Genomic DNA, 136,117 nt, shown 5'->3' on the forward strand with positions numbered 1-136,117 from the left:
ATATGTGAACGAACCTTCATTTTCCGGGAGAGTATCTCGTCGTGGTTGACCATCAACAAAGTATGGGTCAGTTGTCTCGATCTCTGGAACTGATACCGGCTTGTGCTGATCAGTCTAGGGTGTCTCGGGTAGTTGGGTGATCTTGGGCCTACTTGCCACTATAGATTCTCTGCTTCCATCCCAGATTGTGTCTGAATGGACATGGCTGATTGTGGCTGTCTAGGAAGCCTTCTCGCTAGTCTAGGAGCTTCCACAATCCAATTTAGTCCATGTTACGTCAAGAGTAATTTCTGCATGATTGCCTCCTTGCAATTTGGCTCTATCAGCACTATTATATTGCAAACATACTTGCAAGAACAGTGGCCATAATTCCAAAAACGTTCTTGTGAATGTCGTGAATTTGGTGAATACAACTACTAGCCTTTTTATTTTTTTTTGAAGCGGCCGGTATACAACTACTAGCCAACCTTCCAGCACCCAGACAATGCGTATACCCCAAGACATCACGCTTATATCATTGTACAACATCACCTAGTTTGGAAGTTTACGATACCCAAGAGATAAGGATGAAAACTCTGCAAGCCGTAGCTTGGGGAAATCAACAACAATCCTGAACATGATTGAGGTGTAACAGTGAGCATGACAGCAGCAGTTGAAAATTTGGTTTAAGCAGCGACACAAGCAAGCGCACATTCAGGGCCAAATTGGGGCAAGGCTTGAATACTGCAACATCTTGACCAAGCTGGATAGCAAAAATCATATGGCAAGTAGGAGCTCACTTCTGAACTGTCGTCAACACATAGGCACCTTATTATAACTGAAACGTGCTGCAAGGGATCATCCTCGTCCATAAGATGCAAAGTTCGAAGGTATAAGATATTCTTCAGATAATCAGAAGCGGCATGAAAAGACTGAAGCACCAAACATGGGTTGACACCTATCCAAGATATCAAACAGACCTCTACAACTAGTGTTCAGTATTCAGACAAATGGATACTATGAACCAAATGTAAACCAGCCAATTGCCATGTAGGAGTATATTATTACTTTCTCTTCTGCAACCAAGATATCAGTAATCAGGGAGAAGGAACACAGAACAAGGTGTGGTTGCACAGCACGAACATAGACACCAATCGCTTTGATGTGTTCCTCCTGCCTGCATAACGAAGCCAACAATGCTGTCATTGGTCTGCACTGGGATGGGGAAAGCATTAGTTCCCTCATCTCGTCCAAATGGTGCCCAGAACAAGTGCCAGAGAAGTTACAGCCTTTGGCGATCCCCCAAAGGTACCAATCGTTCCAGAAAATTTCACCACAACTTCCGAAGGTCCAAGCTGAATCTGCAAGGTACAAAAAGAACTGATTATTAAACTGCTGGTTATTTATTTGTACAAGAAGATTGGTAATTATCAAGCTACATTTTAACTACGGTTGGCGCTCACCTTTGTTGACTTCCTTGTCCTGGGAAAGCTACTGCATACCGGATTTTATCACAATTTGTTTGATCTGAAACTTGTTCTGAATGCCACCGATTACCTTTCATAGGCTCCATTTTCTCTTCCCCTTCTGAAATTCCTATTTTTCCGATAGGTAACCATGCGTATCACCATGCAACATCACTCAGCTAAACTTGAGAGCTACCGGCGTGCATGTAAATGTAATCGACTGTTTTCAATCATAGCTACATAGCTGGTTTACTGAACAGAAAATAAAATCTGAAAGTTTTCAGAAGCTTGAATCTGTTCTTACTTCTTATTGCTTTTTGACTAGAGTTTGTAGACTTCACCCAACTCGCTCCACCCCGCTTCCTTGCTCACATTGGCTTATCTGGATCTCCATCCACCTAGTAAGCAGCAGCAATGGCCGTGGAGAACGGCAGCCACACCAACGAGGAGGTCACCGTGGCCGGCACTCTCACCGTGGCGCCCGGGACAAACCGCTGCAACCTCACCGCCGTCGACAACATGCATTTTCCTGATTTTATTCTACGAATGAAGAAAACTAAAGGAGCACAAGTAGAAAATAAAACGGATGGATGGAGTGTGCAAATGCAACTAGGATTCAGGACGGGGGCGGGGTTTCCTCTTAACACGAATTATCCTCCTCTTTGATTTGTCCTCTGAATTCCTTTCTTCCTTCTTGGCTTGCCCTCCATACTCTGATTCTTCTTCTTTTCTCTCTCTCTGTACTCTGTCCTCCGAACTCTTCTCTTTTGTAGGTTGCTTCCACTCGAAGATGCTGGAGTGGTACAGCACGGCCCAGATATGGGTGATGAACTCGCCACCCTGCGCGAGGTGCTGCATGTGCGCCTGCACCTCGCCATACGGCGCTGCGTAGACCAACGTCTGAACCCACAAAAGCGCCAGCACCTTCCAGGGATCAGAGCAATGTGTCTCATCGAGTAGCCGCTTCCCCAGATCCACACCCTTCCAAAAGCCTTTTGTGCCTGAATCTTTCTGGTCGTCAGGATGTTGCGGCCCCTTTTGCATCCGCTCCAGCATATCCTTGGCCCCGCGCAGAACTGTCCTTGCACCCGACGCAGCATCATTGTACCAGTACTTTGTCTCCTTGGACGGACTTGGGAGTAACTCTGGCGCTGACCCCATCAAATAGACGCAATATTTGGACAGAGCATTGGCCACGCGTCGATTCTTCTCTCTTCCTCTCTTTCTCCTCATGCTGCCCTTGCCTGCGCGCTCCTCCTGCTTCTCCTGCTCCTGTTCTCTTAGTTCGCAGTAGCACGTCGCAATGTGCCACTCCATGACAGTTTGCGTGAAATAGAAGGCAATACTCGTTATATCCACTAGGCTGCTGATATAGGGAAGTGATTTTAACTCTACTCCATTGTCAACCAAGAAGGAAGTCCAACACTCGTTTGTTGCACAGCCCACGATATCATCAAGAAAATCAGTAATGGATGCCTTCACATCGTCCTCCAACCTAATGGCAGCTCCTTTATTGCTGTCGCTGCCCCACAAGTCCCAAAGCACCTCTCCAATGTACTGCATTCCGAGCATTCTAACCAAGCGGGCACATATCCGATGAAGATGGGCACCCATGGAGCTTATACTGTTATTACTGAATAACTCGCACTCTCTCCAGCAGCTCTCTTGGGCTACTAATGAATACTGACCGAGCTTATTCTGCCAGAGGTACGTGTCAAACCAATTAGTCCTGCTAACTATAGACACTTTCAGTCTCATCCACCACAACCAAATTATTTGACGGCTGATTCCCTTCTTTTGGTTCCTGGCAGTGGTGGACTCGAGGGCAATGTGTTGGGAGGGCCTTGCTTCTTCTTCATCCAATGGGTGGCCATCTTCTTCAACTTCTTTTGGCATCTTACTCTTCCTGTACCTAGCACACTCACAGGCAAAGGCAACTCTAGCCCAATTCGACATCCAGCATCGGATCAACTGCACCAATTGCAGCAGAGAAAGGGACGCCAATATGATAAGGGTGACAACAAGATCTCCTGTTGTAGTGTCCACAATGATGGTGTCAGTGCCAGGACCAGGAGAATTAGTTTGGTGTCCCGTTAATGCCCCAGGAATGGCAACAACTATCCCAACAAAACATATCCCAATGAATGAAGCAAATGCCCAGAAACTAGAAGTTTTTGCTTCATAGTAGTGAAGAAATGCGTTACTAGTGAAAAATGTTTCATAGAGAAAAGCCAACTCAACCTCAACCACCTTCAATGTCCATTCGTAGTCTGTCCCCTCATCAATACAGTTAACGGAGTTCTTCATAAAATCAATGTGGCTCAACCCTAGGAAATGCCGTTGCAACATATGAGACAAAGAGAAGGCAAAACACACATCACGAAAGGACGGTAAATCATCCTTTTCTTTGCTTATTATATCATCCATTGTAATCCAACTCCCTTCATCATTATTGGATGGAACCTCATCCGTACCAATGGGAAAATCAACTATAAAGTAGTCCATCTCATCAGACAAATCTGGATCTGCTATAACAAACTTTTCACCACCCTCTTGTTCTTGTAGTGGATGTTGATCTAACATGGTTCGCATTTTTTTTGGCATCACAAGCGATAGTGATCTATGAAAGCCCTTGATGAAAGTGATGGCAGACAGCACACTGATGGCTATGTTACCAACGTCACTAGAGATGGTTGATATACTCAATAGGAGGACATATCCACATTAGAGGCAAAGCTGAAATAGCATCTTTCAGAGCGGGCTCTTGTAGTCAATGCCGTTGAAGACAGTGACTGAGTCAATACAACCGAACAGGGTGAGTAAGGACACAGCCCATATAGGGTACATCTTGCTCTTTACCGGCGAAGATTGCATCAGACCAATGCTGTAAATCCCAAGGGATAGAGATAAAGCGTTTGCAACCAAGAAGCCCTTTTGGATGATCCAGCGGTTAGACCAACGGCGGCAGGATCCAAAGGCAACAACGAAGAAAGCGAGGACAATGGCGATGAATGCCAATGCCTCAATACGGAGCACTGTACCCCTAGGGCTCTTCCAAAGATTCATGGGTTGCTGCAAGATAGCTGTTGGCATTACATTTCCCAAATGCTGATTCATATTCCCCATCCGGCGGTAATCCACCTTCAAACAAGAAGACTTGTTGTTAGCAAAAACGCCAATTCAACCACTATCCCACTGCACTTTTCTCAAAGCAAGTATATATGATCGCACTTTACCGGTATATAAATTTCCATTCTGTGATTTCTCGTATTACTTTCAATTTACGTGTTTATGGTGTTATTTTCCCCCAATTCGAAAGAAATGTGCCTAGAAGTTTATAGTTTGCACTGTACTTTCTAACAACATATATTTTCACTTTTTCAGTAACCAGCCAATCATCAATGTGCCAGATGAATAAAAAACCGAAAACCAACACATTTGGATCTGCTGAACTAGATTCGAGTAGAAATTGAATTTAGCCATAGAATCAGATTATTTATTAATATTTCATTTGAAAGACACTTCGAACTGTAAGGAAAGAACAATCACAAATCTTTGTAGGAATGCACAATTTCTCGAACCATTTCCAGACATTGCCCTCCAGAACAAAAAGAATACAAAAATTACGTATAATTGCAGCGGATTGATTTATTAGTTTTTGTGCCAGCGTACCATATTTATTCTTTTCTGTTCCAAGCCCAGTTGAGCTTCACCGTTGCACACGAGCCTTCTCTTTCCTCTAGAAAGCCTACAGAGCGACTTCTCTATGAGTCCATATTTAATATTAGAAAACTTAAATTCAAGGCAAGTAAGTTGCAACATATTTGAAACTGGCGAGGTGGCTTCTGCTACATCTTTTTACCTGCATATGGTACATGGCTAATAATATTATGTTTTGGTTTTCAGTTTACTCCTATATCATAATAAGTAAACCATTTCTATTTTCTTCTTAATGAAATGCATGCAACACGTTCTCGAAAAACTTTGTCTAATCAACCCGTAATAAAATGGGATACCCTACTTACTTCCATGCCTATCTGAATCAAGGTTCAAAATAACCTGCTATAGCCTCTGCTACAGCCAGATATAGCGTCTGGGAAGCTCGGGGCTAGGATAGTCACCATTTAGCGCTAAACTCTATTTCCCACTAATAGCAGCTATTAGCCAGCTAAAACAGCTAAATGGCCATTCATTTAGCGCTAATGCAACATGACCTAGGCCAAATATTTGCACGGGCCGGCCCGATATTGCTACACATTGGCCCAAAATAGATGTATAAGAGCAGCAGCTAAGAAGCCAACAACTCATTGTTAACTTTATCAGTTTAATGCTAAAATATTCCAGGTTAATGTTTATATGTGCATAATCCACTGAGTTTGACATGTATTTTTCTAAACCGCTAAATGGAGCTATATAAGGATATAGCCAGCTATAGCATTTTTAGCCTTTGGAGGACCCAGTCGCTAAAGGGTATAGCGGGCTATTTTGAACATTGATCTGAATAGAGATATTTCTAGAGCTCAGTTGCAAGCCTGAAAGGTATTCTTTCAGACAGGAACAGGGAGTCTGAAAACTAGAACATCATCGTGGATTTCTCTGTTCAGGAAATAAGTAGTGCATGGATATGGTTCATGGCATAGGTAGAGATTGTCCCCCCAGTAGAAAAATACACAAAAATATGTCTTCACTGTAACAAAGACAAAAATGATTTTTGTGGTAGACACGCACCATGTTTCTGCTTTTCTGTAGCGTGCCGACTTGAGCTTTCCTTTTTGTCAAGTTGCTTTTCAATTGGCAATTTACCATAGTTGGATTCCCTGAATGAAAGAATGGCTTTCAAGTAAATATTAAGTTGTACTTTGCTCCTAACTTCTATACGTCAGATATTTAGCCATATGACTGCTCAAACAGAAACAACAAACAACATATTATGTATATATACTCTATGTATGATCACATGCCTAACATAAATACTATCACAGATGGTCTAGTATGCTCAATAACAACTTAGGAAACAATGCTCCCCGTTCCTTTTTCTTTAGAAAAAAAACACTGAAAACTGAAGCGTGAGCATTGATTTATCCTGTTGCAAACAGCGCGATGCATTTAAATAGTTCATAGCTTGAGTTTCCATCAACGAAAATACATAGGATACCTGCTCATAACGACAGATATAATGAGATAAACCTAGTTTCGAGTCACGTACCATAGTTACCATAGTTATAGCTGTTCAGATCTGAGCTTCCCTATTGCAGCAACCTTCTCACTCCTTCAGAAAGCCTACGGGTCTTCTCCACGGATGCTGCAAAAGCTAGCAGAGCTCTCTGGTACCCGTTCAAGGAGACTGAACTGGGTGCTGGGATGGTTATATTAGTTAGCAGAGCTCTTCATTACCCTTTCAAGTGACCAAAGACGTAGCCGAGAGTCTGCAGATTCAAAAGCACTTGCCCCAAGTTACTCTTTTAAACTCGTTGGTACCTGTATTCCGAGATTCAATCAGTATGTATCTGATGCACATTATAAATTGCACGCTTGACTTGCAGTGAGTTTTGGTCTTGGTTCCTTTCAGTGACGACAATGCATGATCAGATACTAGATTTCACATACCGCAAAGGGGATTATTAATTTATATATTGTTGAAATACTGCATGGGTAGTACATATATGGATAGCTGTGATCTCTCATGATTTTCTCTCGCTAGCTAACGATCGATGCTAATTAGAGCCTTGTTTCTTTTCTCATTAGCATGTGTGTTACCTCGTTAATGATGCATCACGTGATGAGGTACCTCGACTAATGATGCATCCTGCATGACAGCATGAGCTCTAGCCCGTGCCACACGCTTGGGCGGGTCAAATCCATTGGGTTTTGCAATCCCAAATCTAAATCTATGAAAAATATCTAAACCCACTAAAAAATCCATACCCGTGACCGGTTTAGAATTTTGCCCAAATTCGAACCCATTGGGTTAATGGGTACCCACGGGTCTACACTTTACCATACTAGTTTCTATCATAATCAACAAGTTTAATACAGTAAGTATCAAATTTATAGCGTATAGAATTACCTGATGAGTGAGAAGTCCATTGTTTATTAAAAATTACTAAAGGAAATTAAAATATAAACAACAAGTTTTATATTCAAATGATCATAACACCATACAAAGTCACAAATCCATCATATGTATATACAAACACTACAACTGCAAAGCAACAACACCCCCACCCGCTACCAAAACATTCAGGGTTCACCAGAATAAGAAGTGAGGGGAAGGGATATTAAATTTATTATAAATTCACAAAATAAAATAACAATTGCATTAGGTTGGATCGGGTTTAAAAAACCCACGGGTTTACGGGTTCGGGTATTGTAGGAACAAACCGGTGCCCATAAACCCAACGGGTAGGACTTTTGGCCATTAATAAACCCACAGGTCTAAAAGTTAACCCAAACTCGTGCTCTAATAGAGTAAAAGCCCATCGAATTTTGGGTACCTATTGCCATCCCTACTTGGGAGTATTGCCCCGTAGTCAGGGCCTCGGGAACACTTGTAGCCCCTTGTTAAAAAATACTCCCGCCGTCTCAGAAAACAAGCCATCCTAGGAATTCTAGGATAAATTAATAAGAAGGTAATATAATCATATTTGCCCCTATTTATTATTCATATTTGGCACTAATTGATTTTTGCATGCACATACATTTTTTAAATAGGGTAAGATGACTTGTCTTTTTAATAAATTTTGAATTCTAGAATGATTTGTTTTTTTATGACGGAGGGAGTATAGTTACTTTTAGGTTCTTCCTAAGTCAAAAAATTTAAAAACTATTTGGAACGAGAAGGAAATATCTATAGCTGCTCTGGTTTCAGTTATTCAAACCCGCGTCTCCTCATTCGTTAAATCAAACCATAATTTAATTTTCTACGCTCTGATTTGGATGAACTCGTTAGTTCGTCAGAAAGTCCGCATAGTTGCCGACATCCAAGATTGTACTAGCCCTTATCCATGCACAGGGCACAGGGCACAGGGAATAAGGGCTTAGCGATCGAGCAGCCAATTGGACTAGGCTGCTCTGACGTGCTCCGCTTACGGTGGATCTGAATTTGGCATCAAATAGCGAGTCGAGGTTGCTCAGGAAAGCCTCTTCGCACAACATACCAAGAAAAAGGGGGGGGGGGGGGGGGGGGGGGGGGGGGGGGGGGCAATACTGGACTGCGTGCGCATTGAGATTCTGAAAAACAAGAACTGGCAACTGCAGATGGTACATTGTTTTGTTGACTTGACTTGGACATAATACAGGACGCTGATTGGTCATTGCAGCTCAGCTTTGATTTAAGCGCCAGTCCAGTTGTCCAAAGCCCACCGGCAGGATTTGTGGCATCTAGTGGTGACTTAGAATGTGGAACTGCTTGAAACAAATGCGCCGGCACTATTTCCAGTCAGCTAGTGACAAAACTGGTTGGCTGGATGGATCAGAACAAGGAAGTTTCCTGGGGCGTGGCACCCAACGACTGGCCGGACAGGCTAGCCTTGTGTTCAAACAAAGTGAGAGGTTGAGGCTAGGTTTGGTTACTACAGCTTTGTTATAAGCCCTATCACATCGGATGTTTGGATGTTAATTAGAAATATTAAATATAGATTAATGATAAAATAAATTTTATAACTTCTAAATTTTTCGAGACGAATCTATTAAGCCTTATTAGTCCATGATTAGCCCATGTGATGCTACAATAAAGAAGCGCTAATTATGGATTAAATAGGCTTAGTAGATTCATCTCACGAATAAGCTCTAGACTTATGCAGTTAGTTTTATATCGATATGACAGAGCTTATTATAAGCACCTATAATCCAAACAACGTGGGAGTACATGGGCGGCCGGTGCAGGAGCTGGATTCCGGCTGGCTTCCCAGTTCCTAGCGAATTGACTTGTCTAAACAAGGAATAGCGCAAATGTGGGTTGATGCCCGGGAGTGGACGGCCCTGCTCTCGGCTCGCCTCTCCATAGAATTTCCACTAGCAGCAGCCTAGTCATCCAACCATATTCCACTAGTGAAAACAAGCACCAGAAAAATATCCATCATTATCTTTTGAGAACTTGTCTGAGGCACCAGAAAAATAAATATTCATCATAGAAATAAGTGTATAGTAGGTATGTTTTTGCACAAAATTACGTATGTGGAGAAATTCAACTACCATCTTAATACTGTTCCAATATTAAAATACGATCTTGGTCACATGCATGCTAGTGCAATGCAAGTTGTGGGAGAAGAATTATTAGTGAATGATCTCAACTTGGGCAACTTGCATATGTTAACGGGAATCTCAATACGCTGACCTTTGAACTCCACCGGGTTCAGGTGCTCCGCTCGCGGCGGGCTAGAGGCATCCATGGTCCACACTGCCATCCAGAATTACGTACTCTGGCCAAAGCCCTTGATGGAGTACTTTTTATGACTTGAGTTTCTAAGTCTTGGTCATAGTCGATTAATTTATTTTTGCAAACACAGCTCTAGAGATCGACCTCTACCTGACAGTGCCGGGACTCTAGAAGGGAAACACTCCAATTAAAAGAAATTGCAAAATAGTGTGACGAAAAATGTTGGTCCTATTTCTTCTCCAGAGTTCCACTTCCAATGGACCTTGTGAGGAAACAAGACTTAAGGACTATCCCAATAAAATGAGTAGGATTGTTTTTAAAATATTAATTATGACACAATATAAGGAAATTAAAATGGTGACAATTAAGGAAGGGGAAAGGGAGAGGAATGGAGAGACGAGAGCGGATTTGATGGACAATTACTCCATCCGTCCTAAAATATAAGGTATTGAAGGGTTCAAAATTTATCCTTCAATATAAGGCATTCTAGGACCTTTGGATAAGTATTAAACGAAATCGGCTCTTAGTTGTATATTTAACTTTTCTATTCCTTCCTTCCCTACTTAATCTTAGAAATAACTTTAATTATGGTGGTAAAGAAAAAGCTCTCAAAGGGTATATGCGTCTTTTATTCTCTCCTTTAATCTATCTTAGAATTGCTAGACTGTCTTATATTATAGGACAGAGGGAGTATTTTGAGTAAGCCATCCATTGTAAATAGAGATTATATATTTAGTAATGACCACATGACATTACAACTATAGAAGAAACTATTTTGATAATGTTTGAACCGGGACTACTCTAAGATTGAAATACAATGATTGGCCACAACCACAACCATATTTACTTTAATGATTCATAACCATAATACTTTTTTTTAACAAAAGCAATAATTCTCTCATTTTTTTCATTATTTAAAAAATCTCTCTTTTTTTTATTTTGCCTGACATGTTCGGATCCATTCCAACTAGGACTATCCAGCTAATATTTGCTCTAGCCGACCCAAATAGGTTAGCCAATGAACCAACTTTTTATAATAATCCGGCTAACTAATTAAATATCACCTCTTCTACTGCAATTTAGCAAATATAAGAGAGATTAGTGCTACGGAGAAATGGAACTAGTGCCCCTCATTAATCATGTTAGTTTTAATTAACGTGCCAATATAACTGGCCTTTGGTTCGGCATAGACAAATTAATGCGCATGTGCTAGCCACGAATCGCATAAGCAATTTCCTCATGTCAAACCAATAAACAACCATCCCATCAAACAAGACAAACTAATGCTCGCTAGCCACAAAATTTCACTCTTTGTGAGATGTTTTGAATGCCATGATTAAGATGGAGGTAAACTAAATATCCAGCTAGCGATCTCCACCTAATTATTCCTAGATAATTTGCCTGCAAAAATAATAAAGAGTAAAATGCACCTAGGTCCCCAAACTTGTACCATTGTGTCAGTTAGGTCCCCAAACTCTCAAAATGCATATTTGAATCCTCAAACCGTGTAAATGGGTCCATCGCTGGTCCCAGACGTGCCACATGAGCGTCCGAGTTGGCGAATATATACAAAATGACCCACCTATCCTCCCCCGAGCGCCTCTTTCTCGCTCATCCTCATCCTCTCATTTTTGATGCCGAGGGCGGCAGGTTCGCCGGGGCAAGGATAGCAGGGACCCTCCTCTCGGGATCCCCCCTCTCCCTCTCAGAGCGGTGGCCCCAACCACAGACGAGAAGAAGCAGGCGGCCCCAGTTTATTCCTTTGCACATTTCCTCGAGCTCGAACTGAAACCTCTACAGATAAAAATCCTGCCAACTCTGGGCATCTCTCTCCGATCCCTCACATCCATGGCACCTCCATGCTGTTAGCTTCCACTTTCACCGCACCTATCCCTGCGCCAGGCTCTCCCTTGCTGGGGATTTCAGATCTTGCAGCCGCCATTGCCCTTATTGCTCCGAGCTTCGTCCTCACCGCCTACCTCCAGTTTTCCGGCCTCGTTCTTCCCAACAAACTAGCAAAATCGGTCGTTGGCGAGCTCCTAAAGCTCATGCTCTTGCGCTCTCTCCACGTTCGCCTCCGTATCGGCTGTGCCGCCATGGCCAGGCCGCCTTGGCGCTGGCGCTCGTCACCTGTGGTGCTCCGACCGGGTCTCACCGCACCACCTTGTCCTAGAGGTGCGCCTTGCACAGCTGGTGCCCGTGGTGGTTGTCGGTGTTTTTACCGTCAGCCTACCTAGGGATACCCTAAGGTAGGTGATTATTTGGTGAAGGGTCGCCGAATCTGGAACTTGAAGGTGAACGCAAGGACACAAGACATAAATTTAGACAGGTTCGGGCCGCTAGAGTAGCGTAATACCCTACGTCCTGTTTCGGGGTGTTGTATATTGCGCCCTGCGCTTGGGTGTTGACCTGCCTGTTGGCTGCTCTCTGTTGGATCTCTGCCTATCTAGGTATCCCTACCCCCCTTATATATCCGAGGGACGGGGTTCCTAGTAGGACTACAAGGTAAGAGTTCTAGTAGGATTACAAAGTATCAGTCCTAATAGGATTACAGTGGAATCCTAGTAGGAATCAGACTTCTTTTTTCTCATCGGGTAGCTTCCTTGCGGTACCCAGGGGATCTATCCTTGACAAGCTCCCGAGCTCTTCATAGCTAAGTACTGCAGGCATTTCGAGTACTTCTGAAGTAGTCTTCGGCTTCTTCTTAAAACTGCGTCTTGAAGGTCTTCTTCGAGTGCTTCCTTGGTTGCATCGAGGCTATGAGGTGCTCATGCCCCGAATTAGCTTCAAGTCTTCAAGTCTTCTTCATGCCCCGATTTAGTCTTGAATCTTCTTTGCTTACTTTTTAAATATATTCAAAAAGTAAGTAGTTGATGCCACGTATCCCACAGCCCCCGAGCTTTGAACCCAAATCTCGCAGGTTTGGGAAAAAGGGTCCAAGAATCGTGGCATTGATATTGCTCCGAAATCCCGAGAAAAACTCTTCGCCTTCTACACAGTGAAATTGAGCCTCCCGCTGGTGTATTTAACCGCGCGGTGACTTAGGATTTCTTCTGCACTCTCAGTCTTCATATGAGTTGTCTTCGAGTAGTTTTGCGGCATCCAGCCCCCGAGGTTACAAGCTAGGCGAGTCGTAGAAGTCGCGTGGAGTAGTTATTGGTGTCCAGCCCCCGAGCCTGGGAGCTAGCGAAGCCATCGTAGATGTACCGAACGAACTGGAGTGTTGTTGCTGAAGCTCGATCTGAAAAAGACAATGTACACATTATGTAGCATAATGCGAAGATACCAAAATTTATTCGGTGTAAAAAAAAACTTGTTGTGTCAAGCTCTTGTTTAGCCCATGTAAATCTCCCGAGTAGTACGCCTGTTACGTTTAAGCACCTGGTCCTGTTTTAGCCATTGCTCATAGCGTGTATGAGATCTTTGTCTCGTGTACGTGTAGAGGCATTAGGCGTGACAGAAGAGCCGAGGTTTCACAGATTAAGGTATATGCTACCCGAGTAGATTAGCGACCGTTAAGAGGAGACAACGAGCAGAAAGTAGTCGTTGTGCGACAAAGAGGATGCGCAGTGCGTAAAAGTAGTCGATATTGCGACAGAATGAATGCGCGCTGCGCAAAAAGTAGTCGACGAAGTGTAGCTCTGGAGGGTTTCAATGCCCATCGAGAGTCATACACGGATAAGTAGTCGATCATGGTGTAGCCCCTGAAGGTTTCATACCCGTCGAAAGGCGTACACGGATAAGTAGTCGATCATGATGTAGCCCCCGAGGGTTTCATGCCCGTCGAGAGGCGTACCCCAAAAGGTAACCGATCCTGTGAAGAACAAGTCGGAAAAGGTATAAGTCACTTAGCTTGATTCGTGGACGAATGTCGATGAAGCCGTGGAGCTTGTTGATGGAGCTGCGACGGTTTGTTGATGAAGCTCGGAGAAGGCTCGGAGTCGATTCCGACTAGTTTTCAAGTCAAGACGAGGAGTTGATGTAGTTGTTGCTGCGAGGCTCCGATCTCGAACTCGATGAATCGATCCGCTGATGCATATGTACGAAGTAGCAATCCGCCACCTTGAGTGGATTGATGTTGATGAAGAGGTCCTTCAAATTCGCCCAATGATCGCGACGATCGGCCCCACGGTGGGTGCCAGGTGTCGGTATTTTTACCGTCAGCCTACCTAGGGATACTTTAAGGTAGGTGATTATTTGGTGAGGGATCGCCGAATCTGGAACTTGAAGGTGAACGCAAGGACACAAGACACAAATTTAGACAGGTTCGGGCCGCCAGAGTAGCGTAATACCCTACATCCTGTTTCGGGGTGTTGTATATTGCGCCCTGCGCTTGGGTGTTGACCTGCCTGTTGGCTGCTCTCTATTGGATCTCTGCCTATCTAGGTATCCCTACCCCCTTTATATATCCCAGGGACGGGGTTCCTAGTAGGACTACAAGGTAAGAGCCTAGTAGGATTACAAGGTATCAGTCCTAATAGGATTACAGTGGAATCCTAGTAGGAATCAGATTTCTTTTTCTCACGGGTAGCTTCCTTGCAGTACCCAGGGGATCTATCCCTGACAATGGTGTCCTCGTCAGCGTCCACGAGCTCATCGCCCTCCTGGAGGAGATGCGGCTGTGGCGGTCTTACGAGCTATGGGGAGCGGACGACGGCCACCTGCTCATGGCCGCGGACCTGGTGGCCACGAGCGGGGGGGCCTCAGTGCGGGATGCCGCGCGATCGTGAGGGGCCCGGCGGCGGCGGCGACCACCGTGGTCGTGCTCTTATCTTTCAGTCGTGTCGAGTCTACCGCTCAAGCAGGAGAAATGGTGGAATTTTCCAGCAGTGTGAAAGCGGGTACGGCGCCGTGTAGCTGCGCCGCTCTTCAGCGTGCACCTCAGCTTCACCCTGAGTGCCAAGGGGCCGGCCTCCTGGAGGAGGACGAGCACGAACCGGCCATGTCGCCTGCCAAGAAACCGCGGCTGGCACTAGAGAGAGGGGAGAGGAGTGGATTGAAAAGTAAAATATGATAGAAACTGGGGGATTTTTTTCTATGTTCACCAACATGGCATGCCACGTCAGCATAAGACACTTGTGTAGCACGTTTGGGGCGTGCAATGGACCCGGTCCTTTACACAGTTTGGGGACCAAACATGCATTTTGAAGGTTTAGGTACCTAAATAACACAGCCATACAAGTTTGGGGACCTATGGTGTATTTTGGTCAATAATAAAACACTTATGGGCATTAACTGAAAATTAACCAACTCCCCAATAAGTCTGAGAGAGTATAAGGGCATAATAGATAATTACCTTTCAACACCAGCTAACTCGTAACTTTTATTAGCCCACTTTTACCTATCCAGCTTTTGATGAGCTGCAAACATGGTCTAGACTTATGAGATCTGGAGTGGTAGAGCCCGAGGTCCTAAAATATTAATAGTTTTCCCGCTGTCAATGAAAATTTTAGGTTTTGGCGTTCTTGCCCCTATTTCAATGCGAAATGGTGATTTTGCCTCTATTTTTTCAACTGTGCGAATTTGCTCCTGCTTTTTGAAAACGAAGGCACTATTTACCCCTGGTTTTAACTCTGTTAATTAGAGATCCAAAAAAAAAACTAAAATGGGTTGGAGAAATATTAGAGCGATGAGAAAAGCCTTGCCCTCATCTTATGCAAAAGCTCGCTCCTTCACTTTCATCCCCAAATCTCACGACTCCTGCCCTGCCCGTTGCGCGTGTACCCTAGCAGGCGGCGGCGGGAGCAGGCGGGCCCAGCAGGCAGCGCGCGGCGGGAGCAGGCAGCACGCGGCGGGAGCAGGCGGGCCCAGCGCGGCGGGAGCAGGCGCGTGGCGCGGGCTCTCGCGGCCGCAGGGGCAGCCTCGCGCGGCGGGCCAGGCGGAGGCTCGCGGCCCCGCTGCTAGGCGCAGGCGCACGCGGCCACCACTGCCAGGCTGCGCTCGATTGGGCTATGCTCGAGCTCGATTGAGCTTCGCTGGAGCTCGATTGAGTCTCGCTGGAGCTCGATTTGGCCTCACCAGAGGTCAATTACTCAGTGCTAGTGCTCGATGCAGTGCTCGAGTCGTAGGAGATGAGGGCTGCAGTGGACCCAGGCACACGCACTCTTGCCACTGTGCTGCTCGGGGATCTGCTCACCCGGGGATTCGAGAAGCTGAGGAGGAGGACAGCAGCTGGCGCCTGGTTCTTGCCCAGCTGCTCGAGTGAGGTAGAGGAGGATTTACTCATGCTTTTACATACACAAGAGCACAAGGATATGAAGGTAGGAGGAACAGATGCGGAGGTGCACTCACCACATGAAGATGAAAGATGAGGTGATGGCGACCAAGCGAGCTAGGCAACCAAACATGTGAGAAAACCAAACCAGGCTTAGGCATATGCAGGCAAACCAATCACGAGTGTATTGTCTTAGGTTGGTCAGGCTCAGACAAGCCTAGCACTACCGGAGAGGCCAGATTTGCCGAGGGTGAAAAGGTTTGCCGAGAGCTATATTTCGGGCACTCGGCGAACTTATTATTTGCCGAGTGTCGCTCTCGGCAAAAAAAAACACTCGGCGCAAAATATTTTGCCGAGAGCCTAACACTCGGCAAACAAATACACTCGGCAAACAGATACCCTAAACCCTAAACCCTAAACGCCGTTATCTTTGCCGAGTGCTTGATTTTTGGCACTCGGCAAAGGGTGTATTTGCCGAGTGTCAGCTGACCGACACTCGGCAAATAAAATATTTTTTTGGCTGGCTGAGAGGTCCTGGCGGACAGTCCGCCAGTACTGGCGGACTGTCCGCCAGGACCTCTCGGGGTCAGCCAGCAGAACTTATCATTTTTCTTCCATCCAACTATCTCTTCGTGGGCCCATCGTGTTATGTCCGTGGGAGGCTGTCCAAAACCCTCTATACCTCTTGGATGAAGCTCCTCTATCTCTCTTCATCCACATAACACAACTAGCTCCTCTCACTCTCTCTTCCTTCCCCACGGACAACACCCCCCATTGCCCCCCATTGTCCGTGGAGCCAAGGATTCGGTTCCTCCGCAAGGTCCACGGCGAAGGAGCCCCTCCACTGGCTGCAAGAACCTTCTCCCCTCGTTTCCAATCCTTTGGAAGCACTTCCATTCATCCTAGGGCAAGAACAAGGTATATGCAATCCTCCATCGATCTCTCTACTCGATGCATATCTTGAGGAATGCTTTTAGCTATTGTTTCCTGCTAGGTAGAGCGTGCTATTCCTTGAAAATCTTGAAGAATGGATGGCTAAATCTTTAGTTCACATGTTCATGTTCATTTCATAACCTAAACCTTTATTCAAGTCGATCTCCCAATCTATCCACTCATTGTTGTTCAAAATTTAAGTCTAGGCTTCCATTATCATCTAGAATGTGCCTACAAAGTTTGAGCCCCATTGGATTAATTCTTGACATCACATGTTTTCGCGGGAACATTCAAAACCGAGAGGTCCTGGCGGACAGTCCGCCAGTACTGGCGGACTGTCCGCCAGGACCTCTCAGTCTTGATTGTTACTGCATAATCCTTTGTTTGTATCCACCCGTTCTTTCATTACTTCTAATCAAGCAGTATACTTCCTATACATGTACAGATGGTGCATGAGAGGAGGACCAAGTTCTTGCATGATCCCGTCTCCAACTCCGATTCCGATGAAATTGAAGTCGTTCCTCCACCTAAGCGCAAAAGGAAGCCAACGCCCAAAATTTCAATGAGTCGAGCTGGGCAAATGGGCGGTCCTAGCCATGCGGCACCCAAGCGTAGCTACCAAAGAGCTGCTCAACCACAAGGTGATGTGCCTCAAGAGGAGGTTCCTATCTTTGATGAGTACCCTCCACTCCAACCCTACCGGAAGTATATCATGCACAGACCGGAGTACACAAGGATCAACTTCGGTGACCATGGAGTGAAGCGAGTGGATTACACCACAAAGCAAAGAGGTGCTGCATTTAAGGAAAGAAAGGAAAATCCTTATGATTATGAGAAGTACATCACGGATAGGAGGTTTTGGAGCAAATTTCAAGCTGATTGGTACATATCCGTCTTTATTGAGAAGAAGAATGCTATCACCGTCTCCAAGTACATCAATTGGGATGAAATGAGTGAGAAAAATAATCCAACCTTTGACTTGGTCATACGTGAATGTGAGAGGAAACACCTCTATGAATTCTTGGCCCTCAATGAAAATTGGAACAATGAGTTGGTTGCTCAATTTTGCTCCACTGCTTGGTTTGAAGGTGAGGGCAAGAATTCCTTTATTCACTTCAATCTTCAAGGGCGCACCTTCTGGGTTTCATACAAGCAATTTGCTACTATCCTTAAGCTTGATGACACTCTAGATGAGATGGAAATTCACGATGACATCAATCCAACAGATGAAGCTCTTATGACTCTCTATCGGGATGAGGATCCGGATATAGCGACGACTCATGGACTACGTCCATATATGGAGATCATGAACAGGATATTCCGGGAGACCTTGACTCCCAAGAGGGGTGATCGCACCAAGATTTATGGTACGGTCAAGAACCTTCTTCTAGCTATGGACTTTGATCACCCGCCCTTTAGTGTCTTTCACTTTTTCTGGACGGAGTTGAGGTAAATGCTCCATCATGGCAGTAATCCAGTTATCTATGCTCCATACATTCAAAGGATGATTAATGCCGTGACTGGAATGGAGTTTGGATATGATGCGGTCCATGCCCCATATTGCCCACAGCCTCCCAAGGAGCAAGAGTTTCCACCAGAGGGCGAGTCTCCCCCATCAGCTCACTCTCCACCCTAGCCCACTATGGATATGCCCTCCACCTCGGCGATGCCTTCCTCTTCTAGGACTCGTCCTCGTAGGAAAGGCAATGCCTTTATTTCTGGCTTGAAAGCTCTCTTCAAAGTATGCCGCAACACCAACGATGTAGTTCGGGCTCACGCTCGGGCAAATCAGCAGAGTATCAACAGGATTGAGCGCCACCTTGGCATTGAGGAGACGGATTGGCCCTCATTTCCGCCTTCTCCTCCTAGGGACTTTCCAGCTACGTGGGAGCATTATGATGTAGGTGATGATGATGATGATGATGATGATGATGATGATGAGGATGATGAGTGATTACTGCTCCGAGCTTCCATTTGTCTTTTCTCTTTTTGGTGTTTGATGCCAAAGGGGGAGAAGATTGTATCCTAGCATTCCTAGCATTCTTATCTTTCCATCCTTTAGAGTCGTTGTGAGACTTTGGATCTATGTGAGACTTGCCTTGTATCGTATTTGAACTAAGTTGGCTTGTAATTTCTAATTTCTTTTTATGGATGATGTTTGCATGGTTGTGATCTTATTGCTTTTCTATGTTTGTGAAATCATGTGATATTACATTATCTTGGTTTTATCTCATCATGATGCTTTGACTTTATTTGGTTTGCTCATTATGAAATGAAGCGAACCCATGCCTTGAACAGAAAAATGCAAACCCGACGATTCGTTAAAATTGGAGAACGGTACCAGTTCAAGAAATGTGGTTCAAGCGAAGATAATTCTTTGTTTTATATTTTCTTTAGTCTAGGTATACCGTACTATCAAGGGGGATGTGGAAAGTGTGTGGTAGAACACAAATAAACCAAATCCGGAACCCATGCATTGAACAGAAAAATGCAAACCCGAGTGGCCCTGGCGGACTGTCCGCCAGGACACTGGCGGACAGTCCGCCAGGACACGTAAAAACAGACTAACGGCTAGTTTTTAGTGAGGCTCTGTATATATCCCTTCGACCCCAACGGGAAATCCACCCTGCCAAACTGCATAAGCTTAGCCTCAAGCACCTTCTAAACACTCCAAAACTCCCCAAAGTGAAACCCTAGCTTCCCCACTCCAAATCCTTGGTCTAGGGTTGGGTTTGAGCAAGATCCAAGCAAGATTCAAGTTCTTTCCCAAGAGATTCACCAGCTTTGCCGAGGGAGCACGATCCAAGCAAGATTTAAGCGATTGTTATCACTTTTTAAGCCATTGTGATCGCTTTGGCTGATCAGCAAATGAGGAGTCCAAATTTCTTAGCCTCAGTAGCCATGTAGGCCCAGGCATCCCGCGCACGCGTGCAGCAGGAACTGCCGTAGCGACCAAGATGCTCATGTTTTTCCATCGACGTCGCGTTAGCTAGATGCTTCCTGTGCGTGAGACCTTTTGGGTAAAGGGCTGCTCCATTTATGGCTTTATTATCACAATATTTCCCGATTAACAACGCATCCTCTTCTATCGCTCCTAGTAACAGATGAGTGTGAAATTCACCAGTGACACGGACAAACTTTTTTCATTGCCTGGATAGAGAGTGTGATGTTGTGTTGTGCAACTTGCTTGCCAATTGGATGCTCACGTGATAAAGTTATGACTATTTTTTTCTCGTATCCAGTCCAATAATATATATATATATATCACAACGGACATCACATGCAGTTTATATATATATATGACAATACACATTACACACATTTCATATATGACAATACTCATACAAGTCCATACAAATTCATACAAAGTTCATACAAGTTCAAATGTCCCGAGCCAGCATAAATGAACATATACAGTCCATACAAGTTTGGAAACGTTCATACAACTCACTGGGTCGGCGGCGGCGGCGGAGGCGGTGGCGGCGGGACAAACCCGTAAATAGCTTCTAAGGCATAGTCCTTTGCTTCAGAATCTTCAAGTTTCAAGAATATCTGACGCTGCTCCCAATTTAACCTGCATAAATTTAGAACAGAACGAAGTTCTTTGCCTTTGAAACCACACCTCATAGCTTTGTCACAACAATTTTCCATACTCAGTCGACCCATGAAGAGTTGTGCGGCAAATTCTTTATCTTCCATCAGGTTTGAAAAACGTTCACCAAAGCTTGAATCTGACTTGCCACTGCTGGTGGACTCTGTGTTGCATGTCATCTTCATCTTCATCTTCTTTCTGGGATTAGGCTCATTGGCTACATTATCATTGTCTACAAGATGTGTCGGCGGGGTCTCGACGACATAGTCAGGCGTAACATAGTCAAACACTGCCGCATATGTGAGCCAATGCTCTGAAATATAGTGCTCACCCACCTGCATAAACCAAAAAAAAAACTTGTGGATTGGAAGGGTATTAAGATTAAGCTAAGTTTCGGATTATGATATGGATTGCAATGCTTACAAATGGAGTTTGACATCATTTTCCAATGCAGTAACATGTTCTTTTATATCATCGATACTCAAGTTGCAACTCACAACTTGTAGAGTTCGTGCAACTTTTTCCAGTACATCAGGATCAGTAGCTCTCCACTGATCCTTACTATCCGCAAACTTTATGTTATGCAAAGAAAGAAGGATTCTTTTTCGCGTGTCCATCGGATCAGTTGGAAACCTACAATTTATAATCCAGCTTACTTTTGACTTTCCTGTTCAAAAATAATTATAAGGATGCAGACAAACTTACATTTCATACTCCAGCTCTATCGGTCCACTTAATAATATTAAAAAAACTTGCGTCAGAACTATTTGGAAATGTGCAAATAATTTCGTATACAAATTATAAGGACAACTAAACCTTGCAGGTGAGCTTCCACATGATTCCGACTGGGTGTTTTCCTTAACCCTTGCAGGTGAGCTTCTTTTCGACCGGGTGTTCAACTGAAAGAATGAGTCAATAAGTCATTGGGAAATTTGTATGCAAAAAACTTGTTGGATATTTGATTTAGTCCCGCCATGAATCAAGCCAACTGGACCAATTAACTTTGGAACACCTCAATTCAACTAAAACAAACCTGTGTTGGACTGGGCCTTCGAGCTGAGAGCGGCGGTACAGTCGAACACGATTCCTCAGTTGACACTGAACCGGACATACAATGGCTAGTTGTTGAAACTGATGGAACGAAGTCCTGCCAAGAAGGAAATAAAATCCATATACATTATGGATCAATACACAAAAAAAGAGATGTCTTATTTTCTAAATACATAGCCGAGAATAATATCAATTGCATATGATACAAGTTTTTATGAACAAAACAACGTGTAATGGCGTAGGTCGAAAACACAGATTTAGGGTCTCATATGGTCGAAAACACAGATTTAGGGTCTCATATGGTCGAAAGCTTATCAGCTCAAAATTGTTTGCCCCCCAAAAAATACAAGTAGCAATACGTATATATTGAACAAGTACAGATCACAGTCCCAGATTGCTCTATTCTCCCAGTTACTCAAGGTGTAAGCCAACCCTACTTAATTCTGGAAAGTCATCATGTAGTTGGCCACAAGGAGCACTCAGCTGATATCACAAATGCGAAAGGGATGTTAATTGTTGACTAAAAGCCCCAAGACATGCCTATGGTAAGTTTCTTTCGGTCTCACAAGTTACGAAAATTGTGAGAGCAACATGACAGCCAAAGGTAACAGACAACAAGCACTCTCTGCACAGCACAAAGAAATAGCGGTCAGTCCAGGCCCTCTCAGTTGTGATTGTTACAGCATAATCCTGTGTTTGTCTCCACCCGTTCTTTCGTTACTTCTAATCAAGCAAAGAGAAAATAGGAAGGTTATTAAAAAAAATCAACATGCCTTGGTTACCAATCAGTCACTGAAGAATATAGCTTCTTGCTGGATCAGCCTTTTTTAGATAATCAACCTGAAATCAACATGCATAAGGTGGGATGCGAGTGGTAATGGAGAAACAAGTAGCGAGATCTTTAAAATGAATGACTTGTGTGCAACTACATTGAAAAGTCAGAGGCAGACATTCTCAGCACACGCCGGGGGCGGGGCCGCGGCGGCGGCGGCGGCGGGGGCGTAGGCCGGGGCACGGCTGCGGCGGGGGCGCCGGCCGGGGCCGCGGGGCGGGAGAGCGGCGGCGGCGCGGGCGGCGGCCGGGAACGCGGGCGGGGGTGCGGGCCGGGTGGGAGCGCGGCGCGGGCCGGGCGGGGGCGGGGGCGGGGGCGCGGGCCGGGGCGCGGGCAGGGGCGCGGGCGGGGGCGGGGGCGCGGGCGGGCGGGCGCGGGCGGCGGCCGGGAACGCGGGCGGGGGCGCGAGCCGGGGCCGCGGGGCGGGGGAGCGGCGGCGGCCGGGAACGCGGGCGGGGGCGCGAGCCGGGGCCGCGGGGCGGGGAGCGGCGGCGGCGCGGCGGGGGCGGCGCGGGCGCGGGCGGCGGCGGGTGTGGCGGCCGGGAACGCGGGCGGGGAACGGCGGCGGCGCGGCGGGGGCGGCGGGGCGGCGCGGGCGCGGGCGGCGGGGGCGCGGGCCGGGCGGGGGCGCGGCGCGGCGGGCGGGCAGGCGAGCGCGGGCGGCGCGAGCGGGGCGCGGGCGGCGGCGGGCGTGGGCGGCCGGGAACGCGGGCGGGGGAGCGGCGGCGGCGCGGCGGGGCGGCGGGGCCGGCGCGGGCGCGGGCGGCGGGGGCGCGGGCCGGGCGGGGGCGCGGCGCGGCGGGCGGGCGGGCGTGGGCGGCGCGGGGGGAGCGCGTGCGGGCGGCGCGCGGCGCGGGCGCGGGCGGCGGCCGGGAACGCGGGCGGGGGCGCGGGGCGGGGGAGCGGCGGCGGCGCAGCGGGCCCGGGGGCGGGGGCGGCGGCTCAATCGAAGATAGCGGGGCCGGGGGCGGGGGCTTTGCCGAGTGCCGCGGATCGGAGGCACTCGGCAAACATGGGGTTTTGCCGAGCGCCAGATCTAGGGCACTCGGCAAACAAGCGGGTTTATCTCGCCCGCCCACGCCGCGCCCGCCCACGCCCGCCCGCACGCCGCCGCCCACGCCCCCGCCCGCCGCCGCCCACGCCCACGCCCACGGCCGCCGCCCGCCGCCGCCCACGCCCACGCCCGGCCGCCGCCGCCCGCGCCCGCCGCCCACGCCCGCCCGCCGCGCCGCCCACGCCCGCCGCCGCGCCTGCCGCCCACGCCCACGCCGCGCCCGCCCACGCCCCGCCGCCCCGCCCGCCACGGCCGCCGCCCGCCGCCGCCCACGCCCACGCCGCCCGCCCGCCCACGCCGCGCCGCCCACGCCCACGCCGCCCCGCCCGCCCACGCCGCGCCCGCCCACGCCGCCCACGCCGCCGCGCCCGCCCGCCCACGCCGCCGCGCCCGCCCACGCCCACGCCCGCCCGCCGCCGAGGCCGTGGGCTCGCCGCCCCGAGGCCGCTGGCTCGCCGCTCCGAGGCCGCGGGCTCGCCGCCCCGAGGCCACCGACGCCGCTGCTCACACCCCGACGCCGCTGCTCCCACACAGCAGTCTTCCCAACGCCGTCGTCTCGCCGGGGAGCGCTCCTCGGGTGCTGTCGCCGACCGTCCGTCCGCCGCCGGCAACGTCGCCTCCAGTCTAGGTGACGACCCCGCCTTGCTAGTACATAAGGTGATTGCAATGCTTGTGAAGTATGTGTTCGCGTATGCCCGATAGATCTACCCCTTGTGGATTGGAGATTTGAAAAGGATATTAAAAGGAAACAATTGCTTAATTATAGTAATGATTTCAGAGTTTGTGAGTTAAGAAGTGAGCTAAACATTATTGACTCTAGGAGTGTTGAATGAAATGTTGCACACCTGCTTGGCTAGTAGATAATTTCTTATTTAAGCAAAAAGAATCTCCAAAATGATGCATGCTTTGTTTGTGAAAATCTCGATTTCTCTTGGTTGATGATCTAAAGTGGTAAACTTTTTTTAGGTTGGCTTGCAAACTGTGTTTTATTTGTGTTCTCTTTGTCTCATATGCAGCCAATCATCCCTCTAAGATATCTAAAAGTTTGGATCAATCCCTTGGAATGAAGGTTTTTTGGCTGGCTGAGAGGTCCTGGCGGACTGTCCGCCAGTACTGGCGGACAGTCCGCCAGGACATGTCTCGGTCAGCCAGCAGAACTGAGCATTTTTCTTTCATCCAACGTATCTCTTCGTGGGCCCATCGTCTATAGAGACTTCGTATTAATTTAGTTTTACTAGACTTTTATCATATATAATTGATAATAACTAGTTTTCGTTGGGTATAGTAGACGATGGAGGACCGTAGGTGGATGTACACTGGTCACCGTAGTAAGAGAGATGTCAGCCCTGAGTGGATTAAGAACACCAATGAATTCTTAGAACAGGCGTGGGGCGAGAATGCTAAAGGAGCGGCTAGAATTTTCTGTCCATGCAGCAAGTGTGCTAACAGGAAAAGACAAACACAGGATGTCATGGGGGAACATCTCTTCCTTAATGGATTTACGCCAAACTATACCCGGTGGATCCATCATGGTGAAGGCCATCGTAGGAGAGAGGACGTGGTCAGACCACGTGTCGAGGATTGTGATGCTGAGGCTGGTGTAGTGGACATGTTAGATGACTATCATGAGGCACACGTTGCTGAAGAACTTGTAGAGGAGGAGCCTGAGGGGTCCGCAAAGGCGTTTTACGATATGTTTGCCTCAGCACAGAAACCCCTTCACGGACATACAAAAGTTTCTCAGCTGGATGCCATTGGACGAGTAATGGCGTTGAAGTCGCGGTACAGCCTGAGCAGAGACACCTTTGATGGTATAGTGACAGTTATTGGCAGCCTGCTTCCAGAGGGTCACATCCTGCCAAAGAGTATGTACGAGTCACAGAAACTTCTTCGTGCACTCAAGATGCCGTATGACAAGATACATGCCTGTCCGAACGGATGTGTCCTGTTCAGGAAAGAATACGCGGAAGAAAAGTACTGTCCGAAGTGTAAATCCTCTAGGTTCTTGGAGGTTGACTCTGGTGATGGCAACAAGAGGCAGCTTGATATCCCCGTGACAATCCTACGTCACCTGCCGGCCATACCGAGGATCCAACGGCTTTACATGACTGAGGAATCCGCGAAACAGATGACATGGCATAAGAAAGGGAAACGATACAATCCTCACAAGATGGTACATGCATCAGATGGTGAAGCATGGACCTACTTTGATAGCATTCATCGGGACAAAGCCAGTGAGGCTCGTAATGTTCGTATTGCGCTGGCAACTGATGGATTCAATCCGTATGGAGCGATGGCTGCCACATACACATGTTGGCCCATGTTTCTGATTCCCCTCAATCTCCCCCCAGGCATAGCATTCCAACGACAGAACGTGTTGTTATCGTTGATTATTCCTGGACACCCGGGGAAAAATATGGGTGTGTTCATGGAGCCGCTGATTGATGAATTGGTCCATGCTTGGGAGAAGGGGTATGGACATATGATCGGGCCACAAAGACCAACTTCAAGATGAATGTTTGGTATCAATACTCTCTGCACGATTTTCTGGCGTATGGGGTCTTCTGCGGGTGGTGTGTTCACGGCAAATTCCCATGTCCGGTATGCAAGGAACGTCTTAGGTTCCTTTGGTTGCAGAAGGGTGGTAAGTATGTTGCGTTCGACAAACATCGACAGTTCCTACCTCTTGACCATCCATTCAGACGAGACATCAAAAACTTTACAAAAGGTGTTACAGTGACAGACCTCGCAAGTCCGATGAGGACTAGTGCCGAGATTCGTCAGCAGATAGATGGTCTCTTGATCAATCCAGAGGGTGGCTTTGTGGGATATAGTGAGCAACATATGTGGACTCATAAGTCGGGCTTGACTCGGCTCCCGTACTATGACGACCTGCTCCTTCCACACAACATTGATATGATGCACACTGAAAAGAATGTTGCTGAAGCACTTTGGGCAACAATCATGGATATTCCCACGAAGACAAAGGACAATGTTAAGGCTAGGTTGGATCTAGCAATATTGTGTGACAGACCAAACTTAGAAATGAGGCCTCCTGCACGAGGAAAGACATGGAGAAGGCCTAAGGCCGATTATGTCTTGAGCAAGCCCCAAAGGATAGAAGTACTACAATGGATCAAGGCGTTGATGTTCCCTGATGGCTATGCAGCTAATCTGAGTAGAGGAGTCAACTTGTCTACTTTGCGAGTCTTAGGTATGAAGAGTCATGACTACCACATATGGATTGAGCGGCTTCTTCCAGCGATGGTTCGAGGTTATGTCCCTGAGCATGTCTGGCTGGTACTTGCAGAGTTGAGCTACTTCTTCCGCACACTTTGTGCAAAGGAGTTATCACGGACCTTAGTTGCAGACTTGGAAAGAATCGCACCGGTGTTGTTATGTAAGTTGGAGAAGATCTTTCCACCCGGATTCTTTAATCCGATGGAGCATATGATATTGCATCTCCCGTATGAGGCACGAATGGGGGGTCCCGTGCAGGGTCAGTGGTGCTATCCAATTGAGAGATGCCTAAAGGTTATCCGAAAGAAATGTGGAAATAAAAGCAAAATTGAGGGTTCCATTGCTGAGGCATACATTCTGGAGGAGGTGTCGAACTTTACATCAGTATACTATGGTGACAACCTACCTAGTGTGCATAATCCACCGGCTCGTTACAATGCTAGCGAAAATGACTCGAGACTCAGCCTTTTTCAAGGTCAGCTTGGAACTGCAAGTGGTTCGACCACCAAGAGGTTGAGTCATCAAGAGTGGTGTCGGATCATGCTGTATGTGTTGACCAACCTTGACGAGGTGACACCGTACATGCAACAATTTATTCAAGAATTCTGGCGTCAATCAAGGGATATCACGGAGCAGGAATTAGATACCCTGCTCAAACAAGGTGCAGGAAATGGATCCCCCAATTTTATTTCTTGGTTCAAACAGAAGGTACGGTCCAATCTAGCCCGTACTTAGCTTTTCACTCTAAGTTGTTTTTACTTAGTTTGTCCAATCGTACTTGAACTTGCAGGGCGTTAGCGATGCAACCTTGAGTGCCGAGTTGAGACAGGTGGCCGGTGGCTTTGGATATAAGGTCAAGTCATATTCTGGTTATGACGTGAATGGATATCGTTTTTGTACAAGCAGTCATGAGGATTGTCGACCCAATCGAAAGACCACAAATTCTGGGGTGTTTACTCCCGGCCTTGATGGGATTGAGTATTATGGAAGAATTGAAGAAATATACGAACTCAGCTACTATGGTTCGAAACCACTTAATCCCGTGATATTCAAATGTCATTGGTTTGACCCTCAAGCAATGAGACGGACGCATTCTAATGTTGGGCTAGTCGAAATTCGACAGGATTCAGTCATGACCATAGACGATGTCTATGTTGTTGCTCAACAGGCTATACAAGTTTATTATCTCCCATATGCGTGTGAAAGCAAAGAGCATCTTAAGGGTTGGTATATTGTGTACAAGACATCACCGTACGGTAGAGTACCTGTCCCTAACGATGATGATTACAACTTAGATCCAAACATATATGACGGAGAGTTCTTTCAAGAAGAGGGGCTACAAGGGCGATTCGAGATAGAATTAACCGAGGCAAACGAAATGGAAGTTGAAGCGGTTGATGATGCGGGGGAGGAGGAAGAGGTGCAGAGCGTTAAGAATTTACACATGCTAGAACGACTACAAGTAGACAATGCAAATGAAGACACCGAGTCTTCTGATCTTATTGGTTACGACATGATTGATAGTGATGATGAGGACTATGATCCAGCTAATCCCGACTACGATGAATATTTTTAGTCAATGTAAGACTATATTATTACGTATTGATGTTCTATTTTCTTCATGTATTTATCTAAGTATGTATTATATATTTATCTGTACTTATTACGTAATTATGGTTGTTGCTCTAAAGTGGTAAACTTTTTTTATGTTGTCTTGAAAACTGTGTTTTATTTGTCTTCTGCTTTGTCTCATATACATCCAATCATCCCTCTAAGATATCTTAAAGTTTGGATCAATCCCTTGGAATTAAAGAAGGTTTTTTGGCTGGCTGAGAGGTCCTGGCGGACAGTCCGCCAGGACAGCTCGGGATCAGCCAGCAGAACTGATCATTTTTCTTTCATCCAAAGTATCTCTTCGTGGGCCCATCGTCTTATGTCTGTGGGAGGCTGTCCAAAACCCCCTATACCTCTTGGATGAAGCTCCTCTATCTCTATTCATCCACATAACACAACTCGGTTTTCTTTATGTATTTATCTTGGATGAAGCTCCTCTATCTCTCTTCATCCACATAATTATTATGTAATTATGTTCTATTTTCTTTATGTATTTATCTAAGTATGTGTTATATATTTATCTGTACTAATTAATTTTCTTTTAATTGCAGGGGATTCACCAGAGATGGTGGGCCGCGGGATGAAGAAGAGTGTAGCGGCCCTTCACAAGAGGTTTTCGGGGGGGAGCAGTGAGCCGACATCCGGGGTGGCTGAGGGACCGTCTTACAGGAGGAGGAGGGGGAGTGGCAGGAGGGCAATGACACAGGCGCCACCGGAGGAGGAGCATGCGCTCCCGGAGGAGGAGGTGCCTCCCGGAGGAGTAGGTGCCGCCGGAGGAGGAGGAGCAGGCGCTCCCGGAGGAGGAGGAGCAGGCGCTCCCGGAGGGGAGGACGAGCAGGCGGACCAGGTGGTCCACCAGGAGGGGCCAGGGGACGACGAGCAGGCGGACGAGGAGGGCACGGAGGCCTCTGCTTCGTCAACCGTCTACCAGTGAGGTCCGGCGAGTCTCCCCCAGCGACCGATTCCTGAAGCAAAACGCCCGATCATAGCTCCCCAAGGGGATAAGTAAGTAAATTTACATGTTTTCAGTACATGTTTACGTTATAATTTCAATTTTGTGGTAGAAATTAAAATTTTTTATCAATCACCTGTGCAGGAACTGGATAGTTGTGGAGAGGCCCGTTGGTGCTCACAGACGCCATGTGAATGGCATCTTGGGTCTTCTGGTTAGGGATCACTTCCCTGGCCTGGTCACGTTGGCCGGAGAGCCGTGTCCGGCCTATACGTGGGAGCACTACCGGGCCGTCCCCGACATGCGGGATGTTGCCGGCAGACAGTGGCCCAACTTGGCTGAGCGAGTGAAGGGCGAGCTTTGGGTAAGTGATCAATATATCGCATTCAACATCCTTGATAATATGATTGAAATAATGATATCGTGTTTATTGCAGGATTTCTACAGACTACAGGCCGGGATGGACGCGCAGGCGGATGTGGTTGCCGAGTATCGCTGCAAAAAGCTCGTTACCGACATGTTCTACGAGCAGCGCCTCCAGTCAATCATCAACTACCACGCCGTCGTCCTTGGACAGAAGGTCACCAAGGCGCAAGCAAGAACTATGACGTTGACTAAGGAGCAGTACTTGCAGGTAAATACCAAAATTTGATTTATTTGAACATTAAGTTGGCTTAATGTCCTCTACTAATATGTCTTCTACTTGATGTCATGTAGATGGTTCCTCATTGGTGTGCCCACTTTCCTGAGTGCTGGCAGCAGATAGTTGCTAAGTGGTTATCCGACGACTGGAACGCTGTGCACCAGGAGCGTCGTGAGCACCGTCTGACTATGGCCGGTGTGCCACACCACCAAGGCAACCGTAACCTGACCGAGTACGCCCAAGCATGGGTATGCGACTTTACTTGTTTTGTGGTTACTCAACTATGCATGATTTCTCATCATCTTGTTTCTCGCAGTCGGCGGCACATGGAGGGCAGCAGTGCAACAAATTCATGGCGTATGCTCTATCCCACAAGGGTAAAGCGACATCCAGCGTCAGCTACAACGCGGAGGACGGGCCTGAGGCATACAGCAACCCGAGCATCTATACTCGCCTCAATGAGTACACATCGATGGCGAGGGAGGTGCACGGGCCAGAGTACGATCCGACCCAGGAGGATCTTGACGCTGAAATTGTCATGAAGGTCGGAGGAGGAAAGAAGCATGGACGGTACTGGATTTGCGACGGCGTGATCGACTCCTCTTCTACTCCGACTCTATCTCAGATAAAAGCACGGCAAACGAGCTCGAGCGCAGGCATCCGACCTCGTCCGGACAGTTCGACGAGCCAAGTCCAGGCACTCCAGGTTGTTGCTTGTTCATACGTTTTTTATCTATTATATTACATAACTTAGCTTTTGTATTATTGTAATATTGGGGTAAAAATTTTGCAGGCTCAGCTGCAAGAAGAGAGGAGAGAACGTATGGAGTTGGAGGCAAGGATGAGGGCGGAGATGGAGGCCGAGCGGGAGGCTGACCGACAGAGGATGGCGAGCATGTTCGCGTACATTCAGAGTCTTGGCGCCGCGACGGGTCTACCTCCGCCACCTCCCTTCATCACCCCACCTAGACCACCCACCGATCCGTTTTCTACTTCAGTGAGTATGCAATGTTCAATATGTCGTTTATTTTGTCGTTTCACTCATACATTTCATCTATATGTTGCAGAATCAGTCGGCGGCCTCCAATGATCCGTATATTTCTCCAAATCAGACCAACCAGAACAACTAGCCACCTTCGGCATAGATGATGGAGTTATTTGCATTTGAGACTTAGCTAGACTGAATGTACTTTGATTGTTCATTGTGTACTTTGTGATATACTTGGCTACAGTGAATGTGCCTACAAAGTTTGAGCCCCATTGGATTAATTCTTGACGTCACTAGTTTTCGCGGGAACAATCAGGCCTGAGAGTGCCTGGCGGACAGTCCGCCAGGGCTGGCAGACTGTCCGCCAGGCACTCTCAGGCCTGATTGTTACTGCATAATCCTGTGTTTGTCTCCATCCGTTCTTTCATTACTTCTCCTTCTAATCAAGCAAAGAGAAAATAGTGAGGTCATAAAAAAAAATATTTGCCGAGTGCTGCCTCCAGTGGCTCTCGGCAAAGAGGCAGGACGGCGCAGCTCTGGATGCCCTCTTTGCCGAGTGCTATTGACCGGGCTCTCGGCAAAGAAGGCGTCCAGGGTGGGCGTTGACGCGGTCCTTTGCCGAGAGTCTGACGGCGACACTCGGCAAAGGATCCGTCCACGGTGGCGCGCCGTGACGGCTACTTTTCTTTGCCGAGGGCCGCTTTTGGCTCTCGGTAAATATTTTGCCGAGAGCCCGAGGAGAAGCTCTCGGTAAAGTATCCTTTGCCAACCCCGGCTTCCCCGAGAGCCCTTTGCCGAGTGGGGCTCTCGGCAAAATATTTGCCGAGTGCCTTTACGTCTTTGCCGAGTGCTCGGGGCACTCGGCAAATCAGCCGCGTCCGGTAGTGTAGGTTAGTTCCTAGCCGCCAGGCTAGATGGAAGCCACACAATCAATCACTATCTTATTGGATGCGTATGCTAGTTATGTGCACTTGAGGTTAAATAAACGTTGTGTCATGTTGCTGCCAAAATTTTAAAGAATTTTATCAAACTTCGCTCATGTTTGAAAGTTAAAAAATCTTATTTGAATTTGCTTGAAAAAATTCTTTTTAGACCTGTCAAAATGTGTCGAGTTGTTCTTTTCAAAACAAGGGTAAAATCACAAAGTTCATATAATGGTAGGGGTAAATCTATATGGGCAAACTAGTCTTTTCATACCAATTTTATCACTGTCAACTAGTCTTCACGGAATAGAGGTAAACGCTCTCCTTATTTTCAAAAAGTAGAGGCAAATTCGCACAGTTGAAAAAATGAGGGTAAAATCACCATTTCACTTTGAAACAGGGGCAAGAATCCCAACACCCCCAAACTTTAAGTCCTCTAGCGAATCTCAACGGGGCAATTTGCCCAATATTAGTGGGAATCTCAATGCGCCGAGTTGCAAGTACGAGTATACAACTCTCCTTGTGGTCAAATATGAATGGAGATGCCTCGATCTCGCTTCCAGTAACGCAAGTGCTTTGAGCAGTACAATAAACCATGTCAGCTTGGCTTACAGCCAAGACAACTCATCAACAAAATCTGATGTGGTTGAGGGAGAAATGAAAACATGCAATCCAGTGTGCTCTTTATGCAACCAAGAGCAGGAATTACAGCAGCACATCTGATACTACACTGCTCTTTTGCAACACTTTTTTGGGAGAAAATGGCATCGTGGACTCAGCAGCTCATACGAGCACCGGATGACGGGCTTAGAGATCATTGACTGGTGGCAGAAGGAGCTTGCTCATTTACCATCAAAGACAAGAAGGATCAAGGCTGCAATGCTGATGTGCTGTGCTTGGAACAGTTGGAAGGAAAGGAACCGGAGAGTGTTTGATCAAGTCCAGAAGACACCAGCAGAAGTGATGCAAGAGATCAAGTCTGAAGTTAACACTAGGAAATTGGTCTGTGGAGGGCCAGAGCTACCTTAATTGTTTTATGTATCGTTTTTCAGTTTATGAGTTTGTGGAACTTTCTATTCATGTAATATCGTCCACTGCACCAAAACAGCTCAATTTCGCCGGCTACATTTATTTTAGTCGGCCTACGGGAAGCCGACGAAAACCACTGCATTATTTCGTCGGCTTACCCAAGCCAACCAAATTAAACGTATTTTCGTCGGCCTGGTGAGGGCCGACGAAACAAATGTCATATTTTCGTCGGCCGTACTAAAACCGACGAAAACAAATGCCCTATTTTCGTCGGCCGTACTGAAGCCGACGAAAACAAGTCTAATTTCGTCGGCCTCATTTGAGCCGACGAAAATAAAGATACCCTAGTAGCGGATCACGCAACTTTTCTTTCTTTCTCCCCACCTCCCCAGCCGCCGCACCTAGCTCTCAGCCCCGCCCGCCCGCGCCACCCCAGCCGCGCGCCCATCGCCCAGCCGCGCGCCTGCCGCCCCCGCCCGCTCGCGCCGCCGCCGTCCCCGCGGGGCCCTGCGCGCGGCCGCCGCCCCCGCCTGCGCCCGCCCCCACCTGCCGCCGCCCCCGCCCGCCCGCGCCGCCGCCGCCCGCCCGCTGGACACTAGAAGAAAGTAATGCATCTCTTGCACTCAAGAAAAATGAGTGCGTCAAATTGATCAGTATAGTTCGGGTAAGTTAAAGTTTTTTTCTACATAAAATCTCTTTACATCTTTTGATTCCTATCTAACTACATTTAATGCAGAAATTCTTTAGCTATTTCAAACCTCCTGAGAAAGCTTCAGAAGCTGCAGTTTCGTTTACGAAGGCAGAGGGTAATTTTGATCAGCAAGTAGCTTGCATGCAGGTATGTGGAAAAAGCATATTTTTGTTGCTTCATCACATGGGAGGACAGGCCTAACATAATTTCTGTTGCAGGATTTCTTAAACTGTTTTACCATTGACCGGAAATTTGGGATCAAGTACCAGCGGCGCAAGAAGAAGAATTTGGCTGAGCCCACATCCAACTAAGATAGCAATCTATTACTATTCCTTTGTTTAGATGCATATCTCCATTTCCTAGTTATCTCTAGTTTCCAAAGTTGTCTAGATGGCACCTGTCAAGGTACCCTAGTTTTATGTCTTAGGAATTAATCATGAATTAATACCTTGTGCTAAACTGAAGAAAAAGGACTGGCCTGGAAGTTAATTATGTGCTCTTTGTTGCATTGTTACTGATGTTTGACTTTGTGAATTTATGGACTCATGGTTTCCTCCTATTTGAGTTACATTGCTATTGATGTTTGACTTTGTGATTCACAGCACATGATGCCGTATCATACATTGAGCAGCTGTTTTTTTTGGGACAGAATACATGTTTTCGTTGGCTCTGCTAGCTGATGAAAATAATATGAATATATATTTTCGTCGGCTGGCGTGGCCGATGAAAATACGTTTATTTTCGTCGCGTTTATTCCGTCAGACTATTTTCGTCAGCCGGCCGATGAAAATATATATTTTCAACAGTTTTCTAGTTATTTTCGACGGTTTCTGGCCGACGAAATTAAGCTGTTTTGTTGTACTGGTCCTAGTAAGACTCTGTATCTGCTTCTTCCTTCTTAAATAACAAAGCAGTGCTTCTGCATTTTCTTTCAAAAAAAGGGAGAAATAAGGAGACAGAGTAAGTTAGTCGCGAGATCCGTCGACCGTATGGACACAAGCTCCGAGAGACCGAGAGAAGGCGACCCAGCATGCGCTCGTTTGCAGCCAAGATCGTCAACTCCGCACATGGTTTGTGGGCTCCTTGACATTTTGTTTTGATTTGTCCGGCAGCATGACCGCGTTGTGGATGCCACACCATGAAGAGCTCATTTGTTATATGCTAGGTCAATTAACTTTATCTCTAGATGATTTGGCTTAGCTATAAGCCAAGCTTATTAAACTTACTCTTACGGAGTCCCCACTCCATCAGGCGCTTCGCTCGCCGTGCCTCCGGTGCGAGGTAGCTAGTATTCGGCAGGCACTACTAGTGGCGGACCGAGTGATTGTATGAAGTGTGGGCGTAGTAAGCTACAACTAAGTAATTAGTGACATTGAACATTATCGATGCAAGAAGTCTTCATGACACCCCTCGTTGTGCCCGGGCGGCCGCTCGCGGTAGCCGAGCCTTGGGACCGCCAGTGGGCACTAATGCATACTCCCTCCATCTCACAAATACTGTTCATTTAGAAAATTTCAAATATATTATTAGTAGTGGAAAATAACCATGTTACCCCTAATTAACTATAGCAGCTGCGATTGAAGACGTTTTCTAGATCCTCAATAATGCAAATGCATTGGAACCAGAAAACTTATATCTACTTAAGCATTTGATTGGTTCTATACTTCTCTATATAATTATTTCTTGGTATTTGATATTGCTTTAATTAGATGGACTTTACTACAATCTAAACGAGCAGTCTTTGCGGAACAAAATTTGAAGGCTAAACGAACACTCTTTATGGGACGGAGGGAGTAAAATATTTGTAGGAGCAGATACCAAAAGCCATATTTGTAGGATGGTTGTATGATCCACTCCTACTTTTCACAGCTAAAAATAAGATATTTATAGGCACGATCCTACGACTACCTTTAGAAATCGATTTCTAGACCGTCTCAAATTAGGGAAAGATAGAAAATAGCAAAAGAAAAAGGTAAAAGTTCTTTAAATGGAAAACCTATAAGCACTACTAAGAAAACAAGCCTTAGTAGAAATGGCCTATAAGTCACGGGCTTCATCACCGGATGTTTTATCCGGTGCCTAAGGCTTCCTTTTAGTATCGGGTGAAGGTTCCACCCGGTACCAAAAGATTTTGGTCAAAAATAATATATTAAATCCAGGACGAGGCTAGCACCCGCGCGCCTGCGGTGCCCGGGATTCGAACCCACGACCTCTTACCTCGCGCGAACCTCTCTTACCATTTCACCTACACAGTAGTTGTGATTGAGAGGGAGATACTTTCCTTTTTGAAGTAACTCGTGGGGGACCCTTTAGTACTGGGTGGTCTTACCACATTAGTACCGGTTGGTAAGACCACCCGGTACTAAAAGATCTCTGGACCTTTCCATCCACCTCAAAAGTGTTACAAATGGAGAGAAGAAGAGAGACTGAATTGTATGATTGTATTGGATAGCCCCGAAGGGGATAATATAGTACATGAGAGCACCAAACCCTAGAATAGGAAAAGACTAAACTACCCTTGACTCATACATGATGCACAACCTAACATCAGGAAGTCATGTGCCTTCTCTGCTGCTCCAATCCCAGCCGTAGTAGCAGGGAACGAGTGGATGAGGCGGCTGAGAGCCACGACAACAGGTCGCGACGGGCGATGAAGAGCCGCCGTGATGGTGACGTGGCCACGACGGCGGTGGATTAGCGGACAGTCGCATAAGGAGGAGGCCGTGGATCGGCGCAGGAGGAGGTGGACGGCTACCAGGCGGCACTCGATCTGCAGCCCGAGGAAGATGATTGGGCCAGCGGCGGCGCGACGACGGGTGGATCCATGCCGGCCCCGCCACGACGGGCAGCCACGACTGCGGCGGAAAAGGAGGCCACGATGGCGGCCTCAGCTACTGCAAGATGGCAGCACAGGAGGTGACCGCAACAGCGGCGTGACAGGCGCCGCAAGGCCAGGCGCCGCGACTAATGGGCGGCGAACGGCCGCGACAGGCGGGGCGTGGATCCGCTACGGGCAGATCCGCGCCGACGAGGAAGGCCGCGACAGGGGGGGCGCCGAATGAGATGTTGCTGCTGCTGCTATGACGCAAACGAAAAAATGGATTTGGGGCTAGGGGAAGATGCCGCCCCCAGGAGCAGATCGATGCTCCCAGGAGCAGCGCTGTGGCGACGATGAGGGTGGCGGCCGGATCTCAGAGAACCTGCTCTAATTCCATGTTACAAACGGAGAGATGAGGAGAGACGCAACTATAACCCTAAAGGGGATAATATAGTACATGAGAGCACCCAAACCCTAGAATAGGAAAAGACTAAACTACCCTTGACTCATACATGATATTACACTTAACAAAAAGTACCGGGAGGAAGATGACCCGGTACTAATGCTAGAATTAGTACCGGATCATCTTTCTACTGGTACTTTTGAGATGGATATTTGGCCTTTTTACTAGTGAAGATACTCTCTCCGTCCTAAAATACAAGACATTCTACAGATTTCATGATAGATTAGGGGATTGGCAAAAGGCATATATACCCCTGCATTATAACATGGAGACCTGTATTGTCTGCTACACCAATTAGTCAAACTAATCCTGCCTACTAAAGGGGAATTAAATGAAGAAATGTTTAAATATGCCCCGAATGCTTTATATTTGAGGATAAATTTTAAATGCTTGGATCCTTTGCATTGTATTTGAGGATGGAGGGGTACAAAGTTTCAGATCTCGTCGAACTGTACAACCTTGATATAACTAGCAAATTTGGACGGGGCATATGAAAAAGTTGCGAATGAACTGTCTTCTTCTTCCCCATATGGCCTTATTGCTCTCTTACCACGGCTGGGGAGTCAAAGTGCCAAATCCCAACACGGAGGACAAGCAGCGGGCAGCTAAAGCGAACGAGATCGTCGTTGCTGTTGCCCTGCAGCCCCTGCTACATGGCCATCCACACGGCCCTTGCGCTGTGCGCAGAGTGCGTCGTCTCTCCCTATCTCGCTGTGGCCGGGCTTTGACCGTCACAGCGTGCGTCCCGATTGAGTCCACCCACGTTGCTGCCATGTGCTCGCCACATGCATCAAATGATCGGTCTCCAGTTTCATGCCAGTGGCAGAGCGCGCGTACGTTTTGCTCCCCAGAGATCGATGCTCCAACGTTCACTTTAATTTTTAATGGAGTGTAGAAGTTGATTCTTCATTGTAAGAAACATGGTCCCATTAGACTACAATTGTAATTTTTTTTAATTGAGTGACAACATAATCAATGGAACTACAAGTTTGTGAGCTTTAAGATTAGTAGAATTTCTAGGTCCCATAGATGAAGTCCAATCTACAGTCAAGGTGTCAAAATCGCTATCAAGGTGTCCAAACCGCAGCGACGATTTGGACAAGATGCAAATAGAAATCAGTCAACCGGTTAAACCGACGGCATGGAATTTGAACCGATTTGGACAAGCGTGCGTCCTGATTGAGTCCACCCACGTTGCTGCCATGTGCTCGCCACATGCGTCAAATGATCGGTCTCCAGTTTCATGCCAGTGGTAGAGCGCGCGTACGTTTTGCTCCCCAGAGATCGATGCTCCAACGTTCACCTTAATTTCTAATGGACTGTAGAAGTTGATTCCTCATTGTAAGAAACATAGTCCCATTAGATTATAATTGTAACTTTTTTATGATTGAGTGATAATATAATCAATGGGACTAACAAGTTTGTAAGCTTTTAAGATCGGTAGGATTTCTAGGTCCCATAGACGAAATCCAATCTATAGTCAAGGTGTCAAAATTGCTGTCAAGGTGTCCAAACTGCAGCGATGATTTGGACAAGGTGCAATATAAATCAGTCGACCGGTTAAACCGACGGTATGGAATTTGAACCGACCGGTGCATTGGAAATTGCAACGGCGATCAAGTGCAGGAAAACTCGGTACACCGGTGGACAGTAAGCGCCGGTGCAATATCAGATTGCTCCAGTGATGTGTACATAAGCTCCAAAAGGGTTTGGACAAAAGTGCCTTCAGCACCGGTTCAACCGACGACAAAAAAGAAGGCATTAATGCATTGGTAGTTGCAGAACCGTTTTTGGAGTTGGAGATGGCTGCTTCAGTAAAAGTTATCAGCACCAGTTGAACCGACGATGCGTGAGTTGAAGGTGTCGGTACAATGACGCAAGCAAAAAAAGATGTGGCAAAAAGAAGATCAACGGCTAGCATGCAACTTCAGAGTGACCGGTTAAACCGACGCCTTTGACCGGTTTAACTGACGCTTTAAACGTTTTAGAGAAAAGCATGCAACGGCTAGGAGTGGATCTCTAGCCTATATAAGGCCTCACCCCGGATCATTTGAGGTGGCTGGAGTTCGTGTGAAGCACCCATACTCTGAAGAAGTTCTCTAAACCATCTAAGAGCTCATTAATCAAATTCTTAGGCTTTAGCACAAGCTTTGTGAGTAAGTGCTAGGCTAGCTCTAGTTAGAGTCAGAGAGCAAGATGTAGATGCCTTGTACTGGTTCTTGAGTGAACCTCAGCTGTAATCTTGGTGTGTCGGCTCCTTGGAGTTTTAGTGGCTCGTCGGCAAGACTTTGACCCTCCGTTTTTTGTGTGGAGCGGCGACGACGGTTTTGTTCGGGGGACGAGGAGATCACTTCTTCGTGGGAAGCTCCGTTAGAATGCGGTATCAAGGTGACCGGGGGACTTGGCGTGAGCTTAGCGGCCGAGCATTTGTGGCAAGTCAAGGGGAGTCCCAGAAGAGACTTGGTGATCGGGAAGCGATACTTTTTGTGAGTGCTTCAATAACGTGGATTAGGGATGGCTTAGTGCCTACTGATACCACGGGATAAATCCTTACGTCAAGAGTTTGCTTCCTCTTATTTCCTCCTTCACGTTTCCGCATTTCATACTTGCAACTTGTGTACCTTTACTTTCTTAGTGTAATATCTTGCTAGGTTTAATTATAGGTTGCAAAACAAGTTTTGGATGAGTGTTTCACAAAGCATGTTCTAGATTATATTTTGTGCAAACTAGACCTAGGTTTTAAGTTGCCTAATTTACCGGCAACGAGCACCAATTCCCTTCATTCATTCGACCTACAATCGTTCCGGCCATCATGGGATATTATTTTTCACGACTTGGGTTACTCGAGTCTTCATCTACGTCAATTAGTTCGTTGGACCTTGAACTCACCAAGCAGATCTGGCGAAAGTTTTAATACGTAATGCCCAAATTAGCTGCTCGCCGCAGCGGATCTTCCCTTTAAATCTCACCCGCAAGTTCCCAGTCTATTTGCTCAACAACTCCTGGCATCTGCAGCAGTTGCTTCCTTCTCCTAGCTCACAACCACACACGCTGAGGAGCGACCGAGAGAGCAACAATGGCGGACCTCGTGCTTGGGTTGGCCAAGACGACGGTGGAGGGGACCGTAACCATGGCCAGGTCGGCCATGGAGGAAGAAGACAAGCTGCAGAAGAGAGTGCAGCGCGACTTGTTGGTTATCTCGGACGAGTTCGAGATGATGCACTCCTTCCTTAATGATGCCAAGGACCGCGTCACCGACAATGTGACGAGGACCTTGGTGAGGCAGGTCCGAAACACGGCCCTCGATGTGGAGGATTGCATCGAGACCATTGTCCACCTGGACAACAAGCCACACTGGTGGCGCCGCATGATACTCCCGTGGTGCATGCCGGCTGCGTCGCCAGCAAAGGATCTGGACGCTGCTGTTGCCAATATAGAGCAGCTCAAGGCTAGGGTCGAGGCCATGGGTCACCGGAACTTGCGCTACAACCGCATCGGTGACTCTGGCCATAAGCCTGTCGAGCAGACGCATCAGCAGGCTGTTGCCAATGCAATGGTGCCAGACATCTTCATCGCAGCGGCAGATGCAGCGAAGAAGCATAACGGCCAAGTGGATCTTGTCACGTTGATCAACAAGAAAGGTATAGATGAATCCGGGGCGTACTTTTATGTACACGAAATTTCACTATGTAATTCGGTAAAGCATGTGTTAATTTTGCCCCCTACCTACCCTCTCATTCCTATTTTCTGGCTCCACCCATGCAGAAGAACAAGATGATGATGATGATGAAGACGACTACGACGATGCCGACGACAACGATGACGATAATGACGATGATGATAATGAACAACAAGAAGAAGAAAATGTAGTAGTGGGAAATGAATTGAAGGTGGAGCAAGAAGTAGACGGTGCCCATCAACTCCAAGTCATCTCAGTGTTGGGGACAGGAAGCGATAATCTGGAGATCATGTCCATCAAGAAGGCCTACTACGACTTAGAAACGTGCAAAAGATTCGAGTGCCGAGCCTGGGTGAAACTGGTGCATCCTTTTAATCCCATTGAGTTCATCCGGAGCTTGCTGGCTCAGTTCTACAGAAACTATTGTCCAAAAGAAGAGAACACGAAAGATGTCCTGGATCTGCTGCTGGCGACAGACACTGCACTCATCGTGGATTTCATGGGTCAAATAAGCCAGAAGTATCTAGTCGTATTGGAAGACGTGTCCACAATGGCTGACTGGGAGGCCGCTAGGGGCTACCTACCTGACAAGAAAAATGGCAGCTGCATCGTCGTGCACACGCGACAGTTTGGAATTGCCTGCTCGTGCGTCGGCCATCAGTACCAAGTATTCGAGCTCGAAAAGTTATCAGCTGATAGTTCTGTGTATGTCATTTTAAAAGAGGTACGTACGCAGCGCAATACTCTTGAATCAGATAAACTATTTCAAGAAAGATTTACTCCCACCTTTATTATTTTTTATTTCCATTTTTTATGTTAACATAGGCTCCTATACACATCTTTAATTAGTATATGCATTCCCCGTGCTTGCGCTTATAATGTTTTAGGTATAAATATTAGTTTGGAGTACCATTTATTTCATCATTCTTCATTTGCAAATAATTTGATGTATTTAGGGATTGCAAAATTAAAAATAGGGCAAACTAACAAGGAAAAAACAATGGAAGGAGTAGTAGTGAACAACTCGCCAAAAGTTTGTTTATTCCATGTTTAATCAACTCTGACAATAAAATTAGTAAACTAGTAAAAGTCGCAGTGCAAATCATGGTAAGACCATTCCCATTGGAGGTGTATAGGATCAGGCAAGTACATTTTGCCTCGATCCTTGTGAAACAAAGTTTCAGGAATCAGATTCAATGTTTGGGACCTGATCATATATGGCCTCAAAAAACACAAAAAAAAAACTTTCTAAATATTTATTGGGCAATTCCTTTTCTACTACTACAAAATTTTGACGATCGTCCCTTATTTGTCTATATATGTCTCATTGACATATGGGGTCAATCTATGTGAGTAACTACAGAAAAAATAATTATGAGAAATTCCATTGACGCAAAATAATTTATTAATTTATTTACCTGTAGGTTCTGAAAAACAACTAAACATTATTCTTTGCACAAATTTTTATAAGTTTGGTGAGTTCAAACTTAATTAGGGCCCAGCAAGATCCTATACTTTAGTAGACGTGCTAAAGCGTGAGATTTAAGTGGGTATTGTAGGTTGGATTGTGAAGTGGGTTCCTTTGTGGGTTATTGGTTGAGTTGGGTTTACAAGTAAATAAGGTTGGAGTGGCGTTGGAATTGGTTATTCTTTAGTGGGTTCATGTTCATTTTTAGGTTGCTAAACAATTCCCCATATACCATATTCTAATAAACATATAGAATTAAAGTTGATTTTTCTATATATTTTTTTAATACGATACCTATAGTTAAAATGGGAATTATTTTAATTAAGAACAAAAAAAATCATGTAAACAATAGAAAATAGTAAATCGATTAAATATTGAAACTTGTACACAATAATTTTTATGTAGTATATTCGTGTAAAAAATATGTTGGGAGTATATGAGCAAAAATATGTAGTATTTTCAATAAAAATAATCGAAAATAATGAATCTTATTTGCCGGGACGAATCAACTTTTAGGGGCAATCCATGGTACTATCCACCCCTGGAAATCATGGTACATCTAGAAGCGGTTGGCTGCGTAGTGCGCCTCTAGAAACCCATATTTTCAGGTATTGTCCATGTTACTAGCTCCTAAAAATCATAGTGATTTTTAAGGGCGGTTCACCCTATTGTCCGCCCCAAGAAACTATTTTATCTTCAATATTTGGTGTGGGGAACTTTACAAGCGCGCCTAAAAAGCAAATGCTTCCACAGATTATTTATGTAGTAGTGTCGATGATGACTAACTGAGCATGCTATATCCAAATGCATTCCTGGAAGAGGGCAAGCCGTCAGATCCATGCATACGTAGTATATAGTTGCCGAGCTAAAGATCCATGCATCTTTACCTTGGCTATATGCATGCATATATAGTAGTACTGCACGTACCAAATATATTTTGCTCTGGCAGACGGATTGTTATTATCTACTGAACCCTTGTGTGCATAATTCCGAGCATAGTTCCCATGTGAAATGGCATTTTTCACAAAATCAACCTGACTCGATGACGACCCTGCTCTTTTCTTTGCAGGATGCAGCTAGAAAAGTTATCGAGGATACGGGGGACGAGAAGAAAGTTATAGAGGATACGGGGGACGAAAAGAAAACTGCAGGTCGACCATGGACACTCAGACATCAGCTCTATGGCCGTCACACAGATATACGCTGGTTGTTTTGGCTCACGCAAAAAGGTGGCGTAGTCTCAGTGTGGGGAATGTCTGGTGTTGGCAAATCATATCTCATCCAACACTTTTACTACATAAACCAAAAACAACGATCTTCTTACATGTTTGGTTGGGTGAATGTATCCCATCCATTCGATGTAAGGGACTTCTTTAGGAGACTACTTTGGGATTTAAATTCTAGTTCTCCCCAAGACCACATGATCAAAGAGCCTATTCAAGCATGCCGTGATTATCTGCAGACACAAAAAAAGCCCTACTTCATTGTTGTTGACGGTTTACAATCCACAGAAGAATGGAACTTGATAAAACTAGCCTTCGATTTTGAAACCAGATCCAACAAAAGAAACATTGTTATCATAATTACCAATGAAGAAAGTGTTGCTGATTACTGTGCAGAAGACAAGAAGTCGGTGTGGAACGTCAAAGGTTTAGAAGTTAGCCAAGCCATTGAACTCTTCGATGAGGTATGATTACTTGCAAGAAGCACTTCAATTGTTCTACAACTAAATTCCATCTCCAAATAGTAGAAAGTATAGAACCAATGCAATGCCTCAAAGAAATTTCACACCTTATATGCAAATTTGCTTTGTCTATTTGTCCTCATTCATGCACAGTTACATACATTAGCAATACTAATATTTCAACCCATGGTCCTGCACATGGTAGTAATTTTAAGAGATGTAAACATTAGATGCTCATGGGTAAACATGGGGGCATAGCTAATTGCTAATGTTTGCTCACTTAGTAATATAGTACAGTATAGCTACCAGCGCCATGTAGACTAAATTGTTACACTCGTGCATACACACATGTATATTAAAAAAATACAAAAGTGTAAAATTTAGAAGCATATACATGAGTATGTTAGGTTGTTTCTTAAATAAAAATATTTAGGTAATTTAGATGAAGATTTATTGAATAACTCTATATTATCATTATGAATGATAATAAAGGTGGGTAATTCAATGCAAACTATAGGGTTAATTTTTATTATTTTTATAATGGCATAGGTGAGTATTTTAGATGAAGATTTATGTGTTGCTTTAGGTTATTTTTCATAATAGTGAGGTGGTAATTTGAATGAGTAGTTAAGGCATTACTTTTAGTTATTTTTCATAATGGGCCAATGGCACATGTCACATGTGGGTAATTTATGTATACGATAAGGGGTTACTTTAAGACTATTTGTTGTAACGAAAGAGGCAGGTAATTTTTCATGAACACAAAATACATTCAAGTTTATTATTGTTAAGGACAAAATACATCCACTTGTCTATTAAGGGGTATATTGGATCCAATTAAAAATCAATTTTTATGTGAAGAAATGAAAAGGATAAATATCAATAAAGGGTACCTTGGACCCAACTAAAGTAGCTTAGGGGAGTAAATTGGGCCAAAAGTTTGATTAGGGGATCAAATGAACAAAGTGAATTGATGCTCAGGGTAGTAAAACGGACTTGATAATGATGTTGATGAATTGATGGCCTAATGTTTATATTTTTTGTAAGAACTCGTATGATTTATGTCTTTTTTCAAACGAGTCTTATGAGGATTAACATAGAGGTTCAAAACGTGTCTCTAATTATTAATAGTAAGGTTCCACACCAGCAAGAACCCTTAATAGAAATGAAGAAATAGATACGCTTCTTTTGATCTTGATTATTACTACAATCCATTTCAAGGCAGCCTAGTATTTCTCTCTCTCTGTCCCGCAAAGAACGTCATTTTAGTTTTGTCCAAAGTCAAACTATCTTAAGTCTGACCTAGTCTATAGCGAAGAGTATCAACTTTTAATTAGGATACCATATGGGTATACTATGAAATATATTTCATTATGAATCCAATGATATTTGTTTGGCATTATAGATATTGATATTTTTTATAAACTTGGTCAAACTTAAGATGGTTTGACTTATAATAAAACTATACTTACAGTCTTTTTGTTGTGTTGCCATTATATTAGTATGTTTACTTGGTGAAGTAGGCATTACCATTACTACCTTAATTGTGAAAATTAATGATGGCCAGCCTAGTCATTGTACCTCTCATCTAAACTCTTGTGCATGAATATTCTTGGATTCATTCTTTTGTTCGTATCCTAACAATACTCATGTAGATACATTCTTATTTTTATTCAGTTATGTTAGACTTTAATTTCCAACTACACTACATGCTTTTCAATCCCCATCCAAATTTTGTCCCTTTTGCACCGCACCTCATGTGTGTTTTATGTGTTTAGTTGAAATCTTATTTGACCTGTGTGTTTGACCTGAAAATCGATTTGACCACCGGTTTTTGCATACATGTATATGCGGTCTACATGGTGACACACATCAGTACGTATACCATGAGTTCATTTTTTCTATATTAATAGTAGAAGAATTGATTAATATATAACCATATGTAGGAGTACATTGACATTTTTTTTATTATTGTGGAGGAAGGTAATTATTACATACAGATTTAGGGGTTATTTTATGTTATTTTTAAAAATGTTGGTGGGGAATTTAGTAGCAAATTTAGATGCTCTCCTTTTTTATCAATAGAAAAAATTGATTCTTATATTGTTTGAACAATAGGTAACTAATCAGTACGTGTTTTGGAGGACTGCGAGTGCGGAAGCAAGGGATCAGAATGAGAAAATAAGGGATATCTTAGTACAGAAATGTGGTGGCCTTCCCAAGGTCATATGTGCTGTAGCTCACTCATGGGGCTTGGTTTACAACATAAAAGTGAAAGATAACCTTGTGTCAATGTTGGAGGCGAACGCACCACGTACCACACGAAGTCTAGAAGACATGTTTACCTGGTTGCTTTCCTACTTTCGTTCCTGTCCAGACTCCCTGAAGCCATGTATCTTCTACCTGTCAATCTTCCCTCTGAACCACACCATCCGGCGAAGGCGTTTGGTGAGGCGATGGATAGCTGAGGGATACTTTAGAGACAAGAAAGAAAGCACTGCGGAGGATAACGGGGAGAGGTCCTTTTCCAAGCTCGTCAATCTAAGCATGATCCAGGCCCCAAGAACAAAAGTCGACTACATGAGGATGTCTTTGTGTCAAGTCAATGGTTTCCTCCGTGAATACATCATCTCGCGGTTAATGGAAGAGAACCTTGTCTTTGCACTTGAGGGCCATTGCAGAAAGAACATACAGCGCACAGGACGGCACCTTGCCATAGACAATAGTTGGGACAGAGACAGAAATGTGTTTGAGAGCATCGACCTATCATTGCTACGGTCTTTGACTGTGTTTGGTAAGTGGGAATCATTCATCATTTCTGGCAAGATGAAGCTGCTCCGGGTGTTGGATCTGGAGGATGTGTCTTCAGGTGTAACAAATGATGATGTCGAGAAGATGGTGAAGCTGCTGCCCCGCTTGAAATTCCTCTCCCTGAGAAGGTGCAAACAAGTCACTCGTCTGCCGGATTCCTTGGGAGATCTGAAGCAGCTCCAAACTCTGGATATCAGAGAAACATCTGTAATCAAGCTGCCAAAGAGCATCATCAAGCTAGAGAAGCTGCAGTACATTCGTGCTGGTACCTCTGCTACTCCAGGGTGCTGCTTGTCAAAGTTGAGCATGCACCGCCGCCTTGATGATGGTTCTCATAGTGGCGTCAAGGTGCCTAGAGGGATTGGGAAGCTTTCCAGCTTGCACACGCTGGGTGTTGTTGACATCAGCGCTGCAGGCGAGGACGATGGCATTCTGGAGGAGCTCAAGAACCTTACCCAACTGCACAAGCTTGGAGTGTATGGCATTAACCGGAAGAACAGCGAGAAGTTTTTTTCAGACATCTCACGCCTCGCCCATCTGGAATCCTTGTCACTGCAAGTGCAGCTGAACCAAGACAATGAAGCAGCTGATTTCATGGCCGACATCTCGTCGCCTCTGGTGAAGCTACGGAGCCTTAAGTTGTACGGGCTAGTTGACAGGTTGCCAGCATGGGTCATGCAGATGTGGTTACAGCTGCCAGGACTTGAGAAATTGAATTTACAGATGAAAACATTGCCTCAACAGGAGCTAGATTTTATTCTCAGTCTACGAAATCTCCGTCTACTACGTCTTCGATTGGCAGAGTTCCAAAATGGCGAGCTCCGTTTTGGTTGGGGTTTTGATCAGCGTTCTAGTCCAAGGTATATCCCCTTCCTCGAGATTGCCTGCAATTCGAGGTTACAGGCAGTTAAGTTTGGCTCCTTGGTACACATTGAGATCCTGAAGATTCGCTGCTCTAGTGTGTCTCCATCACTAAAGTTCTCTGGTCTACGGGCTATGCCAAGTCTGAGAATAGTCTGGCTTACCGGAACCTATGAAGACGTCTTCAAGAAAGACTTGGATACCGAGCTTCGCAATAACAAAAACAAACCTATTCTGAAGGAGGACAGGGCCGGGCCGACAAATTCGGAGGCCCTGTGCTAAACTTTAAAATAGGCTCTATTGTTTTAGAAAAATATAATCAAAATCTGTAACATCATATATTGTAATAGAGTATACAAATAAGCATACCTGTTTAATTTTGAATTGCAAAAAAAATTACATGAAGAGCATCATTCTTTTAGTATTTCAAGAACTTGAAATGAAATCTTCAATAATATCCTCATATTTAATCTTCTCCAATACTTCACTCTCAAGTGCGATTGTGGCTAAATCAGTAAGTCTTTGTTGTGTCATTGTAGTACGCAAATATGACTTCAATAGCTTAAGTTTAGAGAAACTTCTTTCTGCTGATGCAACAGTCACTGGAATGGTCAACAAAATCTTATATGCAATACTTGCGTTAGGAAAAGAATCATGTTGCTTTAGGAACTTTAGAATTTCCACTGGCCTCATATTTCCTTGTGGCATAAAATTTTGAAGAAACTTCAACTCAATATATAGTTCTTTGCCATCAATATCAGATTTTCCATCTTTTTAAGTGCGGCCTCAAGGTTATCACAAGATGCTTTTAAGCTCTTATTGTCCAATGATTGTAGTGCTTCAGATGTAAATAAGAATCCAAAGATTTTCTGAAAACCTTGATACTATTCAAATCTTCTTGTAAGTGATGAAATTGCTTGATCAACAATAGCTATAAAACGGTTTATTCTAAATAATTCTTGTGCAGACTGTGTGCCCATATTTGGGTCATCTAGGCTCTCATCAAAATGGCTCTTTCTTTTAATTTCTCGTATTTTACTAAATGTTGTACCAATTTCTATTTCAAGTGCAATGTCTTTCGCTTCCTTCATAGCTAGTAGGAAACCTGTTTCCCTGTACTCTTCGAAGAACGAAATCAGCTCTTGCACATTCTTAACAGCAACATCAATAAGCATATCCTTTGCCTGCAATTGTCACTATAAATTCGAACTCGCCAAGTTCATTTTTCGCCAATCCGCCAGCCTCACTACTTGTTTTTGGATCAGTATCAATATCAGCTACCTGAAATACAATAAAGAAAAAATATTTGTTACAATAAATATAGCAAAGCAATTACAATACCTGACTAGTATTTAAATATTAGGCACCTGAAGTAGAGCCTCCCGAATGTCTGCACATTGAAATCGGATAGCCTTAACACTTTCGACACGACTCTCCCAACGTGTAGCTGACACGGACTTAACAGTCAATCTTGTTATATTATCTTTCAAAATCTGCCATTTCTTAGTAGAATTGGCAAAAGTTGTGTAAATGCGTTGGATGATTCCAAAGAAGTCTTTAGCATTACCACAAGTCTTGGCCATATCACAAAGAGTTAGGTTAAGGCTAGGGCAACTACAAGCAGAATAGAATGCTCTAGGATTTAGATCCAAAAGTTTCTTTTGTACCCCTTTTTTTCTTCCTTTCATATTTGATCCATTGTCATATCCTTCTCCTCTCACATCATCTATGTCAAGATCAAGCCTATTTAATTTATTTTGCAGAGCATCAAAAAATCCCTGCCCTGTTGTATCATTCACATCCAAAAAACCTAGAAAGGACTCTTCGATGCAAATGTCACTTGAAGATGAATCCACATATCTAATAATTAAGGATATTTGTTCTTGGTGACCAGCGTCAGGGGTACAATCAAGTATAATAGAGAAATACTTTGCTTTCTTTATTTTTTTCATAATTTCAGACCTAATAGCAGAGGCAAGCATGTGTATCAACTCATTCTGAATTTTATGATCAAGATAATGATTCTGAGTTTCATTATTTGTGATACGATGAACATGCTCTTGCATAACTGGGTCAAATTAAGCCAACATCTCTATCAAACCCAAAAAGTTACCATTGCCATCTTCATACAATTTGCTATTAGTACCACGGAAAGCAAGTTTACGCTTGGCAAGAAATTTTACAATGCAAACAAGTCTTAACAAAAATTTTCTTCAATGGTCCTTTTCTTTCTCAAGTTGACGTTGTGCAGCTTTGTCAATAGCTTGATCCTTTTGCAATCTATTACGCAACTCATACCAAGTGGTCATATTCAAAATATGAAGCGCTTGTCTCATGCTCTTTAAGTCTACTGCCAAGATGTATCCAATCATTATATCCTTCATTTGCCAATTGTCCTTTTCGTTGTCCTTTTGTAAATAATTTACAGCCAAAGCAAAAAACTCTATCAAGTTCCTTTGAATAAACAAGCCAATCTCTATCACAAAGATCTCCATTTGATAGAACTCTATTATAGAATATTGCTGAAAACCTTCTTGAATATTTGTCCTTGGGACCTTTCTGAATTGATAAATCTCTTCTAGGACCCTTCACTGCTAGAATATCAATTTGTCTAGTGTCAAGGGAATCCCAATATTTAGGATCAAATATATCAGGCTGAAAAGAATTATTAGCATCCACATCCGCAATAGGTAAATTATTCAAAGTAGACCCGATGTTATCAGTACTAACACCCTCAACCACAATATTATTTTCTATCTCCGGTTGATCATCTACATGACTAGAACCATTGTCAATGCAAAGTGGAGGATCTTGATCAAGTGGCTGATTATCGGATGACACTTGTGAATCTTTTATAACAAATTTATCCATCGATGCTTTTTGAGACTCAATTAAATTCTCAATTCTTTGTTTCTTCTTACGCTTTTGGTAACCTGAATCATATTTTCTAGATGGATTTCTGGAAGACATGACTTCGACGATCACTATTTGCATGTATATATATTAAAAATCAATCAATATTCAATAGAGAGCCTATGATAATCAAGCGGCATCAAGTGGAACCAAAAGAAACAGATTGTTAAACATAGATCAAGAAATTACCTGCAGGATGCAAGCCTGCAACACCAGCGGCAGCAGATGCAGGAACGCGCAGCAGCAATACCGGCCAGCAGCTGCTCGGGCCGCGGCAACACACGGCAGGCGACGGCGTCAGGCGAACGGGAGATAAGCACCAGCCCCGGCGGTCATCTATGGCTTGGCGAAGCCGAAGAAAAAAAGAATAGCAGCGGTCGTCGTGAAAATAGGAAGACGGAAGGGCGGCAGCTGAAGGCAGCATAGGGGCTAGTTAATCGATTCGAAGACGGGGCTAGTTAATCGATCCGAAGACGGAAGGACGGAGCGGACGCTGCCTGGGCTGGGCTTACATGCTGGCAAGCCTGCTCACTGTTGTCATTGATTGCTATATAGGCCTACTAAGGAAAAAAAATTTTAGGGCCCCTTAGAGTTTTGGGCCCTGTGCCGTCGAACCTGTCGCACGTGCACAGGCCCGGCCGGCCCTGAGGAGGAGGAACCCTCATCGTCGACCTGATGGGAGCTGAGCAGCTCCTGATGGTGTTTACCGCCACTATCCACCCATGATATGTATGTTCGATTTTGTCATTATCTCATTGAATACAACACTGAAGTTTACTACTATGCAGTGTGTTCCGTGCATGCTTTCCGTACATCTCAGGCTGTCCAAATGATTTCTGTTTCAAACCATGGTCCAAAGTTATCTATAGACGTCATGAATTATTCATATCTTTCTGAGAATAAGTGGATTATATTTGTACTGCTTCGTTCTGTCTGAGTATATTGATTCTTTAGCCTGCTCTATTGACAAGGATTAGATCGATCATATGAATTGCCTTCGGGTACTATGTTTCTTTTCTTTTTCTTTTTTCTGTTGAGGTGTAAATACCATATATGCTAGGGAATAAACTGTAAAAGTATTGTAGATGTAAATGAGGGACTAAAATGTAAAACTGTAAAACTGCACACAATTCTAGATCCTGAAATCCTTCAAATATCTCCAATTAATCTTCAATATGGTATCAAGAGCAGGTTGATCTTGTGATCCTATCCCGTTTTCCCTGATTTTGCTTGTGTTTGCGGCGCCGGAGGCTGCGATTTTGGGAGCAAGGTGCGGCTGTGGAGAAGCTGTTCGTCTCCTCGAGTCTGTGGACGAAAGCGACGGGAATCTGCTCGGTGGCTCGATGTGAGAGAGCCTCAGCATCAGTTGCTCAGTCGTGTGCTGATTCGCTGGCTGTGCTTGCTCTGTTCAGTTTGCAGCAGCAAGCAGGAAGCATCAACAAGCTGTGCTGCAATAGCGTGAATGTGCAGTTGACTGGTGGAGGCCACCAGCAAGGATTCTTCATTGTCCTCTCAAGGTACTATTATCCTTTGGTTCTAGTACCTGTGCTAGTCTATTTGGGGAACGTGAGCTGCTAGTAGACTGCTATTTCTAGCATTGCCAATACGATGGGAGACAAGTGTGGAGAAAAACAAGATAAGAGCATTGACAAGTTGTGTGAGATTTTTTAGCAAGATAATAGAGCAACCCAGGGTGAATCCCGAGATTTTCAAGTATGCTCTTGAGCCTAATCCGGTGAAATTATCAGGACCGGAAAATTATGTCAGCTGGGTATGAAAAATTGCTTATTGCTACTGTAGAGAAGAAGAAAAAGGTGGCTCAGATGCTAAACAAATTAATGATGGAGTGCTTGTGTGGCTGTTGGGTGGCATGGAATCGACAATCCGTGAGCAAGTTGAAACTATGGAGACAGTGGCGGAAGTGTGGTGTGATTTGGAAACACAATTTTCAGAAAAATCCAACAAGATGCAAGCAACACGTGTTATGCATGAACTGTTGCACTTGAAGCAAGGTACAAGATCTGAGTATGCATGTGAATTGAAGAAATTGTACAGGGACTTGCATTATTATTGTAATATTCCGGAATTTTTCTGGAATGTTCTAAGTTAGAAAAATCGTGAATTTTAAAAACTTTTTCGTGCATGTGCTAATAGCTAGGATCTCATATAAGTTTGGACTCTTCCTACCCCTATTTTCTTAGTAATATTGAATAAATTTGATATAAGGATCGTAAATGATAGTGTGAATTCAATTTGGTTCTTATTTGAATTTGTTTGAGTTGGATTTATTTTGCTTGAGATTAATTTGTGTGGAATTCAAATTTGAATGGGCTATTCAAATTTGAATTCAAGAACTTACCCTAACCCGAAACCAGCCTGGTCCTACCCTAACTCAGCCCAACCCGAACCAACACCTAAACCCTACCCGGACCCAGCACCAGCTGACCAACCCAGCCTGCTGCAGCCCAACACCGTCACCTAGCCCGAGCCTACACAACACCAGCCCAAGAGCCACACCGCCACACCTCACCCACATGCCCCGCGAACCGGCCCAGAAGATGCAGCCCAACCCAACGCCGCCTCACCCCGCACCCCTTTTCCCTCACGCAAACCACTAACAGGTGGACCCCACCCATTAGCTTTCCCCAACCTCCAGCCGCACCTCCCTCTCTCCTCGCCCGCGACGCTCCCTTCCCCACTCCGCGATAAGGCGACACAACGGCCGCGCCTGCGCCCGCTCGCATCAGTCGCCAGCACCCGCACTTCCTTTTCCCCGCGCCCTTGACCACCCGCGCACCGTGCCACCTGATGCGTGCCATGCACCCCCAGCGCGGATGCCGAGAATCCCGGTCATCCGCGAACCGCGCCTCCCTTGAAACCCTAGTGCTCTATAAAAGCCCTCGGCCGCCGCACTCGAAACCCTAGCACCTCTCTTGGGGTTTTCCCTTTTCCAACCGAGAGGCGCCGCCGCCGCATGTGAAGAAGGGAGAAGAGGAGGAGGAGCAGCGGAGAAGGAAGGAGGGGAGGACGCCACCGCTGGAGCTACCCTGAGCCTGCGCCCGTACGTCTACACCGCCGTTGCCGCGCGTCCTGCCCGGCCTCGACCCGCCTACACCTGCTCGCCATGGCCTCACCTCGTTCTTATTCGAACCAGCCAGTAGGCCGCTGTCCCATCCCCCTTTCCCTTGCTGTCGGTGTGATGCGCGCCATCGATGAACCCGCCGTAGCAAGGCCCTAGGACCCCGACCTGTTGTCCGGCCTTTGTGCCGCAGCTTGTGCAGGAGCCCCTCGGGCCGTTTCCATTTCCCGTAGCCGTCGCCGCCTTACCACCTCCACCGGTGGTCACAGCTCCAGGACACTGGACCCCTGCGTGGCCATGCCGCGGCCTTGGAGTCCCAAGCACCCGCGCGCGTACGCTCTCCTGCCATTGAACCAAAAGGCCATGCCTTTGGCTCGAGCCCCACTTCGCCGACGCCGTGCCACCGCACAGCCTCGCCACGCCAGACAAGCCGCTCCTCTGCTGATGCCTCGCCTCACCGCCGTTGGCACGCTGCCACGGGCTTGGAGCACCAGGACCCCGCACACACGCCTTGACTCGAACCGAGCCTTGGCCTTGTTTTTCCCGCGCCAGCCGAGCACACCCGAGCCCTTCCGCTGCCACCGCTTGCCCCTTCCGATGCCGTGCTGCGGCCCTTGAGTCCCAGGTGCCCGCGTGCAGGCGCCCGTGCCTTGCCATGACCCACTCCACCAACTGACCTTGTAATAGGATATACAAGGATGCCTCCAGGATGGTGTAGCCAATATAAAGTATAAAAAATAAAAAATTCCCTATTTGACACCACTAATATCACTTGTTCCTTTCTTGATCATCTAAAACTTTTTATTCCCTATGTGATCACGATTTTAACTTTCATCCCCATCCATTTTTCCATCCGTCAACCATTAAATGGCATGCGAAAAGACCACCCACCGCAGCTACCTTTCTCTTACCTCTACGGCTCTACTCCCCATCTCTCTCGGCCCCCCACTCTCCCTCTCTCGTTTCATCGTTACATCTGTCTCTCTCTCTCTCTCTCTCTCCCGTTTCCTCACCCCTAAACACTAGATCGAGTGGAGGCGTCGTCGCCCCAAGGCAAGCCAGCATGGACGGTGGTGCTGCACGGCCGTGCGGCACAAGCAGGCGATGCGAGGCATAGGTGGTAGCGTGGCCAGCGACATGCGGGGCGGACGGCGGCGCACCCGCGCGGGACGGCCACCGGCGCCGGCACAAGGGCAGCACGGCCAGCGACGCCCGAGCTGGACGACAGCACCCACGCGCGCGACGGCCGGTGGCGTGCCGCACGGGCAGCAGAGCGGCCAGCTATGCTCGGGCCGGCCGGCGGCGCGTGGCACAGGGGCAGCGCGGCGAGCGACACCCAGGCCGGCCGGCAGCGCCCCCGCGCGGGACGGCCGGTGGCGCACGGCACAGGCGGCAGCACGGCAAGCTATGCTCGGACCGGACAGCGGCGACCCCGCGCGGGACAGCTGGCGGCGCGCGGCACAGGCGGCAGCGCGGCTAGCGACGCTCGAGCCGGATGGCGGCGCCCTCACGCGGGACGACTGGTGGCGCATGGCACAGGCGGTAGCGACGCTCACTGACGGCGCGCGTACAGGCGGCACCACGGCCAGCGATGCGCGGGGCGAACAGTGGCGCCCCAACGCAGGACAACGGCGTCGTCTCCCATTTCGCATGGAATTGGCGACGAGGTGAGCTCCGACTAGCGTGGCAGCGGCCGGCGGCCTCAAGGATCCTCTTCGACGGTAGGCAGGAAGATTTGCTGGCAGAGAGCCGGCGGCGTCAAGGATCCCCCCTCCGAGGCTCCGATGGGGAGGAGAGGTAAGAGAGAGGTAGCTGCGGTGGGGTCCACATCCTTCAAAAGGGCAAAATGATCTTTTCGTGTGCCTGGATGGAGTGTTAAATTAGAGATGAAAGTTGAAATTGTGATAAGGGAAAGAAAATTTTTAGAGGACCAAGAAAGAAACCAGAAACTCTAGTGGTATCAAATATGCACGATTCTTAGTGCATTGACGAAGAGACAGCGTTCATTGATACACACGGATGAAAAAGAAAGACATCAGAGTAAGGTGGTTACGAGTCCAATCACCCAAAAATATCACTGAAGCTGGGTAGACGGTCACCAGTCCAAGACTCTGAAACACTTGGTACTTCGGTAGGGTGACTGACTCGAAGACAAAAGGATGGCCAAAAGAGGACGAGAAACTGCAGAGAAAAAACATGATGAGGCACTTCCGGTGCCCAAAAACTAGGGGATGAAGGTTCAGTAGCATCGCTGGCTGATCACGTTGTGTGGATGCTATGGGCCTTGGAACACATCTCAATCAGGCCTGCCGAAACATCAAAGCTGTATCAACGTAATGTCATGCAGCCACGGTAGTGAGTGTGTTTAGAATGTCAGCATCAGCATAGAAAGATCTGAATTTGCTTGAACCTATTTTTACTTGCTAATGGAAATACGATGCTCCAGATTTAAGCAATGGAAATACTGAAACATTAAGGTCCAGGTTTTTAAATTCGTAATCCCTTATGTGAGATAGCCAGATACTAGTAATGTTGTGCTTTGGAGTTTGGACCATTTACTCCTTCAAAGTTTCAGTAAGGCCTTGTTTAGATTGCAACAAAGTTGCAATAGTGACACTGTAGCGCTTTCATTTGTATTTGACAAATTTTATCTAATCATGGACTAATTAGGCTCAAAAGATTCGTCTCGTGATGTACAATTAAACTGTGCAATTAGTTATTTTTTTTACATACATTTACTGCTTCATGCATGTGTTCCAAAATTGATGTGATGGAGAGAGAGTGTAAAAAGTTGGAATTTGGAGTGCATCTAAACGGGGCCTAACTCATGAAGTTCTGCAAAGAAGGGCACAAATGCATGCGACAGGCAGAGGCACTTTGCCTCGATATCATGTCGTTATCCTTCGATGCTTCGCCTGTCGAAATGCAGAACCACATTTTGGATGAAATTATTGCCATAATTGTTGGTATGTCAATGTTTAGAATAAGTGTTGGTACATCAATGTTTGAAACCCCAACCTTAGAGGGTATTTGAATCTAAATGCTAATATTCAAAGTGCTAAAGTTTAGCACTAGCCCATCCAAATCGGAGCGCTAATCCGGTGGGCTAAACTTTAGCCAAGACTTAAAAACTTTAGCAAGAATATAAGTGCTAATAGATGGTAAAGTTTAGCACTCAACTTTAGCCCATCCGAATAGATCCTCAGTGAATGCATATCTCAAGGAAAGGGATTATGTTGTGTGCCTATGTTGTGTCCAAGAGCATTAAGTTATATTTGGATTCAGGGACTAATTTTTAGCTCCGAGTCATATCGGATATTTGAATGCTAATTAGAAGTACTAAATATAAGATAACTATAATTATAAAAGTAATTGCATAAATGGAGACTAATTCAGGAGATGAATCTGTTAAACCTAACTAATTCATCATTAACATATATTTATTGTAGCACAACATTATTAAATCATAGACTAATTAGATTTAGTGGATTCGTCTCGGAATTAGTCTCCATTTATGCAATTGGTTTTATAATTAGCTTATATTTAATACTTATAATTGGTATTCAAACATCCGATGTAACAGTACTAGTTTAGTCCAAATAAAATAAACGGGCTGAAGCGGTAGACATTACTGCGTTTTTTCCCTATGAGTATTTAATTTCCCTGAGGGTTTTTTCGAGCATGCATAGGGAAATTCATATTTTCTTGTCGGTTTTGAAAGAACGCAAATGGAAATAACCAAACCTATAGGAAAATTCACATTTTCTTGTCGGTTTTGAAAGAACGCATAGGGAAATAATCGAACCCACAGGAAAATTCACATTTCCTTGTCGGTTTTGAAAGAATGCACAGGGAAATAACCGAATCCACAGGAAAATTTGTATTTCCTTGTCAGTTTTGAAAGAACACACAGGGAAGTAACCCGAAAAATTCACATTTCCTTTCGGTTTTAAAATAACGCAAAGGGAAGTTATATATTTCGTGTGGGTTTGATAATTAACAATAAACTCTTATCTTTTTTCCTAAATCTTTTGTACAATATTGATTTAGTATGGCAAGTTTATGGAACAAAATTAAGTTGTTACATCAATGCGTAGAATTTTCTAAGTAAATTTAGATATTATTATAATGATTATGTGGTCAATTGGAGGTAGAAGTTTGAATTATCCCTAGAAGATAATTGAATTTTTCATCCATCTCCAAGACATGGGCTAGAATTGAACATATGATTCTTATTGGAGGTACAAACAGTTCAACTTGGGATCGCTTTCTATAAGCACGCAGAAACTCATGTAAATGACAAAAATAGCAATTCTATTAAAACAAATTCTTAGAGCTCCTACATGACAACTTGGATGTTTTTATTATGCGTAAAAAAATATATCGGGATATAAGGTAATTAATTATGCAAGTTACTTCACAAGGGTTCCTTAATTAGTTATTTAAAAAAATAGAAAAACAACCTTTTTGCATAGCAAGCTGCAATGTAAATCCACAAATATTAATAGAAGGGTGAAGTTAAGGCCATGTCCAAATTTCAAGTGCATATGAGGTAGAAAAGAATTTAGGGTGTATATAATTCAATGTTTGACTTAAGTTGTATGAAACAATGTGAGAGGCCCATCCATCTTTTGTATACTCCAATTTTTGTAAAATCTTATGAAACTTTTTTATCAAGCTTATAGATTCAGAAAATGATTCTATTCAAATTTATAGAATTTTCGGAGAAATTTTAGGTAATATTATCATTATTTTACAATAAGGCTGTAAATAGAAGTTTGAATTACTCCTAACAAACATATGTGCTTTTCATCTATTTTTAGGATATAAGTTACAATGGAAAAGAAGTTCTTAAAATATATTTTTTATAATTTTTTAAATATTATTTGAGATTCATGTAGTTTATATTGTAATTATTTCCAATAAACACGCAAAGATTTATTTAAACTATTAAAAATAGTAAATAAATTCAAAAATTATTGAAACTTCTACCAGACAACTTATATGCAGTGTAATAATTTATTATGTTCCTTATACAATAATATATATTTATAAGAATTTAAATGTATTATGCCTATTTGTTGGACACAAAAAGAAAACAAAAAAAATAATGTTGGCCCGAGGCAACCTCATCTCGGCCCACGAAACAGCCCAAACTGGAATCCGGCCTCTTTAACGTCGGCCGATGCTGGACGTCCGATCTCAATCGGACGGTTGCCAGTATGTCCCCGAGTCTTCTAACCCTAAGTCCTTACCTTATCTGCCTCCCTCCCTACCCAGCCGCCTCCTTCCGTCCGCATCGGACACTCCTCGACCCTGCTCCTCCCGCTGCCGCTGACCCCGTTCGTCCCATGCTGCCGCCGTCGCCGCCGCTGACCCCGCCCGTCCCCGGGCCGCCGCCGCCGCCGCCCACCCCGCACCGTAGGAGCTCCTCTGCTCCACGTAACTGGCAATGTATTGTATATGGATCTGTGATTTAGATCTCTGTTGGACAGATCTGTTGTTAATCGAGATTGATGGTTGGTGATGAAATGTCTTCGTTTTCCCTAGCTTATTTGTGCTGCCCAGATTCTTTGATATGTGTGGTTCAGTTATCGTGTGGCTCCTAAATTACAGGAACGATGGTCAATACTGTCGTTTTTGATCGTGATCCATGGGTTGCGTGCTCTCCTAATATTAGTTTTGTTGACAACTCACTCATTGTACTAATAGTAGTCGTATGTTGGTGGATGTGATGACAGTGCCATCATAACATCTTATCTTGCTGTAAGTAGAAGCATCACTTATTTTGGATTAGTTTACATGCTAAGTTTAAGGTATTGTTTGTCTGGTCTTAACTCAGTGTCTATGCAGTGCATTTCCTAGATCCATTAATGTACCCTTTAAGCAACTATAATTTAGTAGCTACAAATATGTTTTCTTCTAATCGGTCTGGCATGTTACTAGCTATGTAGTACTGAAATGCAACTGTTAAGTTTGACAGTACTGATGTGTTTTTTACCTCTGAACAGTTTGACAATCTGTACGGTTGCCGCCACTCCCTCCCTGATGGTTTGATGAGGGCCACTGATGTTATGAATGCCGGCAAGGTTGCGGTGGTCTGCGGTTATGGTGATGTTGGCAACAAGGGCTGTGCTGCTGCCCTCAAGCAGGCTGGTGCCCATGTCATTGCGACTGAGATCGACCCCATCTGTTGTGACGTTCATGGCTTTTGGGGCTCATAGTTCAACTGTTGCTTTTGGTTATAGCTATAGTACAATAGTTCTTGCACCTGCACTTTTTTCTTATTAGCTAGTACTCTAGGCATCTAAAATCATTTTGTTGTAACGGCATGCAGGCGACTGGATCATCTCGTGTTGTCTTGGAATCAACAAGTGACAGCATTGCAGTAGATGGCCGCTGCAGCTAAGCTCTCGACACTGGACCAGCAAGGCAGCAAACCATGCATCTACGTGGAGGTGCCATTTGCTTTGGGAAACAGAATAGCAGTTGGTAATTTCATCTTTTGAAGTGTTTTGCCTTTGCATACACTTAGTAGGTTGGTAGGAGATACATTTGGGATGGCATGTGACAGTAGTGTTGATGCGAAACATTTGGACATAATCTCTATATATTTGTATGATAAGCTGCACAATGTGTCGCAAATAGACCATTCTGTGCACGATTCAGATCAGATTTAATTTGAATTATTGTTTCTTGAAAATCCTATCAGCCAATGCATATATGGGATGTAGTTACCCTGTCAGCATGGCATTGACAATGGTTAATGAATTTCCCTGTCAGCATGACATCGATGAGGGTATGGAATTTCCTGCCTGTAAATAAGAGTGACAGAAAAAGGGGATTATTCTGACGGTTGTTACGTGACAGGAAATTGTGTTTTTCCGACGGAAGATAGATAATTCCCTGTCGGGTTTTTTGACAGCGAAACGGTTTCAAACTTGACGGAGCCCTTTATCCCTGTGGGTAGTGAACGGACAGGTAATGAAACACCGACAGGAAAATAAAAAACTGACAGGCAATTTTTATTTCCCTGTCAAGCTCGGTCTGTCGGTATTTTTCTATCGGTTTACCGTCAAAAAAATAATTTTACTTTTTCTATCGGTATTTGTTATTTCCAGTAAAGCTGTAGTACCCTATCTGCAGTAGGCTGTAGCAGTGTGGCCGATCAGACTCGTACGAGAAGACTGTCTCAATTCCCAAGACATCTCTGCTTGCTCGTGATCTCTGGAGTAGTAAATTTTATTGCGTTGCTAGTTTTGACTTTCATCCGATCGCCCGGTCGTCGGTCGGAAGGAGGCAAGCAAGGCGGCCAGCACCCAACAGAATGGAGAAAGCGGCCGGAGTAAGCAAGAACGGTTGATTCCCGGCGGTGCATGGATGCCGACGCCGCTCCACCACCGTAACTTTGAGCGGGAGCCACCAAACGAGATCTTTTTATGAGGTCGGAGTGACCGGGAGTGAGAGCAGCTAGAAGCAAGGAGCGGAGCCGAGTAGAGCTGGTTTGGAGCACTGTCAAACTGGCCCTTAGTACCTAGCATACCACACATATAATCTTTAAACGGAGGGAGCACATGTCCTCCATTTCTTTTTTTTTAACGACTATTATTTTACTGTGACATTTGTTCACAAATGGAAGCAGATGATGCCTACTGGCTAGTGAGGTGTTCCAGTGTCACCTCCGTTGACTTGCATGCATGTTCGAAGCAAGATAAATGCATTTTTCTCTTGGACCAAAAAAAATTACAAGGGCATGCATTTGTCCACGGGCCCCAAAGCACCACAAAAATCCACACACTCCGGGACGATTAGCTAACTTGATCGTCGCCCTAATCGGAGCACTTAAAATAATCAAACCGTAGCGTGGGGTGCCTAGACACAATGAGCCGGTTCAGTTTCCGGTCAACTAGAGTGACAATGGTTGGCTAGCCGATGCCACTTGGGTCTTTGGGGGAAGTAGGATTGATCAGAACAAGGCACCAGCAGTTACTGGGGAAGCAGATGAGAAGACAAGTGCTGGGATCAGAGAGAGGAGCACCCGGCCAGTTGAATTGGTATGGCCGTAAACTCGACTAACGAGGCACACTACCGATCGGCGCCTGCTCTCAGCCTCGTCACCTCTAGCTAGCCCTAGCCCACATTCTTGCAAAGGGCCTGTATAGTTCACCTGTAAACGCAAAATGGCGGGTGTAAAAGTTTACAGGTTTTTGCGTTTACGGCTCCCACCCCGTAAACGCAAAAAATCCGTAAACGCAAAATTTTCGAAGGAATCTTGCCAATTTAAAGTACTAAATGAAGTCTATTTACAAAACTTTTTGCATGGATGGGCTGTAAATCGCGAGACGAATCTAATGAGCCTACTTAATCCATATTTTGCAACAGTGATGCTACAGTAACCATCCGCTAATTATTGCTTAATCATGGATTAATTAGCATCATTAGATTCGTCTCGCGATTTACAACCCATCTATGAAAAAGTTTTGTAAATAGACTTTATTTAGTACTTCAAATTGGCAAGATTCCGTCGCAAAAAATTTTTGCGTTTAAAGGGTCCAAATGCAAAAAAAAAAATGCGCCGGTCCGTTTAGATGCGTAAAGACAAAAACGCCGTTTTTGCAAAAAAATTTTTGCCTTTACGGCGTGATCTAAACAGGCCCAAAGCTTGCTCTCGCCTCGTCCCTCCATGATATGGACTGGATCTAGCTATAGGGTTCATGTTCCAGGTAGAAATCATTTAGATCTGCAAAACAAACGCTGCTCTCGATGGCTAGCTTTATCCCTCGCTCTGTCGACAGTGTGCCGGGAGGCAAGAAATAAAGGATATATGCCTGCACTTTGTAAAGCTTGCTTAATATTGATCGTTTCGACAACGGAGGGAATATCAATCCGGCTTACAATCTTCAGCTTCTACTCCAGTCAGTCTCACCGTACGTCCTGTAATATAATGCTCCTGTTCAGGGCTGGCCCTGACTTTTTGGTGGCCCGGTGCGGAACAAAAAATGGAGGCCCCATTCACCGTAAAAATACAAGATAATATTCAAAAACTCATTGTCATTAACGAATCTCACACTAATAAGTTCAAAATACAGAAAGAAAAATGTCTCTAGATCATTTAAAACAATTTCTTCTAACAGTTCTAGATGCAAAATCAGTGATGATAGTTCTAAATACAAAAGAGAAATGTCTCTCGAAGGAGTCAAGGAGGCACCGAGGCGGGCAGCTGGGCAGACGGTGGAGGAGTTGTCGATTGGTCTTCCTCCCTATCAGGTCTGCTCTCTATATGTGTAAACCTGCAACTGGGCTTTGTTGGCACTTGTGACTTGGCAGGCCTGTTAGTATAGCAATTTTTGGAGGTCCGGTGCGGTCGCCCTGTCGGCACTGGCTCAGGGCCGGCCCCGCTCCTGTTGTGACTTGCATTATTGGGGGAGGGAGAGGAGAAGGTTTGTTTAGAGTATGTTAGGCATATCTTAGTTCACTACTAGAAATCGCTTTTTCCCTATGTGTCAGGTATTTTTTCTAATGGTACAGGAAGACTCACAGGGAAAATGCAATTAACTTATGGATCCGTCGTACTCACAACAAATAACTCTATCGGTTTTTATAGAACACACACAAATATTAGAAATTCTCCGTCGGTATAAGTATAGCACACAGAAAAATAAGCTTACATTGCACATTGACGCCAACTTTCGCGCCAACATTTCGCTAGTGGCGCTAGCTTTGCCGCCCAACAATTCTGTAGCAATGTGAAAAGGAGAGAAATAGCCAGCCGCGCCAAGTTTGGCGCCGTGGCAGGCGAAAACTTCAAGTCCCAGCTGACTTCTGACGAAAAAACAAAAGGGTCTCCGTTCTAATCTTATCTTCTTTGTTAGATAATTAGGCAATTTTTGGTATATTTTAATTCCAAATATTACTAGCAATTTCATGATATAGATAAGTGATAATGTGTGTATGAGATATGTGCATGTGTTCATGTTATTCTCACTAATAAGCATGAACAAAGAATTAAACCAGAATAGGTTTAGTAAGTACCCCAAGGCGGGACCAGTGCCGGGGGCACCGGTTGCGCCGTTACCAGCTGGAATAGACATGCTATTCGACTGGCCTTGCTTGAAGTAGCCGAACTATGTCGATGCAGGAAGAGGTTCGCAGTGCAGTCCCACGAACGGTCACACCGGGAAGTAGACGAAGTAGTCGTTCGCACGGACGGTCACGCCAGGAAGTAGACGAAGTAGTCGTTCAGGGAGCGAGCAGTCGCGTCAAGACGCTCCCCAAAAACCTAATTGCCCGCGCTCCGTGCAAGGCCTTCAGCGAGCAGAGGTTCCGGAGGCCCTGCTCTCGCTAGAGCTGTGCGCGCAGTGCTAGCGATGGGAATGGCAGAAAAACAGCTGAGGGAGAAGGGAGAGGTCTCCTAAGAAGGAGAACCTGGATCAAGAGCTGAGGTGAGTGAGGATGGGAGGAGAGGGTGCTAGTTTATATAGGCGTGAGGTGCCTCAGGTTCAACGAACCTGGACGTCATGAATGACTTTGATGAGCGGCAATTATTGTGCCTCAGGTTCAACGAACCTGGACGTCGTAAAGAGTTTTGAATGTCCGGTCATTAGTGTCAACATTAACTCACCGCACCACACGGCCTCGGCCTCGGCCCGGCTCGGCGAGGCGAGCGAGCGCGCGCGTGTGGTTCACCGTCCTCCTCTTACCGGCTTCACAAGTGGTGTACACGAAGTCCACCTTTTAAGTCGGTTGAGATCCTCCTCAATTCCCGGTACGGAATTAAGCCATTGATTCCCTAGCATTTAATAGTGGGCTTTAAATTCTTTTAATGCATTGATTAGAATGAATGTGCCAAGCCCATAACTCCAACAATCCCCACCAAGAAATTCAAGCCACACTAGAAATACCCTCATTCCCTCATTGATATACCAGTATTCGATAGAGACTGTTAAGTTGAACTTTCATCTAAGACAAAAGCTACACTTGTTCACACCTGTGCAATGGACTATGCCTTGAATTGCCAGTTTTGTGCAAACAAGTTTGACCAGAGTCCTACACTGGTACTAGGCTGCAAAAGCATCCCCGCGGTTTGGAGCTTATAAGTCATACTCCAGGCCCTTCTTAAGTTTCTAGAGAATACCCGGTTCTCATAGACCATGACCAATAGTCAGACTCATATAGGTGTGTTCCTTTCAGATGTTCTGCAGGACAATATCTTTGTTTCAAGAAAACAACTCATTTGTTTTAAAGAAACCACCTGGAACACATTAAGGTATAGACCAACCTGCCATACAGATTAGAAGAGAAATGCACCTTATACACGGAATGAGCCCTTTTCACAAAGGTTCTCTTCTCACAGTCAGACTTTAGTTTGTTTCACCATCCTAATTCACGGGATCTCCGATCACATAGGACAGGTTTCCACTATAGAATGACTCACGTGGGTCTGAAGCCCAATTCCATAGATGCATTGTCTATCACATTTCGTGAAAGACCCTTTGTAAACTGATCAACCAAATTTTTAGCCGTCTGAACATAGTCCAGGGCTATAACTCCGGAGTTTCTCAATTTTCTGACAGATTTCAACCGCCTTTTCACATGTCTAGATGACTTCATGTTATCCTTTGAACTGTTCACCTTGACAATTACCGTTTGATTGTCACAGTTCATTAGAATTGCCGGTAATGGTTTTTCAACTATCGGCAAGTCCATAAAGAGCTCACGAAGCCACTCAGCCTCAACAGTGGCGGTATCTAATGTTGTGAGTTCTGCTTCCATGGTTGACCTCGTTAAGATGGTCTGCTTGCAAGACTTCCAGGAAACAGTTCCACCGCCAAGTGTAAACACATATCCACTTGTGGCCTTTATCTCATCAGCATCAGAAATCCAGTTTGAATCACTATACCCTTCTAGTACCCTTGGGTACCCAGTGTAGTGAATTCCATAGTTTATTGTCCTCTTTAGATAGCGCATTACTCTTTCAAGAGCCTTCCAATGATCATCTCCCGGGTTTGAAACAAACGGCTCAGTTTGCTTACAGCAAACAAGATATCAGGTCTTGTAGCGCTCGCTAAATACATTAATGAACCAATGATATGAGAATATCTCAGCTGATCTCGCATTATCCTTTTGTTGTTTCTGAGAATTAAACTGGCATCATATGGTGTTGAGATAGGTTTATAGTCGCTATAACCAAAGCGACTTAATACCTTCTCCACGTAGTGAGACTGTGTAAGAATCACCCCACCATTGCTCTCTTTTACCAGTTTTATATTAAGGATAACATCAGCTTCTCCGAGATCCTTCATCTCAAAACTTTGAGATAAAAACTCTTTGACTTCCTTAATCACATTAAGGCTAGTGCCAAAGATCAGTATGTCATCCACATACAAGCACAAAATCACTCCTTCAGCCCCACCATATCGATAGTACACACATTTATCAGTTTCGTTCACAACAAAGCTAGCAGAGGTTAAAGTTCTGTCAAACTTTTCATGCCACTGCTTAAGCGCTTGCTTGAGACCATATAAAGATTTTAACAACTTACAAACCATTCCTTCTTGACCCTTTGATACAAACCCATCCGGCTGATCCATATAGATCTCCTCTTCTAACTCTCCATTGAGAAAAGCCGTCTTAACGTCTATCTGATGAACGAGAAGACCATAAGAGGCTGCCAGGGAAAGTAACACTCGAATTGTGGTCAATCGGGCAACTGGTGAATAAGTGTCAAAGAAATCTTCTCCTTCTTTTTGGGTATAACCCTTGGCCATAAGCCTACCTTGTACTTTTCAATAGTACCATCTGGCCTAAGCTTTTTCTTTAACACCCACTTGCATCCAACCGGTTTACATCCATAAGGACGTTCAACGACCTCCCAGGTTCCATTAGACATAATAGAATCCATCTCACTCCTTACTGCTTCCTTCCAATAGTCAGCATCAGGAGATGAATATGCCTCTTCAATGGTTCTGGGTGTATCATCTATGAGGTATACAATAAAATCATCACCAAAAGGCTTTTTGTCTCTTGCTCTTTCTTGGAGCATCATTATTATCCTCCTCAGGATTTTCCACAACTGTATGTTCATTGTGTTCTATCGGCTCAGCAGAGCCATCATCCTTGATGAACTCTTGCCTAGATGAACTTGTTTCATCTCTCATGGGAAAAATGTTTTCAAAAAATGTAGCATCTCTGGACTCCATTATAGTACCAACATGCATGTCAGGTACTCCAGATTTTACTATTAAAAATCTATATCCAACGCTGTGAATAGCATAATCTAGAAAGATACAATCCACAGTTTTAGGTCCAAACTTACGTTTCTTGGTTATTGGCATACTCATTTTTGCCAAACAACCCTATGTACGTAAGTATGACAGTGTTGGCATTTTCTTCTCCCATTCCTCGAATGGAGTTATCTCTTTATTCTTTGTAGGAACACGGTTTAGGACATGACATGCAGTCAATATAGCCTCACCCGACCATTCCTTGGAAAGTCCCGCTGTATCTAACATGGCGTTAACCAAGTCCGTTAGAGTGCGGTTCTTCCTTTCGGCAACCCCATTTGACTGAGGTGAATAGGGAGGCGTTATTTCATGAATAATACCATATTCCACGCAGAATAAAGTAAATAAATTTGAGAAATACTCGCCACCACGATCTGACCTAACTCTTTTGATCTTTCTCTCAAGTTGGTTTTCTACTTCAGCTTTATAGATTTTAAAGTAGTGTAAAGCTTCATCTTTTGACTTCAACAAATAGATGTAACAAAATCTAGTACTATCATCAATCAAAGTCATGAAATATTTTTTACCACCTTTTGTCAACACTCCATTCATTTCGCACAAATCGGAATGAATTAATTCTAAGTGTGCCAAGCTCCTTGCCTCCGCGGTCTTATGAGGCTTATGAGTTTGTTTTGATTCAACACATACATGACACTTAGAATTTTTGACAAAAGTAAACTTTGGAATTAAGCTCAAATTAGCTAAGCGCATCATACAACCAAAATTAACGTGACAAAGCCTCGAATGCCAAACATTTGTTTCATCAACGTTAATAACATTGTAAGGAACTTTATTACAAACATCTGACAAAGAAAGACGAAACAAGATTCCGCTTTCATAACCCTTTCTAACAAAAGTACCAAACTTAGACAAGATACATTTATTAGACTCAAAGACTAATTTAAAACCATCTCTACACAGTAGAGAGCCGCTGACTAGATTCTTCTTGATGGTAGGGACATGCTGCACGCACGTTCTTCAGTTGCACGGTCTTCCCCGAAGTAAACTTCAGATTTACCGTACCAACACCAAGAACACGCGCATGCGATCCGTCTCCCATCAGCAAGGAGGAAGTCCTGCCGGTCTGGTAAGAAGAGAACAAATAAGCATCAGCACAAACATGAATATTAGCACCAGTATCAACCCACCAATCGGGTGAACCAAAGACTGAAAGAACAGTAGGTAATAAATTACCGTACCCCGATGTTCCTCCAGGCTCGCTAATAACCATGTTGGCGGAGTCGTTGTCTTTGCGGTTCGGATATTTTGCAGCAAAATGTTCCGTACAAGCGCACACATAGCAAGCTCACTTCTTCTTCTTTTTCTTAAAAGTGGTTGTCTGTTTAGTCTTTGGTTGATTCTGCGGTGGCTTTTTCTTATTCTTATGGGAGTTGTTCTTCTGAACAAGATTGGCGCTAGAAGCACCAACAACTCCTTTCCCACGTATGCCCTTTGCTCTCGCCTTCTCCTCAACATCAAGAGTCCCTATGAGTCCATCTATGGTGAACTCCTGTCTCTTGTGTTTTAGAGAAGTAGCAAAGTCCCTCCAAGAAGATGGCAGCTTAGAGATTATACCTCCGGCCACAAACTTATTGGGTAACATACATGGGGATTCTTTGCTGCAATTTTTGAGATCTTTTGCCAGAGTATGTATTTCATGAGCCTGTTCCACCACAGAACGGTCTTCGACCATCCTATATTCAAGGAATTGCTCCATGATATACAACTCACTCCTGGCGTCAAATACTCCATATTGAGCCTCAAGAGCATCCCATAATGCTTTGCCAGTTGGCAGCCGGATATAAGAATCCACCAGGTTATCACCGAGAACACTAATGATCAAGCCTCGAAAGAGGATATCAGCCTCATCGAACGCACTCTCTTCCTCTGGAGAGAACTGTTCAGACTTACCCTCTTTTACATGGATCACTCTCGACAGTGTTAACCATAGTATAAGCCGCTTTTGCCAATGTTTGTAATTTGAACCATCAAAAGGTGGTGGTCTGATTGATGCAGTAAAGCTAGATACCGAAAGTCTATTAACAAAATCAGGTTTTTGGATTGTTAGATAATTAGGCAATTTTCGGTATATTTTAATTCCAAATATTACTAGCAATTTCATGATATAGATGAGTGATAATATGTGTATGAGATATGTGCATGTGTTTATATTATTCTCACTAATAAGCATGAACAAAGAATTAAACCAGAATAGGTTTAGTAAGTACCCCAAGGCGGGACCAGTGCCGGGGGCACCGGTTGCGCCGTTACCAGCTGGAATAGACATGCTATTCGACTGGCCTTAGGCCCTGCTCTCGCTAGAGTTGTGCGGTCATTAGTGTCAACATTAACTCACTGTTTTAATGCTCTTTACGGGCTCGGCGAGGCGAGCGAGCGTGCGCGCGCGTGTGGTTCACCGTCCTCCTCTTACCGGCTTCACAAGTGGTGTACACGAAGTCCACCTTTTAAGTCGGTTGAGATCCTCCTCAATTCTCGGTATGGAATTAAGCCATTAATTCCCTAGCATTTAATAGTAGACTTTAAATTCTTTTAATACATTAATTGGAATGAATGGGCCATTCCGGTACCTCCAACATTCTCCCCGTTCTTTTAGTCTCTAGTCTCAGCACCGACCCCTCTCTGGCTTCCTCCATCCTCTCCTCCTGCTTCCTTCAATAGAAGCTCACTGGAGGGGCAGCCTCCACCGGACGTCGCTGGTGGCGTCAGCAGCCGCGCCGAAGCCGCCGTGCGCCGCCCCTCCCCACCGCATTTTGCTGGCAAGGCCCGACGCAGACCCATCTAGGGTTTCATGGGCCCACACCGCCGGCCGCCAGTCCGCAGTGACGGGTCGGCCATACCTTGACGCCCCCAGGTCCGGCGCTACTCCCAGGTGTCGGCACTGCCCCCAGGTCCGTCCAGCGCTACCCCTAGTCCAAGGATTTTTTGATGGTCTTGATCTATTTGTCTCACGTTGCCACTGTACCATGATTTTGCAAGTGCAGTGAAGGCCTGTAGCACCCAACCCGTGAAGGCCTTTTGTTGGATCTGCACATCACCAGACCAAAGATTCCGGGTTTGCAATCCTTTAGGCACTGATGTTGATTTTGCAATCCTTAAGGTGCTGCATAATTATTTTCCCTCAATGTTGACAAAATCTGAAGTAAACAAAATTTGGATAATATGTCTACTTCACTTAAATATTCTCAGGATCTTGTCGTTGCTTTTTTTTGTCAGCTCTAATATAAATGAGAATGCAGCTAGATAAGCAGTTCCTAATGGTGTTTTACTTTTAACCTTTGTTAAGATGACATGCCTTAATTTCTTTGTTATGTGATTAGTAAACATGATAATTATTGTAGATACAAATCCTTGCTCAGATTTAGTAGTTAAGGATTTGATTGTGTCGATAGACTAAAGTTTGTTTAGGACTTGATTTTGATGACTGATATCTGTTTTACCATGCTGTCTTCTATTAAGTCTATTGACAAATAAAGTTCCTTTATTATTGTTGGTGCTTTGTTAGTTGACCATTTACCAGTTGCAGAATAAAAAACCATGATTCTTTGAGATGTCTTTAAATGAGAACCATATAGTTTATTTAGGTGTATGTGAGAGTGCCAGTTTACTATTTTGCACACTGACTTGTGTTGCACTACTATAACACATGAAATTGCTAAGGTTTTAAAAGCAACTCAGATTTAGGCAATAAAGAAAATATTGTCAGGTTCTGGTTTTGTATAGCTGAGCATCACTACATCTGATAGTGAATTATTTGTGTGGTACAGGTTTAATTGCTCATGTACTGAGGATTTGTGTTGCAGTCAACCAGCTGATTACACACAAGGCGGAGGCTTGTCCTTGTGGTTCAAGGTAAAATTTCTTTTTATGGTATATTTATGAATGTGCTCTGCCTACTAAATATTCATATATTATGATTGCTGTTCTCATTTGTTTTGCTGTAGTAATGGGTTGTCTGCATATAGTATTTTTGAATCCCTATATATGGTCATCTTTACATTGATTATAAAACATCAGTTCAGATTTGTTATCTTGGTATGCATATGTGTCTTCTAAATGATAGGACAAGCTTGGCTTTGTGTTTGAAAGATGTGTTGAGATAGCTTAATAAGATGCATTTTTCTGATTTCAAACACAGAGATACTTGAAATGTCACGAACATGGAGGTATAGTGGTTGGGAACGTGGTAAAGCTCCCTCTAATGAATGGATTGATCAAACAACTGAATTCTTGAATTTTGCATTCTCTTTACTGGGTGTGGCTGAAAATGATACCATTAAGTATTAAGTGTCCATGTGCCATGTGTTGGAACTACTTTAGACACAAAAGGCAACTATAGAGCTTCACTTGTGTACATATGGTTTTAGAGAAGGTTATGAAACATAGACAGAGCATGGTGAGAATGTTCCTATTAAGTATTCTTAACCATGATATTTTCTTTCCTATAGAATCTTTACAATGATTTAGGAAAGGAAGTTCCAGCAGGCCTAAAGAGTCGTCTTGCAGCACTAACAACAAATGTAAGTATGATAGTAACTTGATACTTGTACATATGAATCCACTGTTGATTATTGTAAAGAGGGTCCAGCTGTTTTTTACAGCTAATTGAACTAGACAACTGATATGTTTTGATGTCAGAATGACAATACGAAGTGCAGCAGTGAGGAAGTGGCCTCATGTTGGTTACTGTAGTTTGCAACTTTGCATCTTAGTTTAACTCCCATGGTAAGCTGTCAAACTAGTGTCCTGCTTGTGTCAAAATAATACACTCCCTGCACTTATCTAGTGACACACATACTAGTGCCATTGACAGTTTGAGACTTGAGTTCTTCATGTTTGGTGTTGGTAGGAACTTAAGTTTTATGAATTTCTGAAATGCAATTGCTTATTTACATCATAATATTATTTTTTGCAATTACCTACTAGTTCATCTCACGCTGGAGACGACATGGAAGACGAGGACGGCATGGAAGATGAGGACCTGGAGGACCTTAATGAGAATGACTCCGATTGTGAAGACATGGATGGGGAGGACATAGATGGACAGGACTGCGATGGTGAGGACAGAGATCAGGAAATGGATGGTGATGGAGAAAATATTGGCAGCAACAATGATGGATCAATCGGCAATGAGTTTCGTGACTTCTGCAATGAACATTATGGCACATGGTAAGCATGTCTACTAGTGCAATCATCAATGAGAAGCAAACATGGTGCCAACTGACTTGTCTTTTTGAATACATATGTCTGTTTTCTGAATAGCATATGGCTGAACAATGGTAACTTATGAGTAGAATGATCATGTACTTGTCTACTCTATGTAGTGATGGCAAAGACATTTGTATATCTAGTTGCCATTGTATTTGGTTGAACTTTAGCTTTGTAATCTGGGTGCTATTGATGATGTGAAATTGTGAACCATATGTTGTTATCTTGAGCCTGAATGTTTGTTTGCAACACTATTACTGCAAAATACTATATTAGTGCCTGCAAAATGCTATATTAGTGCCAGAAATGCTAGTCAAAATAGTATGGAAAACCTTGTCGGTTCTGTCCGACAGGAAAAACTCAATTTTTCTGTCAGTAGGTTTGTCATTATTCGGTAAGAGCACTACCGCCAGGGATAAAATTATAATATGATGGGGAACCAACAGGGAAATATTATTTCGCTGTCGGGAAAGGCCTACGGTGAAATGATTCACGATGGTTTCTTTAACTGACATGCTAATTTTCTTGTGAGTCAACCTTCAGAAAAATCCCGTTAGGAAAATGATTTCTGTCGGTGCACCGACAGGCTGTCAATTTATCCCTGTCGGAATTTGCCTGTCGGTAGACCGACAGTATTATTTTTCCTGACGGTATATTGCTGTTTCCCTAACGAATGTTGGCACAAGGGAAATTTCGGTTTCCAGTAGTTCGTTTTGGATTGGTCGCAAACTCGCAATCCCATGGTAGCCTGCCTTATTTCTAGGAAAGGTTTCTTGCCCTGCTAGGCACCATCCAGCTTGAGATCGCCCACATATGCATGCACGTGACGGCATGTGTTCGTTCTGTGCTCAACAAGTGATGGGTCTGTGCAAGAAATCTGTACGTTCTATATGCCCCTTTCATCAGAAAAAAAAAGAAAATAGGCAGAATCCCGGCTGTATATATGATTATTTAGAGGACTTGGTTAATGAAGAAGTCTAAGTCAAAACTAATACACAGTGCTGGTGCCCAACTAATACACAGCTCGAGCCACCACCACCATGTGCCATGCATCTGACAATCAATTGGCCTCGAGCTCATGAATGCATCACCTGACTTTGATTAGTTTAAGTGCTTCGCCGGTGAAGTTTAATCTAAGGCAAAGTTCACTTCCAATATTTTTTAGGACACTTAATGAACCCACCATCTCATTGACCTTGCCTTTGTCTTTAATTTCTGCCAAATTATTGCTGCCTTGGAGAGCCCAGCCATCTCCCCTTCATAATCCCATCATATCCCGGCTGCTCTGTCGACCCACCAACCACCATCCAGTCATCCACCCACCCAGAGAGAGAGAGAGAGAGAGAGAGAGAGAGAGAGAGGAGAGAGAAGGGGGCAGGAGGCCTTAGCGATGGCGGACCTCGTGCTCGGTTTGGCCAAGACGGCGGTGGAGGGGACGGTGGCCATCGCCAGGACCGCCATCGAGGAGGAGGACAAGCTGCAGAAGAGCGTGAAGCGCGACCTGATCCTCATCTCCGACGAGCTCGAGATGATGAACTCCTTCCTCAACGTCGCCAGGGACCGCGTCACCGACGACGTGACGGGGACCTTGGTGCGGCAGGTCCGCAACATGGCCCTGGACGTGGAGGACTGCATCGAGTCCGTCGTGCACCTCGACGACGACAAGACGCACTGGTGGCGCCGCTTGCTCCCGTCCTGCGTGCCGGCGGCAGCCCCTGCGGTGCATCTGGACTCCGCCGTTGCCGACTTGGAGCTGCTCAAGGCGAGGGTGGAGGCCATGGGTCAGCGGAACTTGCGCTACAGCCGCATCGGCGACCCTGCTGGTTCTAAGCCTACCGGCGATGAGCAGACGCATCATCGGCAGGGTGCCGCGGCCAGCACAACAGCATCAAAAAGCATCCTCCTTCGCTCCGCTGCATCGAGTAGTGAACGCTTCTGTCACACTAATCTACTCAGCTCGTTGATCACACACTGGAGATGTTCGTCTTGTGTCCATCATCAGGTGATCTCAGTGTTCGGAACAGTTGGGGTGACGTCCGTCATCAAGAGGGCCTATGAAGACCAAGAAATCTTAGAGGACTTCAGATGCCGGGCCTGGGTGAAGCTGACGCATCCTTTCAATCCCCGGGAGTTTATCAGGAGCGTGGTGGCTCAATTCTGTAGAAACCGTGTGGACCTTGCGGTGGCTACAGAAGACGACGTCGTCATCAAGGAATTCATGGAGCAAATGAGCAGTCACAAGTACCTAGTAGTCCTTGAAGACGTCTCCAGCATGGATGACTGGGAGGCCGTAAGGGTCTACCTGCCACACAACAACTACGGCAGCTGCATCGTCGTGAGCACGCATGAGTTGGAAGTTGCAAGCCTGTGTGTCGGACATCCAAGGGGAGTATATGAGCTTCAAAAGCTCTCGGCTCATCATTCTGTCTATGCCATCGCCAAGAAGGTACGCTCAAATCACAATCAGCTATTTCCTTTTTGTTTCATTATCAGCATTAACATGGTCCATAATGCACGTATTTAATTACACTACTACAGAACAGGTCAATCCAAACGTCCATCACCAGCGCTTTGAATCGAACCGGCAATGATAGTAGACATCACCGCCGCATTATATTATGAACCGGCAGTGATAAGCGAATAGACTAAAGAACTCCCACCACCCTTCTCTCCCTCTCTCTTATCCACTCCCGTCCTTCTCTTTCTCTCTTCCACGAGCTTTTCCCTCTTCCCCAATCCCTCCCTCTCCCTGCCGCACCTCTCTCCTCTCCCTCCCTTCCACTCTCTCCCTGTTGCCCCTCTCTCCTCTCCCTCAATTCCTCTCTTTCCTTGGGGCGCGCGGGGTAGCCGGCTTGGGGGCTGCGGGGGACCAGCGGAGTGAGGCGGAGGGGCCGCGGCGGCCAGCGTCACACGGCTCATGGGAGCGGCGGTGCGCGGCGCGGTGCCGTGGGGGCAGCGGCGTGCGACATGGGGCCGTGGGGGAGCAGCGGCGCGTGGCTCGGGGAGGAGCAGCGCCTGGCACAGGGGCCACGATGGTGGGCTGGGGGTACGGCGCGGGGCAGCAGCAGCTCTGCTGATTTGTTGTAGTTATTTTTTTTAACGGCCAGCACCGCCGGTTTTGGATCCGGTGGTGATGCGCCACCCATCATCGCCGACCCTAATCCAACATGTTGCAAGACTAACGGTGATGCTATTTTTGACCCGGCGGTGATAGGGTTTTTTGTACTAGTGTTATCACTTTCCTGACTTGTGCTTTGTAACATAATTACTGCACAATACTTAGTTTGCATGACAATTATATTATTACTATTTTCCATCACTTTGCATTTGTAAGTACTTTGATGCATTTAGTGGTTTAAAATAAGCAAAAATCTAGGATCACAAGGGAATTAAAATGAGGTACGTACTCGCAGACTCTGATACGCATATGGATACTCACTTATATGAATTATAAGCACCTCCAAGAGAGTACCGGTTAAATTCTGGATAAATTTAAAGATTTTTGGCCCATATAACACGAGCCAGAGCTGCCTATTTCCTCTATTTCAAATTGTAGGTTGTTTTAATAATATACAGTTTTTAGCATGTATCTAGACATAGCGTTTATATAGCGTTTAATTAGGTATATAGAGTGTTAGTCTAAATAGTAAACGCTAAAACAGTTGGTCAGCTACCGTTTAACTATTTATTCGGATTAAAAGACCATTTAAATGGGTTAAATGATCATTAAACGGGATAAATGGCTGATTAAACGGACACGGCTAGTTACTGTGTAGCGTGTACACGGGCTAAACGGTCGTGTAGGCGAACAGTATATAGCAAAACTATATATGTATTAGAAAAGTTAAAATGATCCGTAATTTGAAACGAAGGTAGTACTGTCGAGCTGCCACCATCTGCCCACGGCCCACCCGTTGCAGAAGTTTACACAACTCAAAATTTGCAAGATGGTAGATGATTATATGATCCATCTTTTTTGCAGTTTTTATGTACTTTTAGTGGTGTATTTTGAAGTGGGAGTATACGGAGGGGGTGGTAGTACATGAAGTGTTCTCGAATAACGTAAACTGCCGGTTGCTTGCATGTTGGGTTTGTTTCATGTGAAGGAAAATAAAAACAGCTCGATCGGCCAGGAGAATGGACGAAGGAGTGGGAGAAACAGGTAAAGTAGAATAAGAGACAAGTAAAAGATAGATTGGGATAAGAGATTTAGAAGACATCAGGGACTTTTCCAAAATTCTAAACCTAAGCGAGCACGAATCATATCTAAGTTTGAACAAAAACAAATCCATTTTTCAATTGAATGAAATATGCCATCATGCAATGAACAAAACAAAAAATATTCTATAACAATTTAGTCTATCCTTAGAAATAAGTTTTTTATATAACTAAACGGTTTTTACTATACAAACAAAATTTTGGAAAATTTTAGAAATAAGAAAATTGTTTTGATGTTGACTATTGACATTCCAAAGTTAGAAATTTTGGGGTGTGACACTATCTGAAGCTATTAAAGGAATAAAGGATATAACTGCAACTATTGTATAAATTAAACTAAATGAGTTAATTTTGAAAAACAAATATAAAATAATAAAAAAAGAATTGATAGGGTGTATTCATATTGAGTATGCTTGTCATTATATTAAATAATGATCATATGCAATTACCAAAACCGCAAAACAAAACTGTTTAGAAGTGATATATATTATGAACTATCTGTCATTACATTAAGTATGACTGTAAAATTTAAATAAGTTAATTTTTTTAAAAAATATAAGATAACAATAATGAGGCTATTCATAATAAGTATGCTTGTCATTTTATTAGAGATTAGGTTCGTGCCGGTGCGTTGCTACGGGCAATACAAATGACATTATAATTTTATTGACAAGCAACTAATATTTGCACTTAATTATATTACTGATATATGGCAGTCCAAGACATATATGCAAATACATCTAATTTTGTTCATGAAGCATACATGGCACCATATTTCAAGTGCAAAAATCAAACCTCATGGAGAATCATCCATTAGGTTATAAAAAGGATTCACCATTGCTATGGAATCTCTATGGAGAATCATCCCTCTTTGCTTGTTTCTGCTCAGGCTTTATATTACGCGCATTTTGATGATTACGTATTGCTTGTCTCTGCATAGGTATCATATTTGCATAGTATGCCCTATCTTTTGCACGTCTTGTTTCAATTGCTTGTATGTTAATCCTTGTCTTTGCTCTACTGACATGCTAACATAATGCACCGTGCCACAGGCAAATGCTTTTCCTACAACTACTAGTTTCCACAGAAATATTTTAGTTTTTCCTATAACAATGAATTCTGAAAATATCTAAAAGCAAACTATGGCAACAGATATTGACAATAGCTTGCAATTAAAAAGGAAAAATTGCTTTCTCAGTACCAACAGTGAGGCTATCATTCCCGTTCAAAGGTGTCTTCTCGAGATTGTGCCTTTGACGTATTTCATTACGTAGCCAATTATTATTATTATCAGGAGCAATATTTTTTCTTGTTTCTTGCCATCTCCATCTCTAAAAAATGATGGACAGACAGACAGTAAGACAAAGTATATTGATGATCACATAATAATAACACTAAAATATATCAATAAGTATAAGTGATTGGTACTACCTGACAATTGAAGGTTTTTGAGTCCAATTTTGGTGGCTACAACTTTATTTCTAAGTCATTGATACTCCAACGTTGATATTCTTGATTTTCTGGCGCAATACACCAGCATGAAAAAAGCATCAACTTTCACATAATAGCACAAAACAAATATTTTCACATCATTATTACACTTAAAAGATCTTAAATAAAACTAACCTGGTGGTAATTAGAGAACTAAAATAAAACAATGGAAACTCATATCATAATTGCGGAGTAGACCTGGCAAACTCAGTTGGTCCACCATACAAATTGGAAATCATACCCTATATACTCCCTCCGTCCTTAAAAGAATATAACTCTTGCGTTCCGAGGAGTCAAACAATTTCAAGTTTGACCAAATTTATACAAAAGTTACTAATATTTTTATCTCCAAATATGTTATACTATTTTTGTATAAATTTAGTCAAACTTGAAATTTTTTAACTTGTTAGAAAGCAAGGGTTGTATTCTTTTCGGAACGGAGGGAGTAGCTAAATTAGATGCTTGGCCATAATATTTTTGTAAATTGTGCCCTCAAGGCGCAGCACAGGAATGAGAGTTCTTTAATGGCCGAGACAATTGTACCCTATATATATTTGCTAATGCCCGTTAGTATTCTATTTGCCTTGATTCATCAATTCGATTTGGGGAACTGTAGGGACAAATCATTCTCTAGCGTTTGGGGATTTTGGGGTTTGATTTACATGTCGATGCATAACAGTGCTGCAGTAACTCCTCCCCCTCAAGGTCAAGGGGGAAAAACACCTCCTCCCTTGCGGTTATTATATTAATCATGTGAGCACGTCCTGGATTTGTGGCTCAAAGTGTCAGCGTTTTTTTATTTTTACACACCGAATCAATACATTTTTTCCCTTTTTAGGGAAATTCAATACATTTTCTCGCCTCTAGTAACAATAAGAATAGACACCAGGCACTGGGTGTAGCCTTAAGGTACTAATATAATCAAGACACCTTTAGCACATCAGTAGTCAATTATTCTTCTCAAGTCACCAATAAGTGAAATTTAGGCATCGTTTTCCAAAACACAACTTAGCTACCTTTTGTTAAAAGAATTAATAAAACATAGTAAAATTATACTTTTATTAGACACTTTTTGTGAAAAAATTAAATCTACTCGTATCAGTTTTAAGCATCGGAATTCAATATGTAAAAAAGTAAAATGCAACCAAGATTGAAAAACTGACATAAAACAATAACTTAATGCTGATTTGCGAACCGAGGGTAAATCAGCTTGGTAAGGTTCCTTAGGAGTAAGTGTGCGTATACGTATGTTAGTGTCTGCTACTGTTTCGAAAAAAAAACTTAGTGGTGACTAGCATGGCTTACAAGAAGGCTTCATTTGCATTCAATGATATACAATGGATACTATGATCGAAAATATAAGTCTAATTAGATGTCCTAAGACAAACTTTTTTAACCTTTGAATAAGAATGTTTAAAATTTTATATGGACCGACGACATAAGATTTGCATTACTAGATTTACTGTGAAAAATATTTTTGTTACATGTACCTCTTTTTATTTAAGATAATATATTTTTATAGATAATACTAGTCAAAGTGTCACCTTGTAGACTATATTGATGTCCTAATGAATTTATATTTCCTATGAGAGGAAGTAGATTAATTAAGTAAAAACAAAACATATACGACAGCAAACTAGTTGCCGATCAGACAAAGTAAACAGTTTTATGCTCCTTATCCTCTTTGCTTACTGCGCGCCCAATTCACAAGATGACCTGGAACTACTCTGGCAAATGGATTGTTCACTATCGTTTGACTTCATTCGGAGCATGTATCTACGTTGTCTTATGTAAAGATGGCATTTTCGACAAAATAATTCAACCGCAATCAACGCTGCTCTTTTCCCTTTGCAGGATGCACCTGAAAGAACCGTTGACAAACTCAAAATTGCACGAGAGTGGCTAGACAAACATCCACTTGTTGGCCCTGAGCTGGATTTATTACTCCATTTCCGTTTTAACGTGGCTCGTGGTGGGTTTGGTGGTGGTGTGTTCTCAGTGTGGGGGATATCTGGTGTTGGCAGATCATTTCTTGTCAAACACTTATACTACGACATGCTGACTACACTCGGGAGATCAGATCGGTTCAAGTACGGTTGGGTGAATGTATCCCGTCCATTCGATTTAATGGACCTGTCATGGAGCTTGCTTTTGGATTTGAATGATGGATCTCTCCAAGACCGCATGTCAGTGATGCAAGACCCAATTCAGGAGTGCCATGAATATATGTGTAATCATCGATGCGTAGTTGTTATCGACGGTCTGCAGTCTACAGAAGAATGGGACTTGATAAAAATTGCCTTGGAACTAGGAACCAGTCGACACTGCGTGGTTGTCGTTACCAGTGAAGAAAGTGTCGCCAAATACTGCGCAACAGACAGAGACAGAGTGTGGAATGTCAAAGGTCTAGGAGTCGATCACGCCTTTGAAATCATCCAAAAGGTCTGTTTGCTGACAAGAAGCATTCCACTCTTCTAGTTCCTTCAATATACCACTGAATTCCATCATTGAATCAATGGCCAAAAGAAATTTAACATCTTACGCACAAATTTTCCTTGTTTATTTAGCTGCATGCACGCATTAGAAATTTTCCATACCAGCAGAAGCTTTAATAGAAATAGAGAATGATGTGCACTTGTTTTTATCCCTAATACAAGTCCATGTAGCATGCATCTCTTTCCTATTTAATTTGATTGCCCCAATATAGTTCTGTTTATTTAGTGAAATAGACATTCCAACTGTATTGATGGGCAACCCAATTTAACACCTATGCATAAGTTCAAATAGACTTATATTTGGTACCAAAGTATATATGGAAGGTACATTTTGTTTTTTTGGACTCTGGATAACAAGCAGATATTCATCACGCATGAGACAACCTGTGTCCCTTTTTTTAGACATCGATCGATCAGCTACAGATTATTTAATCCTAAAGTATGTTAATGACAATACTGCCCATCTGGTTGAGCATAGACAAAAAAAACCATAATGTTAGGCATTCGCACGACGTCGCTACACTCAACAATTAACCTTAACATTCATCTTGAGACAATGCAAGTCTATCTCATAAATGTATCGAGTCAAATTAGCAGACAATTTTCTATTCGAAACCATTTTGATGTATAATTAGCAGTCAAATTAGCATTCATCTTGAGACATCTTTTCACTGGAAGGAATAATTGATTGTAATCCAATCATATCTAATCCGGCAAATAGTATATTTTCAAAATCCCATTAAAGACCAACCTTGTAGTATGCATTAATGTTGCATGCCTATTTTGCATGGTAGCTGCGTGATATCTCAGGGACGGCAGTTTTTGCTTTTGAAAAATTCTAGACTCTCTTTTTTTAAGCTACCGTTATGATTATTTTTTTCGTTAATAAATATAAATAGATTCTTATATTGTTTGGACAATATGTATCTCAGAGATATAAACGTCATCACCAAGCAGCTACCGAGGACGAAATGCATATCTTGCACAAGTGTGGTGGACTTCCCAAAGTCATATGTGCTGTAGCTGGTATGTGCTACCAAGAAGGGTACTCTTGGAAATCTCTCGTAAAAGATAACTTTGTATCCGAGTTGAAGGCCAAGCCAAGTCTAGAAGATCTGTTTGTCTGGTTGCTTTCCTACTTCCATTCCTGCCCAGATTTCCTCAAGCCATGTATCTTCTACTTGTCAATCTTCCCTCTGAACCACATCATCCGGCGGAGGCGTTTGGTGAGACGGTGGATCGCGGAGGGATACTCTAGAGACAGTAAAGAAAGTACTGCAGAGAAGAACGGGGAGATGTCCTTTTCCAAGCTCGTCAACCTAAGCATGATCCAGGTGCCGCGAACAACAGAAAGAACAGTTGAGCAGAAGAGCATGAGGATGCCGTTGTGCCAAGTCAATGGTTTCTTCCGTGAATACATCGTCTCACAGTCGATGGAAGACAATCTTGTCTTTGCACTGGAGGGCCATTGCGACAAGAACTTGCATCGCACAGGGCGTCACCTTGCCATAGAGATGAGTTGGGACAGAGACCAAAATGTGTACGAGAGCATCGACTTTGCACGGCTACGGTCTCTGACGGTGTTTGGTCAGTGGGAATCATTCTTCGTGTCCGACAAGATGAGGCTGCTCCGGGTGCTGGATCTGGAGGACGTGTCTTCAGGTCTAACAAATCGTGACGTCGAGCAGATGGTGAAGCTGCTGCCTCGCCTCAAGTTCCTCTCCTTGAGAGGATGCAGAGAAATCTCTCATCTCCCAGATTCATTGGGTGGCCTGTGGCAGCTTCAGACTCTGGATATCCAAGGCACCTCCGTTACCATGCTGCCACCAAGCATCATCAAGCTAGAGAAGCTGCAGTACCTTCGTGCTGGTATCACTAAGCATGAGCATCATCACCATCAAGCTAATACAGAAGCAGCAGATCAGAAGCCTGCACAATCAGCATCGCCGATGAGCAGAACTCTGGGGTCCTGCTTGCTGTCCAAGTTGAGCAGACACCGTCTTCTTGGTGGTAGCTCTCATAATGGCGTGAAGGTGCCCGGAGGGATTGGGAAGCTTTCCGACATGCACACGCTGGGTATGGTCGATATTGGCACTGCAGGAGGGGATGCCATTCTAGAGGAGCTCAAGAAGCTTACACAGTTGCACAAGCTCGGAGTGTCTGGCATCAACCGGAACAACATCCAGAAGTTTTATTCAGTCATCTCAGGTCTTGCCCATCTGGAATCATTGTCATTGAGAGTGCAGGTGGACGAGGACGATGAAGCTGGCTGGTTGGACCTGGACGACATCTCCTTCGAACCTCTAGTGAACCTACGGAGCCTTAAACTGTACGGGCTGGTACGCAAGTTGCCAACATGGACCAAACAGCTTAAGAATCTCAGAAAATTGAGTTTGCAGATGACTATGTTACCGAAAGAGGGTATAGATGATATCATTGATTCTCAATCCCAGCTAGATCATATACGTCTTTTTTTGTCAGAGTTCCAAGACGGTGAGCTCCATTTCGGAAGAGAGTTCATTTTCTTGGGGCTCCTCGAGATTTCTTGCAACTCCAGGGTACAGGCTACAATAACGTTTCACGATAACTTTTTACTTAAGGTGCTGAGGATTCGCTGCTGGGGTGAGTCATCACTGCGGTTCTCTGGCCTACAGAGTTTAAAAGCTTTAGAGGAAGTCTGGCTTAGCAGTCCCTATGATGACGGCCTCAAGCAGCACTTGGAGAGCGAGCTTGCCGAGCGTCCGGAAGAATGGTCTGTGTTGAGGCTGGAGGAACCTGGCTCGTGGATCCCATGGCTACTGACCAGCTCGTGATGGCGGTCATGCTCCTAGTCGTCTAATTTGCAGGGGAATACAAAGGCTGGTGCTGTTCTTTTCCCTTCCTATCTCCCCATGCTACACATGTTGAGTCTTGTGAATCAAGTAGGAAAAGATGCAAGGCCTTTTCATTATCTCCCCATGCTACACATGTTGAATCTTGTGAATCAAGTAGGAAAAGATGCAAGGCCTTTTCATTATCTCCCATGCTGTATCCGTAATGGGCAGTAACCATAAGCGCTTGAGCACTGTAATGGACTACATTTTCCTGCAAGTATATGCTTTAGTTTCCTCTCTGTCTGTTGGATTAGGTGTCGGTGTATCAATGTTTGAAACCCCAGCCTAAGTGAATGCATATCTCCAGAAGTGGATTGTGTTGTGGGCCTATTTTTTTTTCCAATTCATTCATTAATCTTTGCTGACAAGGACAGCGTCTCGTATCAGCTTCTGCACACACACATATATACCTCTCCCTGTATTATAGGACCCCCACAGTATCATATTGATCCCCAAAATTGCAGATTCCAGATGGTTCCAGTGTATTTAGTTCAAAACTCAGAAGTTCATCACTACCATTGCCAAGAGGAATGGGCTATCTGGCCCTGCAGCAGCACTGGAGCATTGTTTAGCACACTAAGCTGAATCAAATGAATGCTAGTTTATTTGGAAATGCGTTGCTACGCTGGCACAGTATTGTGTCACGTCAACTTATTGTGTCACGGCAGCTTGTCAGATTGCCGCAATTGTTTCTAGTGTCAACTGTCAAGCATGGAAGTATCAGCATAGTAAGATCATACAAACCTTTTCCCAGTACCTAATTTTGGGGAAGTGTTTTTTTCTTTTCTGTAATGAAGCAGCGCACCTTATTTTCGTATGCTCACTGTCAACATTACAGGGACTGCTTCAGTCACTGAACACGATTAATAATGGCAGGGACGGTCCTTGACCTTAATGCATTGATAAGAGAGTTCATCGTCGGTGTACAAAGACGCCTCTCAAGCACCGAAAAAGGCAACAGGACATCAGAGCTGGGTGGCCACCAGTCCAAGCTCCCAAAAATATCACCAAAGCTGGGTGGATGGTCACCAGTCCAGACCCTGGAACACTTAGTAGGATAACCGACTCCAAGACCAAACGATGGCCAAAAGAGAGGAAGAGAAACTGCAGGAGAAAAGATACATGAGGCTCTTCTGATGCAGAAAAACTTAGGACACGGGGTTCGCTAGCATTGCTGCTGCTTAGTAGTTCCACGGGCATCGCAATCAACCCTGCCAAAACACCAAAGATGTTAATTAGCACATCGGCATAGCCAGTATACCGTCTAGCATGTCAGCATCAGCATAGTGACATCATACAGACTTCAACTTTAGCTTGCTAGGAAAAAAAAATTATGTTGGTCCAGATCTGAACAAGGATTTGCACTTTGTCAGATAACATGTAGAATAGATTCACGAATTATTTAAAACATGTATACGCAGTTTGAAGTACACCAACAGAGTAGGAGCACAAATTTTGTATTTCACTTCACTCTGTTAACGCAATCTTATGCTTTATATTGGAAATCATTTATATAAGATAAACATATATTAGTATTTTGTGCACTGGACCAGTAAATTCTTTTAAGTACATTGCGAAGTCTCAAGCACATGGAGTTTTGCTAAGAAAAGAAAAGACCACAAATTAAGGCCATAGGCAGAGGCACCTTACCTCCATGTCGATGTCATTATCCTTAGATGCTTCGCCTGTCAAAATGGAGAACCAAATTTTGGTTGAAACTTAGTGCCATAATAATGTCAATAGTTTATTAGTATCAAATACTAGTTATAGGTCCTAATCCCTAAACCCTGTGTCTGTTAGATTAGTGAAGTAGCAAGACACATGATCTACATCGCCATTTCAGGAGGAATACATTTTCTAGGCATGAGTATTCGGCCATCAAAACTGAACCGGTATTTAGGATCTTTGATACTTGTTTAAGTTTTATCATATTCATGTGTCAATAGGTATTACTACACGTAAGGTTTGGCTCAACAGAATGTCCAAGGAAAAGCATTGTAAGTACTCTGCACAACTCGATTAGAGTTTACAGCTAATCAAGGCACAGATTATGAACTGATTATGAATTGTTTTTTATGTTTTGCAACCTCCTTGATCAGAAAAGTTTACATGGCCATTGCTTAATGGTCAGAAAGTATTTTCTTTTCCAAATATGTATTTACCTCCAGTTAGTTCTGATGTCCACAATGCTAAGTTATCCTTCAGAAGCTGCATCATAAGCGTGCTATCCTTGTAAACCCCCTCACCAGCAGAATTAATCTCAGCAAGAGCCTCATCAAATGCTTGTTTTGCCACTTGGCAAGCTCTGAAAAAGAGATAAAAACATGAAAATTCAGTGACTAAAGTTGATGCTTTTTATAATCTGGTGGCCCATCAAGAAGCATACTGGAATGACATTATTACAACAAATCAACCAAGTGCCCAACATGCAGAATCTAGGGGACAAAAACACTAACATCTCAAACGTCATTCTATAGAAAGGGCAGAATCAACAAATCTACCATGCGCCCAACTAGCATCCAGTGGGTTCAGACTGTCAAAGTATCTCACTAAACATTGCATTTGTGGGGTTTAATTATGTGAATGGCTAAATGTCTCATGATGCCTTGTGGGGGAAACAAAATCAAATTTAACTTACTAATAAAGCATCCACTAGAGGTGAACAGTTCATTTGATTTGAAAGTGGTCACCTCATGGCAAGTAGGTCCATGTTTCAAAACAAGAAGCATGACTGGACAGGAATATCTATCATAAAATTTGAAATATCAATAAAAAGAGAGAAAGGAGCCATCGAGGATGACTGACCTCTCATGCGAGTTCATTATCTCATAAAAGAAGACCGAAAAATTGAGGGCAAGGCCAAGCCTGATTTGGTGAGCAGGTGAGAGCTCACTGGAGGCGACAACCATGGCGTGCTGCAGCAAATGTTTGTTATTTCGACAGAAAGAGAGCCTTTTCCGAAAGATTCATTAGAGCCCATGTAAAATCCTTGGAAGATTTTGAACCTGGTACGCCATAAGTGACTGATCAGCAGCAGCCTTCTTTTCAGTTCCAGTGCTAAATTCAGCCAAGTAACGATAGTAGTCCCCTTTCCTGCAACAGTTTAGGAGTCATATCCAAAGTAGGTAAGAAAAAGATTACGTAGGACAATAGAGTATCATTGGAGCATGCACACACTATAGAAAGGAGCTTTTCCAAATGGATCACCAGGGCCACATATAGACCATGTAAAATTCCTAGTATCATCCTACAGTATCAGATACCCAAGGGACTGATGAAGCACTTCAGAACTAGTGAAGCACCATCCAATTCTCTAATATTTCTGTATCGAAACAATATTGAACGAGATAATGAGAAACCAAACTTATCATTGTACATATTTTCAATAAATAACGAAGGGCGTTCAAAAAAGTTTCAGCATACTACTTGTATAATGGAGCCAAGTTTGTAAGACTGCATATCAGGCTAGCCTCAGATATAGAGAAGTTCACAGTAAAGAGACTAAAAGGCAGGACAATGTAAAACTAGTGTCGTATCGTTAAATAATAGCCCCAGACTCACTGAACAGTAGGAGACCAAGAACTTTATCTACTCTTTAAATCTTATTCCTTTTTCTTTCTTATGGAAGAACATCTTACCTAATAAAAATGTAATAACAATAGTACTTAAACCTTTGTGCCTTTGCATTCATTAAACTGAAGTAACTTGGACTAAACCCAACACCCGTATTTTAATTCCACTAGGAAAGAAGTAGCATCTTGTTTATTTTATCAGAAAAAAAAGTCATCCAACTAAGTCTAGTATTATTTGAGAAGTAGCTCTGTGCTCCACTAAAAGAAAAATGAACTGATAATAAAAACACATAACATTAGTAATGTGGTCGTGTGCATCATCTCCTTACTCTAAAATATGTGCAGTTTTCTTTTCTTTTTCATAATAGCACTACCTTTTAAATCAGAACTAGAAGTGGAAACGAATTTTGGGATCCAGTGGCACAAAACATGTCAGCCATGGAAAAATGACCCACAAGTTACCAGGCCATAACCAGACAGTGTCCCCCCTCTCCTTTTTCTGGACCTCCTTCTATCATGTTCATTCATCAAAGCTTAGGAAAGGATTTACCATTAAATCTTTTGGAGGAAATAAGCTCTTCAAATAGATTTGAGCTCAAAATTGTATATTGTTTTGGCAAAAGATTGTGATATCAAATTTACCTGGAAAGTTAATGAGATATCGATAGAAATTAACTCTGGGCGCAATAATCAGGAAATAGTCAGAAAACTATATGGCAAGTGAAACAGAGCACCGAATCAAGGAATCTGTACATACATCTTATAAAAGAACACGACATTTTCACCCGAATTGGCCAAGGGAAGGCAATGAATAGCGATGATTGACAATACTTCATTGCAAATCTTCCTTAGTTCATCTTCTACTTTCTTTTTGTAGGCATCTATCATCACACCAGCCTGATCACCACTTGTCAACTTTTGCTCAAGTGAACAAATGATTCTCCATGATGCCCTCTTTGCCCCAATAGTGTTCTTGAAACCTACTGAGAATAAATGCCTTTCTTCAGCACTCATATCCACATCCATCCTAGCAAGCTTCTTCACAAATTCCACCATATCTGCCAATCATGAATCGAGTTAAGAACTTAAGATATAAGACTAACTTCAGCCTAACAAGCGCAATTAAATATGTATGCACATAGCATATTTAATTAAGGTGCACCCTAAATACTGCAATCATAACCTAACCTAAAGGGTTAGTTTTGGGGCAGAACAGGTTCCATTATAAAGAGATGTTAGTTCCTCATGTCAAACTATTCATTCTCTTTGCAATTTGAAAAGTTTGATACTATATCGGTTAAGTCACTGATTTACATTAAAGCTGCATGTTGGAAGGTCTAGATTGAAGTCCAAAGACATAAGAGGCTGCTAGCTCAAACCACACTAGAGACTAGACAGAAAAAAGGGCATGACTTTATAAATTGCTGAACTTCTTTTCACATTAAACTAAAACTAGAAATGTTGAGTGGATGGTAGGTTCCACAGTTCCACTTATTCCACACTTGCAGAGTCGAATACTGATAATCTGTTGACGAATAGATTGGATAGAGATATATGAGTACGTTTATCCATTGTCATGCATCATCCATGATTCCAAGATCCTTCTTTTCCAACAGATGAACATACCAATGAATAAAGAAGCAACACGAGGGCACCCACCACACAGAATTGGCCCCCAGAAAACATCATAGACATACAATCTACTCTGATCGGCCAAGCTACCACTCTTCCTTTTGCACGAACAAATCGACAGTGCCGGAAACAATCAAAACCAGTCAGAACCACTCAGCAGTCACAAGGTTGGCCCCAAAACGGTACACCACTCAGCAGTAACAAAAAAGTCATCTTTTTTCAGGAAACAAGGACATTTGTACAGGCACTGCTGGAAACAATCAAAATCGACCCCAAAATCAACAAGGAGTAGCTGCAACTAGCCCGGAACATCATAGGGAAGGACCTGATGGTCAAACTGTACACATTCAGAGCTTTCCACTCCAGGACAGGAGAAAAAAAAATTGCTGCGATTGCCAGCAGATTACCGCTCACACATGCAACTAGTGGGCAAAGACTAATCCAAACACGTAGAATCGTTGGAGAAGACACCCAATTTCTTCCCCCAAACTCCACCAAAGAACGGACAATGGATCCCCCAAAATGCAGGGGACCAGGAATGATGACACTGTACACAAGCAAGGCACAACTGAGAACAGGGGAGATCCCTCACAGTCGTATCGCTCGGCCTGCTCAGCGAGCTTGGCCAGGCATACAACCTTATTCCTCTCCTGAGTCCCAAGTCCCAACTCTCCAGTTCCCCCTCTACACCTTCCTAAAATGGAAGGTGGGCTCCTCCCTTTCCTTTTTCTACTTTTGGGACCAGATGGCTTGGTTCTTGCTGATGATCTCCCCATATCTGGGGTGCCTCTGATTAGCAGCAGCAGGACTGATTTTGGTCTACTGAATGAAATGATAGTGATTTTTGTTTCTCATGTCACTACTTGCTTCAATAATAGAAACTATCACCGAACTTGTGCAAAACCATGCTTTTGAGTCATGATTTTTATTTACTTCCAAAAGGTCTCTCTTATTTTTGCCAAAGGAAGAGAACTATATATAATAAGTAGGGTATGCTCCTACTGTTTCATAATAATTAAAAAAAACAGCAAGCTAGTTCCTAGGAGGGAGGGTGTCCTGGAAACAAAAGACTCAGAATCATGGTGTGTCCACTTTTCAGAGGGAATATCAAAGCTTAGGCTAGAAGAACTTCATAGCCCATCTCCAAGATTAATGGAACGAGAAGCACTATGGAAGTAATCATATGTTTTTTAAATGTCAAAGTCGACCTCATAGTGCTCAGGTCAAGACATTGGCTGACAGGGCCCAAGTTAAACAATCCTTACACGACATGATGAAATAATTTGCAATCTAAAGACATAGGTCATAAGTGATGAGCATCAAATCGTGGCCAAATTGGCAAGAATATTGGGTACCAGTAGATGGGTAGAAACAATAAAAAGCAGTCTGGAATTATGCCATTCCACCATATGGGGTTGCTAGGCTGCTAGCTCAAACCACTATAAACAGAAAAAAAGGATATGACTTTATAAATTGCTGAACTTATTTTCAAACTAAACTAAAACCTCAAATGTGAGCATAGATGGTGGGTTCCACAGTTTCACTTATTCCACCCTTGTAGAGTCTAATAGCTGTCATGTGTACTAGGTTATAAATAGAATGGATATCTACAACTATGTTTTTTTAAAAAAAAATTCGTGCACCATCCATGGTACCAAGATCATTCTTTTCCTTACAGCAACATCAAAGGCAGTAGAAAAGCAACTCAAGGGCACCTGACAGTCAACTCATAGAACTGGCCCCCACAAAACATCAGAAACATATAACCTCATTATTCCCTTCAGCAGGTACAAATCGACAGAACTAGAAGCAATTGAAAAACCTGTCAGAAACACTCAGCAACCGCACGATTGCTCCCAAAACTGCCATCAAAATGATATCTTTCTATCGAAGCGGAACACGCCGTGCCCGGCAGTGATGGAAACGATCAAAACGGTCCCCCCAAAGTCAACAAAATGCTCCTGAAATTAGCCCGGAATCATCACAGTAGGGATCCACCGATTGACCACTACACATTCAGAGGAATTTTGCTCCAGCACGGAAGAAACCCCCCAAAAAAATCGCTGCGGCGGCCGGCAGGTTGCTGTTCAGACCTCGAAGAAAGTAAGCCAAGACTGATGCAAGCGCGCCGGATCGAAGGCCAACGACGCCCAATTCCTTTCCGACAAAGAACAGAGCACGGATTTCCCCATAATGCAGGGCACCAGGAACAACGGCACTGCAGACAAGCATCAAGCAAGGCGCAACCAGTAGATGGGATCCCTTACCGTCGTATCGCTCCGCCTGCTCGGCGAGCTTGGCCAGGCACACGACCTTCTCCCGCTCCTCCATCTCCTCCCCCGCCGATCCCTTCCAGGCTTCCCCTCTCCCAACTCCCCAGTTCCCCTCTTCACCTTCCTAAAACGGAAGGTGAGTTCCCCTTGCCTTTTTCACTTTTGGGACCGGATGGCTCAGTTCTTGCTGATGGTGTCCCCATATAGGTGGTGCCTTCTGATTAGCAGCAGCAGCAATGATTTTGGTCTAATGTGAATGTGCGATAGCGATTTTTGTTGTGGCGCTTGTGCTGACAGTTGGGCGTTTCCCTTTGGCCCTGGGAAGCTCCCATCCACAGCCATATACTAATCTTGTTTTTCTCATTTACTTTGATGAAGGGAAAAGATCACACTCACAACTTTAGCAAACTTTTTATTGGAGTGCTAGGTTGATAGCACAAAAATAAACAAAGATAGAAATGTAATGTGTTTGACTTTTATTAATTTTACTTCTACATTTTCAGTTGTTCTTAGAGAAGTTTGGAGTGCCTACATATCTTTTCCCCTCTCAGCATAAAGAAGGATATCAACAATGACTAGGCAATGGAACTGGAGTATAAAATTGGGTTTGGTTATCCTGGAAGAGCTCCTCAAATTAACTAATATTATCCTCTCTTCTCCTTCTCCCTGACTTTTCCTTTCTGTTTTTGAAGCTTTTGCTCTGCTTTTTTTTTTTCTCTCCATGGACTGACAGATACCACTTTTGATGACAAAAGATAGCATGGCCACCTTTAGTCACATCCCAATTTCTTATTCCATCCATCATGCAGTTTGCTTTTCAGCAACACTCTGTTTTTTTAATTTATTGCCCCTAGCTTAGGTGTCCAAGAGATTAGGATTTCGTGATCTTTTATCAATTGTTTAATCGGTCATGGGGCCATTGTTTACGGAAGGCTTAGTGCACGTGTTAGGTGGTGGTGAGCGGATGGTGGTCTCGGGAAAGAGTTTGGACCAGGGGGCGTACGGCTACCGAAAGTTTTACAGCTCACAAGTTCACAAGGCGCCTAGTTTCAGTATTGAAATATCAGGCTTGTACATGAGTACATCTACACATATAAATAACCAAGCAATCGGCCCCTCAATGCCATGCTGGGAGCATAAGTAGGGAGTCTCAAATAGAGACAACTCAGCCATCTATAAAGTGGCGCTCTCTTTAGGGCCTGTTTGGTATCCTGCCTAAGGTGCCACAGTTTGCCTAACTTTTCTGCCTAAGGTTAGCTCTTCAATTTGGACGACTAAGGTTAGGCAAGTTGTGGCGTCTTAGGCAGGATACCAAACAGGCCTAATATCCAAATAACTTGTTGTTTTGAAACAATCGTGTAGTCAATGGATTTTCATTTCGACCGTCGGTACCCTATTGAATTTAAAAACAACTTTTGAGATGGTATTGCTAGAGATTCATGTTCAATGGTGGTTTTAAGTTATTGCATTTGAATACAGCTAATGCTATTAACTTATCATTAACTATTAATTTATCGTCGACAAAGATGCTGCTTTGCAGATCATCAAAGCAGCATCTTCGTAACCATATCGATGGCTGAAACAACAATTATTCGAAAAGTGGGAGTTACCCGTCAGTATTTGCCCTACATGGATGGTGGACGGACGTGAGTTGTTGTAGTTTGCAGCTAAAAACATGGTGATTAGCACTATCAGCGGATTAAAGTGTTGATGCTAAGAGGCAAGCTTGTGGAGACATCACTGGCATAGTTGGCTTTAGTGTCTATAACCGTATAACTGTTGAAGAACTTTACACCGACTCGATCGAATCCTGCGAGTTGGGAAATGAGCATCCTTGTGCCATCTGGAACACAACTTTCTAATTGAGTTTGAGGCGAACCTAGATTAATCAATCAGTAGTCCTCTATTTTCGAAACTTAATGAATAGTCATTTTGAAGGCGTTAAGAGCGGCTTGTTTTTTTCCCCCCGCTGTTGGTTCGTGCAAAAAGGACCACGCCAACTCCCCCAGTAGTGTAGTTGGGCCCTCCTATTGGGTATTTGGCGAAGCCCAAGGCGCGGCCTGGCCCGCTAGAGAGAGCGCCCTCGCTAGCCCAGAGCCAGCAGCCAGCAGCCGAACTTGAGAAGCTTCTGGCTGGGGCTGCGCACACGTCATCGGGGCGGGCCCGGGACGGCCGCCGGCCGGACGGCGCGCGGGGCCCCGCAGACCACGTCGCCACAGGCGCCGCCCCGCCGCCACCCACGTGGGCCGCCGCACCCTGCTGCCCTCCGACGATTCACTCGGCTCTAGCTGCCACCGGCGCGCACGTGGCCGCCGCGCGCGTGCACGGATCGTGCACGCGGGCTGCACCGCGCAGTTCGTGACTCGGCTCTGCACACCATGCGTCCATACGTGTGCCGGCCGGCGGGGCGGCGGGGACGCCGAGGCGCGCCAGCTGCCATGGCGGCGTGGGCGGACGGATCTGCTCCGAGATGTCTAGGCTCGTTTTGGTTTTGGTTTCACGCCCCACCGTCGCATCTAATAACAATCTTATGTATTAAATAAAATTTATTTATAATTTTTTTTACATATGAATGCTAATTCATAAGACGAATTTAATAATTCTAATTAATTTATAATTTACTATAGTGATGCACAGTAACTATCCGCTAATCATAAATTAATATATCTTATGACCGTCCGTGCGTGCTGCGTCCCCTCGTCCCAGACGTAAAAAAAAAAAGAAAAATCGATCCGACCTGCCGGATTCGAACCAGCGACCTAAGGATTCATCTGCAACGCACTACAGTCCTCCGCTCTACCAACTGAGCTAAGGTCGGCTTGTGCTTCTCGATCCTCGTTTCCTTACTTATCGTACTTTAGCGGCCCAAACCTCCCAGAAACGGCTGCGTAGCCAGCCAGCAGGCCGCGAGATAGAACGAACATAGAACTTGGGTAGCATAGTGTGCGTAGTGCGGCCCAACCTGATCTGTTGGCAGACTGAACGCTTGGAACAGCAGCAAAAACGGCCTAACCTAGATGGACCAATCACGACGGGCTGCAAGCAAAGATCTTCGGCGAACTTGTTTAAGGTAGGAATTTTTTTAAAAAAAGGGATAAAAAAAACTAAAATTCGAAAAAGGGGTGGCCGTTGGGAAAATTTAGAGAAATGGGTGCCTTCCGCCCGCTGAACGGGCGGGACGCGTGGGGCCCGGGACATCCCGCCCACCCAGGGATGTCCCCCGAGGACCACTTCGCAAATAAATTATTTGCGAAGAGGTCCCTGGGAGGGCATCCCGCCCAACCAACGGGCGGGATGCTGTGCTGATGGGCATCCCGCCCTTTGGTGGGGCGGGAGGTCCCCCCACCGGCTATTTAAGCCCCAACCTGCCCCCCCAACCTGCCCCAAAAATGCCATTTTATCCAGCAAAAATCAGAAAAAAGAGAAAGAGAGGAGAGGAAGAGAGAAGAGGAAGCGGCGAAGCCCTGTCCACACGTCGATTTTGAGGTATATTCTCGTTCTAGCCATATAAGTACTTGAAAATAACTATAATTTAGGAAATATTTGTTAGAGTAGTTATGTTTTGAATAGTTTTAGTATTTTCATTTGTTTTTAGTATAATTTATAATTTGAATAGTTTAGAATCTGTAAAATATAATCTGAGAGTCGCTGAAATTTAGGATCGTCGTTCGTTGTGTATTAATATGTAGTATAACTAGTTTATTAATGATTGACAGATATGTCTTCCGAGAAGGGTATTTTCAGTATATATTACGGAGAAGGAAATGTGATTTATGGGCCGAATGGGGTAGATTTAAGTGAATTCAACTGTGCGGTCAGAGGAATTACCAGACCGCACGAGAGGACATTTGAATCCCTATGCAACTGGTTAATGAGGGGACTAAGGATTAATCAGGAGACACACACTGTGAGTGTTCAATGCGTCATAAATCGTACCACTCACGCTTTGATCTGGGAGCTTATGCCACTTGCAAGCAACGAGGACTGGTTAACTTATCTGTAAAATGCAAGTCATTGGCAGTGGCCACTGGTACTCCTTGTCAGTGTGCACCAAAACCCTCCTTTGATAAACATTGAAGCTGGTCCGGGGGATGAAAATATTGATGAAGAAGTCGAGGAGGCAAACATTGAGGCAGGTGGCACCGCAGCACCTCAATGCGTGGCTGATGAGGGGGAGAACATACCCTTTATTGTTGAACAGCTGCAAGACGAAGAACGTGAATTGGATGAAGCAATGAATGCCGATTCGTCTGATGATGACGATGATGTGCCTCAAGATTGGGTAAGCAGCGACTTCAGTCATCTTGTCGTAGATAACGGATGTAGCTGGCCTTCGGATTGCAGGGAGAATGAAATTATCCAGGGTGCAAGGTACCACTCAATTGAAGAGGTGAAGGAAGCTGTTAAGTGCTGGTCTCTCTCTCTTATGCGAGAGTTTAAGACAGTTGAGTGCAAATCTCGTAAGTACGATGTGGTATGTGTGAAGGATGGCTGTCCATGGCGGGTGCATGCCTACAAGGGTAAATGGAAAGATTATTGGGAATGCTCCATTGTCACTCAGCACACTTGTCATTTGCCTGGGGTGCAGAAGAGCCATCGCAACCTCACGTCGCAATACATCGCAAATGAGATGTACGGGACGATAGTACAGAACTTGTCATATGAACCAAAGTCTATTATCAGGTACATTCAGGAAAAGTACAAGTATACCATCTCATACAGTAAGGCGTGGAGTGCAAAACAAAAGGTGTTGGAGATGAGGTTTGGTACGTTCGAGGCTGCATATGATAATGTTCCTCGAATGCTGGCCGTCCTATGTCAGAGAAATCCTGGAAGCTACTATGACCTGAAAACTCTAGACAGAGGAGAAGGTCCGCCCCACATATTGCAGCGGGTCTTTTTCAGCTTGGGTCCATGCATTAACGCATTCCATCACTGACCGGGAAGAAAAGAGCCGAGGACGCATCAAAAAACATAACTGCACAGGATGAAGCAGAGGCTTTGTGCTCTTTGCCAACAGATACTGCACGTACTCGCAGAAGGTCTGGGTCAGCGGTGAAAAAATTTTCTGAATGGATTGAGAATGAACCTAAGGAGAAGTGGGCGTTACTTTATGATACCGATGGTGCAAGATACGGTATAATGACCACCAACTTCGCCGAAGTTTACAATTGGGTGCTGCGAGGTGTTCGTGGGCTTCCACTGGTTGCAATTGTTGAATTCATTATCCGCGGGTGTACCGATTACTTTCGGGAGCGGTTCAATAAAAATCAGGTATTCATGCGAGATCCAGACAGAAATTTTGGATTCAAGGTAACAGAATACATGACTAAGAAGGCAGAAAGCGCCCGGCTACACCATGTACGGCAATGTGGAACACAGGAGCTCAAGTTTGAGGTATCTCCTAAAGATAGGGCGCGACATGGCATGAGACGTCAAACTCCTGTAAAGGAGTGCATTCTCAAGTTCGATGGAACTTGTTGTTGCTCATGCATGAGGCCCAAGTTGCTGCACTTACCTTGTTCTCATGTAATGGCTGCTTGTGCAGATATTGGACATCCTGTCGATATATATGTTTCACATTACTTCAGAAAGGAGACAATTGCTAGCACCTGGCAGTATGAGATCTATGGGTTCCGTTTGGTTGGATCGTTCACTGAGACAGCGAATCCTGTTATCTATATTCCAGACCCAAGATCATCACGGGTTAAGAGAGGACGCCGTCAGTCACGGCGTATTCGTAATGATATGGATGAGTCAGAGCTCCGTCCGAGGATACAACGCTGCAGTGCATGTAATCAGATTGGACACACGTATAAACGTTGTCCAACCAATGATGCTGGCCCCAGTTGTGCTGAAGCTGGCCCTACAGGTGATGCTACAGATGGAAGACCTCCGGTTGCATCAAGAAGTGGGAGACGTCGCCGATCGAGTGCTAGTACGTCATCAGGCATCATTTAGTTGTAATTTTATTTAAACGTTGTTTGCTCATATGTAATATTTGCTGCGTTGAGATTCTATCAGACCTAGATACGTATTTGTAATATTTGCCGCATTGACTGAAGACACAATATTTGGATTCATGTATTTGTAATATTTGTAATATTCATTATCATATTATTTTATTTTAAATGGCTTCATGTATTGTACTATCGTAATATTTAGATTCTACGTTACAAACGTTATCGTTTAACTATCTTCGTACGAGTTTTAGATACCGTAATCTTCTTTGGAAAATTGAATTAAAATTTTATGTGCATACATAAGAGTATGGCGAATGAATCTTATATTTGAAAAAATTCTGAATTTCAAATAGTTTCTGAAACAAATAATCTAAGAAAAAATATAACAAAAATGGACCAGGAGCATAAGATTATAGGTTTTAGAACTTTATAGGTTTTAGAACTTTGACTATATATTAGATATTAAATAATATCACATTAGAGAATAACAATAGATTTTAATTAGAAAAGGGTTATAATTAGGTTTAGTTAACATTTCAAATTTGAAAAATTCAAGACAAAAGAAGTTAAATTTACATCAAATTTGAGTTTGAAACTTTGCACAAAGGTACCTAGAGTTTATAGAATAGTCATACCAAACTTCATAAACAACAAAGCATGAAATCCTAAAGTTATGCATAAACTTTCCTTAATCTTAGTTTTAAAATAGGAGTAAAAGTATTTTGTTTCAAACTAAACTCCATTAACAAAAGTTATAGAGTTTGAAATCTACTTTCTAACAAAACTAGTTTTGCTATTTTTGGATTTTTCTGTGAATTGTTATGAATTTTGGAAGCCAGAAAACACATACACATGAAATAACAATGCACCAGGAGGCATCCCGCCCAGTGGCCGGGCGGGAGGCATCCCGCCCAGTGGCCGGGCGGGAGGCCTCCTTCAGGGACCACTTCGCGAATGAAAAAAGTTTTCTTATTCGCGAAGAGGTCCCTGGAAATTTTTTTTGAGCATCCCGCCCAACCACTTTCCGCCCTCCCAGCGGGCGGGAGGCACCCATTTCCCTAAATTTCTCCAACTGGCACCCCTTTTTCGAATTTTGTTTTTTTTTATCCCCTTTTTAAAAAAAACTCTTTAAGGTAGCACAACCGCGGCCCAGCCGGCTGGCATGCTGGCAAGTGACTTCCTAGCTAGGCCCAACGCATCTTCGCCCCTCAGTGCTGGCTGACACTGGCCGAAGAAGCAAGCGTCCGGCCGCCGGCGGCAGCAGGATCGGTGACCGGCAACCTGGGGAGTTCAGCGAAAGCCTGAGGCCACTCGAGCAGGGAAAGCAGAGTGTCACGGTAGGAAAAATTCAGACAACCAGTACACACATGGAGATTGACTGATTTATGAGATGAGGACAGCCGCCAGTGTCCTGCTTCTTACTACTACCGGACCATTCAAATGAAAAACCGGAAGGCATGGAGTTCCTGAAGTCTTCATTATTCTTATTTCTTATGATGAGAAGCATTTGCTCGCTCGCGCTAGTTGTTGGGGCTCACGGAAGCTCCGATCTGGTCGACAACTTCGTCCCCTGCGCGCCCATGGAACCCCACCCACAATGCTGTGGTTGCACACTGAGGGTGGACCCCTTGAACCTGATCGAGCCAAAAAACAATGTGCCATCATTAACACCTCAATGCAGCAGGCGACACACTACAGGATCCTCATCGGATGCAAAAATGACGAACGGCGAACCTCTGGTCGGTGAACACCAAGCTGAAGGAAGCGTGCCAGCTCTCGCTGCTTTTGCACGCGGCGATGGCCAGGCGCTGCCGTGGCGTCAGGGCCGTCACGTATGTCCCAGCCCACGACATGCGTCATACCAAAGTGAAACGGGGAGCCCCGTGGACGGCACGACCATGTGCTCGTTGCCGCCGCCGCCGCCAGGCAGCTGGTGCGCGTACAGGTGGAAGACATGCTCCTGGTGCTGCACCTGCGACCTAAGGGGCGCAGAGGTCTGGTAGTAGGAACGGTTAGCAGCCATGGCCACGCTAGCTGACAGGATTTGTGGAACGCTTGCTTGATGATGCCTAGTAGGGTGCTTGCTTGTGTGTGTTGGCTGTGGAAAGGGGATGTAGGCAATTTCTAGACCGGCGTCTTTGGATGCATGTCGCGTCTCTAATCTGGCCTAAAGTGTGTTGCACGCAAAATCAGGCATGCATGCTTGTCGCACATGGCCGCCTACACTTGCAACTGGCCTGCATATATATGTATTTGAAAATATTGGACACGTTTAGTTGATGGCCTGGCCTGGGCTGTATATTTGAAAATACTGTATTTCAATCTCAAGTGGCACCCAATCGGATAAGATCAGTCTCAATGTATAATTTTATGGTACGGTTACTAATGCAAGACTGAGAACCAGATAATTATGAAAATCTTCTTCTCTCCTAATAATGATCCTGACGCATCAGCAAATTTGCTCATGTGACGTAACATTTAATACCCATAAAACACTTCTCGTGAAATGCACTGAGGTTGGACAAACGCGGCGCTCGACAACAGCCGGCCTGACCTGCCGTCAAATTAAGCAAAACGATGGTGCAGAATCCCGAGGTCGTAATATCAATCTGATCACATGAGCTTGCGGCGCCCTTCCCCCAAATTATCCACATGAGCAGCTAGCTAGCTAGCGCGCGCGAGAGGCGCATCGAGGCGTGGATCCGAGATGAATCACGTGCTGGCTCATCGGACCTGCGTGCGCAACTAGCATAGTATATCCCAACACACCGGTAGAGTGCGACGGTGAAAGAAGAAGGGTGGCGCCCAAATGCACCAGGAAGAAGAAGGCATGCTGCACGAGCCGGCCCAATGGCATCTTGGCCTATCAGCCCAGCAGTTGCAGTCCATCCGATTGGTTGTTAGTTATGCTACCGCTACTTGTTGTAATACTATTCAGATGAGCCTGCATAGTCTATTTTATTTACTTGTACTCCTTGCAACCCTATCATACTTGATTATTATATGAAATGTCTTGATGTGTCTTGTATGTGTACGTGTGGGAATGGATGGATAGTGAGTGGAGATACACTTTTCAGGAGTTGGTGAATAGGGCTTTTTAGCCGGGAGCAGACGAACTTAACTTGATCCTGGATCGAGGGCTTAGGGTGTATATCTTGGCACATCCTACGAAGTATCTGTGGCGGGTACAACTTGATGGTACTTGGTTGAGGTGTTGGGGTCACCCGTAATGGGTGAAGTTGCGGACCACTGCGGTGAAGACGCATATGACGAAGATGCCCGCTTCGGCAATTGAGGACCGGGTGAGAGTAACTATGATTAGTGGGAATATGTTAAGCGTGCACAACACTTACCCATTATGAGGGTGGGCCCGGTCCGGGGCTAGCAAGTGCGGTACCAAGCCGGCAGGAGGATCGAGTATCAGTACAGCGGAAGAAGGTGCTGACCTCACGTTCCCTGAGACGCAAGGGAGGCTTCACAGTCCCGGGACGACCTCTTGCAGGAGGATGCGCCCAAGACCCGGGAAAGCCGGATGGTGCCGTGGCTCCTAGTCCTATTTCTGTAGACCGGTGTTTCGTCGCTCAGTCGGCTGATTCTCGGCTGATGTCGATTCGAGTGGGTCCAGGTGTACAGCCCCTGTAGGGTGAAAACTATACGTATAGCCGCATCCTTGGTCATGGACAACCCTACTCTTCTGTTGCTTTTATTAGTTAGTGTTACTCATGATTTCTACCTCCCTCTAGATTGACTTCCTGCCAGGGGGCAGTTGAGATGCGAGGAGAGGGAGTCCTCTCATTGACTTGGTGGTATTGGAAGGTGTGCGTTGGATCGGGAGTCTGGGATGCCGGAAGGGCCCGAGTCAAAGTCGGAAGAAGTTATTTATACTTATATATGATGTTGCGCATGCATAGGAAAACCCAGCTTAATCCCTTGAACTTTGATATATCCTTAGTATAGTCCACTATAAAGTTTGCATTCGGATGGTAACGTGAACCTATCCCATACCTTGGGGATAGTCTGGTACGATGCAGGATCCGATCCGGAGTTCGACCCCAACGATGACGGTTGGTATGACTGAAGCCCGTGCTACGCTCGAGTTGCCTGTGGAGGAGATTCCAGAAGATGAAGAGCGGCCAGAGGCCTAGCTACCGTTTTCCGTTTTCTGCTTATTCGCTCTAGCCGAGAGGCTTGTAATGAATTCCGTACTACAAATCTTATGGATTTATGTAATAATTAAATCCGTGTTTGATCTTATGCGAAGTATGACTATGATATTATGGCTGGAATGAGTTATGTATGTGATAACGCTTAATCCAATGACTATCACAATGATACAGGAAGTCGGATTTCTCGATTTGGAAATCCGGTTCATGAAATTGTTGACAAGGGCCTCAACCGCCGTCATGGAGATCCCTATGGCGAGGTCTGCCATTGCTCTCTCAATCTCACTGTTCTGTTTGCTAGTGTCGTGGAAGGCTGGAAGAAGCTAGCAGTTGGTGCTGATGCTGTTGCTCAGAATTGCATTGCTCCCCAGCCAGCATCTGGGAATAGGATTACAAAGGGAGAGGATTGCAGATGAAACAGCTAGTTAGTAGATTGTTAACAAGACTTGAGGAACTTGTGAGATGGGCTTGAGGTCCTAAAAACAAACTACTAAAATTGCTAGTCTTTAATCTCCCTTAAGCTAACGGATCATATAGGAGCTAGCATGTTGTCGTGCATGGGGATATCATGAAAATACTAGTAGACCATCACCAATATCCTAATCAGGTAGAGATACCACACACTTAGGAGTTGTTGCTTGCATACACATCAGATCAGACACAATGAATAAAACCAATATTACGAATTGGTAAATTTATTTTTGGGATTTTGTCCTCCGGGACATCAAGACAACTCTTACACTTTCCTAATGAAAGTGTGTATTCGCCAAGTGAGTCATTAACAGGCTTATCTTTGGATGAACGAGCTGAGGCGAAGAATTCTCTATTATGTGTGTTCAACAGGTTGACACCTCAATGACTAAGTTGGTTTTGAGGCGCTAGAAAAGCCAGGTGCGACTAATTAAGTTGGTTTTAAGTGCTAGCGAAGCCAGTCGCAAGGATCCCCACACCGTCTCTCTTGGTCTTTCCTCTATGTTTGCTTGTGGAAGCTACTAGCAAGTACGCTCTCCGTCCTAAAAATATATTACTCTAGAAATTCGTAAACAGATTAGCACTGCTGCACTTATTTATTAAAGGTTAGCCCGATAAAGGCTCGTTGTCGCTTGGGTAATCCCCCAGAATGAACTTCTACGCTCAGCTAATTGAGGCATGCACATAGTTACGGAACCTTCATGCAGAGCTAGACACTCATCTAGCTATCTAAGGCATGAGGGAGCTGCACTGCAAGAAAACAAGTGGTCAGGTCAAAGATACTCCTTCCATCCACAGATGTAAGCATTTCTAGCATTCAAAATTTATCTGCAAATGTAAGCATTATCCACCCTCTCCCCTCTCCCTCATCGTTAATAGCAGATGTGGCTGAGAAGGTAGGCTTTATTTGTAGCTTTGTACTATTGGTCGTCATTGATTTATGGCACCCTAGTCATTTTCCTTCCTCCCCTTAGTTTCTTCTAAAAATCCTATGAATGTTTATATTTGTGGACCGAGGGAGTATCTAGTAGAAGTATCGTTACTCATCAATCAGTGCCTTTAATCTCACATATGTATTTGTCGAGATTGTGTGAAAGGATCGATTGGTCAGTGTGAATATGATCTCCAATGCTGATCCATAGAATCGTCGTAGTTGACTTTGTTTTGGGTATCCTATACTGAACTGAACTTACATAACACGGAATATCGTCATAGTATGTCGTAACATCTGTGTCATGCCATGTGAACTGGTTAGAGCACAACTTGAATATCAAGAGCTGTTCATAATCCTCAGTTTCCCCTCTAATGACTTGTAATCCCTAGTTCAAATGCTGAAAAAAGGGCGAAAATTCCAAGCAAATAAATAGCACAGATCTGGTTGAGAACCAAGTTGCCATTTCCTTGCAGTCCGATGCAACACATGCATGTTGGCTCTCCATTTCTGTTTTCTCCATGGGAACAGGTGTGATCTGTCCGCTTGCTGATGTGTGCTACGCACAAGGATGCAGGTGACTATGCCTCTACTGACTACAGGGCATCTGGAGACAGAGAAACCATCACTGAGATCAAAGAAATCCTGCGTGATTAGATAATTAGATAAGATAACAAAAAATAATTGTTAAGCATAGATTAATCGTGCGTGAAGCATATGATGCCTTGAAATAATCTTTTGAGCTGACAACTAGATTAAGATTGAGACTGGCTGGATTGGAAGATGCCCCCCCCCCCCCCCCCACCATCCGCGCCCATGTAAACTAACTGAGTCACTACCAGTGAGGTAGTGACCTCCCCATAATGATCCAAGAGGAAATCACGTGCCATCACATGGGGGTGGGGTTTAGTACTGTGCTGGTAACAATTTGCACACCGGCATTATTTAGTTGGCGCATGTGAGACTCCATGGAGATGCGCCCTCAAACGGTCATGATGAATAGTAAAAAATGGTAACCACAAGTTGAGCTATCTTTTACCCAGATTTGTTCAACCGAGCTTTTTAAAAAATTTTGATAGTTGAAGTAGTATGTGTAGCATTGCTCTTTAGAATTTCAGGATATCCCCAAATTCAAATATAATGGGTCATTTTGCGTAAAGAAAATAAAAATGCAGTTTCCTTCTTTTTTTCTTTACCCCACAGTTAGTTAACATGAACTTGGGTTCATGGAAGGTGCACACGAAATGGTTCCAGCATGCTAGCCATCCTGCAGATCTGCACATGAAGAGAACTCTGTGTGTGTGTGTGTGAGAGAGAGAGAGACTACAAGATCGGCAAGTGATCTACAACTTTTAGTTTGATGCGATCATAGCAATACTAAATGAAAAATTATGTTGACGATCAAAATTTGCACAGCTGGGCAAACTGACCTGACTTATTTGCCAAAACTGGCCACGCTAGGTAAGGTCAATTTTTCAAATCACAAATTGGATTCCTCCATTGTGTAACTCTAATATTAATGAAAACGATCAAAATGCATGTACAGAACGTCTAATTTGGAGTTTGGATGATATAGATATGGCTCTAAAAATCAACACCAGTGAACTCGGCTAGGCCGGGTTTCAATATCGGCCAGACCTATTTTGTCAACCTAATCTGTGCTAGGAGCTGTATTTTCGCACCTGATTTATAAGAGCTTCGACTTCTATTGGACCAAAACCTCCCCACTCTTAAATATGTAGTGCCACGACCGATTGATATACGCATAATCGAATGAATCAGCTTTGCATTTACTATTATCTCATATACCGTAAATCCCTTCTTCAGAATCCCTCGCATGTTGTTCATCTCCTGATCTCCACAATCATAAATGGTGTCCTAAGCTTGCTGGTCAACCTACGGGATGCTAGCGACCTCGACACCATGATGGGTCCCTCCTGGGTGAGAGTTTTGACGGCCTTTGCTAGTTTACTCGCAAACTAGTTGTTCTTTGCCATGTAACTGTGTTGGTTAGGTACTCTATACTAGTTTGCTTCTAAACCTAGCCGTCCTTCACAGCATGATAGTTATGCTCCTCAGGCGATCGATTCTGGCGAAGTCCATGGAAACCGACCTGACCTCTTTTAGAAACCAGCCTGGCCTCTTTTCACAGATTCACTATGAATCAATGCGTTTGTGATCCGCATGCTCTATTGCCAATTGGTGTTTGATTGGATTTTAGAAGCTAAAACATTTTTTGCCATTTGTTAAGCTAGTAGTTGTCAGTTTGGCTTGTATTTGTTAGTCTGGCAGTCGGTACTAATACAAATTAATGACTAGCTGGAAGTGCAAGGGATCTTAGCAGGCAGAGGAACCCCTTCTGCACATGCCACAAACTTTTTTATATACAGTACGAACTAACTAAGCATCCAGTCATATTAGATCAGGTTAGCAGGCTATACGCAATTGTATGTGCGAGAGGCATATACCAATCTCCATGCGAATTCGTTGCGTTCAAACTAGCCTATAAATTGCCATCCTCACTCTATTCATTTCCAGACCGAAGGCACCACATTCCTATAGCTTGCTCACCATTACCTCCCCACACATCCAGTAACTATGGCCGCCACAAATCCTTCCTACTACCAGAGTGGTGTTTGCCAAGAGATTATGCAGAAAGAGCATCTCTTCCACTTATACATGTTCCAGCAGCTAGAAGGAACACCAGATGCTAACCAAAAAGTTGTAGTGAATCCAGGTCTTCCTATGATGTTTGGTGTGGTCGCTGCTAGTGACTGGGTCATACGTGATGGTCTCGCCACCGATTCAAACCTTGTTGCACGTGCCCGAGGCATGCATCTCGGTTCTGGTAAAGCTGAGCAGAACTGGTTAATGTGTTGCAGCATATCGTTCACTGACACCAGGTTTGCCACCGTTTAGAGTTCGCATCAGTGTTTCAACTAGATTATTCATCTTATTATATCTAGTTTGTGTGCTGAGCTTTTGGTCTTGGCTACGCTAATAATTAGGTTTAAGGGGTCTAGCCTTAAGGTGCTTGGAGATTTTGCTGTCGGCGGAGATGGTTATGGCCTAGATGGTGAATGGGCAATCGTAGGTGGGACTGGAGAGTTTGCCCGTGCAAATGGTGTTGTCCGCGCCAAAGAAATCGGAGATTGGCGTCGCAATAACGGGCGTACCTGGGAGCTTCATATCAGTGCTTTTTGTCCGTGCATCTCCAAAGTGGTGAGATACATTGTCATTTTTTTACTGTAATCTACTTAATTATATGCTAGTAGATACTGTATAAGCGCCTCACCTAATGACATGGAAGCTTTTTTTTTTGGTACGGTATGTTGCTTCATCACCTATGCACAGACAAAGATGGGACCTTGGGGTGGGAATGGTGGAACAGCTTGTGACATCCCAGAGCCACCTCGCTCTCTTCAAGCTGTGACAATTAGATCTGGTGAGGTGATTAACTCAATTGCGTTCTCCTACACTGACCGTACTGGTCAGAACAGAACTGCTGGACCATGGGGTGGTGATGGTGCACTTACTGCGACGGTGAGGGATTTTCCTAATACTTTTGTTTCATGTTACCTTATATGCATTGTTTGCTATTACCTTCATTATTCTCATACCCCCTATATGAATGTGATTGTACCCATTATTATCCAGGACAAAACAAGATTTTCTGAGCGATTAAACAGCAATATAGTTATCTCTGCTGATGTTTTAATTTCTTCCCTTGCATGCAGATCACGCTTGCTCCATCTGAGACTATAAAGCAAGTTCTTGGAACAACTGGTACTGTTGGTGGAGTTACCGTTGTTACGTCACTTACTTTGGTCAGCAACATCAGGACATATGGGCCTTTTGGAAGAGCAAATGGTTCTGCATTCAGTAGCCAGGTTCCGGACAACAAAACCGTGGTAGGATTCCATGCACGTGCTGGGGCAGCGGTTGATGCAATTGGTGTTTACGTCGCCTAAAAAAGTTTACACCACACACAAAGTGTTGTTTAAGAATCTTCGAGCATGGCTTCGGTGGAGTCCATTTCCAGCATTCCAACAATAAGCAGACGGACATGGGTTGTTCCTGTCCTCATCTCGTGTACTATTTGTTTTCCTTTTGATTGTGTGTGTGTGCTAGCGCTTTTCGCCATGTTCCTTCTCAAAAAATAATGTTCCATAAGATCGATGATAATGAGATCTCTCTGTCCTTCAATATAGTATGCAAGTTTCATATAAACTCCTCCGACACTTGTTGTGGAGACGCACCGCTTCCGCTATCTCTTTCAGCACATTTGCAAGCCAGAGCTATTTGCTATGGTTAATCTTGAACTTCGGCAGCTCCACGCTAACATGCTTCGCCTTTATGTCGTCCAATAATCTGTGTATATATCCATGTATACAATTTAGCTTGCCTTTGACATGTTTAATTTCCTGTTTGTTTGATTCTAACCAGTAGTAACGTCTGGAGTTTCAGTTGCAAATTTTACGTTTCCGGATCACAATCATCGAGGTCGGATGCCATGTCCAAAACAAAGGGATTTTGCAAGAGGAAGAGAAGAAAAAAAAATAGGATAGGATCATCAATTCGAGCACAATTTTAGTTTGAATCTGGCCTCCTGGAATAGAAAAATCGATTCAAGTACTTGTCAAGTATCATCAATGTACTAAGTTATAATGTCTTATAATTGAGTATTTTCAATGTTAGGAAATCAACAGGCGAATAACGAAGATGATCAACCAAAAACACAGAACGCAACACGCAGATTTACGTGGAAAACCCTTCAAGGCGAAGGGAAAAACCACGGGCACCAGCCAGTCACGACTTCACTATTTCTGGAGAATTTTACAGGAACATTGCATTGATGGCGGCGGCTTACAAGATGATGATCGACCCAAAAACCCTAAGCCTCCGGCGACAGGCCTCCGCTACACTCCCAACCCGGCCATCTCAAACGAGATTTGGATCACAATTCAACATTCAACATAAGCTACGCAGCAAGTTAGAATGTCATGTAATCGAATCTCTCACATCTATGTAATAAGTTAGAAATGTCATGTGACAGTTTGTTAATATGCTTCTTAAGCATAATTCAATTAAATTTTGGACTCGTAGGATGTTCAAATGTTACAACACATGTTATATGAATAGACATTCGTGTCCGACATTATCCGCATCTGGTTCACTCCGTATTTGATACACGTCTATTCATGGAAGCAATTCGGATTCGTATTTATATCTGAGGCTATCCGTGTTCGAATCTGAATCCAATAGAAAATGTGAAAATAAATACAATATCGGTGATATCCATCCGTATCCGGTCTATTTACATCCTACTGGTCTCAATGCCATTTATGTGAAAAGATTTTCGCAGGTTTCTATTGACCCACCATGAATTTGAGATATTCTACAGTTTGGCGTTCGCCATCTTTTATTAGCTGGCTGATGCCAAACTAATTCGTAGTTACATGGCTCTGGGTTTTTAGCATGTGTCTCCACGTTATTTTAAGCTTTACGCAACAGAGCAGTTGGGCGAGATAGATGCTCTTCCCATGCAAGCAGCTGCAGTGAAATGCACAATTATTGACGTGGTTGAGACTATCTAGGACGGACTCTCATGTGGCATTAATCAGGCATATAAGAGTTAATCAACAGTTTTTTGTTCTTATAAATCAAGCCAAGTGACATCGGCCAGCCGAGCTATTTGTCTATAGCAACCTCATCCGAATGCTTGCCATTCGTCATTCATTATTTATGGCGACATCTGATTCATGTTCAACTAATTTGTAGGCTTCTCCAGCCTAATTTAATTTGTTTAGGACTCTAAACTCATTTCATTGACCAGGATAGACCTGTTAACTCCTATCCTAAAACCTTTTTGTCTGGCAGTTTTGATTGACGAGATGCTCTCTGGACGCTAGCATCGCCTGTTTGTTAACTCCTACGTACCCCAAAACAATCTAAAAGGTTAGACACAAAGACTATAATTGCAGAATATTCAATCATGCATGGCACATTGTACCACGGGGTAAACTAGTTTTTACTTCAGGAACTCAGTCACAAGCTGAGCAACTGAACCTCTGCTTTTGACTGCATAAACGACTCAATAGCACCACAGGTTTCAGTGAGTGATCGATGATGATTCCGTGTAGTAACCTCAAATGCTAGTACTCAGATGTACCTGTGGTATTCAGAAAATATAGAACTAAGGAGAAAAGTATATGTAAAAGATGGCTGCAAAGACGCTGTGCTTTTCAGTAAAAGCAAACAAGATCAAGTTTTTCCTTTGGCCTTTCCTTGTTGATACAGTCATCGATTATTGGATAGCAATATGCGCTATCGCTGATGATGTCGATTCGGTGCAATCCTTTTTAATCTTCTCTTCAGGGCCACGCCTACATCCCTCATTGACATCCAGTTGTCAGGAAATCGCTTATGCAGAGTAAATTCAACTTAAATCTTTACCTATTTCTAAAACACGTAACATTTCCATATAGATTTTTGGTTTGGTCCGTCTTGTGTCATCGACATGTGGGACTTGATCCATCCCGTATGCGAGTCGGACCAGCCCTCCATCCATGACTCGATCATGTAAACCCGTATAAATTAACGCACGAACAACTATACGTATCCGATACCTATACGACCTTTATCCGAGCCACGTATGGACATATTTGCCTAGTATTATTGTTATACACAAGAAAATAATTAGTGGAAGCAAGTTCAAAGGTGCTTCTACAGCCGGAAAATTAAGAGATGATGGTTGTTGGGCCGAATCTTAGGGTGGGCCGGCCCATCCCTAGATTCGCCCCTGCTTGTTGACTCAGGGTCATCGATTATTGGGTATTAGCAATATGCGCTATCGCTGATGCTGTTCATTCGGTGTAATCCTTTTTTTAATCTTTTTCAGGGCCACAACTACATCCCTCATCGACATCCTTTTCTCAGGAAATCGGCTGAGCAGAGCAAACTCAACTCAAATATTGGTGAAAGCAAGTCGTTCTGGTTGCAGGTAGAAGAAGCATCCTGTACTGCTCATCTAGAACAGAGGCGTAGGACATGCCTCAAGAACCCATTACCTAATGCTCCGTTCTCCAGTGAACATAGGATCTGTGGGTCGCTTTCCGGTGAACACTTCAAGGAGCATGATCCCGAAGCTGAGAAGATCAGTTTTGCGTGATGCCTTTCCAAGAGATCCATACTCTGGTCAAGAAATTCAGAAACTAAAATTGAAGTAGTATACGATTTTCATATCTGCTAAAATGAATTGTCGATATATTCAGGCAATGGTTTTGCAATAGTACAAAGTGGTAGTATCTGATGCCATGAACCCAAGTGTTCCAGGCATGCTACCAGTGATCACGGAGTTGTCATCACCCAATAGTAACTCTACGTTGTGGGCGAGTACTCTGGCGAGGAAGCTTGACGTTGTGGGCGGCAGCGCGTGGGTGAATCCGGATCGTTTGCTATCCTATCAGCTGGCTCACACACTTGACATCATCCTCGTCACTGGGCCTGGGTCGTCGGTCTCTCTTTAATTTGGCGGCAACTGTTGCAAAGCGAGCGCGGTTTGAAATTTGGGCCGAGCAAAGCGACTGCCCCCACGGCACGGCTGCATGCTGCTGCTGGGCTGCCAGGCCCGATTTGCACTGGGCTGTTGTCGCCATATATGGGGAGGCGGACGGGGGGAGGAGCCCAGCCCAACGCAGGAACGTAAACAGCGGCCGCGGCGGCGAGAAGAACGGCACTACCGTCTCAGCGCGCGGAGAAGCCCTTCTTCCTTCCTTCCTTCCGGCTACGCTGCCTTCGTCTCCGGCCAATGATGGGCGTTTGGCAGGGTGGGCAGGTCTGGTGACAGAGCCGCTAGCTGGTACTATACTACTATGATTGTGAGCACAGGCCACGGGGGCTCAAGTCAAGCTCGTCGGGGCTGGGGCCACCGAGACCACCCGTCCCATATTTACCACGATTCTACGGCGCCAACTACACCCACTGCATACTGCCCATACATTAGTAAGTGTGAGGTAGGAGAGAGGAGAGAAACGGACTGCTTGCTTACGCTGGCTTCTCAATAAGTTAAATAATTTTAAATTTGATCAAATTTATATAAAAAATTACTAACATGTATGCTTTCAAATAGATTAGGTATGAAAATATATTATATAATTAATCTAATGATACTTATTTTATATAAATTTGATTAAATTTGAAACTGTTTGACTCCTCGGGAAGCGAGAGTTGCATTCTTTTGGGGACGAAGGGAGTAAACTTAAAAGGGTGTTTGGATTCCATTGCTAATTTTTAGCCAGCTACAAACTAGCATTAGCTGATCCAAACATGTTGCTAAAAGATGGGCTAATTTTTAACAAGCTGATCCCTTACTAATTGCTAGCCCATTAGTTGATTGAGGGTGACTAATTTGGGCTAATAATAGGTTCCAGCAATGTATTAGCAATTTAATTATTAGCTCTTTATCCGAATAACACATGACTAGCTAATTTTAGCCAACTAATTTTTAGCTTGCTAATGTTGAGCCCTAGCTAAAAATTAGCTTTAGCCCAACCAAACAAGATCTAACGTTTAGCTGATTAACGCAAGAGAGGGGTGACTAAGCTTGGTGGTCGTCGTGACAGTGAGCAATGAGACGGGACGCGAGACTGGATCCGAGAACCTTGGCCTCTGGAGTGGCCAACGGGGGTGTGTGCGCGTATGGGCACCGAGACAGTGGTAGAGGTAGCACACAGACACAGTGTGCAGTGATCCCAATGATGGCGTTTGGCAGTGTGACAGATCCGGTGACAGCGACTTTATTAACGGTGGGCCGATCGTGAGACGGTGGCAGAAGCGAGAAACACATGCATACAGTGCGTGAGCAACGATGGACGTACCCAGCGAGTGCACTCGTCAAAGAAAACACAGGGCGGTGGGGCAGTAGCAGATCAGGACCAGCAATGAGCTGCGTACGGTTCGGCGGGCATGGCATGTGGGTGATAGAACGGCCGACGGGGTAAGCAAGTCAAGGTCGCCGCCGGGCTACCCGCAGCGTCTCGTCTGTTCTCGCTTCAGCGTAATATTCAGGTCCTATTTGATTTCCAGGGGTTAAAATATTAAAAAAATCTTGTTATTTAGGAGTATTAAATAAAATCTTTCTATTTTTTTTAACAGATGGGTGCTAATTCATGAGATAAATTTGATGAGCCTAATTAATTCATAATTTGCAACAGTGATGCTATAGCAACCATCCACTAATTATGGATTAATATACCTCGTTAGATTCATCTCACGAATTAGACAATGAGTTCTGTAATTAGTTTTATTATTAGACTTTATTTAATACTTCTAAATGATAAGATTCTTTTTGATACGATAGGGTAAAATTTTAGCCTTCAAGAACTAAACACCCCCTCAGTAGCTCTCTGTATCATGGTTACCAGGGGAGGCACGACACAGCCCCGGCAACGCAGTCGTGCCATAGCAGGTATGTTGTAACGGGCTTGTGTCAGACCCGCTCCTAGAATCTGGATGGAAATGGTCCACGCCCTACATCTATTGTAACTACTTGTAACGCAGTAGAATTACTCGTACGGTGGTTAGACTAGTCGGACATGGTAGGAAACTACCCGAGAAGTACTCGGGTAGGACTCCTGGGCTTGTACCGACTAGGACTTCCACGTAAACTTATCCCTCCGTACTATATAATGGTGGATAGGGACCCCCTCGAGAAGAATCATCAAAGGCAATACAAACCACATATGACGTAGGTTATTACGCTCTCAGCGGTTCGAACCTGTGTAAAATCTAAATCTTATGTTCCTTTGCACCTTCGAGTTTCAGATCTCGGCGACACCTTACCTACAAATTCACCATCTCGGGGATATTCCTCGACGAGCGTGATGGTAAAATACCGACAGCTTGTGCCGGGACGGGACGAATGGTCTGTTTGGCCTGTATGGTTAGGATAAAAAATACTTAAGGTTTCCGTCAATGGCCAATGGGAGTAGAGGAGAAGCTCAGCAAAGTCTAACACGAGATTACCATAATTCGCCGAAAATAATAAAGAATGCCCCGATGATGTGACAGTGTGTGTTAGTGGAAGTCTAAACACTCTATCCCTTCCATAACATAGTTAAAATTTTTAAATGAATGCTTAAAACTTTATTAATTTGTCCCTCTACGCATGGTAGCGACTCCTATGCACATTACTCTAGGCTTGCTTTATTTATGATTATTCTTTTTATTCATAATTCTCCATACTAATTTAATTTTATTAGTTGCTAATTACTTCTGCATATGTTAAATCAAAACTCTGGTGCTTATTGGCTTCTAGTTCAAAATTCTCTTAGCCTACATTAGAAATATCCATTCGAGTTCCTAGACTGTACTCTTACTTATTATAATAGATGAAACATGCATTTTAACCTACATTACATCGCTTGATATGTTGAATTACTTCTGTCAAAGAATTATGGTTGTAGTGGTATACTTTGTTTTTACAAAAGTTCTTACAATTAAACTGTTACAGCAGATACTCCATGTTATAATGTCTTAACCAAAATGAATTTTCTCTACTAAATAATTTTGAGTGTAGTACTATACTTCTTTTTTACAAATAAAATAAGTGTTTGCAATTGAACTTTTAGTGCATTCTTGTCATATCTCAACCAAAATATATAAATTTACCTAAAGTAGCAACTAAAATAATTTATTTTTATAGAGTATTAATATAATTTAAAATACATTTGTTAGTGTCATATATCTGTATGTGATTTATTTATTTCTATAGAGTATTGATTTAATTTAAAATACATTTTTATAGAGTACTAAATACTATGATTGTATATGTTTATCGCTCATGTCTACTTGGTTGGTGGCACACAACATGTATGTTACTTTATGGCAGTGGTTGGTAAATTAGATATGGTTTTAATTTATAGGGTTACTTTTGACAACTTTTGTAATGGTATTGCTGGGTAATTGTTTCAAATAATATAGATCTAATGGTTATTATTATCAATGATTATCAGATTATATAAAATTGATGGCAGGATATTTCTGATTTTCTTGATAAGTTGTACAATTTTATCTTTTTTGCCAACACGTATCAGGAGCACCCATATATAACAAGCTATAGTCAACTAACTATAAGAAAACCGAGGCAACGAAAAATAAAGAAAGTTGCTAGAATTGTGCCAACCAATCACAATTGATAGCGCTAGTATCGACATGTTGGATGTCTAGATTAAGGAAGTTACTATAAATGTTGCTATTGAGCATGACGCCTAACACTGAAAGAATAATAGAGTGAGGACGAGGAGAGGGCCCTCAAGACGAAAGCTGCAAGGGAATGGTTACAGAAACATCAACTTGTTGGTCGCAGGGCAGGTACAGAGAATCTTAGCGTCAGCAATCCAGGGGTGCAACCCGTGTTTGGGATCGCCGGTGTTGGTAAATCATATATTGTCCAACACGTCTACTACAAAAAAGTGATTGAAGGAAAGAAACCTTTCGAAAAGTTTGGGTGGGTAGATGTATCCCATCCATTCAATATGAGGGACTTCTCATGGAGATTACTCTTGGACTTGCACTCGGGATCTCTCCAACATGGTAGCATGATGAGAATCAGAGACCCAATTCAACAGTGTTGTGAGCTTCTAAAAACCCATGCTTGTCTCATTGTTATTGATGGTCTGCGGTCCAAGGAAGAGTGGACTCGATAAAAGATGGCTTAGGCTCTGAATATTACCAAAATCGAACCCGTGTTATTGTAATTGCAAACGAAGAAAGTGTGGCAACGTACTGTTCAGATAACTGGTGGAACGTTGAAGGCCTAGAAATTGACGACGCCCTTGATCTCTTCAGAAGAACGGTAACTTTCCACAAACATCCATATGCCTATATATATTTATTAGTTGTCATAATGTCTTGTCTACATAAGTGCTATTACATTTGTGATGATACCGCTAGGACCAAATTACCGCAAAATAGTCATGATAATGCGTACTCCCTCTGTCCCATTATGTAGCTACTTCTAAATTTTTTCAGACAGATTAAGGATGGAGAGTAAAAGTCTGTATTACTCTTCTTTAGTTACCATACGCTAATTAAGAGAGTAATTATGGTTTTCCTGTTTAGCTTGCATGCCATAATTAATTTGCATGCAAGGAGGGGCATGTTAAACATGGCATATAAAAAACCTAGTAGTAGCTATATTATGAGACAAAATTTGAATGCTAGAAGTACCTATATTTTGAGACGGAGGGAGTAGTATTTAGGTAAATAATGAGCAATGTGCTTGCAAGATCCCTTCTTTCCAGCTACAACTATGCAAAATTAGGAAATGTACATTAGGAGTGCATACCAAATAAAGATCAAGTAGTTACATGTGTATGCTACATGTGTATGTTACCGTTTTCGTCTATTTGCCTGCAACTAGACTTGGTTTACAGAGTTGTAGCGTTGGTTTACGCTATATGCCTGAAACTTGTATCTGGCTGAATAATACGCATATTCAAAGCAATCTATAAAATCTTATTTGTGCAATTATTATAATTCATCAACGGTTGGTGCTTCAGATGCAATAATGAAACCTGGATATAGTTATATATATACATATATATATATATATCACTTCAACTCAACAAAGGTGCCTTTTAGATAAAGAAATCGTCAAAGCTACTGCATTTTGTACTAGCGTTATCAGCTATATTGATTAGGCACAAAAGATTGGGCACATGTCTCGTGGGGGAGCAACAGATACTCAAACAAAAAAGTGCTATCCAGTGAAGATGCATATCATAATAGATGATTCCTTGAATCCACACCACCAGTTTAATCTATCCGCTAATGATCCATTAACCAATGACACACCAATGACACATGAACCTGCTACAGCCAACTTTAAGTGAAAAAGAGACTTTATTTGGACACTAATTGAAAAGTAATCTTAGCCAGCTGAGCACTTTATTTGTTTAAACAAAACGCATAACAGATGATTCCATGAATTTGCGCTAGCTTTATCCAGCTAACGATCGATTGTGTGGTACATGTTGCACGGAGAACAACATAATTACTGCTCCACTGCACAGCCTAACCTATTGCACTTCAAAAAAAGAAGAGGCACACCTACCAGTATCGTGCGTCACATTACACTGAACAGATCTCTCACCAAATACCAACTCAAAACTTTCTTTTGCATAGCGTATGACTACGAAGAAATTAGTAAGCAGGTAGTGGAGGTCCTGCCACGAACAAAGGTCATCAGTCATCACCAGTTAGTTACTGCACGAATGCATGCTCATGAACAAATGAGAGAGAGCCAAGTCATGTATGGTGGTCGTGGGTCGTCCCCTCGAGCGCCCCAATCGCTACAAAAGCCGCCCCCACGCCGTCGCCGTCGCCGCCGGGGCCTTCTTTGTGCTGTCAAGAATTAATCAGGGACGACAGTGCATGCTGGGACCAGACAGCGGCGGCAGATGACGATGATCCGATCCGCCGGCACGGCCGGCGGGGAGGACGATGTAAGGGCCGGGCACCGCCGGCGAGATAGAGCACATCTCCCGCGACAGGTTCGAGGCGGACGCCAAGAGCTTCTTCAGGACCGGCCGCCAGAAGGGAACCACGGCCGCCGTCGACGCTTTCGAGTAACTGATCAGCGATCACCACGGCTGATCGAGGCGTGTGATCGACTACCCTTTACCATTTTTTTTAGAGGAACAGGCAGAATCGCCCTACTCCACCACAGAGTTATTTTGAGTGAAGTTGAAAGTATGGAGTGGAACGTTCCCAAACAAGCCATGTGCCTCTGTCCCCTCTCTTCCGGCTGTGCTGCTCCCAGGAGTTTTGCACACTATGCTGCAAGCCTGCAATCATCCTCCTCTCTCGTCGAACATGACATGCATCTTGCTATGGATGGGCATGCATGCCAAATATTGATTTGAATTGATTGTTTAGATCACATCGCCAATACACCATTACTACACTGTCATTCTTCTACCCTAATTTTTTTCAGCCCTTGAACAGTCGGGCATCCACCGATAACAATGCTTATTAACGGCAAGATATCTAGTGGTGATTGCCATGCCTCAGCGGCAATAATGGTGCTAGGTTGTGTTAGGGTGATACTCTGACCTCCCGACTAAGTTAGGATCATGTCACGATTTTAAAATGACTGCACAATAGAGCTTGTCCTTCCCGTGCCTTATTCCCTTACATTCATTACCATTGCGCTCACAAAGTTGAGCACTCTCTAATCACTTTCTAGATATCTTAGCTCTTGCTACTCTTCTCTTCTATCTTTTGACCGTGGAGGTTTTCTTTGAATGGTGTTGTATTCCTGCTTTTCTCCATGGTCACCAACCTCATATAGTTTGATCCTCTTGCCATCGGACACTCTTTCATCGTCCGCTAGACTGGAATCACATCACAGCTCTACCATAGCGAACCCATGATCTCGTTTTTCTCTCTTTTCTTTCTGATTCTAGTTGTTCTCCAGCCCATATGTTCTTGTTAAGTTGTGCATCTACATGGCAATCGCAATATTTTTTTCCTTGGACACTCTCAAAATTGTGCTCTCCCTTAACTTGCAGCTTTCTCTCTTATGCCAGTCAATCAACTGTTTCCACTCTAAATTGTGTACTCCCTCCGTTTCTAAATATTTGTCATCATTGACTTTTTCTTACAACTTTGACCATTCGTCTTATTCAAAAAATTATGTAAATACCATCTAGTTTGTTTGTGATATGCTTTACTATTACAAGTATTTTAAGCATAACTTAATTTTTTGTATGTTTGCAATAAATTTTTGAATAAGATGAATGGTCATAGTTGCAAGAAAAAGTCAATGGTGACAAATATTTAGGAACGGAGGGAGTATGCGGCAAGCTCGCTTGGTAGATCATCGGCTTGCTTTGTTGCACAAAATAATTCATGTTGTGTACGACTCGCATCAGCCATAGCTAGATTATGATCTGACGGAAAAAATCTATGGCCACCTCCTCCCCAACTATTGGTCGTGGCTTTGTCCTGAGCACCGTTGTTTGGGGGTTTCCTAGCTCCTTCGATCCTCAGTTTTCTAACTATTTTCTATGTCTTTACTTGCAATCCGGGTGGTATTATTGAAGCCTACCAAGGTAATAGCGGGTGATAAGGATAAAAAAATAATGACCCATTATATCTAGGCCTATATCTCCTCAAGATACAATGTAATCTGATTAGAAAACAATATTTATATAATTGCAGGCTGCTTCTCTCCTCATCCACGTGAAATAATATTTAGATAATTGCTAGTCTCTTGCATGTTGTTGTATTGGATATGGACTCGTTCTTTTTTAATTTGTATATATTTATTAATCATATTTTGCATGGACTCTTTTAGGTTACAGTTATGCTCTAGCGTTATCGGGCTTCTATATTTTTTATCCTTAGTGGCTTCTTTTTAGCTTGCCAAATATATGTGAAAAAATATGAAATTTTACCATGTGAGTTAGATACGTGTAAATGCATGGACTTGTATGTATGGGATACGGACTCATATCTTCCAATCACCAAATCAATTGTTATTTTTCTTATTTTTTCAAATTTATATATTTATTGGTCGTATTTATTAAAAAATTATATATTTATTGGTCGCATTCGATATGGACTCTTTGCATTAGTCAGGACTACTAGATCTTCATAAAATCGGACGGTGTATATTCTTCTTTGTTCCGATTAGCGTAGTATTTTCTAGGTCCTCTTGATAAACGTGGTGACTTCTTTTAAAATTGGTATACAAATATATACGTATACAGATATGTACACATGTTTTTGTTTGACTTTCAGGAATCGACACTCATACCACAAGGATATGGGTCAATCCGAGTCATTGATACGTGGGTCACGTGTCACACCCAGTTTTAAGGATAAAACCAAATTATGTCAGGATCAAGTTTCATACATATAGTGATTTCATCAGTGAATTATCAATAACAGTATCACGAAAAGAGAACTAAAAGACTGTAAAGATTATCAGAGTTATACAGCTTATCCTGAAAACGAAGGATTCAAACTTCATAGGCAATCGATCGGGGTTGCGTAGCCCTATAACTCAGCATCATCTTCAAGAGACTTCATAGCAACTTTCTTTTCTGAGCTACATACACTTATGGTTGGTACTTAGCAAGTGTTGGGAATTATATGATATGAAGGTCAAAATCAAGCAAAGACAGATTGGTAGACTACGATAAGCAATTTTAGTTGGTCAAATTTTGTTAGCACCTAATTAATAAGGTACAAGTTTGTACCAAAACTTGAACTGTTTTCCTAGGTGGTTTTCCATGTTCCAATTAAACAGATATGATCTTGTGATTAACAACACAAATTATCCATGAACATGAAGTAAAGCATATATAACATCATCATTGTTGTCATCATGGTTGTAATTATTCTCATACCAGAACCAGTTATAGCAACTAAGCAGTAGCTACCCAACAAGAAGATAAAATCCAGGTTGACAAGGAATGATGATAAAGACTAGGCATATCCTTAACTAGGATCCATCAGGTTAAGATACGTGCATGCATAAAATAAAGTTATATTTGTTGCTATTATTAGGATAAAAGCATGATAAAGAAAATAGTTGCCTTTCTTCCAAAGAATAGCTGCTCGGAGTCTTCAACTCTTATTCTTGAAACTCTTAATCTTCAGAACTCTTCGATCGCGCTCCTTCTAACATCAAACGAGCATCGGACCGAAGCACAACAAAAAATAAACAAACAAGAAAAACTAAGAACAACGCACCAAACAAAAAGAAAAGCTTAAAAAGATCATACTAAACGAGAGGGCTCATTGCTAGGGTCACGAGAGCGCAAGAAACACACAAAATGGAGCTAGGGTTGAAAAGAAACAACTATAGGAAGATTTCTATTATAAAAGAAAACAAACAACTATAAGCTTTATTTATTTTATCTATAAAACAAATACAAATGATATTTGAAAGAAATATCCAAAATTATAATTAACTCATAGTATATTTTGCATTTGTAAAAGCGGAGTAGAACTTAGTTGAATTTTATTTATAATTATCTATGTATAAATCATACTAATTAAACAATTATCATTGAAAGGAACATGTAAGAGTATCTAAACGCAAAACTTTACAATTCGTGTTGAACTAATAAATTATAATGGAAAATATATTTAAGTTGGTATTAAAAGTTAACATTAATTATGAAAACTGGAGTAAAAGAGAGGAGAGGAGAGGGGAAGGAGAGAGGAAACAACCTCGCGTCGAGACTTGAGTGGCGAGCGAGTTCGCTTATGGGCTGAAACATGTTCGGGTGGAGGCTGAACACGAAAACGAGTTGACGGTGCTGGTTGAACGCGAACGGGCTATTCAAGAGCACGTGACAGAAAAGAGAGAGAGGGATCGGGCTGGGTCATTGCCGAGTCAGTTCCGGGTCTTGCAGCCATGGTGCAGGTTGCCGCAGCGGGCACTTACAACACCGGAGACATCATCAAAGAACACCGAAATCGGGCTACTGTCCCGTTTCAAGCGGACTTGATTGGGGAAGATAGATTAGAGGATAGGGAACTCGATAGGGCCTCTAGTGGAGGATGAAATTAGAGGGAAAAGAGCGGTTGGTGATATAAAGGATTGGTGTGAGTACAACAAGCAATTGAGAATTACAGAATGAGAAAAAGAAAGAAAGGGGAAACGCCCTTGGGAGTTTCATCATTTCACTGGACAACTTCCTGATAACACCAACTGGGTGAAGGAAGGCGATAGACGGTGAGTGTCGGTCAACTTCAAAAAGGAAAGGCAACACGCGAAAACAAAGGTGTTTACTACAGTACATTAACAAGAAGATTTTGATTTACTTCTCGTTGATGGAGAAAGCAACGAACGACGAGATCAAGACCGTGGCCGAGCTCAAGCTTATGTGCGGCACGATTCTAGGATTTAGAGCGGACTAGAGCCAAAATGAGTTGAATCCAACTCGAGATGAAAAGAGAAAGAATTCATTTTCCATACATATTTTGAGGCTTAAAATAAATCTAGAAAATTCTAAATAAATCTTTTAGCCACGGAAAAATATATATCCTGAAGATCCAAAGAAATTCAAGGAAACATCTTTAGATAATTTGGGACACGAGAGTCCAAATAAAATACTTAGAATTTGAGAAAAAGATTTTGGAACTTTCCAATAAATAGATTTAGCTCTACGGGAAAAGAGAATAATTACCAGAAAAATCTGGTAAACTCTCGAAAAATTCTAAAGATGGATGAACATATTTTAAAAGACATTCATATCCTAAATTAAATATTTTAGAGTGTGACATCACGGTGTCAAATCTTGAAAAGCTAATGAATTGGATTCCAATTTTTAAAATTTCTCAAACTAGCTTATACATAGATCTTTTTTATGATTACATTTCCTCAAAACTTCATGGACAATCATTTTGCCTATATATTAATCAAAAAAATGTTTCAATGGCTATAGAGACAAATATTAACGGCATAGGATGATATTTTTGTATTACTTTTTTTAGAAATATTGATTATTTCTTATTGTTGGATGACACATGCTTATAATTTTTTAGAACATAACATTCCTTATTGTGCATCCACGCAGGTCTCTTTCCTTTTTTCCTTTCTCTTATGTTTTTTTACTTGCCAAATATATATGAGTTATATGGAATTAGCACATATGGGTGTTGATGCATGGATTTGTATCAGACACGGACTCACGTACCTCTTTCCAATCATGAAATTATTTACTAATTTTTTATTTTATTTATTAGTTATATTTTATATGAATTTTTTTAGTCTAGACCGTTACATCTTCATAAAATTCAAGATGTAGATTCTTCTATTTTTCTGATTAACGTAATAATTTCTAGATTCTCGGTGGTTCTTTAATACTATTGTATTAAAATAATAGATAGTAGAGACAGCGATATATATATATATATATATATATATATATATATATATATATAAAAGCCGTGTGTTGCATGCTTCTACTTAAGTATAGTCTCAATTATTGGTGATTCCTAGCTATGATATCAACAACGTACCACAATGACAAAGCACACATCGGATTAGTAGTTGCTCCTCCTTCCCTACTCCCATAGTCGCAACAAACATTCCCTCCCCAAATGAGAATCACCGTGCAGTCGTCCAAGGCCGTGAAGCCCGCCTATGGCCGCGGCTGCAACGGCGACCACCGCAGCAGCGGCGCCTTTTCGTTCGCCACCGCCGACTTCGTCCCACTCACCGTGCTGGACAAGGTCGTCCTCGACGCCTACATCTCCCTCATATACTTCTTCCGGCCGCCGGCCCCGTCCAACTCCGTCGTCGAGGCGGGGCTAGCCAAGGCGCTGGCCGAGTACCGCGAGTGGGCCGGCCGGCTCGGCGTGGACGCCTGCGGCAACCGGGGGATACTCCTCAACGACGCCGGCGTGCGGTTCGTCGAGGCGGCGGCGGGAGTCGCCCTCGACGCGGTCTTGCCATGGGAGCCGACGCCAGAGGCACTAAGCCTGCACCCGAGTGGCGACGGCGCCGAGGAGCGAGACCACCGAGCTGCGCGTCGCCGTGAACGGGCGCGCGCGGATGCGCCGCCCGCGGGTGCCCGAGGGGTACACCGGAAACGTCGTGCTCTGGGCGCGGCCGGCCGCCACCGCGGGCGAGCTGGCGGCCATGCCGCTGCAGCGCGCCGCGGAGCTCGTGCGCCGGGAGGTCGCACGGGTCGACGACGGCTACTTCCGGTCGTTCGTGGACTTCGCGAGCTCCGGCGTGGTGGAGCGGGAGGCGCTGGTGCCGACGACCGATCCGGCGGTGACGGTGCTGAGCCCGCACGTTTTCGTCTATAGCTTGCTGCAGTCCCCGTACCTCGAGGTCGACTTCGGCGGCGGCGAGCTGTTCTTATTCATGCCCGGTTACTTGGAGGTGGAGGGCCTCGTGATCGTCGTGCCGTCGCTCTGCCACGACGGGAGTATCGACGCCTACGTGTCCCTCTTCAGCCACACCTTGGAAACCGTCAAGACCTGCTGCTATTCACTAGCCACAGCAAAGGCCCGACTTTAATAGCTGTTTCCGTAGTAAAAAGTTGATTTTTCTGGTGCAATAAAAAGTCTGTTTTTTTTTGTTGCGATGCCCACGCTTTAGTTCACAACCAATCAATCAAGGCAGGTCCAACCACCACCATAACCTAGATCAGTCTTTCTACCACATGCCCTGCCCCCTATCTAAAAAACACTTCAAGGGTTCTCTTACTAAGCTTTCCTTCCCACCATGTTTCAGAAGCACTCCCACCTTTTCCATTTTTTTTTTGAAGAAAACAAAGGTATGATGTAAAAACCTTGCAATGATACACGAGTTTAGGGTAGCTTAGTTGCCACTCCCTCCATATAGTTCGTTTTGGCTTTCCAGATACATAATTTTTGCTATGTATCATGATATAGCGTGTATATGCTAATAAAAACTATAGAAAAGCTAAAATAACCTAAAATTTGGAACAAAGGTGTATGAAGTAGTTTTATCTAATGATCCTTACTTTGGTTTCCTTTTACGTAACACACTTCTAATATTTTCCACTCAATAGGTAATTAAAGGCGCAGGAACATCTAATCCAGATCACAAGATGATGAATGAAGCAGGATTTATCATAAACCAGTGTGGAAGACTTCCTAAATTAATAGTTGCTTTAGGCAACTACTTCAACAAATCACCAAACATCATACAGGAGATGCGTCTGAATGCTAACTTTATGTATGAGTTGAAGACCAGCAAAGGGCTTGACAGCTTTAGGGACGTATTCACTACGATGCATTCAAGCTTTCAAGCTTGAACCCAAGTCCTCAAGAAATGCATCTTCTATATGTCACTTTTTACTCAAAGCAGCATAATTCGGCGGAGCTGTTTGGTGAGGCGGTGGATCACTGAGGGCTATTAGGGCCTTGACAGCAACAGCAAGGTGGAATTCATGGAGAAGCTCTTAGGCAACCTTGGCGCCCTTGGCATGATAGATAAGCCCGCACAGACATCTGCTGTGGCCGATCACATGAGCGGGACTTCTTTCCAAGTCAACCTCTTTGTTCCTCGACTACATCATCTCACAGGAAACAAAAGAGAACATTTTCCTTCCACTTGAAATCACTGTACTGCAGGGAGAAAGCAGTCTGAACATACAACGTGCAGGACAGCACTTGGCCATTGGGAGCAGCTGGAAGAGAGACAAGTTTGTGCTCGACAGCTTGGACTTCTCCCGGCTATGGTCTTTGACAGTTTCTAGAGAGTGGAGGCCGTTCTTCATATCTCACAGAATGAGAGTACTTCGTGTGCTCGATCTGGAGGACGCAAACGTGAAGAATGATGACGTTGAACAAATCGTGGTGCATCTACTTTGCCTGAAGTTCCTCTCCATTAGAAGATGCGCAAAGGTTTCTTGTCTCCCAGATTCCTTGGGTGGCCTGAATCAGCTCCAGACTCTGGATATCAGACACACGTATGTTACCAAGCTTCCAGTTAGCATCAGCAAGCTGCGGATGCTGCAGTATGTTCGTGCTGGTACCAGTGTGGGGCTGATGGATGAGGAGCCATCAACAACAAAGAGGGGTAGGTATGGACATGTTGCAGCTTGTGATGGCGTTAAGGTGCCCACAAGGACTGTAGCACTCTAAGGGACCTCTAAGTTTCCATTGCATTGGCCTCTCTAGAAAAAAGAAGCCTAACTTCTCTGAGATCATTCTGTTGCTGTATCGTTCTTAGTACAAGTGACGTTGATGATGCTTTTGATAGTCATGGTGGTCTGCTTTTGTTTCTGTAAATAACTTGACCAATAACCATTAACCCTTTTCGTTGAGCTTTAGTTTGCCTCCGGGTTTTTGGCCCTATACTTGGGGTAGTTAACCCCTTCGCGAAGCCCTGACTCAAGAGTCCCCAGCAGCAGGCACCCCCATCGAGTGCTTTCCTCTTCAACCTTTTGCATATACTCTTCAAACTGCCCGACAAAAAAGTTTTAGGGTAGGAGTTAACAGGTCTATCCTGGTCAATGAAATGAGTTTAGAGTCCTAAACAAATTAAATTAGGCAGGCCAAGCCTTCTCGCTCCATCCTAAAAAATATGTCGTCCTAGAAATTCTAGGGCAAATTAACAAAGGAAAAAGACCATATTTGCCCCTATTTATTATCCATATTTAGCACTAATTGATTCTTGCATACACATACACTTTCTAAATGGGGTAAGATGATTTATTTTTTGGAATAAATTTTGAATCCTAGAATAACTTGTTTTTTGGAACTGATGAACATGAAGTAAAGATGTCGCCACGAGTAATGAACGACGAATGACAAGTATTAGGACGAGGTTAGACAAATAGCTCGGCTGGCCGATGCCACTTGGCTTGATTTTATAAGAACGAAAAAGCAGTTCAGTACCTTTATCTGCCTGATTAATGCCACTTGAGTCCATCCTAGACAATCAACCTTAGATAGTGTTTGGTTCCAGAGCCAGGTGGGACGGAGCCGTTCTATTCGTACTTTGGGAATGTTTGGTTCGCGAGCCAGTGGAGCGGAGCCGTTCCACCTAGGAAATATTCCCCTCAGATCCGGGATGGGGAAGCTCCTCGAAAATAACCGGACCGAGCGGAGCGCTCCCCAGTCTGCTCGTCCATCTCTCCTTCGAAGAACCAAGGCAGGTACTTCACTCGACTCCTGAACCAAACACTGGATGGAGCCGCTCCGTTCCAGTTCACTCTGCAACCAAACAAAAAATGGAGCGGCTCCGTTCCAGTTTACCAAACACGGGACGGAGCGGCTTCGTTTCAAAATTTGAGACGGAGCCGCTCCGTTCCACCTGGCTCCTCAACCAAACACTACCTAAATGTGCAATTCATCGGAGATGCTTGCACGGGGAGAGCATCTATATCTCGCCCAATTGCTCTGTTGCGTAAGCCTAAATAATGTGGAGACACATGGCAACAAATCCTGAGTCTGTTAACTATGAATTAGTTTGCTATCAGCCAACTAACAAAAGATGGCGAACAGCAAACCGTAGAATATGAATATCTCATGAATATTCAAGGCGGGTCAATATAAACCTGCGAAAATCTCGTCTTTTCACACAAATGGCACTGAGACCAGCAGTATAACACAGAGGATATGTCTAGGTGCTTTATTACTGTCAGCCCGAGGTCCATAAAATTTGCCAAATTACCCGCATAGTTTAGCTCCGTAATACTACAATCTCTATAATCCTCTATAATAATGGAAAAAAGTCTATATACCCCCTAATGTATCGATATCACCCTCTCAACTGTAAAACCGGGTTTTTAACCTTCTCATCTTTGCAAAACCGTTTAAAAAATCTCCTGAGGTGGTTTTGCATGGTGGTTTTACCATGCTGGCGTGCTGAGGTGGACCAAGATGCTGATATTGACCGACTAACAAGTGAGCCCAGCTTGTAAGTGTCAGATCACATCCCTCTATTCAACTCCACCCCTCCTTATCCTTTGGCCACGGCATCGACATCCCCGTCGTGGTGCGAGCCGCGGCCGCCGAGCTGGAGTGGCAGGGGCGGCAGGGCGTTGCGGGACCAACTGGACCTACCTGGCGCGCCATAGAGCGATGCGCATCGCAGGCGCTGGTGCAGGCCCGCGCAAGCGTGGGCTTCGGCGACATCGTCGGCGGGGAGGAGCAGCAGATCGGGCCCGTGCGAGCGTGGGCTCCAGCGTCGTCGAGCGAAGCAGGTCGGGCGGGGGGAGGAGGAGCAGGTCGGGCGCTGGCGTGGGCCTGTGAGAGCGTCGGCTCCTTCGTCGTAGGGCGGAGCTGGTAGGGCGGGGGGATGAGGAGCAGGTCGGGTGGCGGGTGGCCAGAGGATAAGGAGAGGGAGGAGAGAGGGATGTGATCTGGCACTTGCAAGCTGGACCCACCTGTCAGTCAGTCCACGTGAGCATCTCGGTCCATCTCAGCGCACCAGCGTGGCAAACCTGCAAAACCGCTTTAGGGGGTGCTTTAAACGGTTTTGCAAAGATGAAGGGGTTAAAATCCCGATTTTATAGTTGAGGAGGTGATGTAGTCGATCTCGATACGTTTGATGGTTATGTAGACTTGAAACCCGTTACCAATGATGTGATATCAGTGAAGTGCATGAAGTTTTAGGTAATAATGGGACAAGAACGTAGCCCATTACATGTATTCTGGTACATAAAACGGGCTTCTTGACCGTTATGTAACGTACATGTAACGGGCTTTGAATTTGCATCTTACCTATGTCCTAAGACCCCCAGGTAGAAACAGCACTTCCCTGATAGATGTCTGAATAATCTTGAGTTGATTACACGGTTACTACAACCAATTAGTAGGGATGTCATTATAGCAGAAACAGTCCATGTTTGCTGTCTATTTCTGAGAGTTCTATATCTATGCCTAAACCCTACACGAGGAGCCTTAATATGTAAATTCATAGATGGGAGGCCACATATAGTTGCGGGTTACACAAGATTTAGGGTGTGTCTACATTCTTGCTGATATCTATGGGCACTTGCTTTTAGCATCAATTACATCTAGAGCCATACGTGCAGCAGCGTTAAAGGGTTTAAAATTTTAGCCTAGATAACGATGATCCGATCCGCCGGCACGGCTGGCGGAAGGACGATGTAAGGGCACCGCCGACGAGATAGAGCATCTCCCGCGACAGGTTCGAGGCGGACGCCAAGAGTTTCTTCAGGACCGGCCGCCAGAAGGGAACCACGGCCGCCGTCGACACTTTCGAGTAACTGATCAGTGATCACCACGGCTGGTCGAGGCGTGTGATCGACTACCCTTTACCATTTTTTTCAGAGGAACAGGCAGAATCGCCCCGCTCCATTTTCCATTATGAAAACAAAGCGTAACGATACAGCAGTGTGTTCAGCACAGGCGCAGACCAAGAGACTAGCGTCTTTTGTGTTCTCAAACCAGGCAGACTGAGGCTCTAATAGCTCTTCCTACAGACTACCAGGAGGCAGCCGCAGCAGATGAAAGGTCCAGGAAAAAACAGAAAAAAAAACGGAAAATACATCCGCAGAAGGCACACATAGGCGACAGAAAACAGCAGCTTGATGAGGCTGGAGTCAGACATTCCAGTTCACCGTCCCCATGTTGATCTTCTTTACGAAGAGGCGATCGCCATTGGGGTCTTGAGGACCTCCTCCATGAAGCTGCACCATAGGTTGATATCGCCTTCTGTCTCTTCCGAGAAAATTGGCTTCCGTGTTAGCATCAGCTTCCAGATTCTTCTTACGACCACCTTGATGTCCTGCCAAAATGACCCACGAAAGATCATATCATTTCTTGTCAGCCATATACCCCAGCAAACTCCTGCAGAGATGCTACTAAAGCTTCTAAATTTTTTTTCCACATGTCACTTGCTGGCCATGTCCAAATAACAACATACATTAATATTACAGAAGTTTTGGGGAAAATCTAAACGACACGCGAGCGTTTCTGGCACGCTCAGCGCTCGATTTTCTGTCCGTCTGATCTTTTGGCTCCCTCGATTACTAGCATTCTGATCTGTGCTGCTGTGCGGTTGCTTTTCTGTTTCTTTTTTGTCCCTGAGAAGCTGGGCCCACACACAAGCGGTACAGCCGTATAGCCCTCGAAATTTCTGCATTCACCTCAATGTCCAAGGTCTCTTTTCTTTTCCTCGTCTCCCCCATCCAGCAGGTGCAAGCGGAGAGGTGAGGCAGCGAGACGCTTCAGATTCTTCGATTCCTGCCCATCTGAATCCATCTATTCTTCGTTGATTCTCTTCTCTGCATGTTCTCCTTGTTGTTCACCTGTGGTAGATGCAGTTCTTTTTAAGACCATAGACCTTTCGGCCCCGCTTTTTATAGAAAGCAAATAAGTGTATGCTGGGATTACCAACTTTACAAGACTCGATCAGTTCAAAAGACTTTTTGTCAGGCCACGCTAACTCTAGCAGCGGCGGACAAGAGACACACCCTCTAGCAAACTCCCTCTAAACGAGCAACAAAGGAAGCAGAAAGCGAGCCGGCAAGGTAACAGGTTTTAAGTGTAGATGAAGTTTTTTGCGCTGGATCTTTTTTCTGCGGGCTGGTTCCTATGGCGATGGTTATGCGCACGCACCCCCGGTGATTCTGCGTGATTCCTAATGTAGATTTAACTTTTGACTTTGTCTCAGATCGGGTTCGTCAATTTTGTTCCATTGAGATGGCTGAATTTTTTTTTTATTATGTATTGCACAGGGTTGTGATTTTTCCCTGGGTGTGCTTAATTTGCAGGGAAATGGTTCGAAGGGTTTGCTAATTTTAATCGATTAGGTTCCAATTTGCGAGCCTTTCAGGAATTGACACTCATATCACAAGGATACGAGTCAATCTGATTCATTGATACGTGGGTCGTGTCATACCCGGTTTTAAGGATAAAATCGAATGCATAACTATATTATGTATATCAGGATCAAGTTTTATATATATAGTGACTTCATTAGTGAATAATCAGTAATAGTATCACAAAAATAGAACTAAAAGACTATAAAGATTATCAGAGTTACACAGCTTATCCTGGAAACGAAGACTTCAAACTTCACAGGCAATCGACCGGGGGTTGCGTAGGCCTAAAACATAGCATCATCTTCAAGAGATTTTATAGCAACTTTCTCTTCTAAGCTATGTACACTTATGGTTGGTACTCAGCAATTGTTGGGAATTATATGATATGAAGGCCAAAATTAAGGAAAGGCAGACTGGTTGACTATGATAAGCAATTTTAGTTGGTAAAATTTTATTAGCACCTGATTACTAAAGTATAAATTTATACCAAAATTTGGACTGTTTTCCTGAGTGGTTCTCCATATTCCGATTAAATAGATATGATCTTGTGATTAACAATACAAATTATCCATGAACATGAAGTAAAGCAGGTATAACATCATCATTGTTATCATCATGGTTGTAATTATTGTCATACCAGAACCAGTTATAGCAACTAAGCAGTAGCTACCCAACAAGAAGATAAAACCCATGTTGACAAGAAATGATCATAAAGATTAGGCGTATCCTTAACTAAGATCCATCAGGTTAAGACACATGCATGCATAAAAGAAAGTTATATTTGTTGCGATTATTAGGACAAAAGTATGATCAAGGAAACAGTTACCTTTCTTCCAGCTGCTCGGAGTCTTCAACTCTTGTACTTGAAACTCTTAATCTTCAAAACTCTTCGATCGCGCTCCTTCTAACGTCAAACGAGCATCAGACCGAAGCACAACAAAAAATAAACAAACAAGAAGAACTAAGAACAACACACCAAACAAAAAGAAAAGTTTAAAAAGATCATACTAAACGAGAGGTCTCACTGCTACGATCACGAGAGCGCAAGAAACACAGAAAATGGAGCTAGGGTTGAAAAGAAACAGCTATAGGAAGATTTCTATTATAAAAGAAAACAAACAACCATAAACTTTATTTATTTTATTTATAATTAACTCATGTTATATTTTATATTTGTAAAAGTGGAGTAGAATTTTATTTATAATTATCTATGTATAAACCATACTAATTAAACAATTATTATTGAAAGGAACACGTAAGAGCATCTAAACGCAAAACTTTATAATTCGTGTTGAACTAATAAATTATAATAAAAAATATATTTAAGTTGGTATTAATCAAGTTAACATTAATTATAAAAATCGGAGTAAAAGAGAGGACGGGAGAGGGGAAGGAGGGAGGAAACGACCTTGCGTCGAGACTTGAGCGACGAGCGAGTTCGTTTATGGGCTGAAACATGCTCGGGTGGAGGCCGAACACAAAAACGAGCTGACGGTGCTGGTTGAATGCGAACAGGCTATTCAAGAGCACGTGACAAGAGAGAGAGAGAGAGAGAGAGAGAGAGAGAGAGAGAGAGAGAGAGAGGGATTGGGCTGGGTTATTGCCGAGTCAGTTCGGGGTTGTGCAGCCATGATACAGGTTGCCACAGCGGGCACTTACAACACTGGAGACATTATCAGAGAACATCGAAATCGGGCCACGGCCTCGTTTCAAGCGGACTTGATTGGGGAAGATAGATTAGAGGATAGGGAACTCGATAGGGTCTCTAGTGGAGGATGAAGATTAGAGGAAAAAGAGCGATTGGTGATATAAAGGATTGGTCTGAGTACAACGAGAAATTGAGAATTACAGAATGAGAAAAAGAAAGAAAGGGCAAACAGGAAACGGCCTTAGGAGTTTCATCATTTCACGGGAAAACTTCTGGATAACATCAATTTGGTGAAGGAAGACGATCGACGGTGAGTGTCGGTCAGCTTCGAAAATGAAAGGCAAAAGGCGAAAATAAAGGTGTTTACTTCAGTACATTAACAACAAGCTTTTGATAGCAACGAACGATGAGATCAAGACCGTGGTCGAGCTCAAGCTTGTGTGCGGCACGATTCAAGGATTTAGGTCAAACTAGAGCCAAAATGAGTTGAATCCAACTCGAGATGAAAAGAGAAAGAATTCATTTTCCAGACATATTTTTAGGCTTCAAATAAATCTAGAAAATTCTAGATAAATCTTTCCAGCCACGAAAAAATATATATCCCGAAGATCCAAAGAAATTCAAGGAAACATCCTTTAGATAATTTGGGACACGAGAGTCCAAATAAAATACTTAGAATTTGAGAAAAAGATTTTAGAACTTTCCAATAAATGGATTTAGCTCTACGAAAAATAGAATAATTGCCAGAAAAATCTGGTAAATTCTTGAAAAACCCTAAAGATGGATGAATACATTTTTTATTCACATCTTAAATTAAATATTTTAGGGTGTGACATCACGGTGTCAAATCTTGAAAAGCTAACAGATTGGATTCCAATTTTTAAAATTTCTCAAACGAACGTAGCTTATACATAGATCTTTTTTGTGATTACATTTTGCCTATATATTAATCAAAAAATGTTTCAATGGCCATAGAGACAAATATTAACGGCATAGGATGATATTTTATTATTATTTTTCTAGAAATATTGATTATTTCTTATTGTTGGATCACACATGCTTATAATTTTTTAGAACATAACATTCCTTATTGTGCATCCACGCAGGTCTCTTTCCTTTTTTCCTTTCTCTTATGTTTTTTTACTTGCCAAATATATATGAGTTATATGGAATTAGCATGTGCGTCATATGAGTGTTGATGCATGGATTTGTATCAGACATGGACTCATCCAATCATGAAATTATTTACTAATTTTTTACTTTATTTATTAGTCATATTTTATATGAATTTTTTTTGTTAGTCTAGACCGTTAGATCTTTATAAAATTTAAGAGTTAGATTCTTCTATTTTAACGTATTAATTTCTAGACTCTCGGTGGTTTAATATTATTGTATTAAAATAATAGAAAGTAGTGATAGAGATATATAAGCCGTGCGTTGCGTGCTTCTACTTAAGTAGGTGATTCCTAGCTATGATATCAACAACGTACCACAATGACAAAGCGCACATCGGATTAGTAGTTGCTCCTCCTTCCCTACTCCCATACTCGCAACAAACATTCCCTCCCCAAATGAGAATCACCGTGCAGTCGTCCAAGGCCGTGAAGCCCGCCTATGGCCGCGGCTGCAACGGCGACCACCGCAGCAGCGGCGCCTTTTCGTTCGCCACCGCCGACTTCGTCCCACTCACCGTGCTGGACAAGGTCGCCGTCGACGCCTACATCTCCCGCATATACTTCTTCCGGCCGCCGGCCCCGTCCAACTCCGTCGTCGAGGCGGGGCTAGCCAAGGCGCTGGCCGAGTACCGCGAGTGGGCCGGCCGGCTCGGCGTGGACGCCTGCGGCAACCGGGGGATACTCCTCAACGACGCCGGCGTGCGGTTCGTCGAGGCGGCGGCGGGAGTCGCCCTCGACGCGGTCTTGCCATGGGAGCCGACGCCAGAGGCACTAAGCCTGCACCCGAGTGGCGACGGCGCCGAGGAGCTGATGCTGCTCCAGTTCACGCGGTTCGCATGCGGCTCCTTCGCCGTCGGCGTCACCGTGCAGCACCTCGTCAGCGACGGCCCGGCGGGGCGCAACTTCGTGATCGCCTGGGGCCAGGCCACCCGTGGCGCCGCCGTCGACCCCGTCCCGGTGCACGACCGTGTGTCCTTCTTCCTGCCTCGGGACCCGCCCCGGGTCGAGTTCGAGCACCGGGGCGCCGAGTTCAAGCCTGGTCATGATGAGAAGGAGGCGGCAGGCACCGCTAGCTCCGGCGACGGCGACCGTCGGGTGGTGGTGCACAGGGTTCACTTCAGCCGCGAGATGATCTCGGAGCTCAAGTCACGGGCGTCGCCGCCGCCGGCCGCCGGCACCTCCCGGTCACGGCCGTACAGCAGGCTGCAGTGCGTGGTGGCGCACCTGTGGCAGTGCATCACGGCGGCGCGCGATGTCGGCAGGGGCGAGACCACCGAGCTGCGCGTCGGCGTGAACGGGCGCGCGCGGATGCGCCGCCCGCGGGTGCCCGAGGGGTACACCGGAAACGTCGTGCTCTGGGCTCGGCCGGCCGCCACCGCGGGCGAGCTGGCGGCCATGCCGCTGCAGCGCGTCGCGGAGCTCGTGCGCCGGGAGGTCGCACGGGTCGACGACGGCTACTTCCGGTCGTTCGTGGACTTCGCGAGCTCCGGCGTGGTGGAGCGGGAGGCGCTGGTGCCGACGACCGATCCGGCGGTGACGGTGCTGAGCCCGCACGTTTTCGTCTACAGCGTGCTGCAGTCCCCGTTCCGCGAGGTCGACTTCGGCGGCGGCGAGCTGTTCTTCTTCATGCCCGGTTACTTGGAGGTGGAGGGCCTCGTGATCGTCGTGCCGTCGCTCTGCCACGACGGGAGCATCGACGCCTACGTGTCTCTCTTCAGCCACACCTTGGAAACCTTCAAGACCTGCTGCTATTCACTGGAGACAGCAAAGGCCCGACTTTAATAGCTGTTTCCGTAGTAAAAAGTTGATTTTTCTCATGCAATAAAAAGTCTGTTTTTGTTTGTTGCGATGCCCACGCTTTGGTCTATATTACTATCAAGGTCCAATTTTTAAAGCACAAGGTGATTTGTAAAGCAATAAGACCATCCTATTGCAATCCATATTGCAGTCATCTTTTAGAACTTGATTGCTTGCTAGTTGCACGCTTGCACTTGCATTAGCAACTCAAATGGTCCTCAGGCCAGTCTTATCGTATAATTTTATAATACAATTACCAAGATTGAGAACTAGATAATTGTACCAGTTGAATTTTATGGTAATAAAATTCCTCTCACATCCTAAAAAACTCCTGCTTTGTACAAGCTAGGGCTCATTCTGTGTTTGAGAAGCAGTGACGAAGGTGGTTAGGGACATGATGTCCAATGCTCGTATACAGTGCGTTTGCACATACTACAAGAAAATAAAGCTGCAGAACATAAGCAAGAAACTAGGCGTTTCTAAGATATATCTCCGAGAGGATGAGTACCTTCAAGCTGATATTAGCGGTTTGCCTTGGTTGAGAAAGTGTCCAGATGCTTGGCGAGCACTTTGTGCTTATTGGGCTTCACCTAGCTTTGTGGAAAAATCTTGGATGAAAAGAGCTAATCGTCAAGCGGGTCCACGGGTTACACAAAGATATGGGGTGGATGGACATTTTCGTTTGGCTCGTCGAATGGTACATGTTTATTATTTTAATTTAATTATTATGTGCTTGCTTGCAATATCACAATTTCTTCTTTGGCAGAAGGCAGAAAGTGGGGTGGCCCCAAGCTACATTGAGACATACATTCAAGGCCACCACGGCGTGGATCCTACACATCCTGAGTTGCTTTGCAGTGATAATACCACACAGACTCTGGTTAGTAACAATTTGATTTCGATTAAGCGATGATTCGAATATTGTCTTAATATTGCTTGCTTTAATGATAGATGAGATATGGTGATGAAATGGTGGCACGTCACGGGGAGGAGTACGATTGGAGGAGGAGTGATGTGGATGTCGGTGCCTTATACTCAAGCGGGGAAGGAAAGAAGCATAACAGATTTAGCATGTTGAACGGCGTTATTGATACAAATGGTGCTTTGAGTGAGGCAAGGTCTTCTCGGTCCTCTCAGAGTTCTTAGGGCTACGAAAAGGAAAGTCGACTGCAGGAGCAGATGAGGCGGCAACAAGAGGCGATGCAAACGCAAGAGGAGTGGGCAAAGCAACAGCACGAGTGCATGCAAGGTTTTAAGTAACAAACATACCAACTATATTCCACTACTTAACAAACATACCAACAAAAGAAACTTTAAGTAAAAAAAGAAACTTTAAGTAACAAACATACCAACTATTCCACTACTTAACAAACTTTAAGTCGCTGCAGCAGCCCACTTTAAGTAAAAAAAAGGAACTTTATTTTTGAAGTCTCATCCCATATACGCTGTCACTATCAGCATCAGGCATGGCCTAATGGGCTATAGCCTATACGCATCGTAGCGTTGCATATATTCAGTAAACAAACTGAAAGTCATATATCCCTGGCAGCAGATAATATATTTAATAATGCATGGTATTAAATATATTATCTTAAATAAAAAGAGGTACATGTAAAATGATTTCGATGCCATTACATAAAATCTAATGTAGTGCTGACTCCAATGTTTGCTTGTGCCATACAATGCGCACTTTGGGCACTTGCACCATCAATGCAAGATTGTCCAGGACATGAAAGGCCAACAGCACCAAGATACATTTGTGTTTTGCCTATACTGTCAACATTGCTTTCAGCTATCACAAAGCAAATGAGCATACCTTGCAGCCATTACCTCGAGCAGGTTGCGGGTGTCCTGCATGCTAGCGCTGGTGGCTCTGGACGCCAGGGTTCGTTGGCCTCTGGGTGGTCGTCACCTTCCTTCGGACCACGCCGGTGGGGGGCACCGAGGTTGCAGGTGGAGCCCCGGAACGGCGAGGTCGAGGCGGGGAGACAGTTTCCATGGCGACGCGCGGCGAGCAGGACGGCCTCGCGGTGGCCCGGGTCGGCGGCGAGGAGGGAGGGCGCCGCCGCGGCGAGGGGTGGGACGCGGGGAGAAGAGGAGCAGATGTGAGGCTCACCGTCGCCGCCGAGGCCGTGCTGGTTCCATCTGTGGTCGACGGCCTCCTCCTCGCCGGCGAAGACGAGCAAGGACGGGGGCAGCGAGCCCAGATAGCAGATGCGCTTCTCCATCTCCATCCACCGCTCGATGCGCTGGCAGTAGTTGCCGGCGTGGCGAGGAGGCGCGCGTCGGCGGCGAGCTTTGACAGCGAGGCCGCGGAGGACGAGAACAGCGAGACGGTGTGGAGGTGGCGGAGCCTCGGCGCGTCTGCGGCGGCTGACAGCAGCGCGCTGGAGTCCGGCGGCGAGGGGCGGCGCGCCCGGCGGGAACGCGGGGCTGGCGAGGGCGGCCGACAGCGCGGAGAGAGAGGCGGAGACGGTCGGCCGCTAGCGGCGGAAGGTCGGGGCCGAGGCTGCTGCCGCCGGCCTCGACGCGGAACGGGTAGATCTCGAACCGCAGCGACGGGAACGACGTGGCCACCGCGCGACGCAGCAACTCCGGCTCCGACTCCGCGGCCAGGAAGTGGAAGAAGATCGACCTTCCTGGCGCCTACGCGGGTGCGCGGCCTCCTCCCGCGCCAGCAGCCGGAGCGACGGGTTCGATTTCGCACAGGAATAAAGGATTGCGATTGGAAAACAAAATAAAATCCTTATGTCAACCTTGGGCTCGTTTCAGCCATCGGAGGGGTGATTTCATCCCAATTTTGGATGTTGAATTAAGGAGGAAGGATAGATAGAAATAGATTTTTTCCATTTAAAATACTTGCTAAAATGACATTTGCAATTCAAAACTTTTTATATGGATCCAACAATTACAAAAAGTTTCCAGATTGAATTTGAAGACATGGAAATTTAATAAAAATAACTGCAGAAATGTTTCTTTAGGAAAAGATAACTGCAAGCCTAGAATATTGTATTGCCATCTATCAATTCTTTCCTATGGATGATCCAGAGTATGATATCAATCATCCACGATTTCCGTATGCAACTACGAGCATGTGCTACTCATTTTTGCCGTGTTCGATGACAATGTCTAAATTTGGCCTGCTGGACTATTTGTTTATTAGCTATTGTTGTATATCTAGATGCGTAACACAATCTGTGTATCTAGAAAAGTTAAAATGATTTATAATTTGAAATGACGGTAGATT

At 44.2% G+C, this 136,117-nt stretch overlaps 4 protein-coding genes, 2 long non-coding RNA genes, 1 other non-coding gene and 3 pseudogenes across 8 annotated transcripts; 6 read left to right on the top strand and 4 right to left on the bottom strand.

Annotated features, from left to right (window-relative positions):
* Window positions 1-3,822: 3,822 nt before the first annotated feature.
* On the bottom strand, window positions 3,823-5,172 carry LOC112901885. Its single transcript, XR_003230415.1, has 2 exons — window positions 5,118-5,172; window positions 3,823-4,586 (listed from the first exon to the last, which is right to left on the bottom strand). It is a non-coding gene; the product is annotated as an uncharacterized LOC112901885 (long non-coding RNA).
* A 34,762-nt stretch (window positions 5,173-39,934) lies between these two features.
* Window positions 39,935-47,643, top strand: LOC112872330 (annotated as a pseudogene).
* Window positions 47,644-47,787: 144 nt separating this feature from the next.
* LOC112872331 lies at window positions 47,788-50,232 on the bottom strand (annotated as a pseudogene).
* Window positions 50,233-58,642: 8,410 nt separating this feature from the next.
* On the top strand, window positions 58,643-60,026 carry LOC112902679. Of its 2 annotated transcripts, none has more exons than XR_003230635.1 (2): window positions 58,643-58,872; window positions 59,365-60,026. It is a non-coding gene; the product is annotated as an uncharacterized LOC112902679 (long non-coding RNA). The 2 variants fall into 2 exon arrangements; XR_003230636.1 differs by having other exon boundaries at window positions 58,643-58,807.
* A 13,226-nt stretch (window positions 60,027-73,252) lies between these two features.
* LOC112902678 (disease resistance protein RPM1-like) lies at window positions 73,253-83,171 on the top strand. Its single transcript, XM_025971845.1, has 3 exons — window positions 73,253-74,308; window positions 79,426-80,013; window positions 80,999-83,171. Exons 1-3 carry the CDS (start codon window positions 73,253-73,255, stop codon window positions 82,877-82,879), a joined length of 3,525 nt encoding a protein of 1,174 aa, XP_025827630.1. The 3' UTR covers window positions 82,880-83,171.
* A 631-nt stretch (window positions 83,172-83,802) lies between these two features.
* LOC112902677 (putative 14-3-3-like protein GF14-H) lies at window positions 83,803-90,598 on the bottom strand. Its single transcript, XM_025971844.1, has 7 exons — window positions 90,411-90,598; window positions 87,269-87,569; window positions 85,945-86,032; window positions 85,745-85,854; window positions 85,102-85,244; window positions 84,590-84,624; window positions 83,803-84,150 (listed from the first exon to the last, which is right to left on the bottom strand). The coding sequence occupies exons 1-7, from the start codon at window positions 90,472-90,474 to the stop codon at window positions 84,145-84,147; spliced, it is 747 nt and encodes a 248-aa protein (XP_025827629.1). The 5' UTR covers window positions 90,475-90,598; the 3' UTR covers window positions 83,803-84,144.
* Window positions 90,599-93,147: 2,549 nt separating this feature from the next.
* Window positions 93,148-93,234, bottom strand: TRNAY-GUA. Its single transcript is given in 2 exon segments — window positions 93,148-93,183; window positions 93,198-93,234. It is a non-coding gene; the product is annotated as a tRNA-Tyr (tRNA).
* Window positions 93,235-104,490: 11,256 nt separating this feature from the next.
* On the top strand, window positions 104,491-106,170 carry LOC112903118. Its single transcript, XM_025972334.1, has 4 exons — window positions 104,491-104,847; window positions 104,953-105,166; window positions 105,299-105,487; window positions 105,682-106,170. The coding sequence occupies exons 1-4, from the start codon at window positions 104,543-104,545 to the stop codon at window positions 105,913-105,915; spliced, it is 942 nt and encodes a 313-aa protein (XP_025828119.1). The 5' UTR covers window positions 104,491-104,542; the 3' UTR covers window positions 105,916-106,170.
* Window positions 106,171-121,072: 14,902 nt separating this feature from the next.
* LOC112902436 lies at window positions 121,073-122,120 on the top strand (annotated as a pseudogene).
* Window positions 122,121-131,396: 9,276 nt separating this feature from the next.
* On the top strand, window positions 131,397-133,034 carry LOC112902435 (agmatine coumaroyltransferase-2-like). Its single transcript, XM_025971516.1, has one exon. The coding sequence runs from the start codon at window positions 131,470-131,472 to the stop codon at window positions 132,853-132,855; it is 1,386 nt and encodes a 461-aa protein (XP_025827301.1). The 5' UTR covers window positions 131,397-131,469; the 3' UTR covers window positions 132,856-133,034.
* The last annotated feature ends 3,083 nt before the right edge of the window (window positions 133,035-136,117 follow it).

This window comes from Panicum hallii, chromosome 8, assembly GCF_002211085.1.
Source record: "Panicum hallii strain FIL2 chromosome 8, PHallii_v3.1, whole genome shotgun sequence".
In the NCBI taxonomy this organism is placed as follows: domain Eukaryota; kingdom Viridiplantae; phylum Streptophyta; class Magnoliopsida; order Poales; family Poaceae; genus Panicum; species Panicum hallii.

Coding starts and splice junctions, on each gene's coding strand:
- LOC112902677 (XM_025971844.1), bottom strand. CDS start 90,474: ATGGAGGAGCGGGAGAAGGTCGTGTGCCTGGCCAAGCTCGCCGAGCAG. Junction 85,245..85,744: donor ATAATGAACTCGCATGAGAG/GTCAGTCATCCT, acceptor TCTCTTTTTCAG/AGCTTGCCAAGTGGCAAAAC. Junction 84,625..85,101: donor GACATCAGAACTAACTGGAG/GTAAATACATAT, acceptor CCATTTTGACAG/GCGAAGCATCTAAGGATAAT.
- LOC112902435 (XM_025971516.1), top strand. CDS start 131,470: ATGAGAATCACCGTGCAGTCGTCCAAGGCCGTGAAGCCCGCCTATGGC.
- LOC112902678 (XM_025971845.1), top strand. CDS start 73,253: ATGGCGGACCTCGTGCTCGGTTTGGCCAAGACGGCGGTGGAGGGGACG. Junction 74,309..79,425: donor TCTATGCCATCGCCAAGAAG/GTACGCTCAAAT, acceptor TTCCCTTTGCAG/GATGCACCTGAAAGAACCGT. Junction 80,014..80,998: donor CCTTTGAAATCATCCAAAAG/GTCTGTTTGCTG, acceptor TATGTATCTCAG/AGATATAAACGTCATCACCA.
- LOC112903118 (XM_025972334.1), top strand. CDS start 104,543: ATGGCCGCCACAAATCCTTCCTACTACCAGAGTGGTGTTTGCCAAGAG. Junction 105,167..105,298: donor GTCCGTGCATCTCCAAAGTG/GTGAGATACATT, acceptor ACCTATGCACAG/ACAAAGATGGGACCTTGGGG. Junction 105,488..105,681: donor ATGGTGCACTTACTGCGACG/GTGAGGGATTTT, acceptor CCTTGCATGCAG/ATCACGCTTGCTCCATCTGA.